Source organism: Apis laboriosa, unplaced genomic scaffold (genome assembly GCF_014066325.1).
Source record: "Apis laboriosa isolate Shangri-la unplaced genomic scaffold, ASM1406632v1 scaffold10_cov145, whole genome shotgun sequence".
NCBI classification, from domain to species: Eukaryota; Metazoa; Arthropoda; class Insecta; order Hymenoptera; family Apidae; genus Apis; species Apis laboriosa.
The window spans coordinates 773,288-917,466 of record NW_025220804.1 but is presented as its reverse complement, the minus strand read 5'-3'; the positions used below and the strand labels follow the sequence as shown (position 1 = coordinate 917,466).

The window sequence follows — 144,179 nt, the reverse complement described above, 5'->3', positions numbered from 1 at the left end:
CAAAGTTTAAATAAGCGTTATTACATTCGAGGAATAAGGCAAATTTCTATTTAAGCTCTATTTGTATAGTCGTCTGTTCATAAAAATTTGATTTTGCATAAAAATCTGTAGACCGGTTATTTAAACACATGGGATGTAAAAATTTTTATTTTAAATCTTTTTTTTTTTTTCTTCTTTGTTTCAAGAAAGATTTCAAAAGATTAATTGAAAATTTTCCAACGTAGTAAAAATAGGTTAAATGATTTCATTCGTCTCGCCATTATTTTCTCTTCCTATAAAATTTCATATTTGACGAGCTATATGATGCATCATTATTCTTATTTTCTCGTAAAAGGAGAATTACTTTTTAATGCAATTGCAATTTAGAAAAAGTTATTCATCGAAACCGTGCCCGTGTTTCAACACGGTTCAGGAAATAAATGTAACCACGATGGTGAAATATCTTACAGGTGGTCAGGGATTCATCAGACCGAGACGCATCGATCGTTTACACGTAATTTGTATTACTAGCTTTTTCCTACTTTTTCTTTTTTAAATCCGCTCTTACAATTTTACCTTTCATTTATTTTTTTTTTTCGACCTAATAAAATTTTAAATCGAACGCTTTTTAAAATTTTTTTTTTAAATATTGATTTCCGTTTCTGCAATTTTCACTTCTACAAATTTGAATTAATAAAATTTTAATTCAATATCTTCTTTTCACATTGATTTCACGCTTTCGCTTCTGCAATCAACTTCTAAAATTCCACTTATTTTGTTCGAATTAAAAATTCTGATCTAAATCTTTCATTTTTTAAAATAATGATTTCATATTGCACTCCACATCTCTAATTTCTTCTATTATTTATTTTTTTTCTCAATTAACAAAACTTTTTGTTTTAAAATAGTGATTTCGTATTTTCAATCGGTATTGCAGATTGCAACATCCTAATAAACTGACTCGCATTAGAACGCAAGCGCAATCCGTGATTCTCGTCGAGGCTTGTACGTAGTTGCTTTCGCTTTATCAGTCGCGTGATCTCGCTGCGCGGATACGCACGTGCTACGTATGTATTTTGATCGTGTTGAATTTACAAACAAATTAACTCGAATAAAAGTGTACATAGTGGGCTTCTAAGAAACGGATTAAGGAATGGATCCAAATGGTTAATTTATTTATTTACTTTTAGTGCTCGTATTATGGCGTGATGTCGTGGTAATTGTTCATTACTTTATAAATAAGATCTTTATATAATTATTTTTAGTTTGTCGTTATTAATTATTTCGGAGAAGAATCATTATTAATTTTTTGGAATGCATTTATTTGAGAAATATTTTAAATCGATCTGTACATTCCTTGTATAATTATTGTAATTTTGAGGTTAATGCAGAAATTTAACATTAAAAGTATGAATTTTTAATTCATTTTTTTTATCGTGTTCGTATCTAAGTATATCAAGAGAAATAGACCGGTTTTATAAGGTGATATGATTGACATTTTGATATTTCATTTACTTTGCAATGCAAAAATTATTCCTTTGTCGAATAACGTACGATTGAACATGAAAATAAAAGATTCGCGAAATTAAAACCGTGAAAAGTTAAATAAATTTCATAGTTTCTTCAAAGTTAATCGATTCTTCTTCAAAATTATCTTTCTCAAATAATCAGAACTTCCTTCGCGCGAACAAAAGAAGCCATATAACTTCCTGTTGTACAACGACCTTAATATAGGTTAAACCTCTGTTCCTTATCTACGATCCGATTTTTCGCGTAAAACCTTCATCTTCTTCCGTTGAATTTCTGCACGCCCTGATAATTTTCAGAGAATCGGAAATGCAAAGACATTTGTGAACGCCTATTGATTGTGGGTCGTTTTATGTACGATAAGAGTAGGTCAATGTAAATTATAAAGGAAAATAATATTTATGAAATGAAATTCGTACTATTAAAAACTTGTACTATCGATAGGCTGGTGATATTTATGCAAATTTAAATTTTTTCAACACAATTACAAAAAAAGGAACCGACAAGAATCTGTTGCCTTTTACATATCGCGTGCATTTTATAGTTTTCTTATATTAAATTTTCCATAAATTAAACGTACGTATTCGCAGTTTAATTATTAAAATTTGCATTAAAATTTTTCGAAATTTGAATAAAGATTCAAGGGTCACTAGCATTATAGTGTTTGATAATTTTAAAAGTAAAACGCGTGATTATTTAGCACTAAAGGCCCTCAAATCTCATGTTTCGTAAGGCAACACCACGAAAGAAGAGAGGCGTATCGCGTATCATTCTTCGAGGTTATGTAGAATGCTGATCCACTTTTACATGCGTTTACGGTAATGATTTGTACAATGCGATCTTTTCGCAATAATTTCTCCCATGATGTTCGAGAGACGATTAATCATTAAATTGTAACGTGTACACGTAAAAGGTATCGATTATCGAACTGTCATGTGCAATGGGCTAATTTATACGCTAATTCCATTTGTCATTATGCGCACACCTATACACAATATGTTTTACTCCCCCTATTAATCAAGATTTTTGTTTCATGATACGTTATGGAAATTGTATATTCGTTCAATTAAAATCGACTGAGAGTTTCTCCACGAAATATCCATTATCTTAATTAATGCATAATTATTTGTTCATAAATCCAAAAATAGTTTTCCTCGCGTTCTCGATATCAAACAAAATAAAATATTCGCAAATAAAAAAAAAAAAAGAAATCTCTTCGAACAATTTCATCGATATCTTTTTGCGAGAGATATATATTTCATATAGATCATCCACAACAACGAGAAGCAAACGACCGATAAATAGAGAATCACGAGTAAATTAGATTAAGAACAATGGTAACTTGGCGAAAGAGAGAGGACGAAATTAAATCGAAATGAACGATATCTAGGAAGGTTGTAATAACGAACGTTCTCTGTTGTAGAATCACCGAGGCGTTATGTGGAGGGCGAGGTGACGATTCACTATCGTTCACCAGTGCGTACAGAGGCGAAAGAACCATTGAGCGAGGAAGAGCTCGCTCGTCGAAGCGCGGAGAATATGCGACGCGTTTATCAAGAGGAACGGCGTCGCAAATATCTCCAGGAGCTCCACGACATCGATTCGAGGAGGCACACCGACAACTTCATGTAAGTTTCTTCATTATTTTTTATCTATTTTATTAACATATTGCGATATTATTAATTATTCTACGATGTTTATAATATGATAAAATTTTAAATATTTATCGATGCAGGATTATTAAATTTCGAAAAATTAATTTTTTCATTATTTTTGTTTCTCGCGAATGAATCGAGGGAATGGAGAAAGAAAGGAAGAAGATTTCTTTTTTTTTTTTTTTTTTTCTTGTTTATTTGAAAATTAATAAGCAGGGTTATTAACTCGAGGAAATAAAATGTCAGCATCGTAAAATTTCTTTTTCCATTTTTCTTTTTACGGATGAGTCACCTACACTTTAATACGCCCGCGTAAAATAACTTAAGAGTACGTGGCGCATTGCGTAATAACTTGAGTAGTAATGGGAAGAATAATAAATTTATGTCTGGTCTGAGAATGTATTAAAGTGTCGTTGACTTTTCCCTATTCTGAGGTATATATTCGCAAATGGTCAATTTGAAAAATTCCATTGGAACATACTATACATTTTGCAAATCAATCTTATATTAAATTATTCGATTTAAATCGAATGGATTTTGAATGATCGTAAAGAGAAATTATTATTATTAGGAATTCCATTAAATTATTAGAAATATTTAAATCGCAAAATTGAAAATTATTTTATACATGATATTTCATATTGATATTCGATATTTATAAATATAAATTTCTATATGGATTAGATTTAGAAATTAGACATTAGGCGAAGATAAAATCATCTTTTGATTATATTTCAATTTATAAAAGGAATTAAGAGCAAGAATTCGAAGAATTATTGTAGCAAAAACAATTTTCTTTGTTAGAGACCACTTGTTTCACTGACCGTCCCGTATAATTGCACTTTGCGCGGATGTGTAACCGTCTTCTATAAATATTGTGTAAGAATTATTCATTGTTCTGAACGAGGGTAAGAGGATACATGAGCGTAACACATAAGTAACATATACAACTTCAACTGCATAAGAAGACGTGAATTAATTCACAGTTTTAATTTGACACTTAATTCTGAAGTTCCTTTGATTAAATGATATATTTCAAGCACATTACATTAGATTTAACTTAATCGAATCGTTACACCACGAGAGATTTCATTAAAAGAAAAATGTAGCGTGTAAATTGTATATGCAACGTGATTTAAGAAGTAATTTAAATATTAATTTAATACCAAGATATGATTAAAATAATTTTCTACGATAATTCGATATATTTCGATAAATTCATTTCGCGCAAAACCACGACGAACATTTTTATTCGTTTTTTTTTTTTTTTATTTTTTTTATTTTTTTTTTTTAATGATTGCAGACCATCGCAGAAATCACCGATCCCTTTGAACCGTTACGACGATTTCGTGGATGATTTGAGCCACAGAAGCCGATCCCAGGAGCAAACACCGGAACCTCGGCTCGTGGCAAGGGCGCTTTACAACTTTATCGGCCAATCTTGCCGGGAATTGAATTTCCGTCGCGGTGACATAATATTCGTGCGTCGCCAGGTAGATAAGAACTGGTACGAGGGTGAGCATAATGCTATGATCGGCCTGTTCCCATCGAATTACGTCGAGGTAATTCCCCTTCATCTCTGTTCTTTATTCTAAATTTATTAATGAACTTCAAACGTTCATTGATAATAATCGTTCATTAATAATATTTTCGAAAAATAAAATTGAAATAACGGAATAATAAAATTTCTTTCGACGAAAAAATTCTTTTTTTCAATCTCAATTGATTTTATCGAAATTAAAGATTCAATGTTATCATTGGAGATGCGATCTAGTAACTTACATTTTTTCCTAGAAATGCATGTATCTTCTTGGATTTGTATTTGTCATTAGTCTGAAGTTTGGCATAGATGAATAAGACAAGATGCGATTAAGAATAGAAGATAATAAACAATTACTCTTTTCTTTGCACAACGATATCTTGAGAATCGAGATTCGTGTCGAGATAAATGAAAAGGCGTTTTAAAGGATAAAATTCCGCGCTTCCAACGATCGCTCATTCGTTGACCGGAAATTACTGTCTTCGAAGTTATAACGATTCAAAGTTTTCCTAATTTTAATAGGAACTATTAAAAAATTATTTTTCTTTAAACGATGATATTTCTGGAATCAGAAACCGTATCTTGATGAATGAAAGTGCATTTTAAAGTGCAAGATTCTGCGCTTCTAATGATCTTTTATTCATTGACCGGAAATTAATATCTTTGATGTTATAACGGTTCAAAGTTTTTCTAATTTTAATAAGGTTTGATCGTAGAATTTTAAGGTAAATTACACGTTAGATAAATTTATTCATTTGTCAGATATTTTTGACAATATATTTTCAATTTACAATGAAAAATAATATTATATAAAGTAATATTATATTTATATATAAAATTAATATAATTGTTTTTTTGTTGCAGATTTTGCCATACGACGGTATGCGAACCACACCAAAGAAACCATACGAGGGACAAGCACGAGCTAAATTCAACTTCGTTGCTCAAACAAATCTTGAGTTATCTTTGGCCAAAGGTAAATATGAAAAATATATGTAAAATAAAGTAAATTTCGTATCACTTACGAAGCTGCGTTTCAAATGCAACGAATATTTTATTTATAATATATAATATAATATATAATATATAATTTTCTATATAATTAAATAAAAAAAATAAACTATAATTTATAAAACTAAATAAAAAAAAAAAATTATTTTGTAGGAGAACTTGTCGTTTTGACGAGAAGAGTCGATGAAAACTGGTATGAGGGGCGTATTGGAAACAGGAAAGGGATATTCCCCATCTCTTATGTCGAAGTTATCACAGAGCCTGGCCTCAGATCAGGTACTATATATATAATTCGAAATTCGAAAATAAAATATCTTAGTATTTTAATTTAAATTTTATTTTTATTTTAATTTTTTTTTTTTTATTAATACTGTGAATGACATTTAATTACAGAAACGCCAACCCAAAATAAACCAGTTGCCGCTCCAGCTGCGCATAGCCTTTTGGCAAATGGATCAGCTGGAGGGAAAATGAGTATGGGACCTCATCATTATATGCCGTCCATACCAGTTAATATGAACACAACTCAGCCACACTATAATTCACTGGTTAGTATTTTAAATACACTGTACTTGTATTGAAAAACAAAATGCTTAAGTAATCAAGATTCTGAATGGTGAAGCTTCGCAAATGTTGTGACCTATTTCTTTTTTTGGAAATACGTCACGAGCAGTGTACGAAAAACAAAAAGAATGCTGACTTGGCATCTGCCACTGACTAATACACAGATGTTGTATGTTGAGATAGGTCAGCAATGAGAGATGGCATGCAAGCGAGAAACCCGAGCGAGTTAAATAAAAGATCAAAAATAAATTTTTAGTTTAATTTTAATTTTTATTTTTGCATTGATTTAACAATTTTTTTTTTTATAATTTTCAGCCACGAATGGGAGGAAACAAATTACACGTTTCCGAAGCACTACACATTGACACACACTCTGAACCAATACCGTGAGTTCCTCTCCATTATTTCAAAAAAATTTTTAATTTATTTATTTTATAGCATTGAAAGAAATATGAAAAAAATATTTTTTTCACGTTTAATAATAGAATTATAAATTGCATTCTTTTGAACCACTGAATTTTTTAAGTGTGTCATATTATTTAATTTTCTGTAAAATATATAGAAATATTGAAAAAAATATGTTTTAAGAAGATATTTGAAAAATTCTGAAAAAAAAGTCATAAAAAAAAATATAGAGTGAAGTTTACTCTTCAAATTATAAATATTAGAAACATATATGCATCAGCAACATTGACTATCTATACTGATTATTAATTTTAAATGATAATTTCTTTTTATTTTTTTTTTTTTCAATTCTTTCATTTCATTCACTGATCATTTCTTAATCACTGTTTGATGGTAAATTGATATTGATTAATTATTTAATTTTTTTCAGATATCGAGCTCTCTACAATTATAGACCACAGAACGAAGACGAACTTGAACTGAAAGAAGGCGACACAGTATACGTGATGGAGAAGTGCGACGACGGTTGGTACGTTGGTTCCAGTCAAAGGACCGGCTACTTTGGTACTTTTCCTGGCAATTACGTGGAACGATTGTGAAAAATGATGACAACGAGCTGTATCGAACCACGATTTACGTTTTACCAAAGCACTAAAAATTCGAATCTTTAAAATAGATAATTTTTAATCGATCGATGATAAGGATCAACGAGATATGTGTCTCATTACAGTCTTCCTATTCGTAAATTTCAACGATAATAAAAAAAAAAATGATACCTTAAAATGAAAAAAAAAAAAAAAACGAAAAATATACAATCAAATAGATACTTTTAATAATATTGCAAACACATGAGAAACTCATCGAAACGAACCTTATCGTTGAAGATTCACTAAAAAAAAAAAAAAAAAAAAAAAAAAAAAAAACGAAACTTAACGTTAGGGACTTCATAACGTGTATGTAGTGTATAATAATGTTTAGTAATTTATTATACGACGAGAACGAGTGCGTCAGGCGGACATTGCGAGGCATCGAAACAAAAAAAACGAACACGACAGGAAATACTTTTTGTTCGTATAAATGGAAACGATTAATATGTAGAAATAATGTGAATTTTTACACATGCAGAACTATTGACAGAATAACGAAACAAAAAGTTTCCGTCGAGCCTATTTCCGTGTAATCATAAAACAGAGCCCTATCGAGAGGACTATCTCTGGTTTCACCAGCAACGAACGAAGTTATTCGTGTTTTTTCGATCAAATGGCAATCGTGAATTTCATCCATTTGTGGGCAGAAATTCGAGTTGGGTAAAAAATGTATTAAACCGAAAGTTTCTGTTGAACCCCTTTTTTATGCTTTCGGTTATACGCCATTTTCAGTAACACGTGCACGAACAAGACCATTAATCGATAAGCAAGGAATCTGCTTAATCTGTTGACGGTGTTAAAAATAAGAAGTTATCTATTTATCATTAGTGAAATTGCAAATTGTTCGCACCGTACATGTTAAACTTTTAAAACAAACCAAAGAATCATACGTTTCGAGTAATTTAATCTCGAAAATTTTACGACCTAACTTTTAAACGAGAAGTTTGCCTTGTTTAAATGACCTGTTCGCGTATGAGAAACGTATATTAACGTAATTTCGTGAAGATTGTTTCGAATCGTGAGATTTTTCAGTAAAAAATCGATAATTCGAAACGAGAGTTGATTTCAATTCGCGGAGAAGACGTTTTCTTCTGTGTTTGTAGATAAATCAGCCGTGTTATTGTTATATTCGTGAGTATTCAAGAATAAGCGATTTATAATTATATATAATTATATAATTAAAAGTTTGCCTTCCCAAATTAATATTTTTGTAAACATTATTTGTATCTCCAGAGTTATATATATATATATATACATATATACATATAAATGAATTATATAATATGTATAGAAGATATATCTATATACATACGTATATATAGTTACAATATTATATAATAATGAATTGTAATAAGTAATCAACGGCATAATTAATCGCGCACGTGTTAAGATGCACCCATGTAAATTTCACGAAAAAATAACAAAGAAACGAATCGTATTAATCTATATATCATTAATTAATCGTAACTAAAAGGATTTTCGCCGATGTCATACCGAGTATAAGACTCAATAAGATTTTCAAAGACGTTTCGCCATGACGTTACAGCTTACATTAAGTCTAGATATAAAAAATGGAAAGAAATACGAATGCTAATAAGAATCCAGTTGGAAAAACAGACAATACTTATTACTATTGTAACTCAGTAGAATGAGACGAGATAATCGAGCATGTAGCGAGGGCATTAATCCAACCAGTTGCGACTAATGATCGTTTCAGTTGATATATCATTGTTCAAGGGTCGATGTAACAAGATTATAGATGCAAATCGAGTTAATTTTTAATGATTTTTAAAAATATTTTTTATTCTTTTAGAAAAAAAAATTAAATTTTTTAAATTAATAGACATCGAAATATTTTATCGTTTGTTTATTAATTAAATAATTCAATATGTAAAATTATACAAAATATTTTAACTTATATACATCGTATATATATTTAAAACTTATTTGATATTTTTTAAACATTTTATTTGCGTCTATAAATCTGGAGCACCCTATACATATATTTACGTACATATCTTTTTGTTATGAACATATCTTCGCTGATTTTAACAGCTATAATCTCAGGCGTGAATTGGAGGAAGCGGAAGTCGAAGGATATAATGTAGTACACGAAAGAAAATGCAAATTTCTTCGATCGAATCGAATCTTCCGATTTCTCTACTACTCGTAAAAAACGAGTTGTAGAAGCTTGTTTAATGATTTGGAAGAGAATATGATAATATGGAATATCATATGCGTATAATTTGTTATTGCAGCTTTATTATTATTAAATATTATTAATTTAAAAAAAATAAAAATACTCAAATAATATATATTTTATGATTAAGTTGAATATAATATATTTTTATTGAAATTTTAATTTTGATTATGTATATAGAAAAATTTAAAAAATTAAAAATTATTTTAAATATCAATAAATTATTAATAAATATGGATTGAAGAATATAAGAATGGGATTGTATAATTTTTAGTATTCGTCGAACGAGTAAATTATGGTATACATATAATTGGCAATGAAACAAATCGAGTTATCTGCAAAATTCCATATTACCATTTTATCTTCGATATTTATTATAAAGTGTTTGATCATCCTGATTTTTTTTTCTTGATTTGGATTTATTTCGTTAGATTTTTAATTCGCACTAATAAATAATGTCACTGTGTATTGTATACTCGAAATTTAAATAAATCTTAGTCTGTTACCACAATCTTTCATCTCAATATCTAATATTGTTGAAATAATTTAAATTTTAATTTAAAATAAATTCTATCTTAAATTCATCGCAAACAATAAATATTTTTATTAAAAATAAATTTTAAATTTAATTCAAGTTTGCAACATGCGATGTTCCCGATCGAAAGAATTCGACGAATCGAAATTTTCGCAAGAACGGCAACACCTTTTTCTAAAAGCAACCACGTTGCAGTATCGTTTCAAACTCGGTATGGAGCAGAATCGATTCTTGTCTCTGAGGCAACGAGATGGAAATTCGATAGCTCTGGTCACGTGACCGGTGCAAGAACGGATTTCCGTTTTTACGGTCGGACCGTCGCAATTGTAAAACGATTCGTTCTCTGGAGGAATGCATCTGGCTATTCGCGACTGTATACCTTTCCCATTTTTCTTCGAGCACTGGAAAAGAAAAAAAAATACGAATATATTAATCTGAAATTATAATAAAATTAAAATATTATTTCAATATCGAGATAATTTAAAATATTATCTTTTATGATATTAATATTATCTATGATGTTACAGGGACTAAGGAAAAATGGACAAACTTCACATCTTCATAATCACCCAACTTCACAACTATTATTCGTTTTTACTTGTTGGACATGAAGATCCCTGTACCACAATATTATATCTATGATATTGCATATCATATATTGTTCATATGACAAATTATCATTTATTTTTTTAATTTATGTATTTTCAGAAGGTTAAGATAAAATTACCGAAGACCAATCTGTAAAAATCCAACGTCCAGGGCAAGGAATCCTGTTACATTCTCTGGTATTCGTAGGCATAGAATTCGATTGACATATGGATGATTGTACCATCGTTCTATACACTTCTATTTCGTTATTCCTATTCATTTCTGTTCCATTGAAACCCGAATGAATGCAATAGAGCTGTCGTAATTGTACACCAAATTTTCCACATGTAGTTGAACATGCTTCCCATGGACCTGGTATCCATTTGAAGGTACAACTGTGAGTTGAAAAAATAATTACATTTTATTTTTTAAAAAATTATGTTATTTCTTTTAATTAAAATAATAATTAAGAGATTAGATTACTATCAAACCAAATGAAACCAAATTCCAGATTTTTGTTATTATTGTTAGTTTTAGATTTTTAGTAAAATAGATACCTAAAGACGTTGCATTTCTCTATCTCTTGACTCGGTTTGGTCGTCAATGGGCATTTTCTTCGCGACACTATTCTCCCTGTTTTCTCATCCTTGCAGACTATCATTTTCTGACGGGTTCCACCACCGCAACTGGCCGAACAAAAGCTCCAACCACCGAATAGCCATATATATCTATCCTTAGCGCTCCTTTCATCGCGATTTAAGAAATATCTTAAGGAAACCGTAGTCGAGATTCCTTGCTGTATCGTATTCTTTGCTACTATAAGCTATAGAAAATTTACCATTTTTAAAATATGAAGAATTGGTGCAGAATTGAAAATATGGTATGTTGCAATTTGACAAAATTCTTTTTTTTTTTTTTATTGTATTTTAATATGTACAAAATTGTTAAGTTATATTTTACAATTTCATACCAAAATGACGACATCTTCAAACGTAGTACCATTCGCCTCTATGGAATATGTGTTATTACCACATTTCTGAACTCGAAAGGCAGCACCTTGAACAATCGTTATATCTCGCTTTCGAGAAGCTAAATTCTCCTGAACGTTTCGTCTTCTCCTGCCATCACCAATCACGATTGTCAAGTTATCTCTGTGGAAGTGTGGAGATGCAGCTATTGTGATGTTCATATACAAATTGTGCGCCTCTCGTGGTATTATAGCGACGCGTGTTACTTCTAGAAAATTTAAATAAATATAATAATATATTCTAAATTAAAATTTATAAGTATTTTATTTTATTAAAAAAATAATATATAATTAAAAATTAAAAAATTTAGATTCAACGTAGTATATTTATATTTATATTTTCTAAAGTTTTTTTACAAAATTAAATATTAATTTTATTGAGTTAATAATTTAAATATTACTAATATTAATGAATTTTTAAATTTTACAGGTCTGATAATTCTGATAATTCAAATATTTCAAAAAGAGATGCCATAAATTAAATTTTTCAACTACCAATCACATCGTTCATCGCATAGTTTCTCGATAGTAATTAAAAGTTTTTGCTGTTTTACTTCCCCTCTCTTCTTCTACGTCATAGAACTTGGAGAAAATCGAAGTAAAACTTCGTTCTTTCGTGCGATATAAGTTAACAACTAATCACTCCATCTTCGTAATTCTTATACTTTTAAACTAATTCGAACGATCCTCTTAAATATCCTCGAGGGAAATTTCATCGACATTTCTAAGAACTCAATTTTAACTGGACTGACCTCGTCGAAGTTTCCGATGGAACTTGGTGATGATATTTTCGCAGCTCGAATTATCACCATCGCATACACCGCATAGATCGAATACTTTTTTCGATCCTAAAACGTGATCGCATCCCATTTCATGGCACTCGCCCTAAAGAAAGAAATTTTTTAATAAATAATCATAAATGCAGTTAATCATAGAACTATTCTATTAGTGTAGATCTTGGATTATAATATATGTTAGATCAGTATATTAAGAAAAGAAAATAACAATGTTAATCAAATAATGTTAATCGGAATCTTTTTTAGCTCATGTTTCTTGAAGCACAGACAAAGATAATAGATAATCAGAGAAGGACAGAGATAGGGTAAAAATATTGAAATCAGCGCCATCTCCAGAGTGCCGCAAATAAAACACATAAAGAAAGATAGGAAATAGTGGGGAAAAAGATAGAGTTAGCGTAAGAATTAACTATTAATGCCATCTGTTAAGGATCGAAGACAACCTCTTCAAAAATAGTAGGTAAAGTAGAATAAAAATTGAATGTTAGTGCTATCTTTCGGTTGTTTTTAGAAAATAAATAATTTTGATAAGAGATGGCATTGGGCATCAATTCTTACTCTACTTTATCTTTAAAGATAATATCTGTAACTTCTAAGAGATGGTACTAACAGTCAATTCTTATCCGATTTTTGTCCATTTTTCATTCCTTTTTCTTTCTTTATCTTTTTATCTATATTTGGCAATAAAATTATATATTTATAGTGACAGTACAAATGATAATGGTTCCGATACTTGACAAACTTTATTGTCTTTATTGTTACCTAATTTATTAGATAACAATTAACAATAAAATATGTATTATTCAATAAAATTTGTACATATTGTAAATATATTTCATGTAAAAATTAATTTTTCTATATATTTTTCTATATTTTATATTTTTATACTTTGTAATATATTTTATGTATTTTACTTTTCATTTTTTCTTCAACAAATTTCTTTTTTACAATTTTCTTGACAATTCTGCGAATTAATGGGATAAATTTATAAAAGGTAAGTATAAAACAGCTAAATATATCAAATTTCATAATTAGTATTAAGTAAAATGATGAAAAAATGATTTATTTCTGCAAATATAACACTTAAAAAAGGTAAGTATGAAGAAAGGTAAGTATGAAGAAAGGTAAGTATAAAAAAAGGTAAGTATAAAAAAAGGTAAGTATAAAAGAAAAATAAATTTCAAGAAAAATTTCGAGCATGAATTAATTTTCGAAAAGTCGAAACATTTGAAGAATTTAGGCAGTTCTTGGAAGTGACGTCAAATTCCTAGAATTCGGCTGTTCTTGGAAATGACGTCAAATTCCTGGAATTATCGAGATTCTCGAATGAAAAAAATTTTTGGCCAATTTTGCGATTTTGTATCAGGAGAACATAAGTTGATAGGAGGTCGCTCGAAAAATTTTTCTTGGAAGTGACGTCAAATTCCTAGAATTTCGGCAGTTCTTGGAAATGACGTCAAATTCCTAGAATTATCGAAATTCTCGAATGAAAAAAATTTTTGGCCAATTTTGCGATTTTGTATCAGGAGAACATAAGTTGATAGGAGGTCGCTCGAAAAATTTTTCTTGGAAATGACGTCAAATTCCTAGAATTTCGGCAGTTCTTAGAAGTGACGTCAAATTCTTGGAATTATGGCTCGCCTATGACTTTCCCTTCGAAGAATACAATTTTAAAATAAGTTTTATATAGATATTTGATATATTTTATGCATTTTACTTACCTTATATACTTACCTTATATACTTACCTTCTACAGTTTCCATTTTTTTATGTTTTTTAATCGTTTTTTCAACAGTTTCCTTAATTCTAAAGGTATTTATATTTTATATACTTACCTCCATCATACTTTATCTTGAATATTTCATTTATTCTCAATAATATTAAAAAATGTTTCGGATAAAAATTGAATGGTTTCAAAAGAGGTATATTATCATGTTATTAATTTTTCCGTAGGAGAAAGGATAAAAAAGTTGTGAAGATCAACTTCGTTTTTTTATATAGAATCATATATTTTTTAATTCACTAATCGATACAGTATTATATTCTCTATAAAAAAGTATTAAGCCATATATGTCTAAAATGTTTTATTTCAAAAGATAATTAGATATAATTAAATTTTTCCTAAAATAATATTTTTTATTTACAAATGATACAATAGTTTCTTATAGAGAATAACATGCTGCATTTACCAATCAATTAAAAAATATATGATTCTATTTAAAAAAAATAATTTGACATTTATATTTCTATATATCTATAACATTTTATAACTATAACTATATATCTATGACATTTATATATCTATATATCTTTTCTATATATCTAACAAAGAATTAAGAACATCAGATTCTTGAAATTATCCAATTTTTATTTAAAACATTTTTTAATATTATCAAAAACAAATAAAATAGTATTAATTTCGAGTGTATATTCATATATTTAATCAATTTACGATTCTGGATTCAAATGCACTCGTTATACAAAATTAAAAGATTAAATTTTAAATTAAAAAATTGTTAATTCAAATTCAAATTTTTTAAAACGTTGTAACTTTGGAAAGAAATATCATAAAGTAATCATTCTGGGCTCATTTCAAAGAGTAAAGCCTCTATTTTGAAATACCTGAATTGAATTTTTTTTTGATAACTCTTTTATATTGAAAAACAAAATTCAGAACGGAGAATAATTTTTTCCTTAAAAATTTCGCAAATTATATTGTTTCTACGAACTTTAATAAATTTTCTACACATTTTATTTTATAATAACCTTTTAAAGGGAAGTCTTCTCTTTAAAACGAGTCCTGAAAAGTTAGAATACGATTTCTTTTTCACTTACAATACTCATTTTTTATTCAACATTTTATAGAACAATAAAAAAGATATCGTACATCGACTTTTAAAGTTATTTTAAAGAGGAGACTTCCCTTTCCTCTAGAAATTCGTTGCAAAATAAATTACATATAAAATTTATTAAGATTACAACCCATCCAAGATGTAAAATTTTTAATGAAGAAAATTATTCTTCCATTCTTCTCTCCGTTTCTCAATTTAAAAAGATCACTGATGAAAATTTAATTCAGATGCACGAAAATAGAAGAACGAATCCAGAATCACTGCCACATTTCTCCAAAGTTACAAAGCAGTTCAAATAGAAGAAAATACTTTTAATAAATCTTCTAATTTTGTCTATGAAAAAGAAAAAAAGAAATGACAAAATTTAAAAGTAAAAGAGAATAAAACTATTAAAGGATATTAAAAAACTTCAAATACTTTATCTTACCTGTATACATATATCTGTCGATCCATAAGAGCATGGGGTGCCATCGATCAAATGCTTCCTCGTGTAAAATATCTCGTCTGTCTCTTTACTCCTGCAGACCAATCGACATCTCAAGTTCTCCTGATTGGAGGCGTGAGGTAACCAAGTTACGTCGCTAGTGGAATCGAATCTCTCGAGATAAAGAATATTGGCCAATTTGGTGCACTGTTGAGCTCTGAGATCGATCGAGGTTAGACACATTGGCAAATCGCATACCCTGCAATCGTCGCTGGGCCCCGAACAGTATTTTCCACCGTAGGCTGGCCTTTGAAGAAAAAGAAAATCGATAAAGATCAAAGATAAAAATTATTTGGTTTAAAGAAAAAAATGAAAAAGAATCGTTCGAAATGCTAACAGAGGCTTGTTGCACTTTCGCGTTCGACATTGTACTCCTACTCCACAGGTCCTCGAACACTTGCTCCAGGAGGTCCACCCGCTCCAGCCACCGTTTCTAGGTTTATTCAGTATCACGCCAAAATCGAAATTTTTTCTATTTGTCGATACGCATCGACCCTTTATGCACCACTGAAACAGCATTCAGATAACTAACTTATTTTTAACATTTGTAATCGTTCGATAATTGACATTAAATATTTACCTTCGAGGTTCCACACAACGTGCCTTCCAACGGTGGTCCCTTCTTGGTCTTGCAAGATTCGGAAATATTGCTGTTGCCACACCATAAACGGGAGCATGGTTCCTCGATGTCAAAAGTTTTGCAATGCTCGTAACTTTTCATTCAAAAATACAATTTCGTGCAAATGATACGAAATTTCAAAGTGAAATTAAAAAAATTTTAAAAATTTCTGAATATCAAACTGAAGATATAAAATATATATTATTTATGTATAATTCGTGCACATATGCGACAAAGAAAACTCACCCTTCGCCAAATTCCATGCGACATTGCTCGTCCATGGTGAACGTCTCCCGAACAGTTGTTCTTAATTGGCCTAGGCTATCGTGTCTCGGTTTGTTCAGCAAACAGGACCACCGTCTGCAAATATCTATTTTAAGAGTATATAATTCTAAAAAGGATATATTCCAGAGTAAAATAACCATCGACTTACCTCACTCTTCGATGGAATTCCTTTTTGGAACAGGCGGACCAGTAGAAGTGATGGAATGTGGCCGCGACCATGGGCGCCATCACGCTTCCTCGAGATCCCTCTTCCTTGCAAGCATTTCCGGTCATCTCGTCTCCGTCGTGAGTCAAGCCTAGACTATGATAAACATTTTTATGTTAAAAATGGAAAAAAAATCGATTATGCTAAAGTGAAAACAAAGATATGTGATTCTTTAAGATACAAACAGGAAGATACTTGTAGAATAACATAATAATGTTTGTGCAAAGAGGAGATAAGGAAATATTATGAAAATGATTCATTTTGATAACAGTATTAGGCTTATATAAGTTGCTGGACCAAAAAGAGGCATCAATTTCTAACAAAAATATGGTAAAATATATAGAAATATAAATAATAAGAGACAAAAATAGATTACAACAATCGATGTAATCATTGTGTAATTACAGTATTGCTATTATCTTCGAAGATACAGTGGTTTAAAATTGCCTGAATTTTTAAAGTAAAAAATTACAAATTGCTCTTTTTTTTGAACAATGATAATTTTGAAATTCGAGGTTGCATCAGTCGAATGAAAGTGCATTTTAAAGGGCAATATTCTGCGTCCAACCACCTCTAATCTGATTTGAAAAAGCTATTATTTTGAAAGCTACAGTTTAAAATTAAAAAATTAAAAATTACTCTTTCTTTTCATACGATGATATTTTCGCAAGTCGAATCATGCCAAATGTAAAAGCGTTTTAAAATATTCATTTCTAATAATTCGTTGTTCATTCTCTGAAAATTATTATAGTAATTTTAATTTCAATAAAATTTATTCATAAAATTTCAGTTGAATTAAATTAAATTAATTAATGATGCAATTATTTCTGGAATCAGCATCAACTTTTAATATGAAATCACTTTTAATATGAAAGAGTCTTGTTGTTCGGATAAGCAGATGAAAACGCATGAAATATTAAAAGAAATATTACGGTTTTATGAAAAATATTGCATAATAATACAATACAATACTTACATGTGTGCCACCTCATGCGCTATGATAAAAGCACTAGTCAAACCCTCGTCTCGATTCAAAGCGCATGATCTGGAAGGATCGCATACCCCCGACACAGGTGCGTACCCGGAAGGACCTCCTATATCTAAGCGTGTCAGCCATACTGCAACATCATGATTTACATCTGCCGAGGATAACATTTTTCTATTCCATTTATTTACGTTTTCGAGAGAACGTCTGGCGTCACCACGGCGAACCTATATTAAAATTTATAAGTTATTGCACTGTTTACGCTTTCATAATTTTCATATTCTATTTTAACATTGTTAGATTTCCCTTCGTAACTTAGGTTACGAATAAATTGACTTAAAAATAAATTTTCCATCACTTACCATTCCATCTCTTTTCTCCGCGTATAAAATCATTCGCACGATCACTAGAACCATATTCGAATCGAGAGATGGGTCCATATAAATCGCGCTGACCTGGAATTCAAATATAACTCTAATCGAATATGTCTGAACTATCTTTTATAAGTTAATATCAATCGATAAAATTACTCACGATGTTCAAAAGAGCCAAGATATATTGTTGTACTCGAATTCCGTGAAAATCGATCACAGAATAATCTGCAGCTATTCCAAGCTCCAACCATCGTGGCGGCGATTCTTTACTGCCTTGTTTTCTTCCTGGAAATATATCCATCGATTCATATTTCCATCGAAATAATTTTTCAATAAAAATTTTTCAATAAAAATAATTTTTATTGAAAAAGTGAGAAATTACTTTTCGAAAATAATTTTTAGCTTACTCGATATTTTGTTTCTTTGAGCCCATTTGGGCCCAGAAAAATGTCCAATCTCCTCAGAATTTACGTCAACCAATAATTCTTCCACACTCGTATCGTTATATTCTGCAGATATTTCGTCTTTCTCATCGTATAAAATTAGTTTCTCAGCTTCTGGATATTCCATGTCAAATATGTCCCCGGAAAGATTGTAAAATGTCTGAACATCGTGTTTCAATGATTCCCGTCTTCTTCGCTTCGATTTTTTATCTTTTCTCTCTTTCTTCGATTTCTCTGTAATTGAAAATATAAAATAATTTCATAATTTTAAGAATTTATATTTTATTCTTCAGTAAAAGTGATTTAATAATTAAAATTTTGTTTCGTTTTAAAACCTGCGTACCGAATGGATATTCGAAGAATAAATAATTAATTTATAAACTAAAAGTTGTGTCTCGAATTTTCCTGCATGTATATGCGATAAATTCCGATGCAACTTGACTTGTACGGTTCACAAAGTTATATCCGCGTGAATGTATTACGTAATTCAATTGCAATCAATTTTGTAAATAATTGATGAAACTAGAATTCGTTTCCGTGTTGAACACAATTTTAGAGAAGATTACTTTTAAGTATAATAAATTTTCCATCGCTTTTTTTTTACTAAATATACATAAATCTTCGATCTATTTCTAAATATATTAAAAGAATAAAAAATTTCCAATCAATAATTTCAATCGACTTATTTCTCAATCAACGAACCAATTGATCCACGAATCGATCTAATTTATATTAATAAATACTCTACTCGGATATTCGTGCATTTGCAACAGAAAGTTACACACTACAAGAAGTTATCGTATTTAAATCTACTTCTGATGATAAATAATACAATCGTTATTATCTCTCGATACCTGCAACATCATCACCCACATTTTCTCTCGTCGACCACCACGTAGCTTGCTTCGACTGAAACATAACGTGTTCACCGTTCGTCAATGGTTGCACGAAGAACGATTTCTGACCGATCAGCATCATCGCGTACACTTCCTCCTCGCAGATAGTGACCACGACGAAGGAATTCTCATCATCTTCCAAACTTCCCCGTCGTAGATCGCACCTCGCCTTTTCGTGATCCTCTAACCTTCTTTTCCCATGTTTTACCCAATCCACGGTAAAATTTGAGAAGAGGAAACGATCGTTGACCACGGTCCTCAATGTCCAGTTGCTGATTTCGAGGAACATCGGTTCCAAACTTTCTCGAGTCGATCTTCTTCCTCTCCCGTTCTCGTTCGAGATCACTCGAGGATGAACGATCTCGTACTCCTGCAAATTATGCAAAAATTCCCCCATTCTCGATTTCGTCGCTATCGTACCGAGTAGCAGCCACATGGTGAGCAGAAAACTCGGAAGTTTCGATTGCGTCATGACGTTTCCTTTCGGCGAGAATTCAATCGAATTTTCCGGTCGCTTGAAATCCGAGGAGCATGTTTCTACTCTCTATATTGCGGATATAGTTATGTCGTGACAAGGGGATCGAAGAAGTCAACAATATTCTCATTTTGTCTCTTCGATTCATGTGCACTGCTTTCCATCGCGGTGAAAAGCGGACGTTGAGGTTATGTTGATCTTCTTGCAACTGGACATTTTTCTGGACATTTCTCTTTTCTTTTTCAGCTAAGTTTGAGTAGATAGAACTATTGTGAATCATTGGTATCACTTTGATCACTTTGATAATTAATCGATATTCACGAGTAGATCGCTTGATACAAGTTTAAGAAAGAATTGAATTCTACGATTCTTGCGTTTAAACTGTTGTAATTAGTAGAGAGCAATGCTGCACTATTTTATAAACTTCAGAGAAGTTTCGCAATGGTGGATACGATTCCCGTTTGAATTATCGCAAATAAATGAACACAAATTTAACAGAATGACACGAAAATATCATTTTACACAATTTTTTACAATACGAGAGAGAATAATTCTTCGAGGTAACTCTAGCAAGCTTGAATTTTGCGTATTGCGAAAAACTCGTGGCGACAATTAACGATTCACTGCAAATCAGAAACTGGATCGCGAGTGTGGTCGAAAGTAGAACGAGCGATAATAGCGATCACGACAATCGTACGCCTTTCCTCAAGGTTTTTGTCACACACGAAAATTCAACTTTTCGATTCCAAAATTTTCGAAATCGTCTATATCATCTCTGGTGTAGTAAAAATTTAAATAAGAGAACGAAAAGTAGTTCGTTTAACTTCTGATGTGAACGTTAAAAAACAAGATTCGCGATGTGGCAATCATCTCGAAGATTTCTCACACTGAAAATTCCAATTTACATTTTACGAATTACAATTTTTCCGCCTCGAAACGATATGCATTAATGGTAGTCGTCAAAAATGGTTTAGAATGAAAATATATTGAGAACGTGAATAGTAAGAAAAAAATTTTATATCGCGACAATTGCTTCTTCGCGTGAAAATTCGAATCTAACTTGTGATTTTTTTCCTTTCGAAATAGTGCACCACGTGGTAACAATGACATCGCGCATTAACAGCAATTACACGGAACACGCGAAAACTCAAGCTTACATTGCATACAATTTATCTAAACGGCACACGTCGTTCTCTTCGTAAGTGTAAAAGTAAAATGAAATAGTTCTGTTATATTTTGTCTCGATACATGTACGACGTATATAAACACGAAGGAAGGAGAGTTATGCTAATACCGATTACACAGGTTTGTAAACACATGAAAATTCGCACTCGATTTACAAATTTGTCTGTCGAAACGGCGCGTATGGTCTCTGTTCACATGGAATAATGGAATAAAATGGATAGTTCTTATATCACATGTCTCGATACAGTGGCGCGAACACGAAGAATTATGATGCGATTGCACAGCTCTGAACACGAGAAAATTCAAGCTCACATTCGATTTGAAAATTTCTTCGTCTGGAAACGGCGCGCGTTGTCTTTTGTTCACGTGGTAAAATTGACATGAAATGGAATGATTTTAGTGTTATATTTTGCCTCGATCGACGTTGAACGCGGCGGTGCGAACACGAAGGAACGAGAGTCGTGGTGCAACTGGCGGCCACATGGAGTGAATAGGAACGAAACGCGCGCGAGCAAATTGTGCGTAAGAGTAAGCGCGAAAACGCGTGGCTGGAAAAAGCAGCAAACTTCTCCCGCCCACTGAAGTTCTAATAATGGCAGCTTTATGTGCAATCACCGGAGAAACGGAGGATGCCGACGAAATGCATTGTTCGACCCCAAGAAGCGAGGTTTAACAAGGGCCAAGAGGATTTCGTACTCGAGTCGCCCCACCAGAATTCCTCGTTTCCTTTGAACTGTATTCACCAGAATACGCAATGGATCTAATCAAAAGGAATTAAATCTGTTCCGGCCATTTTTTTCTTCTGATGGAGATAGAGAAGAGATAATTTATTTATTCGCGTCACTGCATTTTTCTACTTTTTTTTTTTTTTTTTTCTAAAGATTTCTATTGACTTGAAAATTGAAATCTGAACCAAATTTTTATTTTTGATATTGGTACAAACTTAAATCTTGTTATCATGTGATAATAACAAGTGATATCAATATAATATAATCATTTGATCTGTCTTCTTGATTTGCTTTTATATTTTATTTTTTCCCCTTCGAAAATTTGATTTTCGAATTATTTCGATTTCATTTTTTTCTTCATCAACTTCAAAATAAGATAAAAAGTTAAAATATTTCGAAGAATTTCAAAGAATTTCGAAAAATTTAATTCTGAATATTCAAAAATATACAAAACTTGTATTCCTTATATTTCTGATATGGACAAAATTTAATTAATTTAAGAACGAAGACGAAAAATGATTTGTGTTAAAGCATCACATGTATGATAGATTATATTATTAATACACGTACTTTTTCGAAAGAAGATTATATTTGACGATGATCGTGCTGAATTCTTCCGAGAATAATTTTATTGTCTCTTAACAAGGCAATATTATCTTATTTTGTACGAGATCCATTGTCGTGCACTATCTTAAGTTTTCATAACGATTGTTGTATATGATAAATTTTGTTTATTCAAACGTACATCGAATATTCTAAAATTTATTAGAATTTTTAAATATCAAAAAAATTAAAAAAAAATTATTTTATAAAATTAAAAATAAATAAAGAAGATTTTCCTCGTTAATTTAACGAATGGTGTCACTCGATGATTGAAGATTTCGTCAGAACTTTCTAGAAATCGAGAATCGTACAATATTCATCTCAGCAAAAGTTAGATTGACGTTCAATCGAAGCCTTCTTTGGTTCTACGAACGAGATAATACAGATTTCCAGGATGTTGTTGGGACACGAGTTTAAGCTGAATGCTTCCATTTAGGTTGTGTGCAATTACGGTAATTGGTTACAGCTGTAAATACACTGACAACTTAAACGATGTGTTTTGGATATCTGATCCCATGTGAATAGAATGTGACTGAATTTCCCTCGTTCCCCTAAAATTTTAATATTATGAATAAAATATTTCATTTCTATTGGAAATCAAGCAAAAATTAATGAAATTAATATCAATAAAAAATGTTTATTACAAAGAACAATCAGTTCAAAAATTAAATAAATAAAATTCATAAATATTTATACAATTTATACAGTAATATTATATTATATATTGCAATATTATATAACAATTTGAAATATAATAATAAAATTATAAATAAGAAGGAACGTTCAATTTAAATAATTGAACAGTACTTCATCATACTCCATAAATTAATTATTATCGTGTTATTAATAATTTTTCAATAATATTTTTAATCTTTTTCTAAAGTTTATTCAAATACATTTTAATCCATGATATAGTATAATGTAGCTTTATGGAATATGAAATATTCAAGTTGATTTCTAATATATTTACAAAATTAAATATAATAAACATTACATTTATGCATATTACAACGTATATTACAGCGTATGTTTAAACATAAATGTCACGAAATTTTTCATTTTCATTTTATCAAAATTAAAATTCGAATGATATGTACATAATAATTAACTCATTATATTATTTACACGGAAGATTGAGAGTCATCTTCTTTGCAATGTCAGGACGGATGTATAATGATTGTCAATGTAATTTGCAATACTAAAGCTAGGAATAAATCAATCCAATTTATCGTCAATTCATTCGCAGCACCAGTGCCAACATTGCAAAACGATTGTTCGCAACAAGTAGTGCAAGCTGACAATTTTGTACGTTCGCCAATCACTATACATCCAGGATCGCATTTACTAGTACATTTCCTTTCCATCGACCACGTTTGAGGACTAGAGGTTGAATCTTCAGTGCTGGTAGTATAAGAAAATCGCTTTACCTGAAAAAAAAATAATGTGTCACAATAAAATGTGTAAGAAGTATTACTAATTTTTTATTTTATTACATATTTATTACTTATTTTTTTATATACATACTTTATTACTTATTATATATACATTATGAGTATTTAATATAAAAATTTGAAATAAATTTTTAAAGTAGAATATTATATTTTAAAATATTTAAAAAAAATTTGTTCTAATCATTTATGAATATTTATAAAATGAATTTCATTTTGAATGCAAAATTTTCATGAAATTTAATCAAATATTTGCGAATCTAATTTATGACGTTTGATATTTAACAAAATATACATTTGAATGTCACTGTATATGACATATAATGTTCTAATGAAGAGAATATTACCTTTGAAAATGTCATAGTGACCATTCTATATATATTATTTTTAATAATTATTTTTAAATTATTATTTGAAATGAATTTCATCTAGGTCTGTATCAAAATATCAATTAAAAATGATTCGTCAAATTTGATTTTTTCAAATTTTTATTTTTTTATCGAATAAAAAAATAGAATTAAATTATTATAATTATTTTTACTAATTACAAAATTTACGAATATTATTATTATGTTGCAAGGAAATTTCATTCCTATCTTTAACAGGCTTCTGCGGATGATAAATAAGTTATCATTTCTAGCCGCCTAGTAACGCTCTGTTTGGTGTAAAAACATGTGAGAGAAATAGAATATCAAACATCTGGTGGAGGGTCCGCGCGTCTCTGCATATAATCAACAAGCATTTGAATCGGTGTTATCATTTGTCATTACCATGCAAGTCCTTTTGTCACCAGTGCACTTGTACTCGAAAGCGCTATAATTTCCGGTAAGATTGGAACATCTCTCTCCATCTTCCATCGTTTCACATTGATAACACCATAAATCGTTCACTCGTTCCGATGCTGCATGAGTTCGATGTTCCGTAGATAATAATTGCCCTGATAATCATAATATAAGTAATATATAGATAAATATACAGATATTAATAAAAATCCATAAAAATCATAACAAAATAGAATTATAAAAATTGTAAAAATTATAAAAATTTTTTTCTATTTTTATTTCTCGTTTATACTTTTAATTTTCATTTTTCTTTTTTTTTTTTTTTAATATCACACTTTAAAACTATAATTCGATACATTTATTTTTTTAATGATACAATGCAAATAATCGTTCGTAATTTATCTACAAAAAATTTGATTTTAAATATTTTTATAATAATTCAACATTTTTATATTTTTTATTGTTAAATCGGACAATTATTGTATTGTTTAAAAAATAAATCTATTGAATTACAATATTAAAATAAAATTAATAAAAAAAAATAAAATTAAAAATAAAAAAATCATGTGTATCGATCATTTTTTATGATTCATAGCAAACTCGAAGGGTGCGGACATACAGAAAAACAAGCAGTAAAACGACAAAATGACAAATTAAACGATCATTAAATGATTATTAAACGATAGAAAATAAATCAAACATATAAGTCAGATTAGATTAAATTATATTATATTATATTAAATTATACAAGCACCGATAAAAAATCATTTATAACTTATTGCATAACTTCTATATGTCAATGGCCTAATACTTAAAAATAAATGCTTCAACAGGTGTAGTTTTCTATATATTCTATATTTTGATTATATATAGACAAAATTATATTCTTGGATTTCTTTAAAAAATCATATAAATAAAGCATTCTTTTAAGTAATCTATTCATAAAATCTATTCAAATAAAATTACATACAGAACAAAATAAAAATAAATAAATAAAATAAAAAACAAAAAGGAAGAAAAAAAGAAAAATAAAAAATTTCACCAAACCCACATTAAGATTATCCAAATTTAAAAATATATAATTAAACCAAAGAATAAAGAAATATATATATGATTTTGCCAATTAATCTCTTTAATAATATAAGTAAACAAAAAAACAAGTAATAAGACAAAACAAGTAATCGGTATATCAAGCTTACCATCAACAATTGCGATTGAAGTGACGATCAGCAAGCATGTGACAATGACACTTTTATTGTCAGCCATATTGATCAGCAACACCTCGTAAGAGGTCCGTAAATTAAATTGTACATTCGTATATTTTGTGCATCATCGTATATCATCGCGAACGCGTTGAAATGCAACAAAAGAAGATTCGAGCGCGGTAGATCGCCATGTTGATGTCAATGGTTGCGCATGCGCATATATAACTGTACATGCGCGTATTCGGCTGCTCTAGAAACCTCGAAATACGGAAAATCAATATCCATAGGAGCCGGAAGGTCCTGTCCGTTCAGCGGGAACGTTTGACGTCAAAGTTTTGTGCGCATCCGCGTCACATCCAGAAAACAGAAAATTTTATTGTCACGAAATCGATGATTCCACAGTACTGCAAATAAATATTACTTAAGAAAAACAGAATTTATAAAGAGCCGCCATATTTGATTATCGATACATAATCGATAGTGAAACGATCAATATTTGGTAACAGACAGTATCGATTCTACGTATTTTTTATTTTATAAGAATATTAATTTTTTATTAAAATAATATTGTTATGATTTTTGATTGAATTAAAATAATTCCTTAAAGAAATTGATAAATAATTTTTTTTTAATTTATTATCAATAGAAAATACTAATTGAAGAAAAGAAGATTATAATAAGCTGTAAAATTTCTTTCACTAAATTTTATCTGAATTGAATTGAATAAACTGAAATATATGTTCAAGCTTATATTCTTAATAAATTAAAATTCTATTTTTTGTATAGAATAATTTTATCAAAAAATATAGATTTGTAAAAAATATGTTTTTTTTTGTTCTTATTTGTATAACATAAATTTTTAATCTTATTTGTATAACATAATATAATATTATGTATATTATTAAATATATTATAATATAATTATAATATATAATTAATTATAATATATAATTAAATATATTATAATATATTAAATATAATATATTGTATATTATTAAAAGTCATTTTATAGTTATTGTAACACAGAAATTCATTAAAAATTAAAAATATTATAATTCATTAAAAATAAAAGCATAAAATATGCTTATTACTTTCTTTATATAAAAATTCTTTAAATAGAATTCTTTACATGTGAAAAAAAATTAAATTAATATTTCCATGAAAGATAATTTCAATAAAATTATATTAGTACACCAAAGGGTATTAATCATACTTCACCTTCATCCATCATCTCAATCGAAGTATGTCAAATTTAATCGCATTTCATCTATATTCATATCATTCTTTAAAAAAAATTTCAATTTAATCATACCAAGATGTTAATCATATTTTATCAATTTCATTCCTTAAAATTACATTCATTGACATTGTTCAAAGCTATAACATCTCTTCCATTAATTCCTTTTATAATTCATATCTTTTATTTTTCAGGAATCTCATTTTATCCCATCTCGACACATACAAGTAAAATTCAAATTAATCGTCGAGAGAGTAACCTGATGTTTACGAAAGTAAGCAAATACCACAAATACGACCAGCTATACGGTAGATTACTTCCAATTGGGTGCAACAAGCATGTCCAGTTAGTGGCCGAGTTAAAACACTGTTCTCGCGGTTCCTACCATGTAAGTAAATTATCCAGGAAATTTGTTACAGGTTAAATATACCGAGATCTCTTGTTGAAGTTCATCCAGCGCTATTCAGAAAATGAAAAAGAGAAATGGAAAGTGTCTACGCGAAACACTATTCCGTGCCTCTTGTTAAATGCTGGAATTGACGATTTCGCTTGGGAATACTACAAAGAAATTCAACGCTGTAATCAACACGAATTTTCGATAGAAACATACGCTTTGATTAAAAAGAGAGAAAATGAGAGCTTATTGCAGAAACAGCTAGTGCTGCAGCTAGTCTCTGAAAAAGAAATTATATAATTAAAATTTTAACAAAAGTATTTTATCGAAATTGTACACATACTTATGTTTTTTATTTTAATTGTAATTAATTTGTTAATTTTTAATAATAAATGCTAGTAAATAAAAATAGAAAATAGAAAACAAAATGTATCGAATACGAGGAATTATAGAAGATAATTTAATGAAATTTTAATAGAAGAAATTCTTAATTATTATATTAGATTCATTTGAGATAAATTTTGTTAAATAAAAAAATTTTATAATTTTTTTTTAACTTTTAATGAGTTTTACTTTAATGTTTTAAACATATTAATTTAACGGATATCTTATAAATCATCCATTTTAATTTAACATTTTATTGCATTATCACTATGATACAAAATATAATTCAATTTTACATTGCTGACATAAAATTTATTTTCAATTAATATTAAATTTAATTATGAATGATAAAATGATAAAAAAGATATTAAAATTGTGAATGAAAAAATTAAGAATTATAATTATTAATTATAATACATTTTTTTTGTAATGTAATAATACATTCTTTTCGTAATATAAATAAAAGAGAATTTTTTAAAATGAAAAACTACTCAGTGCAAGCCAAAAGAAAAAAAGAAATTGAAACCATATAACCACAGAACCAACTTTAGCAATGAATATTTCAGTAAAGGGCACTATTGTATGTTTATGGGTATTGTCGTAAATCGACTTACTTAGAGCTTAACTATGGGTTGAATTTATATTTTATGTTCCTTTGCAGATGCTCCGCATTCCATATAGAAATTTTGAAACTAACTGAATATTCGTAAATGAATATTCGTAAATGAAATATCTGCCAATAGTTTTAAAAGTAATATAAACTTTTGAATACTTGCAATCATAATTTTTTTTTAATTTAAATATTTAGCCACTACATCAAATAACAGAATTTTTTTAAAATTAATTATTAAATTATATTTTTGAAAAAGTTAATATTTTATAAAATTACAATATAACAAGAATTTTTCAAGCTCTGGTATTTCTGATTATTCCAATATTCTTAAACAATACATATAAATAGAAAAGAAGTTTATACTTTTTCTTGTAAAAATAACTTTCTTTTGAAACCAATCTTTGGATCAATTTTCCGGTTCCGCAGACACAGTGTTATACGTAGTGCTACAACTGCAGAATTTAATATCTTCCATCGTTACTTTTCAACTTGACTTATGTTCTAAAGAAAATTTTTCAAGAAAAAAATTTATGTTAATATATTGCAAAATGGAAATACGCATTAAGAAATAAAAATGAGAGATCTCAATTAAAATTATACTTACAATTTAAAATATAAAAATATAAAAATAATATAATAAATATAAAAATATGCCATGAAAACGAGAATTTATTTTTTTTAGCAATATATTTATATTATATGTATATTAGCTTGAAGTATCATCCCTTAAATATTTGGAAATAATTTTCTTTTCTATATTACCTGTAATAATAGTATTAATATTTATTTATATTTTAATAAATAATTTAAAAAATAATAAAATAATAATAATATAATATAAATTATTATAGAAAATGGATATTTGTATTCTCAATCAATATAAAAACAAATTGATTATAAAAAAAATTTTGAAAAATTATATATTATATTAATATTATTTATAAAATCTCATTATCATTTAAAAAAATTAAACTCACTTAATTATCAAAGCTTCTAAAGTGGAAAAGAAATACTATTCCAACATTTCTCGTTTCCCGTTCATTTTTGAACGACTGCTATTAGCAATGGCGTGTGCCAATAATCAAAGCGTACGGTACTCCTTTGAACTTTTTCTAGCATCTTTCTTTCCAGAGTAATGGCTCAAACTACTCCTGTACGCTGATTTAACGAGTGTGGATTATTTTCTTTTTATTCTTGCTTCTCGTTTCACATCTGTTGAACATCGGTTCATGGTATTCGACCGTAATTCACTTATTATTAGATTGTTACATATGAAATGGTCGATTCAGAATCTACTGATTAAATATTCTCTTAAATAATATTTGTTGAAAGTAAAACTCGAAATTGAATATAAATTACATAATATTTTATCATTTTGTTATAAAAAAATAAATTATATATTACAATAAACTATGGAATTATAATAGAGATTAAATTAATTAACATCATAGAGTAAGTTAAACCTTTAGTTGAGAGCGGATTTTGTATGACGTTGGATAATTTGATTTTAAATTGAAATCAGAAATTTTTGTTCGATCATTTCACAATAGTCTGCTGCAGTTGCATGTTTTATAGGGGTGAATAGCCGCAGGCAAATCGATTTTAGGTCTACAAGGGACAAGTGTTATTGCTTTCACTTGAACATTTTCTCTAAGTGTATTGTCTTAAGATTTATTGGAATTATGAATTACAGAAGTAAAATGAAAATTTTGTGTAACTATCCAGTTGTGAATTATCATTGTGAATTATCTAAAAAAAAAAAAAAATAAAAATAAATTTATTATTTATTATCTTCATTTTTAATAATAAAATTGCAAAAAAATAATAATATAAAATATCTGATATTAATACAATTAATACCTTAATAATAGATAATCATGCTCTAATTAATCATTATTGTTTAATTTATCATTTGATGTAATATGATAATTATTATTAACTCTTATGAATATATAAAGATATTTTTTTATAAAATTCATAAACGATTATTAATTTATGTTTGTTTCAGGAATCCATTTTTTTTAAAAGAAATATTTTCTATAAACTGCTTTCAATTATATTGAATGTAATATTAATATTTAATGTTAATAACATATATTTAATATAAACAACATAATCTTCAATTATTACTAACTTTTCCCGCTATTGATAAAATATAGAATAATCTATAATATTATCAATGATAAAAAATACTATTATTTTTTCCATATTGAAACTTCCAATATAAAATACCACTAATAAAATACATCTAGAAATAAAATTTTTATTTTTTGTTTTGCAGTTTTGAAACAAAGCAACCATTAATTTTTATTATTGAAACATAAAGCATGCAGCATATGTTATGAATAGCATAGAAATATTTATTATATTCATTTCAACAATTTTTTTTTATGAAACCAATTATAAAAATTTTATATTTACAAAAATTACAGAATAACTACTTTAAGGTTGATACAAAGACAGCAAGATATTAATTCATTTTTAATAAAACCTATTTTCTTTAATTTCCTCTCTTATTGTAGATTTTATGAAACCATGTGTACTTTTTTCTAAACTTTTTCCGTTTATTACTTCTTATATTTTGAGTGACTTGTATTAACACTATCTTTTTTAATAGTAATGATTTTATTTATTAATTTTATTTTTACAAATATTTAAATATCTCGAATACGATGAGTTAGATTTTCATCAGCTGTACGTTAAAAATAAAATATGTTTAATATTTGCCATTGGAAATTAACTTTAAATTTAATACAGTTGAACAAATCATATTTTCACAACGGTTATTTTGATTTAAATGAAATAAAGCTGGTAGAAAAATTAGTAAGATAAATATTAATTTCTCTGAATATTCATAACGATTGATAAATTTATATTGCACGTTTCGCGATGGAAATCTCAAAATTTAACGAGAGAAATCTTCTCTCAGTTATATTTGTAATTACAACAAGTGGTTATAATAAGCTCTTAGGAAAAGTTCTTGAAGTTGAATTTTAAAAAAAACGAAAAATAAAAAATTAAAAGTTTCAAAGCTTTGAAGCATTAAAAAAAAATTGCGAAATGGAATTTAATATTTGAAAATCAAAGTATATAAATTAGATTAACGTAATATGAAATAATTGACAATAGAGTACAAAAGAAAAGTTAATATTTGTAATATTTCATTTCAAAGAATTTTCTTAATTACGTACCTAGTAATTACTTTAATAAAAAGCAGTTACATTAAATGAAACGTCTTAAAATTAGGTCAAGAGAATTTAATCTCAATGTGTAATCTCAATTTTATAAATATTTTATGAATAAAGCATTTTCTATTTCAAATAATTCTTTGATAGAGGTTTACAAGATTGACATTTAAAATTTATTATCATATCATAAGATGTTATATGAAATATTATAGTTGATTAATTAATAAGCTTATGAAAAGTCATTAATTTTGAAATTATTATAAAATTACATTCATTTATATGTTAGACACGTTTTGTGCATATTTTATACAGATAAATCTGTTTGTCACATCATATATTTCATCATATATCCTCTTGAAAATTATTGAAAATTATTCTGTAATTCTGATAATAAATTTCAATTGTCACTACACGCAAATACGAACCAATTACGAAATAATCTTCGATGAAATTCAATCTCTTAATAAATTTTCATAACGATTGAATAATTTACATATTTAAATATAATGATTCAATTTATATATCGATATATTATTATTAATATATCGAATATATTATTAATAAAGTAAGAAATTTTTAAATTAAATTATTTGAATTTTATATTAAAAAAATTATATTAATTATATTATATATAATTGAATATATTATAAGATTCAAATATGTAAATTAGTTATGTTGTGTATATATTGAGAATTGCATAATATACAATTAATAAATTCGAAATCACGTCTCATCCATATGACCTATGTGTCAAAAGCAAATTGAAATTGATTTATACGTAATACTGAGAAAATTAAAGGAATTCGGAAAATATTTGAATCATATATGCACTAAGATGTTAATATTTTTTGTACGATTCATTTTGTTAACTTCATTTTGTTACATTCATTTTTCATATCTTTCATGTACAAATATAAAAGTATTATCTTCATCAAAAATATTTATAATATAATCATAATAATAGTTTTATAACAATAACAAAGAAACAAACGAAAAGAATCACATTAAACAATGAAAATGAACATGAGAAAGTAGTTTCATAATGTAATTGATACTAAAAGGATCGAGAAATTACCTTATTTCATTGTCAGGATAAAAACTCAGGCGACTATATTATCACTTAAACTTTTTCAAGATGAAATCAATTAGAATCTGAGTGGCGTTAATTTTTACACGAAGAATGTTTTGAAGTATCTGAAAAATGAAGGTTAGAAAATTTTATATCGAAACAATAATAAAAAAAATATAATATGATTGATACTTTATGTTTGCAATATATAATATATATAAATATTGATATATATATAAAAGATTAATATCCGTTTAAGATTTTTTATTATACTGTAAGATTATATTAAATTATTTTTATATAGATATAAAAATAATTTTTACATAATTTTTACTTTCATTGTTAAAAATTTAATCAAATTATTTTAAATTATAAATTCTCTCTCTTTTTTAGATTCAGAGATTAAAAAATTTTTCATCGAAATTTTTTTTAATATAGTGCATTTATTATAATGCATTTGACATTACTAGAATTAAAGTACTTACGAAGTAGATTTCACTTTGTATAAATCATATTTTTGCTATATCATTTATTCGAAATTGTAGTTCTGATTATTGAAAGAACAAATCTTATTAATTATTCTTGAATTTTCCTTAATCATTGTATCATTATAATATCATATTCCATAGTAATTCATTCCAATTTTGTTATTAAAAAAAAATAACTGTAAAAAAATAAACTGTAAATAAATAAAATTCTATTTAAAAATTATCAAAGAATCTTACAATGTATTTTTATATAATTATATAACATATAAAAAAACATATAACATAACAAATAACATATAACATATAAAAAAAAAAAGTAAAAACTTAATATAAAATATGAAATAAAAATATAGGGAATATTTTTTCTTTTTTACAAGAGATTATAAATATATAATGAAGAGATCGTATCTAAATTATTATATAATTATATAAACGATCGTATCTAAATTATTCTTATTTCCAATCTCAAAAGCATGTATGTTCTTTTCTTTGTTCCGAGGATCACTATTCTATATATCAGAGACAATATAAGAAAGAGATTTAAAAATCAATCAAGGAAAGAACTGTAAGATGAATACAAAATCATATTCTATGATATTAACAATATCATAGAAATAAAATATTATGAAATTCATTTTATTAAATTATGAAATATAGAAATATTTAAAGTTATTTAAAACCAGAAACTTGTTAAAGATAATAATAATATCTCAGTATTTTATTTAATTTTTTAAATACATGGTTATTGAAATTTTCTTCTCGAATAACAAACTTATAAATCTTTTAAAATATAAAGAAAAAAAATATTTTAAATATTTTTTAAATTAAAGTTACATTTTTTAAATAAATAATGACTTTTTATTTCATCTTTACAGTTGTTATGAATTATTTATTATTTGTTGTCAAAACAGAAATGCATTTTGTTTGCGTTAAATTTAAAAGCGGTACGTGAAATAACTTCCGTAACAAGTTAACATGACGAAATAACAAAAATTGTCTTCATGCAATTCTCAACGAGCCTTTCTATTTATAATGTATAGAGAATATAATTTAAAATTTAATTTTTCATTTAAAAAAATATGATGTTTAAAAAAAAATAATTTATTAAAAAGTAAAGTATATTAAGCAAATCAATTAAATTTTTTTTCTTCTATTATATGTATTTAAAATATTACAATAAAAAAATGCAATGCTCAATTTTCAGAAATATGTTTAATAACTGATAAAATTATTTATATATATATAATTACATTGTTCATTGCAATTAAAATTCTGCAACTAACATAACCTCATTAGTGAGGTTAAACTCTACAGATGCTACTATAGCAAAGTAACAAGTTCGTAGGAATATTAGCATAAGGAACTTCATGACTTTGCTCGAATCAACTTGTCGAAATTCATCAAGGACACAGGTCACGTCCATCAAAGTTATAACTCAATATCCACTAGATTGCCATTAAATATACATTAATAAATGATATCATAAAATATTAATGATATTTATCTATCTAAATCTTAATAATAAGCGATAATTTTCGATATTTTCAATATTATAAATCTTTAATATAATATTTAATAAACTTAATACTAAATTATTACTTATTTAATCTTATTTATTTTAATTAATGAAATTTATATGCATAGTTTTTACATTAAAATATAAATCGTGAAGTATTTTGAATATTTTATTTTATTAATTAATTTTAGATTAAAATTTTTTGCATAGAAATTTGGAAAGATTAATTTAAATGTTAATTAATAAATTAAACGACATTAAGGAATGTATATCTAATAAAAATTCAAGAATATTTTTTGTTAAAAGATAGGATAATAAAAAGACTACAATAATAAACATAAGTAAAATCTGTGGCAAGAGATAATTTCTTAGGAAATGTTAATTATATTCTGTTGTTTTAGAAACTTTTGCATATTAACCATTATGAAACTATTAATTATCACATTATCAAAGAAATTTTAATTCTTTAAACTTTAATTAAAAAATTTCTTAAGTTTTTATTATCAAAGAGTAAAAAATTTTTCATTTTATTTTAGTTAAAAAATCTTGTTATTTTATTATACATTTAAATGAATGATTTATAATTTATTAAAGATTATATATTCATTAGTGTATAATATTAAGAAAATTTTAATATTTTATATATTTATTAAAAATTAATATTTAATTTTTTTAATACCTAATTAATTTTAGTATCTAATTATTTAAATTTAAAAGTTTTAAACAATTCAAAATATGAATTATATAATTACATTATTAATATTTTATATTTAACTAATGTACATATAATTTAATTCATATTTCATTTTATTTGATATATTAATCAATATTTAATTTTAACAAGATGAATTCTATAACATTATTTATAAAATTTGAATTCCCAAATATTAAACATTTCTATAAATATAAATGTTTCATTATATTTAAAAAAAAAATTGATTTCGAAATAAAATAATACGAATACATAACCTTATATTTGCAATAAATTATCGAACACTATTTTTATTTCTCTTTTTATCATATATATTATACATTTAAAGAAAAAAATATTAAATATAAATAGTATTATTATTAAATATTAATATATAAATATATAATATAATTCTAAATTTAATTTCGTTACTTACACGTCATTATGGCCGCCACAGTATGTTTATTCTTCTTTTTTCTATTGTGTAATATACTTTTATTTACGAATCACAAAGAATCCTTCTCGTTATATACCACGATCGATTATATTTACATCGACACAAGAATTCGGACATCATTTCGTTACGTTTGGATAATTGAATTAAGTCCAGATCATCGATGTTTACAGCGAAGCAACACGTGAGACCGCCAAAAGTGCTTTCCACCCCCTCACATAACTCATATCGGCCTTTCATGGATCTAACGGAAGAAGTTTAAACGTTAGAGAATCGAAAACACTGATTGGTTATTGCGCTCCGGGTCGATGGTGGAAGGGGACGCCGGGTCGCTACGAGCCTCGCAGTATCGCTTCGACTTTGAACGCGGCAGGTTCGGTGTCGTTTGCGTTGTGTAATTTCTTTATTATCTCAATTTATCATTTATTTAATGTTTTAAAAAATCTAATAACGTGATTATATACCAATACGAAAGTAATAAACACGCGTTCGATTCGCGGAAAATTCTCGGGTTTTTTCGTGCATATATATATGACGGTTAAGTGACACGCAAACAGGTGCACCTAACGCATAGCACAAGAAACGAATCACGGAGGTCGTTGCACGTAATATCTACCAACAGACAATTCGCGAGTACGGTGTCTACAATTATATAGTAACGGATTCTTTTCTTATACGATACCACTTGTCACCAAGAATCCACTATTGTCTTCAAAGAGAAATCGACTTAGTATCTTTGTTACTTATCATCGTGTCGGTAAGTCCTAATTATTATTGTATAATTATGAAATATCATTTTTAAAGCGAGAGTTTCTTTTTTTTTTTTATATGTAAGTTTTTAATAATTCGATTGACAAGATAATGTGCATTATTAAGAGTTTGAATATCCCGCCACTAAACGAAAAATATAATGAATGATAGTAACGATGATCTTTGTTTCGACTATATTCTTTTTATTTCTTTTTATCTTTTTACTTCAGATTACAAAGTTAGATATTTTGAAGGCTATTATATCGTAATAACTTTTTCAAAATCGTTGTTTTATTTATCGAAACATAAAGAATAAAGAATATAATTAGCACCTAGGAATTTTTTTAACGAATCACTTTTAATCATTTTCAGTGAAATTCAAGCGAAAAAAATATCCTTAACTGAAGTAAAATTGGAATGCTTAAAGTTTAACTAATCAATTTATTTATCGAATACTTGTTGAACAATACTTGTTGAACATAAACTTCTAAATGTTATAATATCGTAAATTATACGTTCTTCAAATACATTTAGATATTTCGTTTCGTTTAAAATAATATAATTTAATTATTTATTCCATTAATTATGCACAATATTATTCAAAAAAATTATTAATTTAAATATTATCTTTTTTACATAATTAAATTTTTAATGAGAATTATTAAACGAGAACAAAATTAATATTGTTTTTCTCTAATCAAAGAGAAAATAAAGAATAAAAATATTTGACACGTATTCGTGGAAAAAAAAATATTTATTGTTTAAACATTTTCTCAAGAAAGAATATAAAAAGATTTCAAAACAACTTTTTATTTAAATATAACTATAGTATTTGTAAAAATGCCATTATTATTTTAGTAACTTTTTATTTTTTTCTTTTTCGATAATAATTTAATTTTATGAATTGTTTTTAACAATTTATATGTTATATAATATAATATGATATTTCATAAAATTAAAACCAAATTTTGAATCAATTTAATATTATCCTTACTTCGAATGGATCTTACGATTAATAAATAGGGATTATTAAAATCCCTATTTTCATGTTTCACATATTTCCCTAGTATCGAATTTTCATATTCGTGTTTTACGTATTGTCCATAAGAAAATATAAGGATAAATCTTCAAAAAAGCAGATTGCTTCGTTTTGAGTTCACTTATAGTATTATATTTTCGTTATGAAATTGCGTGGTCACTTAAATTAATGCAATTTTTTCGTAATATTAAATACTCAATATTAATAAATCAATTAAAAATAAATTAATTCATCGTTATTGTTACTCAATGAAAGACAATTAAATACTATTAAATTTTTCACATTTTCGATTCGGGAAAAATTTGCATAGTTTGCACGAATAACATTCCGTATAATTTCTGTTGCGTCTATTTACCAAACATTTCCATTAAACTCTATTTCAAACTCTCGCGCAGATTCGTAGATACATCAAACGGAATGGTTCAATGTTTAATCCTATAAACTGAAAATTCCGATTGTTAAAGCACGGTTGATTCATGAAAAAAATTAAAGAAATTTAATATTTTACAGATGAAATTTCGTTTTGAAACAATATATCTATTTATCAAATGACAATGTGTATACATTTGATTTTTTTATTCTAATAGGTTATGTTTGTCATTTTTTACAAAAGTTTCGATTTTAGTGAAAAGTTTTTTATTTATTTTACAAGAGATTAAAGGATTAAGAAAACGAGAATAAAAGAAGGAAAAAGTGAATACATTTTTATTTTCTGGCAATTGATTACCATGACGAACGTTTAATTTCATTTTTTTCGCGGAATTCAATTAAAATCTTCGCAAGAATTGCGGAGTTACACGCGGATTTGCGAAAGTATCGATCGTAGTATGACCAATCCTTTCACAGCAAATGAAATAAATGAAATTCAAGATGTAAATTTCGTGGAATTTTTTCTCTGTTCCCTCGTTAATTGTCGAAATGTCTCTCGAAAGATATATCACTATATATATATACGAATTTCAAGCAACTTTTTTATTTTTTTTATTTAATTCGATCGTGATTAAGTAGAAATAGATGCTAATTAACAATTTTGAATTATGATTTTAAAAAAAATTAATCGAACGAGATTTGTTTTAAAAATAGATTAAATTTGATAGCTTGTTATCAATTATTTAATTTAATGAGACAATGGGAAATTATGTATTTATGTTATTTGAATAATCAAATTATCTGTTATTATAATTATAATTATATACTATAATTATAATTATAATATATCATAATTAATGTTAATTAAATGTATTTGTGTAAATGATCAGAGAATGAAAAGTATCAAATTGGACAAAATCATTTAACATATTTCTACAGATTTAATTATTTTCTTGTCCCAGCTCAATATTTTAAAAATTTTGATACCATTTTTAAAAAATTTCTTTTTCAATTCTCATTCTTTTCCTATTATTATGAATATCAAAAATCAAAAATAGGATTTTTCATTCTGTAGACATTTTTTTGAAGAAGAATCAGGATATCGATTTACGACTCGAATAAATTCATAAACATTCAAATTGGAATAATCAGTCGAATTCATTGATTCGAAGGGTTCGAATTAATGAAGTTTAGTGTTTAGTTATTAAATTACAAATTCATATACCACTCACTTGACCGGTATTCGAAGTGCTTTGATCATAAAGGGTCGCAGTACCAAGTGATGTTGCACCAGACAATAAGACTACCGATGTGAAAATATCCTCGACTTCCTCTCCTTTTCATTCTCACTTCCTTCGTAATTTATTACAATAGATAGAAGAAAGGAAAAGGAAAAAAGAGTATATATATATATATATATATATATATTTAACTTTATTTTTTTTTTCTCCATTATGCGAAAGAATTGTCAATTGCAATTCTCTTATACTTCTTCATCTTCCTTTGACGTCATTCGTTGTATGACATTATTTGATATTAACAAAACAAAGTCGTTAGGATAAAGATAGCATAGCCCTTTGTTAAGTCTTTATGGTCGAGGAACTGTGGATGACGTGAGATGTATTATATCGTATGAACGATAATCATTATTGAATGTTTTCCTTTCGCTTGTCGGTCTTTCACGAAACAATTGAATGATAGGTGGATCGATTTTTTATTAAAGATACGAAATTAATTAATCTTATATAATTATAACTGAGAATAATATGAATTAAAAGAACGAATATTTTCAAAATTTTTATTAAGAGAATTAAAGGGAAACAAAGAAACGTTTGTAATTTTAAAAAAATTTTATAAGGTAGCTTACATTTTGCATAATATTTCTGTACAACTCTATATATTAATAATAATAGAAAATAATAATCTATGATTATTAATTGTGTAAATATCATAATACGCACTTTGAATGTTTTATATTATTTTATACGTATTATATCATTTTTCATATGATTCAATGAAATATGTTAAAAAAGATATTATTTCTAAGATTTTTTCCATTCTGTAAATATTTACCGTGTGCTTTCTAAAAGCTTATAAAAAATTTTCAATTTCATGTTGCCACTTGAATTGACATTCGAAATTCAATAAAATAAATAAAATAATGGAGAAAAATTATAATACTTAATTTTTTATTTTAACATTTGGCAAGATACGTAAAGAAACATTCTTTAATTCCATTTTAAATGCTACAAATTTTATTAAATTTGTGTATGTAAATTTTTGCACAATTTGTAGTTGTATAATTTCAATGTAATTGTAAAAGTTAGGTTATCGACCAATTAATCCCATTACTTTCCCATTGAATATTCAATGTCTTGTGGTAATCATTGTTATCTTATTATTGTTAGAATCTTCACATCTTCAACTCTTATAATATCTCAGTTATCAGTTTATCATTTAAATATTAAATTTTTTGCATCAAAAGATCTCTGAGATGACAATATTATTTTCCAATAAGATGATTTTTTTAAAGAGTTGACACATAATTAATGAAACAAATCAGAAAAAGAAAAGGATTAAAAATTATTTGACACTTATATATAATTGAACAGATAGAATTTAAAATAAACTCGATATTGCAAAGAATGATTTATTTAGAAATTTTCCAAACGGTTCAAGTGATTTTCCCGTGGAAGAATTTAAATTGTGATACTTACACGTACCTACTTATATATTCCGGTCCACGTGCAATGGAATTTATTCAACCGAATTTTTAATCTTAAGGATGCACATTCCTTACGTATCTTCGAAATCGATTTTCTAAAGAATGAGCATTGCTACGTGGAGCCTTCATCCTGCATTTTCAATTCATTTTTCGCGAAATTATTCCTTCAATGTAATTAAAATTCACCATTTTTACTAAAAAATGCAGTAAACAATAAATCTTTTGAATTTTAATATATTAATAATTAATAAATTTTAAGCCTATAATTATTTTTATAATTATATTTTTTCCTAGTTTTTTCTAGGGAAATTATTATTATTTTTTCTAGGGATTAATTATTTGAAAAAAATAAATATTGGATATCTATTGCTCCAAACAATTTGTTATGCTTTACTTAATTGCTAAAATAGCAGATTTAAATTACAATAAAAATAGAAATAAAATATAAATATTGATTAAATATTTAAAAAAAAAGAAGAAAGTATTAGATACCTGTTATCACTATTCGAAGATCTCCAACGACACTATGTTGTTTGCAACCAGAAATATCATTTGCGCGTAGCATAAAATATCGAATTACACAATTAACAAGATGTTGCTCGAACTTCGTTATGGAATAATTCTGGAGAGAAGAGGTTCGAAGAATATTGTTTCCGTTCTGTGACAATGAAACTTTGAAGCGAGATGTTTCCTTTCCACGAAATTATCAATATATTCGTGACAGTTTTAGAGACTTCGTTCTTCGACCTTTCTTCCATTTCTTCGCTTCTTTCGCCTCTCTCCCTATCTCGAACTCTGTTGCATTCCAGTCTCGATGTTTAATTAAAAAAGTTGTACCTCGATTTCAATTATTCGTTATGTTAACATGAAAGATTTGATAATTAATAATTTGTGAGATTCTCGAGTGAAAATTTAAGCGTAATAAATTAACGAATAGCTGGCTCGTTTGAGAATAATTGAAAATTATTGAAAATAAATTTTACGAAAACAGTGGATTTGGATGACAGTTGATCAATGGATTTTTACGCAAATTGAAATTTTTACGAAATTTTTAGAAATAGGAAAATAAAAAAAAAAAATGCGATTTAAATAGAATTTACCCTTTAAATGTCATAGTATATACTTTTGGATATTTATTTATTCTTCGTAAATAACAATTTAATTATTAATAACAATCTATTCTCCAATTGATATAAAAGTGTTTAAAAATTTAACTTTGATAGTATAATTACTCGAAGATTTTTTTTTTTATAAGAATTCGATATCTTAATCACAGTTTAAACTTTGACTAAATTAAAACTAAATTGAAAAAATTAATCCTATAATTATTCGAGGATTTTTTTTTATTAAGAATTCGATATCCTAATCACGTTTAAATTTTACGAAAACTAACTATAATTATCTATAATCCTATAATTATTCGAAGATTTTTTTTTTTTTTAGAGAATTCGATATTCTAATCACGTTTATTTTTGCGATATCTAATATATATATATATACGGCTATTTTCTGTGCATTATTAAGTATGCATTTGCCCGCATAAATGTCCACGAATGTGAGGAAAATGTGAGAAATAATCGTTTCACCAACTCGTTCCCTTAATTGGTTTACCTTAATCGGATTGACCGTGTCAATCAGTGATACCGGTTACGATCGTTTCGCGGTTCATGGCATCAATGTGATACAACGGTATCTCGAATTTGCATGTGTGATCAGGGATGGATGTTATGGAAATTTCCAGTCTAAATTACACTCTCTTTCACCGAGTATTGGTCACCGATCGATCGCATTTCAATACCGTTAATTAATCTCAATTATATCGATGAAACGATTTCGAGGCTCGTTCGAATAAAAAAAAAGGACCAGAGATGAGAAATTTCTATGTTTTGATTATCGTTTCTTTCTCTTACAAATTTATAAAATTTTAATTTGAGATTAAATTTTCAGAGTATTTTTATACATATGCAATATATATCCTAACGATTATCATGGAGGAGAAGAATTAATTATCTGAAAGAATCGATTGTAGTGTAAATAAATATAAACAGTAACACAGCGTGTAAAGTTGAGAATAGACATTTGGACGCGATCCAAAGAAGGGAAAAAGAATTTTAAGAACATTGGAAGAAGAAAAAATATATATGATATTGTGCAAATTAATAATTTCTTATATCTCTGAATCGAAAGAAATTTGGAAAATTTCCCTCGTCTCTCGATGAATTTTTGAAAGCAATGCATCGATAATTATCGAACGCTTACGACGAGTAGATAGACGGCCATGGTTTGTCTAACTCCGTCCATTGAACGGTATAGCATGCCTGAGATGTTTCTTGCTACCGGGACTATTATTGAAATGCCTCGAATTGCGCGTATAGTTGCGCGGCTGTGCAGTTAAGAGAACGTCTCGTTTCTCTCGTTATTCGCGCCTCGGAAGAACGATATCTCTTAAAGAGAAGATAAAAAAGAAATACACGAGAACGGATCTCTATGCATTATCGAATTGAAAGAGTTAACGAACGTGATATTATCGCTAAGTATTTGATTAAAAATTTTAATTTCAATATCCTGGAATACGAATATTTCTACGTTTACGCGAATGACTGATAATAAATATTGCAGGAGGGGAAATTTAACATCGGAAATCGTAATTGAAATCTTATTTAATATCATTGGCGAACGTTCGATCCAATTTTAATTTTATACTTCACTGTATAGAGAGATATTTCTATCGTTTTCGCGCACGATAATATGGGGAAACGGTATATAAGCTTAGATATAGATGTTGTTTTAATAACTAACCATTCGAAGATAACACAAGGGTATTGGAATATTTGTCATTGAAATACCATTATGGTGTAATGAATTAAGTAGCATATTACGAATACGTGATTACAAATTAATCGTCAAAGTATTCACGTTCATTGTATAATCTTTGATTATCAAATGTTAGAAAATTAATCTATATTGAGATGTAAATTTTAGGTTATAAAATTTTCTTCGTAAGTCTTTCTCCCTCTCCTCTCTCTCTCTCTCTCTCTCTCTCTCTCTCTCTCTCTCTCTCTCTCTCTCTCTCTCTCTAATTATTATAAATATTAATTTATCAAAGATAATATAGATTATTTAATCAATTTCAATTTCTTTAAAAGAATGGTGTTAAATTAAAGTTCGTTTTAATCGAATAGATTACGAAATACTGTTATTCGTTGTTGAAGGGGAGCGGGAGTATCAAAATTTAAAATAAAGGGCAAAGTTAAAGCCACATTGTCAAGTGGAAAGCTGAAATAACTTTGGAGGAACAATTTTCATTCCGTCGTTAAACGAGAAATCTGAATGAAATTGCCAAGATGGTGGGTAAAAAGTTTGACGAAAATCTTTCGGTGAACTATGATTCTTCGAAAAGTTTGCACGATCGATCGATTTTTTTTTTTTTAACATATGTATATATTTCGAAATTCATCTTGTAAGTATAGATCCATATGAAATGAAAAATTATAAGGAACAAAAAAAAAAGTCTTTCCGTTAAGAATACAGGTATTTTTTTTTTTATTTTTATTATCATTCTCGTTTGACTCTAACAAATCATTTTTTTATAATTTTATCACGTTCATTTAAAAAATCTATCTAATTTTCCGATTCGATAAATTGCAATCGGTCGTACGAATTTTATTAATTTATTTTTTATAACAGATGAAAGAAGCTTCCATTTCGAATATTATCGAATATAATAATATTTTCACGTGTACAAAACTCGAATTAAACTTAGTATGGAGGGGGGGCCAGAATCAATACAAAATTTAACTGGAATTAGACAGCGATTAAATCAGGAAATTGTACACGTATTCGAATCGAAATCGAAATCAAAGGCAGGATATAGAATCGCCGATTTAAAAACGAAATTACAATATTTCGATCGCCGCCCCTTTCGATCGTTAATCTCGTCGATAATTGATGTTTAAATGTTTATAAAATATCGTTGTAAATCTAAAAAAAAAAAAAAAAAAAAAAGAAAAAAAGAAAAAAAGAAAAATAGATACGTGTTAAATGTTAAATTTATTTGCCTCGTATCAGCCATATCAGCTCCATTATTTTCACTATTTCTCGAGGCTAATGCTATGAATGCAAATTTTGTACACGTAACTGTGTAAAGTATCTCTTCTTTAATAACGAATAGAAGAAGGTCAACTGTAATTTATATTCTTTCCTGTGAAATTTTTTATGTGAAAAATACGCGTGAAAAATTTCTTTTTTTTTTTTTTTTTTTTTTACTTCAAAATGCAAAAGTTTTTCTTTCTACGTATTTTAAAAATTAATTTATCTCACACAAGTTTTGTCATATTTGCAATAATCCAATAAAATAGAGATAAAACGTTCCAACTTTTCTAATTTTTAAATAATTGGTGATAAAATTGATGATAAAATTTTGGAATAGGAGTTTAAATGAATTAAATAATTGCTAAATTGATAATAAAATTTTGGAATAGGAGGTGAAAATAGAAGGTTAAATGAATTAAATAATTGCTAATTAAATCGATGATAAAATTTTGGAATAAGAAGAGGATGAAAATAATCGATTTGTGAAGGAAAAAAGAAAAAATGTACTTGTTGACTGGTAATTGAAACTTAAAGAGGAAAATGTAGGCAAAGCTTGGAATAATAATTAACGAAGGACAAACGCGTTTCTAGCATTTCCATTAAATTCACTGGCACAGCGGGAAATCAATCAGGCATAGAAACAGATACGCGCATAATCGATTCGTTTTGCAGGTGAGCAATCTCTGTTCTCCCCCCCCCTTTTTTTTTTTTTTTCATCATCTTTGGAAAATAATTCAAATGCCTGAATTGAGAAAGATATATTTGAAAAAGAAGAAAATATATAATGTATGAATATTACGTAATATTTGAAGAAACAAGAAAATTGAAAGGAGAAGAAATGTTATTATATAAGAAGAGGAAGAAGAAGAAGAAGAAGCATGATAATATTCGTGCGTGAGACAAAGAGAAAAAAATATATAATCACATCGCGATTTCTGCAAGTATAAAAAATAATTTATTGACAAGTTTCATCAAGTGGATAAAGATAATTCGAAAATTTGCATGCCAAATAAATCTCGAAGGAAATATTTTATTTTCCTCCGTAAAAATTCATTTCTATTCCTTTCTCGTTAACCAAAAAAAAAGGAGAGGGGGATAACAGATTTTGCGCAAAAAAAAAAGCAAATGGATTATAAAATCGTCGTTGAATAAAGCGCGCTTAAGCTTTTGTACTTGAACTCATAGAAGTGGTGTTTGACATTCCGAGGACAGATTTAAATTCTGCTTATTATTGGCAAAGATTACCATTTACGACTACCGGTCACCTCTATTTCAATAAAATCTCGTAAAGGTTAAGTATCTACGTAAAAAAAAAAAAAAAAAAAAAAAAAAAAAAAAAAAAANCACGAAACATCAAGCACACGTCCATTTATTATCCATCGTTCACGATTATTGTTTGATTCTCCCTTTCTTCTCTTTATATCGACACGAAATTAATAAAAATACAAAATTTCAAAATTTCGAATTTCAATATATACTCCCGCGATAAATAATATTTTCGTTTGATCCTCTCCAATTTTTCTTATTGATGCATCAATAAAAATTTCGAAACGCGAATATTTTAAATAATAAAAATACGAAATTTCAAAATTTCGAATTTTAATATACCTCCGCGATAAATTTAATGTTTTCACTCGATTCTTCCATCCTTTGTCGTTCTATATTAATTTAAAAAAAAAAAAAAAAAAAACAGCAACAAACTCTGTCGGTAAAATTTCACAAAAGAGGGAAACGCAGAAAAGTTCAAAATTGTAAATTTATAATTTTCCAATTTACGACGACGAGGAATACGAAATACGAAATACGAAATAATCATAATCCATTATATCCTCCTCACTTTGTATCGTTTCCATATTCGATGAAAATTTTCAATTGTTCAAATTTGTTGATTCCCGCGTTTAATCGTAATCGTTGATAAACGATCGAAACGGGTGGTTGAAATTAAAAATTAAATATATTATTCGCGCGTGCCACGAGTTGTCGCCTCAAATTATTTAATTTCAATGCAAATATCCACGATCATATTGGTCTATCAACTATGTCCCCTCTCCCCTCTCCTGTTATTTCATACATAATAATGCATATGCAAAATGATAGAGCGTCTCTCAACTCTGTATCAAATTGTGACCGGGACTCCTCTCATCTGTGAAACTGTATTTTTGAAACGTGTGTGAGAGAGAGAGGATTGATTTGTACGATCCACGAAATAGGGTGGAACGAGACGAGAGGAATTTTGTTTTCTTATTCTTGTTCTATAGGATACGTACTTCGTCTATATGATTTTTGTTTCAAAGAAACGTTATTATTATTTATTATCGTTTTTTTTGATATCGAAAAATATATTTGATTAGTAAGAATACTAAATTTTAAAGAAAAAATATTAAAGAAGTCGCTCGTATCTTGGGAATTTCTAAATTTTTTTCTTTCTCTTTAATCGTGTTCACAAAAATTTAAGAACAAATAAAATTTCCTCTACTTTCGCGTTTGAAAAAATTTTCTCCAAAATTCACAATTAAAATCTCTGGAAATTGTGCAAATTTTATTCCAAAAAATGATCGTTTCTTCGAATACGCTCGACGAACATATCAAAAAATCAAAAAGCAAGTACTCGTTAATTGAGGAGATTGATTTTGAAATTTTCATTTTCTCTTTCGATCTTTCCTCTAGATCCTCTCGTTTCCTTCCGTCGTACGCAAAGCGCAATTAGAAGTGGCGACACGCAAATCAGGGTTAATTAGGGGCTGATAAAGAAAATGGACGTTTTCCACGGAGGATAGCTCGTCCAAGTTGGTTGGGTTCAATTTGGAACGTCGAAATGAAATTAGAGTGCAGATTTACGCGATCGATTGCCACGGAATTAGAGTCGATTGTAAAATAGATTGGAGCTCGGTTAAGGGAAGTCCCTGATCGAAAAAGGGATTCTCTCTCCGTGGGTGTACACGCCGGTCAATATCCTTTGGGACTGGTTCGTTGTAAGGCGAAACTCTTCTTTCGATCGTCTTTCTTTATTCGAAAATTAAATATTGAAAAAATCTGGTAATTTCTTTTTCCTTTTCAATCGTGGTTATACAATCTATTATTCGAATTATGGAAACGAACGAACGTCTTTTCCCGTTGAAAATAAAATTTAACAATAAGATATTTAATTTTCGAAACAATATATAGAAAATATTTGTGAAATTAAAAAAGATCGTATTCCAATTTTGTTTAAAACACGTATAATTCGTCAAAGAAAAGTCTGAGTTTCGAAAATTCTTCTTCTTTTTCACGTTCAAAATTTTATACGAAAAGATTCAAGAAAGATAATCCGAAGTGTACGTAAAGATAGAAAGATCTAATATCATTAGAGATAAGAGATTTCTTTTGTAACAAAATTGGCGAGAAAAGTGTTTTCTCGACTAAAAAAAAGAATAAAAAAAATTCGCAAGGACTTTTCTCTTACACTTTTGCCTGCGCTCAAACGGTGAAAATTTTGTCCGCGCACTCTTGTGCAAAAAACAGTGGAAACGCTTCGACGATTGATATTACGTTCAGCTGGCTAAATGATTATGGGCGTCGAGCCGTGTTATAGCCGTGTCGAGTGGACGTGACACGTATACCGTTGTGCGTGTATAGTAATAACTTTTCGCTTAAACATGGTTTTTTCCATATTGTATGCGACGGTTGAGGGATAAACCGTGAGGTCACCTTTCCTGCGAAACCAACTTCCTCCAAACGCTTTTAACGATATTATATACTCGTTTCACAGCTCTAATATTATTCGATGTAATTATTCGACGAATATTGCGATGGCGATTCTTGTTCCAAGAATGATTAACCCTCGCGTATATTCGTGTTCGTTCGAAGATTGGATATGAAATACACATGGAATACATCATCCTACGGTTCCTTGAAAATAGTACGATTGTTTGAACGAAATACGATTGTTGTTTCAAGAATGATTAAGCTTTGCATACGTTTATTATTGATGAAAGTTTGAAAATGCATCCTCCAACGAAACATTTCTTTTAATAGGATAATTAGCTTTACATACGTATATACGTATTAAAGTTGGAATTAAAATGTATGAAACTGTACGTAAAAATGGAATAAAAAAATTTTTCCATCTCTATGATAAAATCTCTTTGGTTTTAGGTGAAGTGTTACAATTGATCCATATTTTTTCCTGAACTGAAAAGAGTTTTCACAGAATTTTGAAGAATTCTCTCCTTCCGCTCTCTTTACGACGATTTTTACGACGAAAGATACGAAGGGAAACGTTTCGAAGAAAAGAAAATCTCTTTAAGGAAACGCAACTCGCAAATTAATTTACTCGGCCAATGCAAACAATGTGAATACGGATTCCATCCGTCCGTGACGTGTGGAATAGGTACATTGTCGGACGATATAGGAACAAGGCAGGAAACATTTGAAAATGGACGTGCATATTCATGATTGAAACGCGTGCATGTCAAACATTTCACGGTGAGGGAGGAAATTAGATTTTGTCCCTCGCACCGGGATACCAGTGATAATCTTTTGCCAACGGTATTTCAATGTGATCGATTCTATCGGTTCTCGATCTTCCCTTTTTTAATTATTTTTCAAATTATATTTCTCGTCGAATATACGTATATATATTATCTTTATATGTTAAAATTTAATCAAATCCACGTATAATTTAATTGTCCGCGCGAACTTGAATCACGAAGATCGATTTATATATATATATATATATATCGAACAATGGGTCGAGATTAGGAAAATTTATTTCCCTTGTAATTTCACTTTTTTTACACGGATTTGACATTTCCAGAGGGATAAAAATCGAACAATTTTTCGAACGATATGCTTCTGACAAATTACGTTTATTTGCAGTACGGTCTGTTCTTATTTGTTAAAAGCATAGATAGAGATGAAATGAAATTGAATATCAATCTACCTGTTATTCGCCTATGCTGGACAGTTTGCGAAAGGGGAATAATAAAAATGATAAAAATCGACCTGAATTAGAACGCACGATTAAAATCGAAATGTTTAAATTGACGTAATGTACGCAACGTGTATCGTCGCATCGTTTTATCCGTGTATTATCGATTGTTCGAGGGCAAGTCTAAAGCTTCGAAATTTGAAATATCGAATATCCTCGCGATCCGACTTAAGCAGGAATTTAGGTGTGGAGCGAACTTTTGGTAAAGTACTCTACTGTACCCATTAAGAATTTTCGATAAAATGTGTTGAACTTGAAATCTGGATTTTTCGTGTATCCGCCACGGATTTAAATTCTTTCGATCGGAAAGCGAGAAGGAACGACGTTTATTTGCTCGAGGAAATTATATTAAATATATATTGTCACTTGTGATCGATGAATTTTCATCATCTTTTTTATCATAATTGTTATATTCTACTTTTCCTATTGGATCAATGAAAGAATTGAAATTGAAAAAAAAAATTATTTCCGGATTTCGAGAATGATGGAAATAAGAAATTTTCTGTTCCAAATTGTGCGAAATATATTATCACGATTATTATCGACGATTTATTATCAAACTTTAGAATTCTTCGAAATTTAAAAAAAGAAATTATTTCCAGATTTCGAGAATGATGGAAATAAGAAATTTTCTGTTTCAAATTGTGCGAAATATATTATCACTTACGATTTATTATCAAACTTTAGAATTCTTCGAAATTTAAAAAAAGAAATTATTTTCAAATTTCGAGAATGATGGAAATAAGAAATTTTCTGTTCCAAATGGAAGAATCATATGTATATAAAATTATTTTAGAATTCTTCGAAATTTTCTGTCCCATGTGAATATGGGATTATTCGAAATCCTTCGAAATATAGGAAAAGAGAATTATAAATCGCATTTTGTCCAGATTTCCAGAGTTCCAAATCGTAAAAATGACAAAAATCTTGTAATCTTTTGAATCTTGAAGATTTAGAAGAAGATTTAGATAAAGAATAATTATGTATAAAAAGCTCAAAAAATTTTTGCAAGAACGAAGAAAAAGAATTTAAAATTGAAGAATCGAAAAATTTGGAAAATTTCTTGTTTTCTTCAAGAATTTTTAGATCTCAAGTTTTAGATTCGAATTTGAAAAGAATCCAATAATTGGATTCATCTTCCATTATATGCTTATACGAAATATTCGTTCGATAATTTTTAATTTTTTCTCTTCGTTCACAAAGAAGTTTCTGTATCGATATAAAACGAGGCCAGCTAATTATTTTCTTTCTGATTAAGGGTTAACGAGAAAAATCGAGATAATTAAAACGAAGTTGTAAGATAATTAATTAAATTTTTCGCTCAAACTAAGGAAATATTTTTTCCAGTAAACTTGCTTAGATATTCTCGATTTCTGAACAGGAAAAAAAGAAATTTTTATTCCAAAGGTGTAGCGATAAACTGGATAAAGTGGATGGCAAAATAACGACATAAAAAACAACGATACAATAAAAAAATTATTCAGAATAATTTTAGAATATCATAGAGATAATCGTTGAATTATAATATATATCATATTTTTATTTTTTATATCTTGATTTTAAGTATTTATGCGAATTTATATCTTTATAAATGTAACATAAATACTCTCGATTTGATTATAAATTTATACGAAATATTTAAAAAAAGAAAAAAACAGAAAAAAATTTCTAATATATTATTAATCGAATGATAATAAGTCTGTTAAGATTCTATTGTAAAACGTACGAAACGAAATGTTTATTTGGCATACTTTTGGAATAATGAAAATGTCAGAAATTACTACTGCGAGACGCAGTAGTATGTATCGAGCGCCAACTACGTCTGACCATATACAATCCACTATCACTAGCGCTTCTCGCATTTTCTTTTTCACACTTCATTTTTATTCCACTGCACGTATCATTTTTTTACGTCAATTTCATTTCGTATCTTCATACGTTAAAAGTTTTTTAAATTTAAGGAAAAAAAAATTGTTTAAAAATACAATACGAATCTATTTCGTTTACGAATTATTTTAATATCGTTGAAATTACTTTTTACCATAATTATCGTATTTCTATAATTTTAGGATTATTAAACTTTTATTATTATCAACATCATGAAATTCTTCTAAATTCTTTTTTTCATTAAAATTATTTTAATATTTTTAAAATTACTTTTGAGTTACAATTATCGTACGTCGATAAATCATTAGGATTGTTAAAATTTTATTATTTAAAATTATTTATAATTTTATATAATATTTTCGAGTTAAAAAGATTTCTAACAAAGTCGAATCCCACGAAATACGATGATATCATAAATCTGGGACGTGGAACGTGATACCTTTGACAGTAATTTAACCGTAAGGGATCGTCGGATTAGAAACCGTACGTATAGACTCTTGTTAAATACACCAGTTGCCAGTAAAATATAAACCTCTGTCTAATATAAGATGAAATATATTTTAAAAATTTTATTACAATTAATTTTTATATCAATTATTATTTTTCTATATTATATTTTCTTTTAATATTTTAATATCTTAGACTCTGCGAAAATTTTCTTAATGTTTTCGAAAAATTTCGAAAAGATTCTTTAATAAAAATAATTATTATTGAAAGATGCTTTTTTTTCCATTTTTAGAATTTGGAAATATGCAATTTCCTATTTATCAAATTAGCCCTCGATCTCGAGTTTTAATTTTGTTAAAACGAGATAATGCTCTAAATGTTTTCAACTTCTAATTCGTAGTTTTAATTGTCCATAAATGATTACATTACAAAATATCGAATTAAAAAGCATCTTTATACGTGTATACACAACGTAACGTAATTCGCTATGATTAGATCAATTTTTGAAAGATAGCAAATTTTAACAAGTATTACGATTGAGAGAGGAGAACCAAATCATTCGAACCAAATGTATCGAGAATATCGACTGTTGGTAATTGGAAAGCGAATATTACCACGATCGATTTATTTTTTAATCAGTCATCGAATTTAAAGAAAAGCAAATGTATTGAGAATGTCAAAATCGATTATTAGCAATTGATTAGAGTATATTACGATAATTAACGGGATGATCGAAAATTATTTAACTATAAGAAGGTAGTCGAAGTAACGCGATAGATTATTGCCACTTAAAAAAAGGTTATGACGAAAGAAATGACTCGGTTGGATGAACAAGTATTAGAATTCAGGCGAGTTTCGATAACAAGGTCGCAAAAATTCCCGTATATTTCTCTGCTCAGAGAACGGTGACTCGTTTAAAATAAAACAAATTTCCGTTTCTACGTGAGTTGAATATTTCTCCATCCGGAATCATCATTGTTTATAAGCCATTCGGACTCATCAAATATTTATACATGAAATTTTTAAATTCACGATGCCATAAAATCATGAAGTTATAAAATATATAACGCGATACGAATCTTGATTTTGACTTTTAATTTTCAATCTCTGTTTGTTTCATTATAATAGTTCGATAGAATTTGACACTTTGGAATACCTTCAAATAGGGAATCTTTCATGAGAGTTCCATCAGACTAAGTTTCTATGGCTATCAGAAATTCGAACAAGTTTGTTCGACATTTCGCACAATTTGAAATATACTAGTGATACCAGTATTTACTAGTTTCGAAACATGTTCGACAATTAATAGAACGACTACCTAACTTGTTCAACTTTGAAACTCTCGTTTCGAGTGCCTTCACTTGAAATTTGAAACTTGAAAAGAAGGTGTTGATATAATTTGTTTGTTACTCTCTCTATGTATGTATATGTGTGTCAATTTTTGCAAATAATGAAATACATTCTTACATAAATATTTATCCTTTGCAAAATTATATATTTCGAACAACTTGTCCAATTTATTTTATTTTTTCTTTTTTTTATAAAGTCAGTTCTAATTTTTCTCCAATATTGAACAATGAGTGTTAATATATTTTTTTTAACGTAAATAATATTCTTTTATGGAACGTTTAACACGTTTTCTCGAAGGCGTTAACGGGATACGTTCGATGTAATTCACGATGTAATGCGAATTTTATAAGCGAGGCGCTTAGGGAACAAGCCCTAGTAATAAAGCCGCGTAAAAATACAAACTCTTACGCTCTCCGTTACGACAGATGAACACGACGCCTTCAGACAGCGCGTTGAAATATATTCTCGTTTACAATTTATATTATGATCCGTAACAACGAGTTTTAAAAGAAAAAAATCTTAAAATGGATAATTTACAGATGTTCAAATTGCCTATATTTTTTCGCGTCTTATATAGTCTATAACTATTATAAAATTATAAAAAAAAAGATTATCTGTTTCAACTCGTTTAATTCGGAAAAAATCGCGAGCAAAAAAAAAAGGAGAGAGAATATTACTCTCGTTCTTATTGAAGCATGTGCAAGCATGTGATATTTTTTTCTGGAACGAGGGCGAAATTGCAATTAGTACGGTGCTGTAAATATCGCGAAATTGAATTTCGAATGTAATGTAACATCGTTATTTGCGTTAACGACGTAGATACGCACGTATGCGAGGAAGTAAGAGACGGTAAAGTCGGGCATATAGCATTTCGGCGAAGGTAAAATTATCAGAAATGACGAGCGGATCGTAAAAAAAGTACTTTCGATATCGAGTAACTGGGAGGGAATAACTGGTGAATATTAATGAATTATTCGTTTTCATTTACTTGTGCCACGGGCACAATTCAAATCCTGTGCACACTGATCGCTTCACTGTTGACCTTTTCCCATTTATATTTTAATCACCGACAATAGTTCTCCATTAGGCACTCCGGTTCCGGAATTAATTCAACTCGTTTTCCCCTCATTGTTGAATTTGATTATCGCTTATCGTGGAATTTTTCTTTTCATCGAAAAAAAATAATAAGAATTGTGCACAATCTCTCTAAAAAAATTCCAACTCTGATTTTAATGTTATCCCAGTTTTCCTCTCTTTTCAAAATTCCAATAGATTTCTATTCGAATTGGAAAGATGTATTCTAACGTCAATCTAAAATTTTCATTAATAACTGTCAAATTTGTGATTGCATGCTGTCGTGTACGATCATATATGAGAGATGAAATACAAATATTGTAGTACAATATTGGATATACGTGGCATTTGTAATGCGGCTTAATTGTAATCCCCCTATCTGTTCGATGTTGTATTAGATTTGCATTAGATCTTACGTAACGATTATCCCTTTTCGACCTTCTTTGATATCTTAAAATTGGAAAAAATTGTTATAAAGGAAGAAATCTTTAATTGAAGACACGATATCTTAAACGATTACATGATCGATTTTACAAATATCAAATTTTTGATCATTTCTAATCGTAAAAAAAATATATACATATATCGAGAAATTTATACGTACTTCCATAAACCTTTTTAAATTCCAAAGAGTTTCAAATATCCGTAAATTTTATTTTTCTATTTAACACAGTTATCGGTCCATATGTCGATCACAGATAATTAAAATATATCCTGATCCCAATGTTTCATTATTATCCATTGTTATTAGGAATATTCGAGTGTTCCTCTTGGCACGGATGTTACACGCCAGTTTGATATTCTGAAACGAATATCATCTGCGGCCCCGAATCCCAAAGCTCTTAGGGCCACTCGAACACCTCCCATAGTTGAGGCATTATCTTATCGCGACAAAATAGCAATATAAATCTGGAAACGTACGATTTATAAGCTTCTGCAAACGTAAAATAAGGATATTTATTAAAGATTATAAGATTGAATGTTAAATTAAATGAATTTTTTTCATAAAATCGTTACCTACTATGTAAAATGGAAAAATTGATGATGATGATTCTATTTATACAAAATAATATATCATAATAAATATTAGATTTATTTCTCTCACGCGAGTTAGAATTTGCCATTTCACTGGAAATATCCTTTTTCGATGGTAATGATCAAACATGTCGCATGTTGTTATCCTGTTGATCTCGTTATCTGTGCTCTAAACATCCGTCCAACAACATTGTAATATTGCGAATAACCCAAAGAAGTTTCAACCTGTCATAGTACAATGCTATTGATTCAACGTCACTTTAAAATACGAAATTGATTGATGAATAGGCATGAAAAAGTTACAATATATATTTGAACGAAAAATGTGATACAAAGAAGCTTGAACAAAGAATGATATTTCATTTTATTGTCGATTCATTACGAATAATTAAACAAAAGAATGATTAACTTGAAAGAACTGATATACAAGAGAAACAATCGTGAATACGTGGAAGAATAGCTGCCTAGTTAATTTAATTTTGTTATCTACGTACGTACAGGTGAATAAGCTGACGGCTTGGAAAATTAAAATTTATTCAGTCGATTCCACGGTTGGTCTCTGTTGTCCGTCGTACTTGGATTGATATGAAAAACACAATATAAAATAAGTTTGAATCATGCGACAAATAATATTTCGATTCGATTCATCGTTTTCCAAGATAATACACGTGATTTTAAAAGTGTACATAATCGTACGATTCTTCCAATTAAACACGCATTAAATATCTTCAAGTTTCAAAAGATGTACAGATTTTAGTTATATTTAAAAAATTACAATTTAAATATTATACATTACACAAATAGTTAAATATGTACTGTGAATTTCTTTAAATATAGAATATTAAATTTTACGTTTTGAAAAATCTATATCTTTCTAGTGACTTTTGGAATTGTAAATGTTATTATAGAATACTTGTTTTCGTGAATAAATTGCGAAGAATTGATTAGATTTGAAGATAAATGATCGAATATCGAGTAATTCCAACATAACCTCATTATTACGCATCATATAATATGGCACACTATCTCGTAAATCTACTTTTTCACCATCTATCAGGTGATATTTCCTGTGTCCAGTTTAATAGAACGCCCCTTTAGCAATCTGATATCTAAATTGCACAGGAAGTTGAACGCAAATTATCATTGTACATTATGCGCCATGCTTACTCGTTATGCTAATCCACATCCCGTGATTTAAACTGCGGTGTGACACAAGTTCGAGAACGGCGCTACGTGTTCCACAGATGACAAAACAAGAACTAACCTCCAAAATGGTGGCGCTACATGTTTTCTAATTTACCAGCTTGCTTAATGATCGTGTCGCTGGATATGTATCTGTTTCTGCAGCTGTTCCAGTCCGATGAATTATAACACTTGGAAAGTGATAAAGTTAGAAACGTGAAGCTGCGCAACAAAATAAACTCTGGTTTCCTTTAATATCATATAGGATTTCGAATATCGTAAATTGGTTAATTTCGAGTGTCTTTTTTTTTAGAATTCGTGAGAATTTCATGGAATGTGCAAAAATTATTATATAGTGGTCGAGATTAATCAACGAAATGTGAAGATTAACAGATATGATGATTAAATAGTATAAAATTATTCATACTTAGATCGCAATTACAAGATAACCAAGTTCATGATATGTCGTGAGTCGAATTAATCTTTAGTGAATTTTATTAATAAAATGCTAAAATACTTACTTGTTAAATATAATTTTAAATATTTCAGGATGTAAAACTTGTAAATTTTTGAATTAGAGGAACATAGAAGATTCTAATGTTTTCTAGTGACTTCTAAATATTATCATTTAAATCAACAGTTATTCTTTTGTGTGATACATAAAATCTTTCTCCATTTACACTATTTTTTTTCTCTGACAGTTTCCTGGATATTATTGTGTCCACAACGTTGAAATTGATCTTTTTCCTTCGATATGGGTGATCTGTCAACAAAAAAAATATACTCAATACAGACAGTGAACCGAATTGGTGAAATAATCCGAAAAAAGTAAATCTATATGAGGGAATATATTTTTATCTTACGGAAAAATTTGTTTTCCTTTGAAGCTTTCAGAATATTTAATACTTATCGTGAAAAGTTTAATTATTTGATATTAATTAAATATAGACAAGATTATAAATATTTATTTCGTCATTAATTTTTAAACTATCAACTAATTTAAACGTTTTTAGGAATTTGAAAAGAGGAATGGACAAAAGCATGAAAGATTAAAATTTATAGGAATGCACATTTTAATTATTGTGAAATAGTTTTTAAACAATGGCAAACGAGAAATAAAATGGATTTCGAATGAAATTAAATTTTGTTTTGATAAAAAAAAAAAACACTCACGTAGATGAAAGCAAAAGAAAAAGCAATAAAAATCATTGTATCATGTGGGTTTTTTTGGCAAACTGTTCTAGTGAAATCAAATTGAAAATGATAAAAACCGAATTAAACATTATTAAAATATTTTACGTGTCTCCTACATATCTTTCATCTATTTCTCGTTAAATTTACCAAGTACATATATCAGTTTTTCTTTTTTTTAATCTTATCCCTCTGCAGTTTCTTGTAATTCACCAGGAATAAAAGAGCTTTAAAATTATAAGCTTTAAAAGCATGAAAGATAAGTGGCACACTTTTCCTCAAGATCCTCTTAATTCTGCTTTAGAAGTATTTAGTGGGAAGAATTATGAATATTTCTATTTACTTTGATCGTTGCATTGAAAAAAATTATTTCTAAAGTGAAGCTTGAAACTTGTTCAGTAATGCTTATCATGATGTATCATTTGGAAAAATTATAGCTATCTTTTATAGCTACAAAATAACTTTATTAATTTAATCTTACCAAATTCTTTCGTAAAAAAAAATCGAATTCGATATTATTTTTAATTTTAAGCTTAAAAATCTTTATAAATCTAAAATTACATTATTTTATTATTCAAATCAAGTTGTTCTCACTATATATATATATATATATATATATATATACTTAATAATAGAGAGATTATTAAAGATGTGGATTAAATTGTAAATTCGTGAAAATGATAATAAAATCATCGTCATCAAACGAATTTTATCGTCGTTTTCATTATGGTTAACATATAACCAGGCTTTTTTTTTGTAAATAATCCGCAAAGAATAAAGGAATAGGAAATCGACAAGGGATGTTGAAAATAATGAGGCATCAATAACTGTTTTAGCGAGACGTACGTTCGAGAACGAAAAGAATTGAAAGTAACGAGTAAGATGCTTATTGACGTTTCAAAGTGGATTTATATCGAAAAATAAATTACACCGTTTTACAAGAAACAGAAAACGTCGAATAAATGACAATTGTTTCTATCCCATTCCTCGAAGGGAACCCTGATATATCCAATAGACCAGATGAAAAATAGAAATGAAGTTTATGAATCGGTAATAGTAAAATGTACTTGAACGAGTCTATCGTTAAATGAATATGGAAAAGTTCAAAGGTTAAATCAATTCGATGTACTTGTAATTCTCTTTCTTTCATCGATGAACTCGAATTATCAAAAAAAAATAATTTTTTAAGAAAAAGATAAAAAAAGGTAAAAAATATTAATATGTAAATAAATAAAAGTATGTAACAGATTTGCCGATAAATATCAAAGATTTGAAACGAAGAATTCCGAATTCGTGAACAAAAATCGAATTCTTTTTCAGTTTTGTTTGAGGAACCGAATTGTTTTCGAACTACCCTTGACTTTTTTCCCAGTTTACCAAGTTTGAAGCACGACTGTGGTTCCGTGAAAAAACTTTTTACCCGCTCGTGACCACCAATGGGAATCAATCAAGCCCTTAAATTATTTTTAAAGACAATTGGCGAGAAAATTTTCACGGGACATCGAATTTTTCCATTGTTGATTGTTTTTTAAAAAATAATAAAGGTACTCTCTGGGGCAATCAAGCATTTAAGAACTGATTATTAAAAATTAAACGACGACCTCTCTTGCAATTCCTTATATTTCTTTATTTTCTTTTCTTTCTTTTTTGAATTATTAATTAAATTGTTATCTGGATAATTCTTTTTATATTACTACATTCTCCTTACTTGTTCTATATCTATTAAATTTTATTTTTATATCATTGCAGATAGAATGAATAAATTCTTAATATAAGAATTTTTATTTATTGGAAATAATAGTAATCAAAGTTTTGATCATTAAGTAATTCACAAAATAATAATTAGAAAGCTTTCAAGTTTGAAGATATCGTTCAAAGACGATACCCTTATCTTTCAATTGATTTAAATTAACCACATGTAAAAATCTTCTTCATAATCTAATATTCTTTCGCAATTTTTCACAAAATTTTTTAATATTAATAATATTTCATTCAAATATTCCATAAAATGGTGCGAATTTTGCATCACTTTGATTCATCCACTTTTTTTCTAGAAATTACTACTCTACACTAAAACTAATGCTATAAAAGAATATGAGTTTAAATGAACTACAAGAAGATAAGCGTAATGCTCGTCGTTTAGAAATCTTTTTAATCCTCTTACCTTCGACGAAAAATTCGACAGAAAGAGATAATAGCAGCGTATAAAATGAAAATTTACGTTGGATCAAATGTTGATGCGAGGGTGAAGCCAAGAAAATGAGAAGGTTAGAAATTTCTGTGGTTCATTAATCATAGCTTGGCCTCGTTATGGTACAGATTTACAGGAACGATCTTTCTCCAACAATAGCTGCGCACTATGATTTAACAAAAATTGAGAATCTCGTTTTACAGACAGCTCTTGGAACATTAATCACGAACAACTCTGTATTACGTAAATTTTTGACTCTAAAATGAAAGTGTTCTTTACAATTTTTTTTTTTTTTTTTTTTTGATTTGGTAAAAACTATCTTTTCTATCAGTTTCTAGATCATTCTTGGCAATTAAATTTATTAAATAAATTATTTAATAAATAAATATAATAAATTATTAAATATCAATTAAATATCAAAATATACTCTATAAGGGAGTGATCATGACTTTGATTTTGACATCTTCCTAATTAACTTTTCAAGTAAAAAAAAAAAAGTTGCGAATCAATACATGACTTTAACAGCTTCGATTAAAATTATTATATGTAACAATGATGGATGTGAACAGATGGAGAATGGAAAAAGTTAAAGAATTAGCATTCGTAAAAAAGTAAAAATTCTTATGTGAATTCTTAACGTGAATCCCGTGTACCTGAGTATATTATAAGAGCCATCTGTCGCCTCGATGTTTGAACTTTCCTGACTTTCATTATGGTTCTGTCTCTCCACCACCGCCTTACCTTCTAATCTTTAAATTTCATTTCCATCCCAAAGGTATAAATATCGTTTCTTCGCGGGATATTACGAAAAAATTGTATCCATGATTAATTACACGTTGCAAATATCCATACAAAAATCGATAGAACAACAAGATGAACAAAATTTCCATTCAAATTTCCATCATAAATTATTCGATCCTATTATCTGATCTAAAGTTTGGAATGAAAAAAAAAAAAAAAACGACGTTTATCATATTTCTTCTCTTCGAAGAATTTGCATCTCTGGCAAACGAAGTGGACAATATGTAAATCTTGTTGCGTCGAAAAAGCTGTGTGTGGTGGTTGTTCACAACCCTTTATATATATAAACTGTCGCCAACATGGCCTCGTAAACTGGAGCTCTAAGCGCTATTTAATTATACACCGGAAGAGAATTTCGTAAACTTTGCCTCCACCTCCCCCTGAGTGTTCAAGGTATCGAAATTCGGTAAGTAGTTCTTTGAAACCACGTTACACGAAGCATCTTCTTGCTCACACACCAAGTCTCTTCCCCTAAGAGAAACTTTTCGAAAGGAAATTCATAATGTAATGATATATAAATCCGAACAGAAATAATATTAATAATTTGAAATTTATCCTTTTCTCTTCTTCGTTTCATTGTTTCGTCCAACTTTTACAAATTTTTCTCCACAAATTTTTTGCAATCCAATGTTTCGAAAATGGTTCACGAATAGAGAGCCAAATAAGAATCTTTTCGGAAGATCCTTTAACGTAAATGGATTCACCATGGAGGCTGGTTTTTACAAATCGATTTCCATTAGCATGCCATTCCTACCAGCTTGTCGGAGCCCGTCCTATTCTTCGCCAACATCTTCTTCCTTATCTCCATCCGACCACCGATCAAATCTCTCTCGTTTCCTGGGAATCGCATCAGTTTTTTTTTTTTTCCCTCTCTCCGTACACGGATAATCAAATTTTATCGTTAAAACCTTGTTCTCGCTCTCCAACGATTTCTCAGACGACGCTTTCATATAGCCGTCATTTTCTAGGTGGGAGCGTGTCAAAGCTCTCTCTCTCTCTCTCTCTCTCTCTCTCTCTCTCTGTTTCTGTCACTCGCTCGTACGTAAACGCTAGTAAAAAGCTTCGAAACGTTCGAAGGATCGATAAGAGACGCCATTTTTTTTTTTTTTTTACCTCGGAACGCTTGAAATTCCTTTATTTCCCTGCCTCACAAAGAAAGGAGAACGGATTTCCGTCCCGTCCATGGATCGAGTCGCAATTTACAAGAACAAACGAATTCTTCCAAGAAGAATTTTATCATTCCTCCACGAATTTTTTTATTCCCCTCGAATCCCCGAAAATCTTCCATTCCTCCTCCTCTTTTCCCTTTTTTCCTCCTAACGCCTTTCCCGCTTGCATCCAACCGCTCGAAATTTTCGTCGAGGTTGGACCCCGAGATAGGAAAGAAGGATGGAATAGAAATCGAAGGTCGCGGTGAATTGATATTGGAGGATTGTTCCCTTTTCCTCCCCTTTTAAATACGAGTAATGTATCGGGCGACCGCGTCGCGTTGCACACACGCTCGGCGAAATGAAGATACGTTTGAAGAAATGAAAATCCAATTAACTTCACGGATTGGAGAGTCGGGCAAAGCGCCAATGGGAAAGCTTCTCGATTCCTCTCCGAATTCCTCCGATAATTGGACGATAATGGGTAGGGAGGGAGGGAGGGAGGGTGGGAGGGAGGGAGGGATCTGCAAGAATCGAAACGATGGTGGTACTCGAACGATAATCGATGTAACACCCTCTGACGTTGTTTTATCGCGGGAGAACACGCGAAAATTTTTCGTCGCGAGAGAAAATGTATTATTGTTATTATCGATCGATCGATGACCACTCGAGAGAATCGATGCGAGGGCTGTCTCTTTCTTTAACTTCTTTATCGTTAGATTAGAAAAGTTTGCGTGAATTTCGTGAAAATTCACGAGCATTCTCTAGTACAAGCGTTGAGTTTGAACTCGAGTACGGAGTTTCATTTTTGAAGGAAGGAAATGACGTGGCGGAAGGAACGTCGCTCTCTGTTTTATCTACCAAGTTTGTTCGAATTTATTCGATAGTATATATATATATATATATATATTATTGTCTTATTTGAAGAATTGGTTCGCTGTATTATCGAGGCTAAAAAATTTTAAAAACGAATCTTACTTGCAAAATAAGATAAATTTAGTTGCAATATGCTCTTACGTTCCATTCTCGTTCATCCTTGTGATGTTAATAAATATTATTCGAAGATTCCGCCATTTCTATCCGAGGCTCGCGAGGGAAAAAAGTTAAATTATCTTGAACATTTTCTTCAATCTTGCGTAAAAAAAAAAACGAAAAGAGGAGATTGGGAATGTGGTTGAGAAAGAAGAGCGAATTATTTTTCAAAATTTGTCGGGAAGGAAGCCACGTGAAAAATATAAATAATAAAATTTCTCGACTTTTGACAAATTAATTCGATTTAAAAGTGTCCGTTTAATTTCAAGTTTTTCAAGTTTGTAAATTTGCAATAACGAAAAAGGATGGAAAAATTGTAAAAAAAAAAAGAAAAAGCAACTTTAAAACACGAAAAGAAAGAAAGAAAGAAAGAAAGAAAGAAAGAGAAGAGAAACATGTTAAAGTCAACGGGGGACTACTTCAAAGTTCTCGGATAAAAACTTCGAATGTGGCAGTTTTTTTTAATAATAAAAGTTTTATAGGTGCTATGTCGTTATTTTTTTTTTCGCTACGTTTTGTGCCTCGAGACATTTATGAGCAGCCACAGGTGAAAGTAAAAGGTAATAACATTCCACTCATACCGATAACAACGTAAGTTTATTCGTTGAAATTTATGATTTTAATCTCTTCTACCATCTTCTAAAACATTTATCCCATATTTTCAGATTTTATTTGGTTAATCGATCGAGAACCTCGTGATTCCCCCTCCTTGGATTTTATAATATCCAAATCCAATTGGATTAAATTCATTTGGATTAAACTTTTATTTAAACTTTTTATCATTATTATTAATTGTCCAAATCATCGATAAATTTTCCATCGATAATAATATACGTTCTTATATTGATGCGAGACAAAATTCGTACAATTTTAAAAGGGATATTATCCCCTCATCATCAGAGTGGTTGTTAACACTCTGTGCAAGATTAATGAGAAGTCATCCTGTAAGAGGTAACCAAATGCAAATTTACAGTTGGGGTTCCCCGCCCACGCAATGTTTACCTTCTAATGAAATTTCCAGCAGATAATCCTCCCTTTCGACAATTCTTCGAACAATTCACGCTCTTCGTGATTGGTTCGTATCTCGAATTCTATCCTAATTCACTAATTTAACAGGAATGGATGAAATCAAGTAATCATATATTAATTATTAATTAATTATTAATTAATTCAAATTAAATCATTATTCGATGATATTAATATCGTGTCGTTGGATACGTAACCTAAAAAATATGTCGTTGGATACATAACCTAAAAAACAATAAAATTTTCAATAATAAGAAAAAAAATTCTCATCTTCGTGGTGATATAACTCATAAATAATATAAGTACACAGTATTGAGATAATTTTGTACTCATTAAATTAATTTATCGTTTATTGAGAAACAATGAGAATATAAATATTAAAGATTGTCGTTAAAAAAAAAAGAAAAATTTATAAAATATCATTGTAACATTAACAACAACGATATCGATATCTCATTCCTGATTATTTTCCTAACGAGAGAAAATATTGACGATACGTAACAATAACAAATAATAAATTGAAGTGAATTCCCTTCTTGGCTGGAAAGTTAATAAAGAGCGAAATATCAGTGGATCGATAATTGAAATATTAAATATATATTATTGTGGCACGTGTTTTGAATTTAGAATTTAGTTCAAAGGCGTGGTTAAATGAATTTTTAATTTTAAATTTTCGTGTAAATTAATTAACCTTCCTTATTAATTATCAATTATTGTCATTTTATCAATTAGATTTTAACTTTATTTTTCAAGACAAAATTTTAATGAAAAGATTTTAATTACACTACGATGGCAATGAGTCAAAAGAAGTAAACAAGCCATACTCTTTAATATTGATAATCGTTATATTATATTTCGATAATTAAATGATCATCTCGATTTAATGAAACTATTGTAAGTTGAAATTAAATATTAAATAATTTGATTTAATAAGTTTTACAAAGTACAAAGAACTTGTACAGAGATCAATTAATATCATAGGTATTCAATTGCTGTTTATTAAACCATAAGAAATTTGTACATCAAATTGTAGAGTAATTTAATTTCTTTTGTAATATATTTGTCCCCTTAATTAAGATATTAAAACGAAGAGCATTATTTAATTAAAATTATTATGCAATATTAATCCACTTTGCAAATACAGGTAATGCAAAAATTTTCAATAATTATAAACGAAACAACTTGAATCGTTTAATTAAAAATAAAATTATCTTCCATTTATCATCGATTAAAATATTAATTAAAATATTAAAATTATTCAAATTACAAAATCACGACAAGTTAATTTATTAAATAATCTTATTTACATGGTGCAACGAAATATATATTTACTCGACGCAATAATAATTTCACCAACAAAACGAACGAAATTAAGGAGAGAGCAAGAGCTCAAACTTAACTCTCAATATATTAATCTGGAAGAAATTTACTGGAATAATTAATGACGATTTAACATTGCCACCTCGAATCGAAAATACGGAGACTTCCATCCATTTCCAGTCTGGAAACGAATTACGACCAACTTTAATACCCTTAACTTGGATAATACTTTGCGCAAAGAATCGAAAAGGAGGAAAGTTTGAGTTATCGAGGCGACGATTTCTTCTCGCTTGAAAAACCCTTTCGAAAAAATTTCGCGGCCATTTTCTTTCTCGCCGTGTTGCCAAGTTTAACTTGACACTTAATACCAGTAATAAATACTTATCACGGGAGAATAAAGTAACTTGGGGGGATCGTGTGGTTTCTCTTTTTTCAGAAATATTAATGGTAATACAAGAGGCGAAATAGCCTAGCCGAGTACATTCTCCCCTTTACATATGACGTCACGAAGGGTTGTTTCAACTGTCGGATATTGCAAACAACGGATGACGTCAAAATGCATCGTGGTGCGATGTAAAAGAGTACACATGTGAGCATCGGTTGTACGCACGAGGGAGTCGTAAGGTCTAAGATTAGCAAGTTTTATTATATGCAGAGTGATTCATAAATGTCATAAGTTAATCTCTCAAGAGCAAAGTTATTCTTAAGTGAATATTCTTGCGTGTATGTATATTAATATTATAATAGAAAATTTTTTAAAATTATTCTAAATAATATATATATATATATATTATAGTAGAATTTAATAAGAGTACAAGGTTAATGTAGTAATATAACGTAATAAAGATGAAGACTCGAAGTCCAAAAATTCCAATAGAGCTATTTATATCATAGGTATCATAGGAATTTAATATTATCCCCCATAAAATTTGCTAGAAACTAGAACATTAACTCCTCTATACAATTTAATTTTATGAAAAAAGAAAAATAGAGGAAATTAATTACACAATTATTACATCTTTGTATCATCGATGAATAAAAAATAAATAAATAAATAAAACTCAACGTTATTATATAACAAGATTCCCTTTAATCGTCGATAACTCGAAAACTCGATGTTGACACACGTTCCTTCCAATGGCATAAGTTTATGAAATCGAATTCGCTAAGAAAGAAAAGAAAAGGAAAATTGAAAACATAAAAAATAAAAAGTGACATAGAACTCGCTTTAATAAGATTCCCTTTCGATAACTCGAAAACTCGATGTTGACACACGTTCCTTCCAATGGCATGTGTTTATGAAATCGAGTTCGATAAAAAAGAAAAAAAAAAGAAAAGGAAAATTGAAAAAATAAAAAATAAGAAGTGACATAGAACTCGCTTTAACTTTGTACCTGTAAGGGTGAACCGTGGTCGCGAGCCACGATCGATAGACTATCTAAAGCTGCACTCACCAGGTCTTTGCTTTATTGGATATCACTCGATCTTATCTTTCAAGGAATCGCATTCGAGTATAGTCGATTGATCGGAACAGAGGCCCATCCATCGAATCGCCTCCCCCCCCCTCCCTTTTTTTTTTCTTTCTCCTTTACCTGAATTTTGCAATAATCGAGAACAATCCTCTTGGATGGAAAATTTTCCTCCTCTCTACTCTCGTATTTCAATTTATGTAATATTTTTTTTATTATTGAATTAAATTTTTCAAGTAAACGGTAATTTTAAATATTTGATCAATTATTAAATATTCAGATAGATTTTTGGATTAAACAAAAAAAAAAAAGGGGTCTAGTAATTTAATATTACAAAGAGATTATTTCTTACGAAACTTTTGGAAAAAAATCTTGGAAAGTTTTGCAGGGGAGGGGGAATTGAATTGAAAACTTTAACCGTGCTGGTCGAATTCGTGACTTATGATTATGCGCGTAGTTGGGGACAGTTGCGAAGTAAATTGCAAAGTTCGAATAAATTGACAAAAGTAAGTAAGAGGAAGGGTAAGGGGGAGGGGAAACGAGGTTAAAGGATCAATTTATTCGGCTGTTAAAAGAAATAATAATCCTTCACTTTGTCACCTGTACTTTGTTCGAGAAGTTATCGCTATTGTAAGAGATAATAGTCGATCTATGAGAAGCACTTGTTGGCTGATTAGTTATCGACTAATACTACTTATTCGATTTACGCCCGATCTTCATTGCTTCGTCGCGTTTCAGAAAATTTGTTATTACTTGTTAAACTGGGAGGAGAATGTCAATCTTTCGCAATATTAATCAATATAATAATATTATTAATATTATTATAAATTTATCATTATTATTATAAATTTATTATCAATATGATAAATTTTCTTTTTTTTTTTTTTTCGATGAATAATAAATTGTCAACAATAACAATGGAGTGACAACAGGAGAAACGATTGACGATATTTGTACATTTTCTTTTTTCTCTTGTAAAAGTTTTACAAGATTTGTAAAAAAAAAGGAAAAGAAAGAAAAGAAAGAAAAAGATAACTCGAAGAGTTCAACTGTTCTTCAACTTCATCCTAGCAAATTGAAAATTCTGAGTGACGTACCCCATTTCTGTTGACCATTTTAACAGTCATTTAGAGGAGGATATTACTTTCTGTAAATACGTGAATTTCAATTTAACTTGGCGGCCACGCCAAAATGAATAGATAATGCAGGCCGTCATATTACGGTAATTCTCATTTATTTATCACTATTTATTCCAATTTCACATCTATCGTTTCCCCTTGTAGCCAATATTTATTTAAATTTTAATCAAACGAAAATATCACTTAATATTTGTTTAAAATCAAATTTTATGATTTATATTTTATAATATTTTAATAAAATTATCACATTCTCTAATCTTGTTCAATTTACGATAAAAATTGAAAAGAAAAATATTTAAACTTGGTTTATTATTAAAAATTCCATTATTTTTTTATATGGCATTAAACAATAAAAATCAAGTTCGAAGATGTTGCAAACTTGGAATTTAGAAATTTTCGACATGAAAATTCGTACAGAGGAGATCTGAAACAAGAAATAGCCTAATTCCAATGATGCCAACATTGTGCCGAGAATTGTGCGTTTGGCGTTAAACATCAAAGCCGTCGAAATTTCAGAGATGTACGAGTTGTTGTACACGTCACGTTGTTGTATACGTCAAACGTTGCTTGATTCGATGAAATGCAACCTCTACTTTGCTCGATTTATCACGGATTAGTAGCACCGTGGAAACAAGCTTTATATTTAGACTTCAAAGGCGTCGATAAAATATATATATCACTAAACAGAAAGAATTTCCAAAAACTTCCAAACCAAATGAAGAGCTTTGAAAATGGAAAAAATTTTATATTAAATTGAAGAAAGGGAAAAGAAAATTTTGTAATTAACAATTGTAATTAAAATAATAAAAAATATATATATCACTAAACAGAAAGAATTTCCAAAAACTTCCAAACCAAATGAAAAGCATTGAAAATGGAAAAAATTTTATATTAAATTGAAGAAAGGGAGAAGAAAATTTTGTAATTAACAATTGTAATTAAAATAATAAAAAATATATATATCACTAAACAGAAAGAATTTTCAAAAACTTCCAAACCAAATGAAGAGCTTTGAAAATGAAAAAATTTTATATTAAATTGAAAAAAGAGAGAAGAAAATTTTGTAATTAGTAATTGTAATTAAAATAGTAAAATATGTATATATCTAAACAGAAAGAATTTCCAAAAACTTCCAAACCAAATGAGGAGCTTTGAAAATGGAAAAAATTTTATATTAAATTGAAGAAAGGGAGAAGAAAATTTTGTAATTAACAATTGTAATTAAAATAGCAAAAAATATATATATATATCTAAACAGAAAGAATTTCCAAAAACTTCATCAAATGAAGAGCTTTGAAAATGGAAAAAATTTTATATTAAATTGAAAAAAGAGAGAAGAAAATTTTGTAATTAGTAATTGTAATTAAAATAGTAAAATATGTATATATCTAAACAGAAAAAATTTCTAAAAACTTCCAAACCAAACGAAGAGCTTTGAAAATGGAAAAAATTTTATATTAATTGAGAAGAAAATTTTGTAATTAATACTTAAAATAATAAAGTATATATATGATTATTAATCAACTTCAATGATCTTAATATATTTTGTCGATATGTTTCCACCATTTTGAAGCTGATCCAATTATCCGGATCAAAGATAAATTAGTGTACATCTGTTTGCGAGGATATCTGTTCGAAATATGGCAGGATGTGTAATAATATTAAGTGTCGCGAATGTGTCGTGTATCGACATACAGATTTTCCAATTTCCAGTTTAATTTATGGAAAAGCAAAATGTATTAATGTATTAAAAAAAATTAATCAATTAATCAACCGAATGTCCACGATTTGAAATAAACAAATAAATTGTTTGAAAATTTAATTTCAGCATCATCGAGAAGCTTGTACATTCTCTATTTTGATAAAATAGAATTATTATCAATAATGTTATCTATATTTGTCGTTTATTTTTCTAATAAATTTCTTATCTCTTTTTCAGATTATCCTTGAAGGAGGGGAAACAATTTGAAGAATAAAAAGCTCTTATGGGTGTCTAAGCACACTGAACATTACAATACTCGGTAAGCGAGTCGTCGTTCTTGTTGCGTAAGAAGAAAGTTATTAAAAGAAATTGAAAAAATTCCTTTACTTTTAAAAATCTAACAAAATACAAAATGATCTTTTAATCGATTATGATATACAAAGTATATTTATGGAATATTTTAAAAAATGATTTTATTCATTATGTAATAGAAAGTATCGTTTCAAGATGAACAGATCGATACAATCAATTTTCGAACGATTCACTTTCGATAGATGCACACGCCATTTCTGCAACTATCACCTTTACGTCGTTGAGCTAAACATCTGATAGCGCAAGCTGAATGATTAATGCTCAGCCATTTTGATTGCCACGATAAAACGTTGCACGTTACCCTTCGATGTCGTAGTAGTAGCGGTTCGTTGGAATCTATCAATTCTGTATCTGGTTCTATATTTTCTTCCTCAATTTGTCCTAGTGAAAAATTCAAATCTTGGATTTTATTCGTTTATCTAATTTATGTAACTTATCTTTAATTGGTTTTAACTTATTCATGTTTTCGATGTTATTGATTGATTTATTATTAATTTTGGCAATAAAACAAGAAAATTTTAGGATGAGATTTCGTTTTAAAATTTGTTTCTCGAGTAAAGAATAATTAAAAGATAGATACAATAGATAAGATAATAATGTCTGCACTAGTAAAACTTGTCATTAATTTTTTACTAGATTCTAGTAAAAAAAAAATATAGCAGTTTTAAAAATTCGATTATTTAATTTATTTGATTATCGATCATTTTTCTTTTAACGATACAAGAAAATTTATTTGATATGATAAATAATGTACGTAAATCATTGTATCTATCTTTTAATTATTCTTTACTCGAGGAACAAATTTTAAAACTGGCAATAAGATAAAATAAAATTTAGCAATAGGACAAGAAAATTTTAGAATGACAAGATAATAATGTTTATACTAGTAAAACTTGTCATTAATTTTTTACTAGATTCTAGTAAAAAAAAATATAGCAGTTTTAAAAATTCGATTATTTAATTTACTTCATTATCGATCATTTTTCTTTTAACGATACAGAAGAAAATTTATTTGATATGATAAATCATTGTATCTATCTTTTAATTATTCTTTACTCGAACAAATTTTAAAACGAAATCTAAAAAATATTTTACACTCTCTAACGTTCTCGACGATTAAAATAAACATAGTTTAAAAAAAAAAAAAATAGTACTCACTCAACTCGTAAATCGATTCATCGTAAACAACTTCAGAAACACTTGCGCAAGATGCGTAAACGATTGCGACGAGAATCGCAAAAAGTACAAAGACCTTCATCTTCCTCGCACAAAGCGCTATTATACCTCGATTAAATTTAGAAGATAGCAATGCTCTCCTCGAGATCCCTAAGTTAAGATTTACGTTCGAATGATGGTGGTTTATATACGCGATCGAATCATAGGGGAAAAAAAAAATCACTAAAATTCCGTTGATTTCAATTTTCCTTTCCACTTCCGTCTCCTGCAAAAATTTCCTGCCGCGACTCGTCGTGGAAATCACATCTACGCAATCTCGTGCGTGTTTTCTTACGCGTTATTTCGTTATTATAATTATTAATTTCAAAAGTTTCAGAAAGATTAAAATTTGATGAACTCGATGTTGGAGAAAGAAAGATATTTCGTCGTGTATCGTTTTATTTTGTTTCAGAAGAAGATCTAATGATTCTCTAAATAAATTTAATATTTTAATCGTATGTTTTATACAAGTTTTTTCTACTAATGAATAAAAGTTTTGGATAAAGGGAGGATACGTGAAGGTTGTCTCGAATATTTAATAGTTTTAGATTTTGTTTAAACTTTTTTAAACGATAATGAACTCTGAGTTTATTTATTTATTTAGAATAAACAAATTTTTGAACGCAATAAAAAAGACAATTAAAAAATTAATTCTTCTTTCTAAATTTAAGATTATTAAAAATCAATGAGACATTAAAAAATTATGCGTTTAAATATTATCTTGTTTTAAAAAAAAAGAAAAAGTGAAAATTTCAATTAACAAGAAAAATACGTTTTTTCAATTTAATAAAAGTATACAATGAACCAGGATCGAGGACGAGGATAAAGAATTTCATTATTCGATACCGTCTGGCGAATCCTTGTTATCTCAAAATATTTGATCAAATTCAAAAGCCAGATCACGACGGTTCGACGTTGTCCTCGATCCAAACCTTATTAAGTTTAATCGAATGAAGTTTTAAGTATAGGTTGCCTCAAATTTTCACTCCCTTTATAGGTAAAGAAATCATTCGGCTCGTTGATCCGTGAAGAAAAGACTAGCGATAGTTGCCTGATTTTATCGACGAAAATAAATCATACGTGCACAACGTCGAATCGATATCGTCGTCCACGTAAAGGACGAACTTGTTTTCCGGAATTCCACGTCTTTAATGCATGGAACTGTCAAACTTTCCAAATTTAACGTTCACGAATATATATATATATATATATATTTTAGATTTATTGTAATAAAATATATTGAAATATTCGAAATGCAATGGAAATGGAAAATGATGGGTGAAGAAAATGGGGTTGAAGTAGAAATTTGAAAATTATTCTTCAATTTTTGAAGGATATTTGAGAGATGAAATATTAATTCCAGAGAGAGAAATAAAATCGCGAACTTTGATTTTTAATATTCTCTCGATACACTGATATAATATGTACAGAGTGATACATTTCGAGACGAAAAATAACGAGAGCGATTTAACCGAAAGAGAATATCGACTGCGAGCAACATTTATTCCGAGCACGTGATGCATGTGCATGTTTGCGCAATCTGTTTTTAACAGGCGAAAAACTCCGCAATGCACAACTAAAGCGAAAGTACTGTGGAAAAAAAAAAGTGAAATGTAGAACGTTAAAAATAAAAACAATATTTTCTCCCTTGATATTTACAATACTCACGTATCAATGACAAAAAATTACGTGTCATTTATTTAAAAAAGAATCGAGCAAATATAAATTATTACATTTGTACGAAAAATGACTTGGGATCGATACAACTGTCTTCGATTCGAATAAAATCAGTGACGAAAATTTTCTTATTTTTAGACGGGAGTTTCTTCGAAACAAGATGAGAAAGCAATCGTACAGCTCGAATTTGAACACCGGAAGCTGTGGCGAGCCACAGATCATCGTGGAGGAAAGCACGTTGGGAGAGGAGGAAGCGGAATGGCGGAGGAACGAATCGCCTCCACGATGCATGGATCCCGATTCGCCATCCTTGAATCCTTATCTATTGTCCCCTTGGAGAGAAACGAGGAAGCATTCTCTACCGACACCGCAATGTACTTCCGGTATAACCGCATCACAGGTACGACGATTATACACTTAAACCGCATCCCCTTCCTCGATAATGTATTTTTAATGCGTGTGTTTTAGGATCAGCTGACTATTATTGTGGCATGATATCTGTACGATACGTTTCAAGAGAGTTATATTTGAAAGGAGAAATGATCTATCGATCATTTTCTTTTATTTATTTTTTTTTTCTCTTTATAATAATAATCATTGTAGTAAAAATAATAAAAATAACAGTTATCTTTATTACGAGAAAGAAAATTTCGTATTAAAACGATTTTTCATATCAACAGGTGAGACGATTGAGCGAACGTGGCGGTGAATCAGGACCATCTGCGAGAGAAGCCGCTTTCCTGTCCACCCTCTCTCAAGCACCAGCCCCTCAGCCAGGCGGCCGAAGGCACTCGGTCGTCACCATTTCCAGAGTACCACAGACTCTATTCAGCCGTAATCGTCGTGAATCAATTGCCGCTTTTCCACTCGGAGGCGCGACCAGAATATTGCCGGGTCGTCGAGATTCGGAATCCAGAATGGGTGGACCACCGAGCAATACCGGAAGCTCGCATAATCTTCAATTAGATATTATGGACGATATCGCGGAGATGAAAGCGAAGAAGGTTAAGATTTAATGATAAATTTAACTCGATCGGTAATTTTGTACCGATCGAGTAAGTAATGTATCAGATCCATCTCCAGATTAAACAATGCATCATTTTAATTAATTAATATGCGCAAAGAGATGTTCTATACATTCCACGTATATCATTGTGTCTAAAATTAGTCACATTTATTAATCCAGATCCAATTATTTTCTTTACTTCATCAATTTTAATAATTCGCGCGAAGAATAAACAAAATTAAAGAGGGGAGTTACGTTTCAACTAAAACCAATCTCATCCGTAGGTGCTCTTAAAGATGTACAAGACGTCGACGGAACAAGTGTGCGAGATCCAGCCACTGGAAGGTAATAGCTCGACTCAACGATACACCCAATATCCGAAACGACGATTCTCTGAAATGCCCGCACCTTCTGTGTCACCGACCGCCTCTATCCGAAGACGGGCCTCGGAAGTGCCGAGAGCCACGAGTGCTTCCGTTTCCGGCGCAGCGGGCATCGTCTGTTCCAATACCGATCTGATATCGATCCTGAGCTCATTGGCCTCTTCCGCGACCGAGATCAACCGATGCGGCGAAGAAGGATCGAGTACACGCGAGGAGAGCAAGTCGAGTTGGTCTGGGAAGACGGCTGAACAGAAACGAAGTCGATTGAAAAGCTTTCGTTCCAACAGTTTCGATGTATCCATTCTTCACGGGGCGAAAAGCAAGCTGGCCGGATCCTCGAAAGCTGCAGCTTCGACTATCATGGCTCCGTCGAATTGGTTCACCAAGAGACATCAACCGATGTCGAAGAAACAGAAGCCGGAAGATTTAATCACGGCTAGTTTGAACTTCAAGTTCGATAAATCGAAGGTCGTGAAGGCGGTTAAAGAGACACTGGGCAAAACGTCTCCTAATATCGATATCAGACACAAAGTTGTATGGGATGACACCAGTGGAACGAAGGTGGACGCTCAGGTCTGTTGTATGTCTCGTTCTCCATTGTATTTTCGTGTGCGATAATTTATTAATTTTCTTGCACAAATATTATTGGTAAAATTTTACAAATCACGAGTTATTTTAATGATTTATTTTTATGGTAGCAACAAATTTAGTTTCATAAATGAATTTTATAAATAAAAGTCATCCGATTCAACAAATAATATAAATATTATAATAATATAAATATAAATAATAATATATTCAACAAATAAAATAAAATTGTGTAATTATGAAAGGAAATTCTGTAATTTACGTCTTGATTTAATATTATTAATGTAAATTATTGTATAGAATCATAATTATTGTATATTGAATCAATATTATTTGATTAGTAAGGAATTGTAGGTTTTTGTGTATATATGGCTTTCTCAATTTTTTCAAAGCAAATATAGAAAAATATTTTGTTGTAGGTATTGGGTAGCGCAATTGAAAAAATTTTAACGGCGCAAAGAGGAAATGATGCGGAAGCAACCGGATCGAACAACAAATCCTCGGTATCTCCAAACAAACCAAGATCAAGTAAAGTGACGAGTTGGTTTTCGAGTACCAAAGACCAAGAACAAACCGAATCCTGCGAACCATCTATCTGTTCTTCTTTAAAAGATCTATTCGTCAAGTAGTATGGAAATACAAACACGGGTCTCGCTCGTTTGATTAACGCTTCTTCGTTTAAGAATTTATTCAAAGATTAACACGACCTAATAGATAACTGACCATCTCATTTAATTCAAGCTAATGAATACTACGTATATTTTCTTTCCATTCCTATACTTCTAAGAGATGTTGTTTTATCAATTTTTTTTATCAATTTTCATATTTTAATATTCATGATTCTGAATATCTATTAGTAAAAATTTCAAAACTGGAGTATTTTTTATTGTATTTTTATTCCATATTACATTCATAGATTCTCAGTAACGTCATAATTATATTATAATTATATTATAATTATTTTATATGTTTATTAATACTTAATCATCTTTGTAAAAATGTTTTTAATTTTATTGAAATTTTACAGTTGGATGAATGAAACAGATTCATTGGCATTGCGGGATCCATGGTTAAAAATTAGATATAAAAATCTATAAAACATCGTAGATCTAAATATTTCAATGAATGCAACTTTTAACAAGTAAATGTGGACAAAGGTTTAATCAATTTCTATATTTAAATAAATTTTAATAAATTATAATATTCAAAATATAATTAAGCAAAAATTCGAAGCTAAAATTTCGAAATATAATTGAAAAATATGTCGTATAATAAATGTTATATGATATTCCATAAATAAAAAAAGTATTTTTTGTTTTTTTATGAGAAGAATCAAATATAAAACAGATTGTTATTGAACGATACGATCGTTTCGAAATTAAAATATTTCGATCATATGTGTGTATAGTATATCCCGTATAAAAGATCATTCAATCATAATACAATTTTTTATTTATGAATATGATTTCAAACAATTAAGAAATTATGTTTACATAATTATGTTTAAAAAAAGACAAATTATTTAATTTGGTTTTTTAATATCTTTATAAATTAATTCATAAATAATTAGATATTAATCAATTTATTTTCAAATTTTTAATTTTTTAAAAATCACATCTTTTAATAAGTTAAAATAATATGCAAATTCTTTAATTGAAAGATGATATATATTTTTATCAATAAAAAATTTTAAAAATTCTACAATTTTAAATCAATTTTAAAAGCAGTAGATCTGTCTTTAGACATTGACAAATTTAACTGTCTTTTCCAGTAGTAAAATTTAAATAATATATTAAAAACGGCAGTAATATTTCTTACATATCCACAAATGGATATTGAAGCACAAAAAAAATCAATAAATATAATGGCTAAAGAATGATTAAAAAATTCTCATTCTTAAATTCAATACTTAATGGTATCCTTCTTTCATCAAACAAAATCTTAAAAAAATGTTGTTGAAGGAAAATGTAATGCGTGTATGCCTTTGCGGGTCGAAGGCTCAATAAATAATTGTAATATATTATATAAATGCGCATATATATAAATATGTATAATTGTGTGTATAAAAATTTACACATACATACTTTTAATAACGACTTAATTTATATTGTAAAATCGTAGCTAGATCTGTAGATCGTCAAAATGTGAGTGATATTTATGTTACATTATGGACATACTATCGTTATACTTTAAAAATATAATCAAAGAAACAAACAATGAGCAGATAATTATGGTAATTTTATTAATATACAAATGTTAAAAAAATGAAAATGAATTTTACTGAATAATATATAAATGTTTCATTAAATATGACTGTTACGTACATGTGTGGCTACCTGTACGAAATAACGTTGATATAATACTCATATTGTATTTATGGTTTCAGCTTTCACAGAATTAATAAAATCTGCAAAAGTTTAATCTACTTTCTTTTTTTCTTTTTAAAAAAAATTTAATCAATAACTATTTAAAAATATAATCATATGATATTTTTTATATTGTCAATTAATAAACAGTATTTATTTAAAAATAAAATTCAAAATATTAATGGTTATTTGTAATGATTATTTATTATATATCAATTTTTCTGTTTTTATTAATTAATGCATCTTTTTAATCCATATTTTTATTTTGATTATATTGATATCATGTGATTATATCATATGATTTCATTTAATTTATATTAATATTAAAATTGAATGAAATTAACATTACATGTTAGATTATGTTAGTACAAAGTGCATAAAAATTATGAATAGTAAAAGGCATATCAAAAATGCCATATCAATGAACAAAATAAGCAATACAATAAAAACATTTTCATTTATCATTTCAGATTATATTTATCTATGTTTATCAACCATATATTTATACTATATATATATATATATATATATATTGTAATATTTATAACTTAATGTTGAAAAATCCATATTAAAATTTATTTATATATTTTTCCTCTTTTAAACAATTTCAATTTACAGCATAAATTTATAATATGAAATCTCTAATGTAATTTTTAAATAAGTTTAAATTTAAAAATAAACAAAGATTAAAATTATAAAATATATTTATGAAATGAATCTTTTCTTTTAATAAAATAACTTAATAAAATATGGTTCCATTGAGAGGAATTCATACTTTATTTATGATAATAAATATACAACAATTAGTTCTGAAAACAATTTTATTTTATAGAAATCCCAATTACTGTGACCGTTGAAACTACATCTTTCAACATTTGTGTTACATCAAAATAAGATGGAATTACCTAAAGGCATTATCTGATATTACAGTTTACACTAATCAAATCTCTATTATCTTGTGTGCTTAGAAAAGGAATGGTGTATACATATAAAAACGAATAATGCCCTAGATAACATGAGCATTATTTTGATGGGTCTAAGTATAAAAGCACAATAGAAAAGTTAAAATATTCCGTAACGTCACAGATAAATGCATTGTACAGCAATCATGTAACACTAATTATGGACCTTGCTTACGAATTTTATCCTGATTGGATACTAAAATATGAGTAGGACATATAGAAGAATTATTTTATGAAATGCACGATTCATCTATACACATTTAGTGTGCTATATAATTTAATATCATTAAAGGAGAAATATTTCATGGAAGAATGTTGGATCTAAATTTTGTTCATTTGTTTTATATTACTTTGATTAGAAGAATGTTGCTTATTACAGGTAATGATGAATGAGAAATTGAACGATTTTTTATAATAAAAAAACAAACCAAAAATTCATATTAATAAATTCTATTTCATTACGTATTCCAACTTCAATTATTTATGATGAAAGATTGTACAATGCAGCTGATTTGTTAATTCTAATTTAAAAATTATACATTTTTTTCTTTTATATGAAACTCAATCCATAATATTAAAGAAAAATGGCGGCGATGATTAGAATGAATGAATCATACAATAAAGATAGCAACAGTTGTATGCAACAGCTAAATAAAAATGCAGTCATTAGAGTATCTAATTGAACAATCTACATTTCTCCACAGTCAGTTATTACAATCTTTTTGGAAGTTTTTCCACTTTGAGATCCCATAGCCTCCAACTAAAACAAAAAAAAAACCAATATTAAATTATATTAAAAAAAAAGTATTATTTATATTAAAAAAAAAGTATATATATTAAATTATTTAATCATTCATAGATTAAAATATATCTTAAAGTTTATATTTTAAAGTTCTTAAAATAGAAATAATAAAAATTCAATTTATATTTTGTAAATTATTATCATATATTATCAATTATATGGGTTATCATATGATAAAATATTTTTTAAATATCTATATATTTGTATGAAATAAGGCAAAAGATTAAGAATATAATTACATACTTTTCTAACAACATCCATTCCTTCAACAACTTTTCCAAATACAACATGTTTGCCATCAAGCCAACTTGTTTTGGCACTGGTAATGAAAAACTGACTACCATTAGTGTTTGGACCAGCATTAGCCATGGAAAGAATACCAGGTTCAGTATGTTTCAATGTGAAATTTTCATCATCAAATCTCACACCATAAATAGATTTGCCACCAGTGCCATTATGGTTAGTAAAATCACCTCCTTGGCACATGAAATTTGGGATCACTCTATGGAAGCTGCTTCCTTTATAACCAAAACCCTTCTCACCAGTACAAAGGGCTCGGAAATTTTCTGCAGTTTTTGGGACAACATCACTCCTTAACTGAAAATTTAATCAATTTTTTTCTTTAAAAAACATTATATCAAACAAAATATTTGATGATTATTTCTATATTATACATTGAATTAAATTATTACTTTATAAATAAATATATAATTATATATATAATAGAAATTAAATTAATATAATATAAAAATCAATGTTTTAATTATTATATTGAATATACTATATATATATATATACATATATATATACACACAACTACATAGTTGGTTTACTTATTGAAGTGGAAAATTTTACTATTAATATAACAACACAATGTTTATAAAAAAATTATATAAGTAAGAATTAACGTTCATATCTAAATACAAATGAAATTACATTATTACCACTTCCATTCTAGCTATGACGTGTTCATAACTTATTCATATTTTTTTTTTCTATGTTAAATTAATATGTGTAAAAAATCATAATTACAATATTTTAAGCTTACATAGCATTTAAAATTACCAAAAAAATTTGTTTAGACATATTCTATAATTACGCGCTAAAATTTCACCTGTACAGAATACGTAATCAAACGTGTCAGCGGCAATCGTGAATGGAAAATTTTACGATTCAGTAGAAATCAAAAAAAATTAGTAATACTATATATATTACATTTTATATGTATCATGCTTCACAATATCGAATGAAAAAAAATTTAGTCTTATTCGCTTAAAATAATTATTTCAAATAATAAAATATGCATAATAACAATTTTAAGGAAAATTCTAATCGAAAATCGTCTCACATAACCGGCTTTCAAGAAAATCCAAGATGGCCAATCATGCCGGGATTCCAACGATAACATGTTTTAGAAATAAAAACTACATTAATTGAAAATAATTTTCACTTACCTCCATTACGATACGACCCACAGGCTTAGTATCCGCGGTCATATCGAAGAAAACTCGCGGCAAACCCATTTCTTCTGCAATAACGGCAAAACTTCGTACGAGCAATGCGAAAGACGATCGTCTCGGCCGGGCGGTGGCTCCCAAATGGCTCAAATGGCTGAAGGTCGAATCAATTGACAGCCGGCAGATCGATCTCAACGCCATGTTCAAAGCTTACTTCTTTAAAAATCAATTTTAGACAGCTTAATCTCTTCCTTCTACTGAATAATATTGTTTGTATTGTTTTTCAAAGATAATTGTTTACTGTTTTATAGAATTATTATGTAATAAAACGGCGATTTCAGTTTAATATCGATAATTATTGAACGATAAACGTGCTTTTCCTGCTTGACCAATCCCGTATAACATTTCCTACAGCAATGTGAAATAACCAATAGCATGTTTTGTTTTTGATCACATAACAGAAAGAATAATAGTATTATGTTAAAATTTATAAAATTAAAAAAAAATAATTGAAATAAAATTTTAATCTAGGAATCTATAGTGTTAGTTATATATATTATTTTTAAAGATATAATTTTATTAAAATTAAATATTTTATAATAAATTTTTTTAATTCTTAAAATTTATACGATTTTGAATTACGTTTCTATGATTGCGCCTTAAAGTTTTTTATCATATATATGATTTACAATATATTTTTTATTAAAGATTTTTTTTTTCATTATTAATGAATAATAATAAATATATTTTTTAATAGCTATATAAATAATAATATAAATAATAATAGCTATAAATATATTTTTATATTTCGTAAACTATTAAAAATATCAATATAAATTATATGATATTATTTATTATATCATATATTATTTATTATAATTTTATCCATAAAATTAATATATATTCAATTGAATATTAAAAATATTGCTATATACTTACTTAAGTTTTATATTAAATAATTATCTAATTAATCTATTACATTCATATTCTTATTAAATTCTTTCACTTGAGGATATTATTTTTATAACCTATTCGAAGAAATCTTGTTTTAACTTATAATGAAAAGAGAACATGCAATTATACTAATACAACTCATTTGACATAACCAAAGGATGTTATGTCATGCTTTGCCTTGGATCTTGATAATCTTGATTGTGGACCAATCATGATTCTGTTCAATTTTATTGTGGCATATACGCCGGATATGACGTTTTGGTTCATTGTCATCATAATGAAGTAAAAATGAATTTATTTGAATTATTATAATACATTATATTATTATAATTGTGTTATATAAATATTCAATTACAAATATTATCTTATATTTAAAATTATTTTTTAAAAATGAATTAATTCAAATACATTAAAATATTAGATATCGATGATTGACAATAAAACAAGATATATGCGTTTTCATTCAGTTTCAATCTGATGAAAATGTTTCCTATGCGTCTAAACATACAATAGAATCAAATTAAAATTTGTCTTAATTTTTTTTATAATTATTTAAAAAATAATAATTATTTTTTATTAAATAATAAATTAGAAAAATTAGTATCAAACAAAATAACACTTTTATAGAAAATTTCATAAAGAATATATATTTAAAAAATTTTAAATTTAATTTACTTCCTGAAATAGAATAGTATTTGATTTCAGTAGTAGTAGCTAAAAAGATGGCGCCCGAATGAAGGACGCTCAATTAAGAATATAGTGAAAATCTTGTTAAATTTGTATTATTAATAATATTACATATTTCTTAAGAAATGAGTAATCTTTCACCATTTGGAGGTGGCAAAAATCCACCATGGGTTCGTAATGCAGGTATACTGATTTTATTATTAATATAAGATATCTTATTATATCGTCCCGTGTGTAAGTCAACAATGTTGCCAAGTTTCTGTTACAATTTATACAAGTCAATAAATATATTTATAAAATATATTTTATAAATATTTTTTTTAATACTATTGAAATGTCAAAAATTGATTTAAAATATTTATTTTTGAATAATAAATAAAATATAATTAAATTATAATATAACTTGTAAGAATAGAATATTAGTATTATTACATCTTCAATTTGTAATAATTTTGATTTTGAAATAAATTAATTTTTTTTATTTATAAGCAATCTTATTTTATATATTATACTATATTATACTTATACAAATAAGTTTATACTTATACATTAAGTTTCATACAAATTTTTATTAGAGAAGAAATTGTATTTTTTTAATATAAATATAAATAATAATATATTTATTTTATTTTCTTAATGTTTTTATAATTATTTAGTATTTTAGAAATAGAAATTTTTTATACATAATAATTATATATAATAAATTGTATAAAGAAATTTAAGTTAAGAAAATTAAATTCATAAGATATATTTATTGAATAAATTTATTAATAACAAGTTTATTAATATCATAAATTATATAATGTATTTTTAATGTGATTTATATGTTTATTTATACAAGTAATTAAAAATAATTTATATATATTTATTATTTATTTATATTTATAAATTATATAAATAATTAATATAATTATATAAATATTTAATATATTTTTTATTTATAGGACAAGGAATTCAAAATATTCAACAACAAATGTTAGGTCAAGCAATGGGTAGTATAGGTGGCCAACCTATGGTTCAATATCAACAACAAACGCAACAAGTTTATCAACAAAGTTTGGGATTACAACAGGTTAGTACAGATTATGGATTATATTAAAGGATATTAAAATGTAAAAATAATATAAAAATGTAAATATATGATATTTTATTATTAATAAAATTTTTATTATATTTTGTATATATATATTATATATTTTATATATGTTCTTTCTAATGGATATTAAAAATAATTTATTAAAATATATATTTTTAATTTTTTTATTATATTTAACATCATTTTATTATTTATTAATATTTATTAATTTGTATTTATTTTATAAAATAGCCCAATATAACAATGGCTTCAATGGCAACACTTGGATCTAACTTACCATCAGGTATAGCTGGTCAATTATATCCACAAGTTGCTACTGTTTCTTATCCACCACCAAGAGCATTAAATACAAATGCATTTCAACCTTCTGTTGCTGGTGTACCACAACAAGTACAACAAAATGTACCTTCATCTTCTACAAAACAAAGAGTTTTTACTGGCACAGTTACACAAGTATATGACAATTTTGGTTTTGTAGATGAAGACGTATTCTTTCAAACAAAGTAATATTATTTAAAAATAATATTTTTATTATTTTTCTAATTTGAAATTTACAATATGTAATATTAAAACATTCTTTCAGTGCATGTGTTAAAGGATCTAATCCAGTTGTGGGTGACCGAGTATTAGTAGAAGCATCATATAATCCATCCATGCCATTTAAATGGAGTGCTACTAGAATACAAGTACTTCCTATGGGAAATAATAATAATAATACTAATACACAACAAAATAATCAAAATACTCGCCAACAACAACAACAATCTCAACCACAACAAAATCGAACATCAGGAACATATAATGCTGTGCCCCCTCCTGCTGAAAATGCTAATAATAGGTAATTAATGTTAGATATTACTTTATTAATAACAGTTAATAAATTATTATGTTATGCAAAAATTTTTTTTAATATGATATATATAATATAATAGTTTTATTCAAGAAATATATAATTTTTTATAGATTCACAACTAGTGCAACAAGTGCTAATACAGCTAGTAACCGAAATAAAGTTGGTAGAGTAAGAGAAAGATCTCCACGAGAACGAAAAAATGAAGAAGAAGAAATTGAAAGAAAAAGACGCCGTGAAGAAAGAATTAGGGAACGCGAGAAAAAAGAGGAACGTAGTCCATCAAGAACTAGAAGAAGTAAATCACCAAGACCAAGACGACGTACTAGAGTTGTACCGCGTTACATGGTACAGATACCAAAAATAGCACTTGATTTGTAAGTGTATTATTACGAATTAAAAATTATTTTCATATCTTTTTTAATATATTTAAAACCATAGGATTTTAACTACTTATTATTTTAGACCTGAAGCAGATGTACTTGAAATAAGAAGACGCTATCAAAATATGTATATTCCTAGTGATTTTTTTTCTACTAATTTTCGATGGGTTGATGCCTTTCCTCCACATATGCCATTTGCTCTTAATAAGCCATGCTCTTTTCATGTCATGCACAAAGATGTTGATCCTTGTTCTGAAAATATAGCAGTACTAGAACCTTCAGATGCTGATTATCTTTTTTCTGCAAAGGTTTGTTAATTTAACATGGATATTATTGAGGCATTTAATTTTTATATTATTGCAGATTCAATGGTAGTTAATGTTAATTAATAAATAGTTTATTATATTTATATTAAATTTATATTTAATTTTAAATCAAATATTATTTTTATCAGGTTATGCTGATATCTATGCCTGCCATGGAAGAAATTTATAAACGATGTTGTGGTGTATCTGAAGATAGAGATCCAGATCGCGATTATGTACATCCTACACGTTTAATAAATTTCTTAGTAGGCTTACGGGGTAAAAATGAAACAATGGCTATTGGTGGACCATGGAGTCCTTCTTTGGATGGTCCTAATCCTGAAAAAGATCCATCAGTATTGATTAGAACGGCAGTGAGGACTTGTAAGGCGCTCACGGGAATAGATCTATCCAGTTGTACTCAGTGGTACGATTTTATATATATTGATATTTTTTTCTATTTTGATTGTTATCTTAATTATAATTTAAAGCACTTCATCGAAAGAGCAACGTGATGCTATCTAGTTTTTCTGCCCATTATTGTTTCATTATTCGCCGATACATTATCAAATTACTTCAGTAAAAATTAATATAAAAATTAAAAATTCTCATCGGTTGAAAAGTTTGGACGTCAACTTCGTCAACTTCGTCCAGCATTTCATATTGTATAAATGTATAATATATTCTTTGATGATATATAATTAAATTATGTTAAAAATATGAAATAGAATGTTATAGTATTAAGAAAGATCCGGCAGGTATACCATCTGTGAGAGAAAGTAACTTCTAATGTGAGTTCTGAATTGATAACTAAGGTTGTAGCTCAATCTCTACAGAGGAGGTATGTATTTGTTCTATACACGACCGACCGATGGAGATTGCTGCATTGGATCCTGTATCGAGCACCCAGATGATATTCAAGCAGTCGTGGCAGACAGATCATCACTATTGTTCTATGATCGTTGTAATCCACTCAGTTGTGCTTTATCAAATGGTCTACATTGTGCGCTGTGTGTGGCTTTGTATGCAGTGCGTGGGCTTTACGAACAAGCGAACGAACACTTAGCATATAAGGCAAAGCTAAGCGGCATTAACCTGAGTTGACGTTTGGGTATTGTTTTTCCTTGCGGCACAGGTACCGCTTCCTGGAACTCTACTACAGACGTGCAGAAACGACCCACAAGTCGGGGCGAGTGGTGCCCTCTCGCGTTGAAACCGTCATACTATTTCTCCCAGATGTTTGGAGCTGTGTACCCATCAAATTGGAATGGGATGGTCTGCAACTCAGCTATAAGAAACAACTGGAGCGAAAATTGCTGCGTGCTGCCTCTAGTCCCGACGATTTGGATGCTGCCAATGACACTGATGAGGCTGCCGTCGCTGATCAAAAGGCACTGCCAACATCATCCCATATTACTTTTACCTTTTTATTACATTATATAATCGTGCAACTGTTTTCCCATTACTAAACTGAATTTTCAATATAGGCTGTACTTGCTCATTGATCCTATAGTTGTTCATTTTTTGAATATTTAAATATTTATTGCTAATTTAGATTGCTAATTAAATTATTTTCTTTATTGAATGCTATTATATTATTCAAGTAGTTAATCAATATTTGAATATTCGTTATTTCAATACATAATTACTAGAAAATAGCAATAATATGTGGCTCAATAACATATGAATAATGTTGTAATATTAGTCAAATGATATAATAGTAAACAATTTAATTATTTTTATATGATACATAACATATATAATATTTTAAAATTGTATAGAACTATTTGTTATTTGTGTAAAATAAATCATATCATTGTGTAAAAAAAATCATATTTAAGAGGATTATAAATTCTAAAATATTTTGGTTATCGAAAAATTTTTGAATCAAGATAATATATCAAAGAAGATCAATGAGTAATGTATTGCAAATATTCCTTTAGCCACTGGCAGTCACATTGCATTAACAAGAGAAGCAAGCAAGCCTAGCTCGGAGAAGAGCACAGCTGAGCCATTCCCTTTCCTGAAACCTTCACCATCATTGATAAATCATTCAAAAATTTCATTTGATAATCATTATATACAACATTATTGATATTATCCATAACCTATCAATCACACAGACACCAGAGCCAGGACACTATGAGAATCTAGCAGTTACTTGAGTCATACTTGAAGGTCATCGTGAATGAAGAACAGTGTATATCATTACAATGTGAGAGAATGATAAAATAGAGAGTGATGAAAGAATGAAGAGGGAGTGGTTTCGTTTCGTTATATAGGGGCTGCTTCTGTTTTGTAGTTTTTTATTCTAATCTTTATTTTCATAACATAATGCTTAATTTTTCTTTTCAGGATGATCCAGTACCAGAGAAAAAGGATCCTACTCATTATTCTGAATTGGATCCAAAGTCTATGAATGTTAGTCTCAATATAATTTTTTATAGATTTATGTTTTTGGTTGTTTTGTATATATATCATCCATATATAATTAATCTTATTTTAATCTTATTTTACTAGGTGACTGAACTACGACAAGAATTAGCAGCTCGTAATTTAAATTGCAAAGGTTTAAAATCACAATTACTTGCAAGACTTATGAAAGCAATAACATCAGAACAAGCTAAAGAAGAAGGAAGACAAGATGATATAGAAGAAAATGATAAGGACATTTCACCTCCACCAAAAGAAGAAGAAGATAAAAAATTTAAAGATATTAAAGATGTAAGATTTCTTGCATATTTTTTTTTTGTGCGTGCGTGCGTGCGTGCGTATATATGTGAGTGTAATTTTTTTATTTTGCAAAACATAAATTATTAAAATAAAATTTATGATGAATATCAAATTTAAAAATTTAAAAATTTATATTGATATGTGTACAGCATGATGAAGATAGAAGAAAACTTTGTGAACGTGAACGCGCCGCTCTTGAAAAGCGATATACTTTACCTGAATCATCTCATATCATTGTCCATCCTTCCAGAATGGCTAAAAGTGGAAAATTTGATTGTACTGTAATGTCTTTGAGTGTCCTTTTAGATTATAGACCAGAAGATACAAAGGTATTTTTCTTATCATATTCCAAACTTAAATCATATACAATTAATCTGTATTTTATTTTTCTTTTATAGGAACATTCCTTTGAGGTATCGTTATTTGCAGAACTTTTTAATGAAATGTTAATGCGAGATTTTGGTTTTCGAATTTATCGATCATTATGTAGTCTTCCTGAAAAACCGAAAGAAAAAGATGAAGATAAAAAAAAGGATAAAAAAGATGACAAAAGAGATGAAAAAAAAGATGATAAAAGAAAAGATGATGACAAAAGATGTAAGAAAGACGAGAGAAAAGATGATAAAAGAAGAGAAGGAAGTAAAGATAAAAAAGATGAAAAAGATGCAAAAAACAAAGTAGATGATAGAGATCGAGAGAAAGAAAAAAATGATGATGACGATGATGATGAAGAAGATGAATCTGATGTAATTATCTTTTTACACGTATTTTATTGTATATATACATGTATCTAAGTTTTCCTTTAAAATTTATTATAATAATATTTATAAATTATCTTTTATAGGATGATGATTCAATTAAAGACGGTAGAAGAGATAGAGAAAAAGATGGAAGAAAAAGGAAAATAAAATTGTATACACATGATCCTTACCTCTTATTATCTTTCGTTTATTTCGATCAAACTCATTGTGGCTATATATTTGATAAAGATATAGAAGAACTTATTTATACTTTAGGATTGAAATTATCAAGAGCACAAGTTCGTAAATTAGTACAAAAGGTTGTAACAAGAGATTCTTTGCATTATCGTAAATTAACGGATAGATCAAAGGAAGATGATTTGAAGGACGAAAAAAAAGATGAGAAGGAAATTGATAAAACTGATTCTACTAAAATAGAAAATGAAGAAGAAATATTACGTTCATTAGCACTTGGTATATTATAAATATCTAATAAATATCATATTTTAATTTACAATTTTTATTAATATTTCATTATTTTTTATTTCAGGAAATAAAAAATTGTTACCTGTGTTCGTTGGAAGTGGACCACCATCAAAAAGAGTTCATAGAGAAGATGCAATTATAGAACAATCTGATGAATCAATTGTATCAGAAGGATTTGTTATATATAAAGGTTCTTTATTAGATGTAGAGAAACTTGTTAGTCAATTAAAAAGATCAGAAAAAGCTCGATTGGATACGGAAGAGCGTCTAATGGAATTACAACATGAATTATGTATAGTAAATGAAAAATCAACAAAACAAACAAATAATATCAAAGCTCTTTCCGAAGATTTAAAAGTATACAAAGATAAATTAAGAAACACGGATGAAAAGCTCAAAAAAGTATCGGTAAGTATCATGTTTTTTAATCCTTTTTTTTTTTTTTTTTTTTTAATAATCAAAAAATATACTTAAATTATGTTTTTTTTCTGCGTAGTCTGAATGCCATACATACCTTACAGCAGTAAAAAATATGTATCATATAGCAGCAAAAATGATGCAGTCTGATACAAAAAAAGTAGAAGTTGTAGAAATACAAGATGAAAAAGTTAGTGAAGTTAATGGATCAGAAATCGAAACAAAATTTAAAATGGATAGTAGGTGGGGTGATAACAAAGTTCCAATAAAAAAAGAATTCACAGAAATGGATAAAGATAAAAAATGTGACAATAAAGTCTTAATTAAAAAAGAAATAATAGAAACTGATAAAGAAAAGAAATAAAAAAAAAAATATTCTTTATTTCTTGTAAAAGATGTGAACGCACTTTTATTAAATTATATAAGTAAAAAGGAAATTAAAAATGTGCTTAGTGATAAAACAGCAACAGGGAAGTGAATGGGATAAATTTTCCCATATGAAAGTAAAAATGACTTTAAAGACTTGGTTTTATAACTTTTTTCACTCAGTGACAATATATAGTAAACCTGTTTCTGTGCATATTACGTTAGAAATAAGGAAGATCACGCGTTCAAATAGTATAAATAAGTGATTGAATACAGATAGAACAAATTCTTACACTGCAATTTTTAATATAAATTTGTCAAATTTAATGCAAATAGACAAAATTCTTAAGGAACTTTGATTTGCCATAAAGTGCCAGATACTGATAAACAGCTATATGTCGTGATTTCAAAATAAGTTCATATAAATGAGTTCATATAAATGAATATAAATTATCATCATATAATCATTAATATATCTTTAAATTTTTGTCATATTTTTGGATAAATTTAAACAAGTGTTGACTAAATTTAGAAATTTTTTTTTCTTTCATTTTTTTCATAATGGACTGTGATTTATTCAGGATACTTCATTATAATATAATCATTTTTTTTTTTTTTTTTTTATGAATACGTTTAAGATAAATGTTAGCATTGTTGCTTTCATGGATTATAATGTCGAACTTATCGTTATATAATCCTATATAAATATTATTTTTCACTTTTCTTTTTAAAGCAACAATTAACATTTTTAACACTAGCAATGTATTTGTATTATGTTGTAAGTGTATTTATTGCTTTGTACACAGAAGACAGTATGAAAAAATAAAACTTTTATGCAATATGTATAACACCAATTGTAAAGTACACAGTAATAATTAATTTATGGGATATCGTTAGCATTATTTTTCTCAAAATGACGCGTACAAAATGAAATTTTTTCTATTCTATATTTTCTATAATTGCTGTAAATATTTTCATGGAAACGGTACCTAAGAATAATTTGAACACCAAAGTATCTATAGACAATTTAGTATCAAATGAACATATTGTTATACATATACATATATATAAAGTACAATAATTTATTTAAAAAAGATTTATAAAAAATAGGATTATAATTTTTTTTATATACATCTACAATTTTTGTTATTATTATTTCTTTTAATAATTTAATAATTTTTATCAAAATTCATATACAAATTTCTAAATTAATTATAATTCAATATGGTAGAAAGATGAGTGCTCATGATGTCCCTCATTTTTAACATATATTGCTCATACACAGATATGACTTGAATATGTATAGAAAAAAATAAAAATACATAGAAATGTGATTTTTGAACACTAGTTATCTTGTGTTCCATTAAGAAACACAATGCCAAGGACACTATTTTGTATAAAAAATCTATTATAGAAAAATCTTTTTGTAGTTTAATATTAGAAAATTGCATTCATGTCAAGAGACCTTTAATATGTTAAGAATAAATTTATAGATATGGAATGATATATGAGCTATATGTGAAACAAAAATTATAAACATTGTAATATTATATCCTTGGCAAGAGATACTTTTAAATATGAGAAGGTTCACAAACAAAATAAATTTTAAACACTCTATATGATTTTTGTTTATACCTTTGTCTATTATTTTATTATAAATGAATTTTTATTTATAATTCTATTTTAATTTAATCAATTAAAATAATCAACTAACTAAGAAAAGACAATATTTTTTCACATTTTTAATAAAATGTTTTTTAATACTATAAATAAATATTTGTTTTAGTTTTTTTATTATATCTTTATTTTAATTTTCTCTTATTATTTATTTTCATTATATTTCATTTTATTATAATCATTTATTAAAAATTGAAAGAAAAATTGCATCTGTACTTTTATTTTTTATATATTTAATAAATGAATGAATGAAATGAAAATATGTATTTTTTTATATTTCTTCCTAAATCCAATAAATTTATGGAATAACTTTCGCCGATAAGTTAGGCAATGATTGAAAAATTTGATCAGCACCATCTCGCGTTTGGATCTCTGAACTTTCAATTTGTTATTAGCATAGCAGAATATGCAAGAAGGTATTCGAAGTCATAGACAAGGAAAGCAATATTGTGCAAAAAGACAGAGAACATTTTCCACCATTTCAAAAATGCTACATAGAAAATTTATTAATTATTCATTTATTATTCAAAATTTCGTCACTTTTAAGCTTATATTTGGAAGTTAGAATCTCAAACAAGTTTCTCCTATCAATTTTAATATGAAATTCTTCTCAATTAATTATTTATTAATAAGTAATATATTACGAAGAATTGACGCCATTGATACGCAATTTTTCAATAATATAGAATTTATTTTTAAATATAATTACATGCATTTAAAACGTTGTTTCCTCTACTATTTTTATATATAAATTTTATTTATAACTTTTTTATTATTTAAATGAATAAAATAATTGTTTATCAATCGATTATATTATAGAAATTTATAACTGAGGCATTCTTTATAATAATTGTTAATAAAGAATTATTAAAAAATAAGAATTTTAAGTAGAAAGTAATATGAGAAAGCTGTTTAAAAGTGTAACTTCAAGATATAAATTTAAAAATGCCGAAATTTTCAGTAAAAAATGAGTAATTAATTAATTTTCAATACGGCGTCTTCGATCTATTAGATATTATAATGTGTCAATTATTAATAACTAATTAATGGAAAGAAATTTTATATTAAAATTAATATGAGAAATTTCTCTACAGTTTTAGCTTCAAGATACGAGCTTAAAAGTGCCGAAATTTTCAATAAAAAACGAATAATTAATTAATTTTCAATACGGCGTCTTCAATTTATTAGATATTATGATGCGTTAATTATTAATAACTAATTAATGAAGAGAAATTTCATACTAAAATTATTATGAGAAGCTTCTCTACAGTTTTAACTTCAAGATGTGAGCTTAAAAGTACTGAAATTTTCAATAGAAAATGAATAATTAATTAATTTTCAATATGGCGTCTTGGATGCATTAATAACTATGATGCGTTAATTATTAATAAACAATTAATTGAGAAAAATTTCATATTAATATTAATATGAAAAATTTGCTTGAAGGTTTAGCTTCAAGATAAGAACTCAAAAGTGTTAGAATTTTAAGTAAAAAATGAATAATTAATTAATTTTCTATTAGCAATGTTTTCAAAATGGTGGGAGATGCTTTCTATCTTTCTCGCACAATATTGTTTTCCTTGTCTATGACTTTGAATACCTCCTTACATTTCTGCTATATTAATAACAAGTCGGAGCTTCAGTGATCCAAACGCGAGATGGCGTTGATCAAAATTTTTCAATCATTACCTAACTTATCGGCGAAATGTAAGTATATTTAGAAGTTTGTAACATAAAAAAAAAAATTCGGGAAATATTTCATAAAATGATATAAATATTTGCTCGAAAAAATGTTTAAATGGAATTTGTATACAAATATACTGAAATAAGAAATTCGCAAAATTATTAGAAAAATTATAGAATTTATTGAAAAAAAAGATGAAATAAAAGAGACAAAAAAATATAAAAATATATTGTAAAGTATAAAAATACAAAATAATATATATAAAATATATTATAAAATATAAAAATATAAAATATGCAATATATAAAATATACACAAAAGTACAAAAATATAATATAGAAAAACTAATTGATACATAAAATATATTATTGTTAATAAGCAAAGAAAATAATAGAGTTTGTTAAATATCAGAATTATTATTTGAATGTATAAATTTTTCTGAAGACAAAAAAATGCATTTAACATTAAATCTATTTTGTATCTTGTCCTCAAGAAATAAATTTTCGTGCTGAGATAGATAGGATAACAAATAACAAATAACATATTTAATTTCATAAACATAATTTCGTTTATTATCTTACTATATTTAGAATCACAATGAAAATACATTTATACATATAATGTACAAATTAAAATGAAATTTATCTATTACAGATCATAAATTATTGGTATTTCTATTTAATTACAAGTGAAAGCTTTTATTTATGTAAGTATATTTGTAAATATTAAATAAGATTAAAATGCTACTTACACTTGTGCTTGGCATATGTTTAATATTAAACATTCAAAGATATTTATAGCTAAATTTTACACTTCTAAGTACTAAATACTACCGCATTTAAGGAACAGCAGCATTTATGACTTATTTTCTCATTATTTAAAGAAATTTATATTATGAAATAATATGTTATAATCTAATTATATTCAATTTATTACATATAAAAAAATGTAATTTTATAAATTTTAATATCTGTAAAATTGCAATTACATTAAATTAAAAAAAAATTGAAATTGATTTAATATTGCAAACTAATTACTAAAAAGCAAATTTCATTTATGAACAAAATTATTCTTTATAGATTAATTGATAATAATATTATTTTTTTATTCTATAATTAGAAAATATATTGTAAGTTATTAAATTTTTATTTAGTTTAATGCACAAAGGTATTTCCTATTGAAAAATTTTGCAAATATAATATTTGTTTGTTTATTATTTTATTATCAGCTTAAATTAATTAATAATTTATTTCTTTTTTAAATATATCACATTTTTATAAAATATTTTAGGAATATTTCCAAATGTAAAATGCACGATTGATGTATTGAAAATATTTTATGCAATAATATAAAATAAAAGAAATATCATATTGAATTATAAATTGAATATAATTATGATAATATTAAACTAAAAAGGTGATAAAAAAATGTTTTTTTTATTATTAAATTATAAAAAATATCAATTTTCACTTTTTAAAATGAAGACAATCAAAAATCAGATTTAATTTCAAAAGTAGTATTATTTTATAATCAGTCTATCCCTTTAAAAATATTTTTTTCAATATTTTTTCTTGGAATATATTTTTATACATATTTGCTTGTTTTCATTATAAAGGTGAGATATATTAAATTCAATATTGTTTGCATATAAAAAATTGTTTTATGCTCTTAATTATTTTTTATTATTATACCATTTTACAAATTAAAGTATGAATAAAAAAAATATACAATGTATTTGAAATATTTAGTATCCCCTGATATCAATTAAATAATATTCTCTGCTTCATATAAAATAGTAAATTATATTATTATAATACTAATTAATATGACACAAAATATATGAAACTTTTATGTACCAATCATTTACAGCTATATATTTATTGTCTTGTTTAATTTATTTATGTAGCTGTATTTTATAAATTTTTTTAAAATTAACCAAATAAAAGGGCGATTTTTTAAATCATCTGATTTTCCCATTCAATAATACAGGAGATTCTAAATATGATAAACTAAAAAAAAAATGTGATAATAGCACCAAATATAATCTTACAAATCAGCCATGAAATAAATTATAAATAACGTAAATTGTAAAAAAAAATTTACAAAATTTTCCTGATTTTAATAGTAATGATTTACTGTTGAAATCAAGGTCAGTTAAAAGGTATTATTTCATATCAAATATTTGTACATCGAATAAAAAATAATACAGAGAATTAAATTCGTTTGTTAAAAATTTTTAAATCAAGAATAATGTTTGTTATATTTAAAAATATATGGAGAAATCAATTTTAATATTCTCCTAAGTCTTTGTTTGTATAGAACATAAATGTTTATAATAATCAATCCTTTATCTTATCTGTGTTTCTAAATACAATAGTTGTAAAAGAATATAATATATATTTTAAAAATATTGCACTACCATATTACACCATTATGCAATTACATACACTGTGATAGCAATAGTATTATACTATAGTGTACACTATATGTATGTAATGAAGTACATAGAATGTATCACACATAGCATATACTATAGCATACACAATGTGTAATACAAATTTAGTGTAATTATAGTTTTACAAGATATAGATTATATATTTTGTATTTGCTGTATTGAAAATATTTTAAATATAAATTTTCAAGATATCAAATTAATGAAAAAAATCTTTACAAACAAATGTTATTGAATATTGAAAATATGAATATATATTGTAATTTTTATGATATTTGCCAAATAAATATGATAGTGTTCATATAAAAATTGATTAAAAAATGTACACAACAAGATAAATGGATATTTTTTATAATGGATAATTTTTTATAATATCACAAACATTACTCAAAATATTTTCTAAATAAAAGTTCAAATTATACATCCATATAATGAATGTATATCTTTAAACAAAGTCAAATAGAACTTAATAATTGATAGTCACAAAAATTAATTTCTACAATTTAATGATCTCAATTAAATGTTAGAATGACCATGGTGGTATTTTCTACATATGAAGTGACAGAACCAAATGAAACATAACTTTAAATGATAGGAACTTATGACTTGTCCTTAATTTTCAACATATAATTTGTACATTATTTTTGCAATTTATGCGTAGGAAATATTGAAAACGTTTTCACTTTCGCTGTTCATCGAAAAATTAAGAAAAATAAGAAAAAAAATTATATGCTTAGTGTAAAATGGTAATCATTGAAATATTTAGAAATTTCTTTCGTATTTCAAAATTGAAATAAAAATATATATATATCTAAATTATATATAGCATTCATATCTATCACATAGTAGCAACTTATCTGCTACAAATTAAAGGATGAAAGAATAATTTCATTCTGCTACATAAAGAATAAGATTATCAAATTATCTGAGCAATTTTTTCGCGATGAAACGAAAGTAAAGTCAAAAAATTCAATGAAATTTCTCAAAATAAAGTAATTACGTATTGTGCGGTCGGCCTGTCGAGGTTAAAGCCCTCGCTGACCGTGGTATTAAAGTCGATGTTGCAAGTTTTCTAGCCGTTGGAATACACGATTTCTCTTCCCTTTTTGTCTCGTGTTGCTCCTTGTCGTTCGATTCAGTGGATTTTGTATCCTTCGATTTGACAATTCTTTTGTTCGAAGAAAGATTATCAACGGGTAATTTATCTGTATGCCCATTTTGACGATGCAAGGTTTCTTCTTGACGAGATTTTATTGTACGTGGTATACGATCGGTCGACTTACGTGGGCTTCTGTTACCATTAAGCTCTCCGAGCAACGGAGGATGATGTCGATCCCATGATTCATTCCATCTGCAAATAAAATAATAAAATTAGCAAAATTTTTTAATTGTTATTGCAGAAATTCTTATAAACATTCGTACAATTTTTTGTTAAGAATTGTGTAAAATGTAATTTATTAATATAAAATACACAACAATACAATTTTAGAAAGCCAAATTTATTTTTTAATTTTTATCTGATGAATGAATCAAAAGTTAAGCAACAATAGAAACTTACCCCACACAGCTATCAAATGCAGCATGAAACATTATTAATTGTAAATCTATTATAAACTCAAAAGAGTGTTTGAAAAAAATGAATTATGCAATCATATTTTCCAACTGATCATATAATTTATCTATTTATAGGACTACATGCTAGGAATTAATATACTAAAAATATTAAAATATTACAAAGATACTTTGAAAGCAAAAATTACATATTTTATATGATATATCATTAAAGTTGTATTTCGAACTGTTGAAAAATTAATTTGTTTAGTTTAATTCAGATTTGTTTGTTACATCAGGATTTGTAATCGAATCATGTGTTTAATATATGTTTTAATTAATTATTAGTAAGTAATTATTAATAGGGCAAATAAAAATTTTAAAATCAACAAATCATTTAAATTGAACAGAATATTATAAATATTTAAAAAAATATTTCTTTTTTTTTTTTTAATTGCATAAATATTATATATATGTATATTTATATATATTATTTATATTTCTCTTTAAAAAAATATTTTTTTTGCTAATATATTACAGATATATTTCTGTTATTAAAAAATTTATAAATAAATATAACATATATACTTTTTAATATTGTAGAAAACTATTAACTTCTATTTATTAATTTTATTTACATTAACTACTCATTATGCATTAATATTATTATTAATAATAATAAAAAGATTCGATTACAAATCCTAATGCAAGATGTCATACCAGACGCTGTTGAATACGGTTAATATTAGTATTTTACATTTCTTGAAATAATTTAATAGAGCAGCATGAAAGAAAAAATAAAAGCAGAATATTGTAATATCATTTTTGCATGCAAAATAAAATTGAGAAAAGTGTTAAAATCGAATGATCAAACAAGTAATCCTAATATAGAAAAGATGCACGAATATAAGGGCATTTAATGCAGAAAGTAGCAAATATCCCAATATTAAGTCACACAAACTGACCGACTCTACCTTCCCGATCCTGAAGCTGTCTCACATGGTATCATCGAAGAAGGGTAATGACCAGAGCAGCAAAAACAATATGTTATTTATGACAAAATTCATGATGTCACATGTGAAAAATATTTATGATATTTGCAAGAGCTGTAAATGTTATGTATGCATGTATGTATTGCACCTAGTTCCTCATTATAACAATGTTTAAATATAAATAGACTACAGATTACAAAATTTCTAAAATTTATTTATAACAATGTAAAAATAATGTCATAATTAAAAATTTAAAGAAGATTTAAAAAGTTCTTTTAAATCATATCTACATGAGAAGATCCTGTATTTTATGAATTTATATATTAAACATATTTCCTATATTCTTTAAATATTTTACCTAATAATTTAAATATAAATACAAATGTCAGAAAAATTTTTAGGAAATCTTATTATTATATCATAAAGTTTTTTTTTAATTAATTCAATAAAAATATTATATTAATTCAATAAACAATATAAATTATAATTTATTATTATTAATATTATTATTCCTTTTGTAAATCGTTCATTGAATTAAAATATTTTAAATATTTTGAAAATGTTCTGATTTTTTTTTATATTTTTAAAATTTTTCTGATTTTTTTAAAAATGAAAAAAAATTAACAAAATGCTTCTAAAACGAAGAAAAAAAAAATCTCACCTAACTAGAGGCCCCATAACATCATCCTGTGGAAGTGTTTGCAGGAGTGATGGTCCTGCCGACACTGGTCGTGTCTGTATTCATAATTAAACATATAATAAATAAATAAATAATGTAACAATAAACAAAATAACAAACAATAAGATATTGTTTAAAAAATCAATAACTACAAAAATCTATAATTATATACCTATATGATAATTATTTATTGTATTAAAAAAAGAGATAATAATAAAATAACAATAATAAAAATTTATATTATATTGTGATTTAAATATAAATGCTATCTACGCCCAATTATTTATTTCACAAAATTTTGTGCCACGTATGAATAAACATATAAGTGATGAGATTAAATATATAATACAAATAATGAATTAAATATTATATTGGTTGTGTTAAATCAATGGAATTACGAAGTCAATAAAATGAATATTGGTATTTCAAATTATTTGAATATTTTATGTGAGACATCTTAGGTAAAAACAATATATGTACAATATATACATTATCACGAATAATTTAAATCAATTATCTATTTTATAATTTTCAACAATTTCATATTTAGTATTAATATAAATTAATCTATTTTAATTTCGTATGATTAAAATTTTTAAGTTAAGTAAAAAAACAAATGACGCGATTTTTATCGAATAATGTAATAAATAAAGTGTGCAATTTAATTATGCTAAATTTAAAAAAAAAAAAATTTATAACTAAAAATGTACTATAAACATATGTATAATACATTGTAAAACTAAAGTGCACAAATAAAAGTTTTGTTTTTCAAAAACTTTATCATCTATTCAGTGGTTACTAGTTTAAAAAAACATCTCTTTTTAACTTATCATATTGCTTTTAGCACGAAGCAAAAATTAATTGTTTTGTGATCATTATTCAAAAATTGATTTCTAAAAAAATATTGTTAAAAATCGGTGAGATGCAAATTGCTAATCATAAGAATTTGACGCTGAATTTTTATAATATTAAAAATGACGAATTATGAACATACCTTTTCTGTTTGCGTAGCAGCATTACAAGTATTTGGAGATGAAAAATTATTATGATTAGTTAAAGCACACGTTTGGCCATCGCCATTAGGTCCTTGAAGTTTCGATATTTGGAACTATAAAAATAAAAAATATTATTTATTTTGTATGAAAATTAAATAGTTGAAAGTTTCCAACTTAGAGATGAATCAAAAAGATATCATTTATCTATAATTTATTTTTTTATATTTTATTAAAAATATATTTGCAATAAAACTTCTTACCTGCAGTACTTGTATAGTTCGATCTCTATCTTCTACTTGACCTTGCAAAAAAACAACTTGTCTACGTAAATCGGCCAATTCATCCGCGATACTACTACCACCACTACCAGGAGAGGTACTAACATCCGCGGTGCCACCTTCATTCATATTATAGAAGAGACCATTCTAAAATTCATAAAAATTTTTATAATGTCATTACAAAATGTCATTACAAAATTGGCAACAGTACAATAAAATTTTAAATCAATAAGAGAAAAGTCATTATTTCATAAATTTTAATATTTTTTATTTCTTAAAAAGAAAAAAATTTGGACTTTTTTGTAAGAAAATATATTTAAAAATAAAACTAACCTTCATGGAGTTGTCGAATGGGTTGAGAGTGTCTACCTGTGAATATAATATAAATTATACGTTATTCAATATTTTATAATTATAAAGATACAATTATATTCTAAATCGTTTAATAATAATATTGAATAATAACGAAAACGATAATAAATATATATCCTGCAAGCATAATAAAAAAGAAATGATATCAAAATAAAAGGTGCAATAAAAAACATACCCTCGTCAAACCGTTCTCTTCTGACTTGAAGATAAAATCATGGTTGATGACAATAATGAAAAAAAAAATAAAAGAGTGCGTATTAATACAAAAGCATACTGATACACATATTATATGAAACAAACGAAAATATTGTGTATTTGTTATTAATAAAATTCATAAATACAAAGAAGTCGTATCAATCCTTTCAATATATGTTCGATATACCTGTTGAAGTACTCGTTTCAGTTTCAGGAGCGTTGTTTTTATAGAAACAATGTCTTGAAACATGTGTTGATAGGTATCACGATCAACTCGAAGACTCCCTTCATCCCCAGAGTCAAGATTTGGTGATTGAATCTGAAATGAAATATTAGAAATGTGAATATATATATATATATTGATTATGCACAGACAATTTTAATGAAAATTATATCTTAAAATAAAATATTATTATTATTATTATTTTAAAATATTTTTTTAAAATAAATATTATAATAAATATTATAATAAATTTTATAATAAATTTTTATAATAAATATTATAAATAAATAAATATTATAATAAATTTTTTTAAAATAAATATTATTTTAAAATATTTTAAAATATTATTTCAATATTAGGAAAAAAACAATCACAATCTAAAATAATTGAACAATAATGGCGATTATAAAAAATTACTTACATTTCTTGATATCCTTAAGGGACTAGAGAATTGGCGATTACGCGTGCTATCTATGGAACGTGGTGAATCAGTCACGGATCTATTTCGCCATATCTTTGTTTTATCACAATCGCTTCTGAAACAAACAATTCATAAGAAAACATTACAATTTGATTTTATTTTTTTTTTCACAATGCTAAGTGAAAATATTTTTCAAACAAAGAATCGAAGATATTTGTTTTATATTTTTATTTCAAAAAAATAATATTGTATTTTTATTTTAATTTCAATCAATGAGTCACAAAACCTACAATTGGCCATTGTTTTAAGAGATGAATCTACCTTCCAGCCTGAATAGTGGCGCGTGGTTTCATCGAGTTATCACCGATATTAATCGGATTGCTTGTGGTTTTTCGTTGCCTTGGTACCGGTGAACCCACTGTAGGTGTCGAACACTCGGAAGACAAGCCAGAATCACGAGCATCTTCGCCGTTTCGATTCGACGAAACTCTGTTCTCATCTTCAACGATCGCATTTCCACTCGCAATTCGAGGTCTTCCGGTTAAAACTGTTCGCTTCTTCGCGCCTCTCGACGACTCCATTACACTCGTACAAACGGTTTGTTCGTTTGTTGAAAATATTCTTTTTCATCGAATATCGCTTCTTACTTATTTCATAATTATTTTTTTTAAGACGGCATTATGGGACGGATTACTAAACACGTGATAAATTTTACAAATGAATGGATATTTCAAATATAAATAAACAAATTAAATAATATTATAGAGTGATTAATTTTGAGTTAAATTACTTTAGATTAGTGTCTATGAATATTCGATATACTCGATCGTGAGAATTCATTGAACTGACTTTCAACGAGTAACCTTTTCTTATATTCTCATTTTTTTCTAGATCGGATTGCGTGACTACAATCTTAACATGCTACTTCTATAAATTATAATTTCGTGTTACAATGTAATAATATATCTTTTTTAAGGAGATATGATTAAATTACAATACTTTTTTTGTATATATAATGTGTTTTCTAATAAGAAAATAAGATATTATAAATCTATTTAAATTAAAAAGAAAAAAAAGAAAGAAATTTTATTAATAAAAAGAAAGAAGAAACAAATTTTTTTGAACTATTTTCAAATCAAAAAAATTAAATTGCTAATAGATTTAATGAACTCGCTACTGTCGATAAGTTAAATAGGTTCCATTAATTAAAGATAGTTACTCCTCCATTGAAATTTTTCGAGAGGTCTGCGTGCTTAACTTTTCTATTGATTACAGTGAATGAGAAAGTGAGTGTCTTTCGAAAGAATTCTGTGCAACCTATACATTTGCAATGATAAAATCATATATCTCGTCTCTTTTAATTAAAATGTGATTATCTCGCAGTCAAATATATACGAGAGAAAATTTCTATATTATCACATCGAAAGAATTTTTATAAATGAGATTTATCAATGATTCGTAATTGTTTTTAAAATTTATATAGAAAATTATTTTTCATCAACATTTTAATCTGCACTAATCTAACACTTTTTTTATTTTTTAGGTAAAAATGAAAAAATAAAAATTATAATAATTTAAAAAATATATGATATTTTTGATATTAAAAAATGAAAGATAAATTATATGAATGATAATATTGTAAAGAATAATAATTAATAATTAATTCATTTAAGAAATTCGAATTGTGCGTAGATTCGTTTACTCAAAATTTTTGCATTTATATACAAATAACATACCTTTGACAATCTTCGATCTTAAATTAAATTCAAGATTATAAAAAAGATATAAAAAGTTTTATCACAAACATCTTTAACTATTTTGAGATCAACATTTTATATCAAATGCAATCTATTATAGAATCAACACCATTGCATCAAACTACAAAAATAATCTTCGTTCTCCAGTTTCTAACCTCTCGACCAAGATTCGTCGAGTTAGCAAATGTGGAACACAGATCGAAACAAAAAGGGACGAGGGTGAGTGAGAGTGAGGGCAACAGGAAAGGGATAGATCCATCACAAGTTATCGGTGTCACGAAAGAACCTGTCAGGTGAACACGAAGCATAGATCCGCGTCACGAAACGCGCGGTCCCGTCACAGATTTAAATAATTCGTTCAATCCCCACTATGGTTTGCGCAATGCGGTGTCCTCGTGCGCGTTTACGATGCACATCGGTAATTTTTAGGATCGACATTTGGCGGGAAATCGAAAAAACATGTGACAAAATGCACGTGACCAAAATTTATCGTTAGATCTAATCGCATATTCTTGCTATTCGCCACTGCTCAGATCGCGATGTTTACCGGCGCTCTGTGATCTCTAAAATGAGCCGGTATATCGTTGCAACTAGTTTCGACTTTCGTTATCGCGCATGCGTAAACCAGATTACAGCGTTTCGTTCGATAACACGAGGAATTGCGCCAAACCGGTGGAAAAGTGGGGATGGCGGGCAAATGAAAAGAATAAAAATTACTCGGCAGACAGACTGAAGAAATTAGTTTTCAAACCTTTGATAATTTAAGAGTGTGAAGAATCGTATCTGATTCGATTATGTATGAGAAGAAAGAGGAATTAGAGGAATGTTGAAGATGGATTATACGATCTTTTATGAATGAATTTTTAAAGCGTAGAAACAGATCTTTTTAAAATCTGTTTAAAACAGATTTTTTTCATAAGATACAAACATTATTTCCTTTATGACATCATTTTTATTTGATCATTTCAGTGAGAAAAGAATTATAAAGAATTAAATAAGATTTTACAAGTAATAATATAAAAACATAATCTACGTTATGTACTAAGAACAGTGAGCCTTTTTGTTTCTAGGAATTTCTAGAATTCATAATAAAATTAAATGAGAAGCAATAATCACATTTATAAAAAAAAAAAGATATAATATATTTTAAATTAAATATTATTTTTAATGAAACTTCATAGATATTTTGGTTAGAAATATTCTCTGTTTATAGGTGTAAAATAAAAATCTTCTTTTCTTCTGTTTCTTTTTCCATTTAGAACAGCACTTTCAAATTATCCAAGTTCCGTCTACGTTTCTTCTAATTGCAGTCTAAAAACTACAGTATACATGTACTACGTGTCAATTATAGTATAGAATTTTTTATTCTATTTTTACGAATATTTCGTAATTTATAAATGTTTTCCTTACAATTTTCTCTCAATAATTTTATAAATTCTCATCTTTTTTCTATTTTTTTTTTTTTTTCATTAAAATACAATTTTCATAATCCTTACGTTACATTGAATTAAAGAGAAAGGAATTAAGAAATTAAAAGATAAATTATATTTTGCAAATAAATAAAATCTATCTTTTCGCTCAAAAATAGTTGGCAATGAAGCAAACGATCAATACTCTTCCGCTCTTTCGACCCTTGACTACGGTTTGGCGTCTCTGGTCTAGCGATTCTCCTTTCGACCCCGTGTCGACGATTCTCTCCCTCGAAACCTGCCACTTTACCGCCAACTTCGTGAATATATGTCGTCTCAATTTTCGCTTCCTGTCGAGACCGAATACCCTCGCGGCGTGTTAAACGCTCCATAAGTCAATAACCCCTATTTGCATTGAAATCGATCCGCAAGAAGAATTCGCAAATCGCTGATGCCCCTCTTTTCGTTCTTATCACTGATTTGTTCACGCTTATCGCACATTTTCGTGCATGAAGATCCGATCATTCAAATTACGCCTTTTTTTTATTTAAACACGCACCTTTTACCCGTACAATAAAATTCTTTTGCAAACTTTAACTTCCCAGAAAATTCTAACGGATCTAAAATCGGATTTGCTTTTCTTTTCAATTAAAAAATATAAAAACGTTTCATTATAAACTTTTTCTTATACAGAAAAAGTAAAATTGATCTTTCAAATCGCGATTAATTTCCTGATTTAATATTTCTTTTTTTTATTTTTCTCTGCGATTATCCCAAGTTCGTTCGCCTCGCGCCATTTCGAATTCCCCGTTGGGGAATTTCGTTTCAATGCGTGATAATCGCATCGATGCAACAACGGCGGAAACGGAATCCGGACGGATCCAAGAATAATCGAATAATTAGCAATTAATGCCTGTCGCGTGGACGATCGATTTCCCTGTGGGGGGAATGCAATGTTCGAAAGTCATCCCTCCCCAGTGGGAGGAGAAACTTCAATCTGCCAATGCCCTTTCCGTCGCGGACCGGCGAGAAACCACCTCCGTTGCCAGAAAGTTTCGACTCTGGAGGATATCCGGCGAGCAACAAAAGCGCGCCGCCGTTTCATTTTACGACGTCCATTAGCATATCATGCATTTCTGAGCGAAACCACCGTTAAAACGAGGGGTGGAGGAGGAGGAGGGGAGGGAAACCACTTGCTCTCTCGGATAACTTATATGGTGCCATTTCACGTGTCGTTTCAACAGACGAATTTTCGATATTAAATGTCTGGTTGTAATACAATATTCTCGTTATTCGAACAATATCTTACTACTAGAGAGATTTATTCAAGAAGAAAATTCGGATTTTCGGATCGATAAAAATAAAAAGCTCTTTTTGAGGCGATAAAATTCATCCCCAAAGTTTTAAAAGGAATATAGTTTCGTCTTGCATTTTTTACGATTAAAATCTGAATGTTTTACGTATTTGAAGTCTCGTATGATTTTACAAAATTATATTTTGAAAAAATATAAAATATTCTTGTAGTAAAATAATATATTCGGAATTTAAGTCTTGCATGCATATTTTTATTGTTAATTATTTTATTTAATTTTGATTAATTTATCGTATATTACGTATATTTCCGGAGTCGTGAGCGAAGGCTACTCTTTAAATTCTTGAAATACTTTTTTACGAAAGTAAATTATACATTTTTGAAAGGAAACATAAACATTTGTTACGAATTTCCAAAAATTTTAGATGAGTAAAGTGATTTTTAAAGATATTCTATGTTGAGTGAGACTCGATCGAAGAAAGTAATGGTAGAAAAAGAAGAAAGGATAAGGGAAGAATACGAAGAAAAACTCGGTTAACTAGTAACGCTCTGATTAATGTCGAAACCGTTCTGCCTGGCATAAATTACCGTCTTCGTGATAGTTAGCCATAGTATTTCGATTTCGCTTCGATCGAGCTAACGGTTCGAAAGAATATCATTATTCCCTTCGTTGAAACGCCTAGCGTTGTAGAAAATGAATTACACGGTTGTGCGCTTATTACGCGTTAAATGTGAAAAGTTAATAAAACAAGAGTAAGTAAACGTGACTGCAAACGTACATAACCGAGACGAAAGTAATATTTTTCGTGGAAACGAAGAAGAAGCTTAATTTAATTCTATTAAATTCTTCAATTATAAATATTAATTCTTTTAAGAAAAATTTTCGATATTATCCTCGAACATAATAAAATAGATTAAAGTTAATTGAATTTAAACTGAAAACGAATATTTTTAATAATTTTAATCATTTCTCATAATCATCATAATTCAACGAAAATTTAATCTAATCCATAACGTCAAGAGTACTTAAAGATAAATAAGTTTCTAAAAGTAACTGAACAGAAATAAAGATTCACTAGAATTAGTAAGGATATGTTGGTTACTTAAAGATAACAAATTTCTAAAAATAACTGAACGAAAATAAATCACTAGAATTCTAGGGATATGTTCAATCCTTGTTAATACCTCGTTAATAAGATACCCGAGATAGAAAACAAACATAATTCACCGTTTATTTATTTAGACCAATAAAACCGTAACTAACACACAAAGCTCGGTGAGCTGTAATTTTTCATTAAACGATTACAGGATATTACTTCAAAGGTTCTATTACTCGGCTAATATATTATATGCCCGCAATAATATCTTGTAAGCGCGCATTAATCAAATACTCGGTTACTTTGATGCCATTTCAGTGCAGCGCATGGTTATTTTCATCGGGACAGGTTATTTACCCGAGATATTTTAATGCAGAATTCCACGGAGAATTGGACAAGGGTACTTTGCCCAAATGGAGCATTGTAAGTATTTCAACATTATATACACGTTAAATGATAATAAATTGAAAATTCGTCGCATTTAATGTGCATAAAATCTTTCAGGATTGTGTCAAAATTGACAAACCCCGATGTGCAATGACGCGTGTCGTGGAAGTATCTGACTCATAACACCGGCTGCAAGTGGTTCGAAATTAGCTGTCAGGGAGTCAATAACAGGGAATTCGAATCAAATTTCGTCCAAGATTAATTAAATTTCCTGCTGATAATTGATCCTATTGTTTAATAATAAAAAAAAAAAAATAAAACAGGTAACAATTTGATAATAATTTTTCTTTCAACGTATATTGCATAAAAGATATTCAATGGAATATTAATCACCGAGAATATTTAAATAAGAGAAAATGATAAATTGGTTTAATAATAATGAATTAATTTCAATAGAAAATTACTCGCTTTAAATACATATCATTGTTTCAACACTCCCATTTAACTTCAAGGCAATGTTAATATATTTTTGTTAAGTAGCGAGATTGTAGTCCCTTGTGTGCAAGGACAAGAACATGTAAAACCGGTTTTGCGGTTAAATAAAAGTAATATACGCTCACATGATTTAATGCAATAACATGATTTGAAAAATATATTCCTTATTTAATTAATTTCAACTATAATCTTCTATAATCTTCATCGGATTAATTTGTCAGAGAAAAAATAAAATAAACTTAAAATCGTGGGAAAATAATATTAAAAAAAAAATTATTTCGATTAATAATTCGAGTAATAAAAAAAGAAAAAAAAATACTGCGCGAATATACATTTCACTATCTTCATTTTTCCATCTCGCAATCGTTATCGTCTGAATCATCAGGAAATTTCTCTTTTGTACAACGCAATCGTAACTTCATAACATATTGTGTTACGTATAAAAAAAATGTGAACGTGCCTTTCGAAACGAAACGCGCATCACGTCTCGTTTCCAATTTTCAATATCAAAATAAACTGTTTCGAAACAAATTTAATACTTATCATAATTTTTTTACACGTCGAAATTATTTACCCATTGGCCGGAGAAATATTAGCTCGCGGAGGGGCACTCTTCGTCACGGATGGCTCCTTCATAGCTTCTTCGATCCTCCACGCTATTTCCCGCCTATTATCCTTGGCCACAATAGCCTTCCAACGATATTTCCCAATCCTTATCCCACGAGGCGCAATAAAAAACACCGTCTCTCCTTCATTTACACCATAAACATCCTCCCCACTTTCTTCCCCAATCTTCCCACAACAATTCTCTTCGGCACACGCGTTCACAACAATTCTCTTCGATCCTTCAACGCGAGCCTCGAACGCGCAATTTGGAAAACTTCTCCAGCCAAACCATAGCCGGCCAATTACCCAACGCGCGACGATCCTCGCTCGAACGTATCGCGCCTCTCTTTCGCTTCTTCCACTTCTATCCGATTATAATCGTTTGCTCGTTTCAAATCGGTACCGATGATTCTCAATATATATATATATATATATATATTACCGAAATCGGTGATATTTTCCTCTCGCTTTCTCGCTATTAAACGCCGCCTATTTACCACCTTCCAAAGGGTTTTTTTTCGTCTCTTCCTTCTTTTTTTTTTCCCTCCCTCTCTTTTTGCTGCTTAACCCTCGGCTCCTCCAGAACTCGGGCAGACGGCGAACACGATTACCGCTTTCCAACGTGAACTACGTGGGGCTCCTGTTAAATGGCTATTAAACCCGGTACGGGTTTTAACGAGTTTACGATTATACTTCACACGCCGGGAACGCCGGTTACTCGAGCAGACCTCGACTCTTTCATTACCCCCGGCCACGCGTATTTTATCGATTGTTTTCACGTTCTCCTACTTTTTCTATTTTTTCTTTTTTTTTTTTTTTTACCGGAGAAAAGGTTTAATTAAATCGAGATTGGTGGAATGGACGATACACGGTGGATGGAAATTGACTTTTTGCGGTGAGTTATATTAAATTGTTCCAAAAAGTTCGTGGTTTTGATGGTCCTGGATTTTGAAAAATACTGATCTGATTTTTTTCTTTAGGTTTTTAAGAATGAATTTAAATGTCTTGAGCTTCTTTTGCGAAATTGAGTATTAATTGTTATATTGGAAATAGTAATATTGGAAAGTTGCAAATAGATTAGATTAATTATGGAATAATTAGATGAATAGTAAAAGTTTTAAGGAAATTGTATAAAACTGCATAAATTGTATGATAAAATATGTAAGTATGATCTAATATCTACCTGAATAATTATTCAGAAAGAATGAAATCATGAAAGTTATGGAAAAATACAGAGAGATTTGTACAATAAAAAGAGAGGTATTTTTGGAACAATCTAATACTATGAGCATTGTATAACGAGTATTAAAAAAATATTCTTTTTATCATTCTTCCAGAAAATTAAAATACGTATCAGCGTTAGCGTATATATCTATATAGAAAAAAAAAATTATTATTATTATCACAAAATATTATATTGAAGAAATTTCGCTTAAAAAAAAAAAATTTCATGTATAATTCAACGATTGTTTTTTTTGTTTTTATATAAAAAATTTACATTTATCGCGGAATAATTATTGAAATTATTTATAGCAATATTAAATTGTGTTTCATAAATAATAAATAATATTACGCCGTTTATATTTTTCATATCATTTTCTTGAATATTGTTTTCATATTTATTATACCAGATAATAAATAGAATAAATATTTTTAAACGTAAGATCGGAAAATAAAACGAACGATATAAATAAATATTGAATCGCTTCGATGTACCAGCATCTGTTAGGATTTTAAATGCAGCCTTTATTTGTTTCGTACATAAATACATCTTCATCAATACAATTGCAACAGCTATTACGAAATTAAACATCTCTCCAACCAAATAGAATAATCTTCAAACGTTAACGAGGATGGGGACTTATTAAAAATACGTAACACATGAATTTTTACAGAAAAATCTGGCTCTTTCCTTCTCCTTATTATTATTATTATTATTATTATTTTCTTCTTCTTCTTTCGTACGAGTAAAATGTTTCGAACGTTTGAAATAAAAATTACATCGAATGGATGAATGGTTTCTCAAAGCACAGATACATTCGTAAATTTTTTTACACTTTTGTGTAAAGTTTAATCTAAAAAATTATCGCATCAATGTAATGAGAATGGTTAATGAGAATTTTTTTTCATTGATGAAAATTTTTTTGGACCGCGGTTTCGATTTAATTATTAAAACTGGTTGAAGTGTTTAAAAGCTAAGGGTTAAAAATTAGGTACACAATTAACACATTCGTTCGTTCGAGTAAAATAATTTATTAGCACCTTTAATGGCGGCATTTCAACTAATTTACGTATTTCCTTGTATCGTTTCAAACGAATAGCGCAAACGAAGCAACATACGTAAAATTGTTTATCAGCTTGATATATCAACGGATAAAATAATTTAAATAGATAGATAATTTGATAAATAATTTGCTACGCGCATAATATGCGTATGTAATGAGAATAATTCTTAATTTCTGACATAACAGAAAATTATATTCGTATTAACATTATTGCAATATATAATACTTTTATTTATTTATTTATATATTTATATATATATATATATTTTTTTTTCTTTCTATGAGTTATCAAGACTATTATCAATTGCAATTCGTAAAGATCATATCAACGTGATATCTGTGATAAGAAGAATCGTAAAATCACGCGATTTTATTGATAATATTCAATCGATCACAATCGAATTATTAAGAGAAATAAAGAGAAAAAGTATTCGAATAAAAATTACGACGCGCCAAAAGAAATTAATCCTGCATATAATACGTTTTGAAAAAAAAAAAAAAAAAATAATGAAAACAATATGTAAATTCAATCTCTATAATCGCACATTATTCTTTTCCATAAAAGAACTGAATTTTCAAATTGAATTCAAAAAAAAAAAAAAACAATAAACTTATATATAATTTCACGATGAATTATCTTTTTCGATAAAATTCTCTTTTATATTCTTTGCACATAGTTGGAAGAACTCGTTAGAAGTGTAAAATTTCTAAAAAACGACGAAACGAAATGGAGTTTAAGATAAACCTATCTTTCTTTAAAATTATCAAAGAAGCATATGTTACAAAGAACAGAAGTGTTCGTGTTTAATAAATATATACATTTGCAATTGTCAACGTATGCAATTGTCTATAATAATTATCTAGTTTTTATATAGACACTTTTATACTTGGCCTTTGTTAATTCCTCGCTCTAAATTCTTACGTAAATGCACACATCGACTGTATACATTTACTAAACACTTCACGCTTTCACTGTAACATATAATTTCTTTTATCGAAAATACTTATATTTCTACTTTAACATAAATAATAAAAATAAAGATACATTTGCCTAATCTCAAATTATCAAAAAAAAAGAAAAGTCCACGATTTGAATGAATACAATGCGGATGATTCGTACGTCATGAATCATAAATGCCGCCAATAAAAAGTCACAAGTGCCTTAACCTCCCCGCCCCCCATAAAATTCCAACCCCCCTTTTTCACCATTGTTTAACCTTCCCTTTCTCGCAACCCTACTCGATCCTCCCTCTAGTTGAAATCGTTCTGGGATGCACGCACAGGAAGGGGGAGAGCATGTATGATTCACGAAACGCACGATACAACGATTACTCCGTTATTGTTCGTATGAATTTTTGTTCGACCGAGGTATCGAGGCACTTAGCAGCGCATCCTTTTTCAAAATCTCACGTAGATCAGCGTTCTCTCCAGCGATATTTTCTCCAGTCGCGACCCTCCTTTCCAAGATAGAATAAATAAAATAATAAATAATAAAAATTTGAGGTTAGAATACGCAAATGCAATCAAAATACTGTCAAAAGACTCGTGGAAAGAAGATTCGCTACTCGGAAAATTGAGAGCCACTGTCGTGGATGGTTCGTGCGTTATTTAGGTCCGTGATACGAGGTGTCTACCATCTCTCTGTTATTTTTTCCTTTTATCGGAAAATTCGAATGTAGTTATGAGTATAGTATATCGAAATGTACTCCAAGATATTGTGTTTATATTGATAGAAAACTATATGCGGATAATATTACGAAATCTAACGTTGTATAATACAATCCTCGTGAATTTGTGTACAGTGTTAATAACAATTAATCGAAAATACATTAATACGTATCCCCTTCGAGCTGAGGTAAGAAGCAGGAGCTGAGTTCGAATACTTGTTGGTAAAGAAGGACGGCCATTTCTGAATTCTTCCTTTTGACGTAATCCAAACTTTGAAACGTTTAGTCAGATTATCTTAGATATATTAAACCCAGTCTAATAAAATAAGAATATCTTAAAAGTTGTTATCCATTTGATATCGCGATGGAGCAACATTTATATTAAAATTAAGTATATTTTAATAGAAAGTGCTCCAGTTTGATGGNTATATATATATATATATATATATATATATATATATATATATATATATGATGTCTCGCATCTTGTGTACAATTGTGAAAATTGTTGTGCCAGTATCATGCTATTATTGGCATACTTTTGAATATGCCAATGCCGATTAAATGCTGAAACAACAATTTCTATAGGGCTGCTGTACAGCATCATCCATTCAAGGAAGCGAAATTATTATAAGTTTGGAGAAAAGAATTAAGGCAAGGAGTGATCGAATAACGGACAGTTAAGATCGTCCATATTGGAAGAGATGTGTTAATTTATCTCGTGCATTCGAGAGCATGAGGGAGTATCAATTTGGTAGACAGAAATTTTCGAGGTTGGTTAGCTAGGATAATTACAAACTCGACCCATGGCCATGAACTTCACCCCCCTCGAGGGTTTTAGTCAACGAGCTTAGTTTACTGGAAACATTTTAGTACACTTAATGGAAGCAAATTGGATTGATATTCGTCGTACGGTTCACTCTAAATTCTTAACAGCTCTCGCTTTATATTTATAAATGCTTATTAAATGCTTGCGTTTAAGAGAGGATATGTATTAATGTTTCAAAATGAGAAGATTAATTCCTGTTGTTGGAAATAATAATTATGTCGCGTTATATGTAACTAGATACGTACGTCCAATGATAAAAATAATATTTTCGCAAAGGAAATACGTATATGATAAACGTATAGGAATTCAATGTAATTTCGCCAATTGGCGAAAGTATACGAAGTTCAAATAATCAATTATTACAATTACATTCGATCACAATTATAATAAACCTATTAGCGATTTTAAAAAAGAAAGAAAAAAAAATAATTCTACGGTAACATCAAATGTACAATTAAAAGATAAACACAACTAATATTTGGCATTACCTCAAATCTACCTATACACTATGTCTATGATGGAAATGATTCGTGAATAATTGACAAATAAAGAGAATGGAATCACAGTGAAACGAAGCAAATTAAAAGAAGCGATCGTGCTGCAATATCCTTTGTAACATGCTTTGTTTTCTTACGTAAAATAGAGAAGAAAGAATAATAGATATATAAAAAAAAAAAAAAAAAAAAAAAAAAAAAAAAAAATGAAGAGAACGGAATAAAACACCGATACTGGCCGTGTTGGTGACGATCAATTCGTTACTTATTCGATATATTATAATAATTAGTATACCTTCTTTCTTATTATTATTATCATTATTATTATTATTATTATTATTATTATTATTAATATTATTATTATTATTATTATAGATAATAATAACACTGGGAATCGAGTACGAATACGACGATGTAATCTACTCACTTTCTATACGCCATATATTTATCGATTTAAGCGACGATTAAATTGGATCAGCTAGCAGACTAGAAAACACACTGAAAAAGGGAAAAAAATCGAACCTAAAAAGCGGTTCGGATTTTATTTTTTTATTTTTATTTTTTTTTTTTTTTTTTTTTTCTTCTTCTTCTTCTTTCGGAACTTTGACAAGGACGAAAGTTATCGGACGTGACGAAGGCTCGTATGAAATTGGAAAAATAATTTCTATCGTAATTCATGCTACTTGTCATCATCAGTGTTTATCATCTTCTTTTTATTATCCTTATCTGCTTGTGCTAGCGTTTTTTTTTTTTTTTTTTCTTTTTCTTTTTCTTTTTTTCCTATCCAAACGACTACGTATAGTGTTTCCGTAGCGATGCGAATACAATCACCGATTGAGAACAAAATTTGGAAAAGTTTGCTCTCGATAGTATGTGGAGTGGATGCGATCCCATAGTATGTGAGAAATATCGGATCGAGAGAAACGATTCTCGAGAATTTCAACTTCTCAAACAACTTCTCCTCTCATCATCATTGATTAAAACCACGTTGTTAAAAGCTTATCGGAAAAATTAATTTCGTCGCCGAAAATTGGATATTTTTCACGCGTGTAAAATTATTTTATCATTGTTATTCGCCATTTCATTTCTTTCTTTCTTTCTTTCTTTCTTTCTTTTTTGTTCGAGAGACCTTGTTTTAAAAAAGGTCCCGTTATGCCTGATTACTGTCCCTAAGTGTGTAATTACGTCCGTGTGTTCTCAACACTATGCCGACTTAGTCGCTGCGATTTAGTGTGGTTTCGCTAGTCGACAGAGAAGGGCCGGCGGGTTGTGGTCGCTAGTTAGGATATGTCAGCTGGTAGTAGTCCCCACCCGCGGAGTCCTCATCGGGGCTTTGCAATTGCTTCACTCGCTTTATTAGCGCGCTAGAACACAAAATACTATCGCTGAATTGACGTTCTTGCAATTTTTTTTTTTTTGTTTTTTTAAATTTCTTTAATTCTTTTCTTTTGCGAATTTAAATATTTACCTTCACTACGATACTTTCGTTTTCTAAGAGAGAGAGAGAGAGAGAGAGAGAAAAGGCTCGATCGATCGAGGAATATAACGACCGATACCGATTTTCATTCCACGCGATTGTTAATTTCTAATCGTATCGCGCGAGTGTAACAAATGTAAGATTGATTCGAAAGAAAATTAAATTGTTGTTGCTTCTCATCAAAAAAAAAAAAAAAAAAAAAAANAAAAGAAAAGAAAAGAAAAGAAAACGAAATAAGGCTACGTACAGAACATCTCATGATTTAACTGAAAATTGAAAATTTATAAAAAAGAATATTGAACAGAATATTGAACAGGGACAAAAGAAGCAAAACAAAAAAGGCTTGAAGAAGATTTTACACCTGTGTTTCCCAATACGTGTAATGTAAAATTTGTTCGAAATCAAATTAAATATAATTTTATCTACGTTCCCTTTTCGAAATATAACGTTTGATTGTTGAAACGGCATAAAAATCTATCGAGATATTATGAGATGATATTGAAGTGTAACTAGAGAAAAATTTGGGAAACACTTGTTGCATCGTGAAAATTACTGACGAATTTACTTTTTTTTTCTTTTTACAGGATGAAATTGCAAACACGATCTTCCCCCTCAAAATTAAAAATAAAAACGCGAAAAAAGGCATGAGAGGCAGAGTAATCGTGTGAAAATTTAACGAGCAGTCGTTTCTTATATGATATTGAGAGGACCGTGAGGATGAAAACTCTGTGTTATTATTGTGTTAATATTTCCCACAAATTTGCTTTCATTTTCAAGGATAATCTCTTCCTTTCGCAAACTTTTCTTCTTCGTTGTTTCGTGCGACGATTATTTTATCCAAGAATTTTCTATTTTATCTCGTTACGATTAAAACATTCTAAAAACATCCAATCATTCGCTATAAATTCTATTCTATCAGATCATTCCACAAGTAATTTTGCAAGAAAATCCAATTACATTTGTTGTAAGTTTTTGAAACGAAATCAAATCTTCAAAGAAGAGTAATTCCAACAATTTGCTTAGTCTTTTTTCCCATTTTGAATATTAATAATTAATAGATTAATATACAACTGTATGTAGATGTTAATATACATATTAAATCCTGTTCTTTTAATCTATTTTATTGAAAGTTCAGCGTTTGTTATTTTTATAAAATTTTAAATAGTTAAAAAAATTTTAATCAAAGAATTAAACAAATTTTTGAGAGAATTAGAAAGAGAATTAAAAAAGAGAATTAAAAAAATTGCAATTACTCAAGGGATGATCCAATATTATCAATTGTGGCGATCACGATTAAAAATTATTTTATAATGATATTAAAAGGTCGCATATACTGGGAAACACTGGCATAATTAAATAATCCTAATAATAATAATAAAATTTTCCTAATAATAATAAGAGGAAATTCTTTTTTTTTTTTTTTTTTTTTTACAAAGACGTGGATTAAACAAAAGCATATGAAAAAAGCAAGACAAACTTAGACAAGAAACAGAATTTTAGCCTCTAATTACAAAGTACAGAGTTAATGAATCGGTACGATATGACACAAGATTATTTTGCCACAAACATATTACCGCTTAATATTACTCTAATATTCTGCATTACAATATTTTTGCTTTGAAATTAAATATTAATTACTGTTGTCGATGCGATTCCATTAAAGTTATGGACGTGTAAAGATAACAAATCGTCATTCATCATTTAAAATTTCAATTTACTACGATTATTCTAAGTTACATTGCAGATTGGAGAAAATCTACGAGGGAAAAAAATTGATTTAAATGTTGTCATCAAATTTTCATCACGCAAACTAGATAGATAGATTTTGCATGCAGCATACATGATAAAAAGCGCAATTAAATAATTAAATAAATTTACAAGGGAACTACATCGAAAAAAGTAATAGCTATAATAAGTCTAGTGATTTAAACGATACGTCGAATACGATGCAAAACTACAAAGAAACTTAGTCTGCGGTATATGATGATACAGGTGAGAAAGAAGGATTGTATCAAATTTTCTAAATATCAAGTAACCATTTCGATAAACATCACGTAACTTGTGACTGGTAATAGAACTGGATAACTAATATTGTTCATTAAATATTATTCGTATGTATGACAAATAATATACATGTTAAGTCAGAAAGAAAAATATGTAGTGTATATTATGGAGTACATTTCATCTCATGATAATAAGTGTCATTGTTAAAAAATTATTCTTTGTAATATAAACCTACTAAGTAAGCTAGCTCCTCTTCTTGTAATGCAAATCTGTTTTTAAAATTAATTTTTCCTTGTACTTTTTATTATACCTATTTAATTTAATTTTTCCTCGATATCAATTTCCTTCGTATTATCATATGAAATTTTTGCAATTAATGCAAAAAATGTGTATATTATTGTATAATAAAATAAACGGTTTTATTTTATCTAGAGATTTCATTGATATCTTAACGCTAACGCTGATAGTGTATTGTTAATCTTCTTTTTTAAATCTTTCTCACAAAGTTATCTATTTCATTTCGCGTTTTTGAAAAATGAAAACGTATAAATGTATCGTTAATACGCTTTTCATAAAAAAAAAAAAAAAAAAAAAAAAATAAATTACTCACTACAAGATAAGATATATTGTTTTAATTGTCGTTTGTTAAATATTTTATTAAATATTAAGTTACGTTTCAAAGAATTTCTTAATAAAGTTTAGATAAACGATCTATGTTGTCCTCTTTTACTTTGCACTGTGTATATTAATCACTACTGCATAGTCACTTCGCTTTTCTGTGAATAAAAAGAATAGAGAAACACGATAACGGCACGTGATTGAATATTACACACAATACGAACAGTAAGAGCGCACACGCGTTACTAACAGTAGTAACAACCGCGTTCCGCGTTTCAAGCTCGAATTGCCGGCGACGCCATGATACCTATCTGAGTCAGCGAATAGGGGAGAAGGTAACCCAGAAGAGGGGATGACATATGAGTCACGCGCAAACGCGCGCCAAATTTGTTTTTGAATACTCGTATGAAATATTGCAACAATAAATAATTTTAAAAAATAATATAAAAGAATGAATGATTATTTTAAAAATACAATTAAAAATAGTATTAATTATAGCACGTATAATAAAATTCGTTATTAAAAATATGTGATAATAATTAATAACAATTTATTTTGTAGAAAATGATGTATCTATTTTTGACGAATATTTAAAAATATTGTTTTATGTTTCTCTCTAAGAAAAATATCTTTTTCTTTTATCTCATAAGTAAGCGTGCAAATAATTTCTATAGTTAATTTCTATAGTTATTGATTTCAGAATGAATAAGTGAGATATCTTGCTTACTAAAGGATAGTCTGCATAGTCGAGAATACAGACAGTAGTTTTAAATGGATGAGACATTGCTTTATTCCTCACAGAATAATGTCTCTCGTATATATCATAAACTTCGACGTATATTCCATAAATGTATCCATTGAAATAATTCCATTTAATCCATCTATTCTCAGATGAACAATATTTTGAAAAACTTTTGATTTAAAAAAAGAAATGTACATAATATTTTTCAAATATCAATGAGTAAAAAGTATTTATATTAAAGTTTATATCGTGTCATCATTTATTATTTATATTATCTTGAATAAAAGAGATAATCTTATCAAGATTGATGTTTCTTACTTTTAATTTTCACATAGATGTTGTATATTGATAATATTATTGATAATATTGATAATTTATAATATATATAGAAAATATGTTTGACAACAAAAGTTGTCAACATTACTATAAAAATATTTTGCACAATTATACTGAATATAAACTATTAATTCAACACATGCTTAAAAAAGATACATGCATTTAAACAATAGTAAAACAGTAACATAAAACTAATGATTTAAAATATTTTTAATATATATTTTTTAATGAAATATATTTCTTTTAATTTTATATATTATAATTTATAACACAATTATAAAGTAAAATTCTATAGAGATTAATAAAAAAAAATTGAAATAAAATTAAAAATAGATAAATTTAAAAAAAAAAATTATGTTAATTATGATATACTTAGAAAGAATAATAAATATTCACAGATTTTTATATATTTTATATAATCTATAGTAGTTACACAACTTACCTTACATATCCTAAAATTTAAAATTTTACCAATACAAAAATACGTACTATTTTTTAAATATTTCATAAAAATCTCAATAAATACATTAATTTTTTAATCTTTTTACGAAAAAAATGAATTTCTGCATAATTAATTTAGCGAATTTATATTTGTTTAACTTTGAATATTAAATAATGAAATATATAAAAAAAATTATTAAATTACAGACAAAATTTTCTAATATCATTAAATTCAATACACAGATAAACACTATATTGAATTAATGATGAAACGCGACATTTCATTATCCCTATTTTATTATACCGTATAAAAATATATAAATTCTTAATGTAAATTCTTATATATATAAAATACGACGAAGCAACATATAATGTAAATGTATAAAACACAATCAAAAGAAGCATTTTAAAAGCTACAAAAGAATTATGCGTTTTTTGAAATACATTAATACCAATGGCAATAGGGACATTGTACTAGAGACAAAATAATATCAAAATAAAAAAATAAAAATATGTTAGTATTGTTAAAATTTTGCTCAAAATATATTTTATTCCGAATGTAATTATATCTGTCGCAAAATCATGCGATGTTTTAAATCACGAATAGTATAAAGCGGTTAAGAATTTCAAAAAGCAATATAAAATTTTAAATACACACCCTATATCGTTGGCTGGTTGATTATTATTATTGGCTGATCCAGCGTTCACGTTGTTGTTAATTGTGTTGGAATTATTAGTTTGTTGCAGCGTTTGACTCAACAAAGAGGACCATTGCCTCATCACATCTTCACCTTGAGCTTCCAATTCGGAAAGAATGGTAGCATTATCCATATCTTGCAATGCCGTGCCGGTCTCCACTCTAAAATATATTCATAAAAATATTTAGCATTATTTTGTTTAATAATAATTCAAACTTTCAAATATGTCATTCTCTTGCAGCAAGCGAGTTATAAAGTGCATCATTTTATTTACATTTTAATAAAATTTGTATTTGTTTTTAATCACTATCTCAACAATTATCGAAAAGAACAAAGATCAATTGAAAATATTGATTTTACAATTGTCAATTTCACACTGATTAAATTAATTGCATATACTTGTAAGAATTACTATTAAGAATAACAGTATAATTGAAAATAACAATTAACAAGAATGACAAACACTTTATACGTAAAAAAATTTCAGGAGAACAAGCATATTTATATAAAACTACTGTATAACACGAACCGTTGTTCTTCATAGGAGCTTGCATCGCTGTGCTCATAATCTAATATCAAGTCATCAGAAGCAATAGATTCACAAGGGGATAAAGTATCGACACTGCCGGCTCGGCTTATTCGTTTACCATGGTGAGGGCTGTTAGTTGCGTTTTTTCCATGTCCTGCACCTTAAATAAAAGAAGAAATAACATTAATTTGTAAGTACCATTCTCACCTTGCGTCGCATCATTTATACCTATATAAAATTAAATATTTACCTGTTTTAGGACTGGACTCGACCAGAGTGTGACTATTCTCGGTAACGACTTGGCTAACCATAGCAGACTGAGTCTCGGCACCGGCCCTCGAATTGTCGTCGAAAACGAGGCCAGGTTGATCAGCGATTTCATCGTCGAAATACTCTCTACCCTCTGACAAGCTCAACGAATTGGAAGCGTTCGTTGGCGTTCCAGGGCTATCATCGTCGATCGCTGTCCCAGATTGTTCCATCGCGTTCTCCTTCTTCGGAGTTTTCGTATCGGACTGGGTAATACTGGCTGTAAGGCTGTCGAAAAGGCTATCAACGGGCGAGGTTTCGTCATCTATGAGAGTGGTCGGCGTTGCCGCGGCTGCGGCAAACGCAGGATCCTCTATGGTGAGGAGGACAGAGCGCAAAGCAGTTTTGGGAAGCGTTCCAGATTTAGCTAGATTCGAGGATGTTTGCAAATGTTGGGCAGAGCTTGACCTCTGACACTCGTCGCTCGAGCTTAACGAGTACTCGTCGGCCATCGCTTCCCCGTGGCCGTACTCAGGATCGTCGGAACTCGGCGGGCTGAAGTCCGACTTGATGGAGGGAATCTTCTCGGAATGCGACCTGTCTTTGTAAACCTTCTCCTCCCCCAATCCTTCGTCGTAACCTTCCGAGGACGTGGTGGACATGGACGTGGTCGACTCGGTGTACCTGTTGTCCTTGTTCACGATCCTTTGATACTGCGTTGCCCTTTCCCTCACCAATCCTGTGTTCGCCGAGGTGAACGTTTTCGGCAACGGTATTACGGATATTTCCGTTACCGTGCTGTCGTCGTCCCTCACGTCCCTCACGTCGAAACTCTTCCCGCTCACAACCATCCTTAAATTCCTAAGTCTGCCCGCACCGTGCCTTCTCAACAGAGACCCGTCCCCGTAATCCATCCCCCTCAAATCGTTCTCGGGGCAGCCTTGCTGGCTACCCACCCCGGAATCCTCGGTGCTCGACCCCTCTTTCGAGCTCGTCGAGCTCTTCGACGCCGCGGACACCTTCCTACTTTGATTCGCGGCGGTCTTCGCGATCTTCGAGTTCGCGTCTGTCATTCTTACGGCGTACTGTGGCAACGGCAGGTGGCTCGTGTGCAGCGTGTACCTGCCTACGGGCTCCGGTATACCGGACACCCTTCGATTCCCGTCCATATGGGCGCCACCGTTGTTGAACGAGACAGTGTTGTGCACGGGCGACGATTTCACCTTGAACGTCGGTTGCGCAACTTGGCTCGATACCTGCCCACCACCCACCACCACCCTGTGCGGCTGCTTCACGAAACCGCCCTCCTGTTTCTCTTGATTGTAGTGGCTCACGGTGTGGCTGCTGCATATGTCGCCAACCTTGTTCGTGAATTTGCTTTGCGGTTGCCTGTAACCGAATCGATTCGTCCTCACTGCGATCCCGCTCGATTCTTTCTTGGGGGGCGCGAGGCGGGGCGTGGATCGGCCGGATGACGAATTGTGAATCGCGTTGCCGGTGTCCTCGTCCCCTCGCCTTCGATTCTGCTCGGGCCCGGCCGACTTCGATCGTTGGTGGAACACGCTCGACTCGCTCGTGTAATTGTTTATCGGCATCGGTATCCCGGAGGCCGGTCTTCGCCGAAACCCGAACGACATGGCCGTGCCACGCGTGTGAGTCCCGCCACGCTTCGACGCCCCTTTATGCTCGTTCTGTAACATTCGGTAAAAGAGAACATCGGGAGTGAGAGAACGCCAAGAATCCCGGCAATCTTTTCAGACCACGCATCTCCCCGCTACCGGAGGAGACAGATTTTACGCTCGTACCTTGAGAGTTCTCGAGGATCGATAAAATCAAATGGAACACATTTTCCAAACAAAATTGTTATTTTCTTTTTATTTCGCATGTAGGCGTGTACGGTTTGACGAGAATATATATACATATACATATATAGAGGGACATCGATTGTTCGAACTTATTGGATTTTGTTTTTAGTTTGAAGAATCATTTTTATCGTGTAAAAGAATTCAATGGAAGAATATTAGAGATGATGGAACAATTGAGAGATGAAAGAATTGTCATTGATTGGCTACTACATTTAATCAGTGAATAACCAAATATGGATAATCGACATTCGGATAATGTAAATACAAAAAACGCAATTGCGAGAATATCGAAGTCTAAGAAGGTCTAAGGTCGCGGACTTGGATTTATTTTGTCATATTACATCGGTATATTGCGTCAAGGCGGACAGAATTTGCGAAGGGTAGATAAATGTGAACAAATGTAACGGATAGTTAAAATTTCTGTTTCAAGTGAATACTTATATGAGAAAGATCGGTCGACATTGATCGTAAAATTTTATGTAATTATGTTTTTTCTAATTGAAGATAAAGATTTTTCGCTAATAATTTTTAACGTTCTACAAATTTTAGAGATTATAGGTAACATTGTATGATATAAATATATAAATAAATATTAATTAAATTTTTAAAATAACATAAATTTTGAGTGGTAAAATTCTTGCTGCTATTTTTTCATAAAATAAAATTCCTCGTTTTGTAAAATGTTTCAAAATTTCTCTTAAAAATAATTTACGTTAAGAAAGAACTTGATTTAATTACCGCCCTCATTTTTAAATTGGATATACCTTTTTTATTCATATCTAATTCTACGTATATAACGTTTTTTGCTTCCATAAAAAGAATATATATATATATATATATATATATATATTCGATAAATTTCTTTTTGGATTCAGAATTTGATATAGGACAAAAGAAAAATCGACTTTGATACACTGTTTCGCAAAATATTATTAATTAAAGGTATCATCTGATTTGATATCGCGTATCGATAACATTGCAATTTATCGATGATCATCAGTACAGTAGATAAAATCACAGCAAAACTAAAAGTTGAAAAATGTGAAGTAACCCGTTTCAAAGTCCAGAAATAGAGCAACTCCGTCCCTAAATCGACGAACTTTTTCGTATACGCGTTCTACGAATCACAAAATGATACATTTCTAATTGTAATAATATCCGAATATGTGTGATTAATTGGATTTACGTACTAAATGCAAGAAAAATCACGTAAAAGCAATGAAAACCAATAAAAAAAACTCCTTACGTAATTAATTATTGAGTGTTGAATTCGATTAAATGATATCATAATTAAATGCCTTTTCATTAAACCAATTTCGACACACGTGGCTACCACTCAACGTAATGAAACACTTTCTTTATCGTCCCTCTGTCATGCGATTTGCGATAAAATCTTCTTAATTGATCATTATTCTATTAAATCATAATAGGACAGAAATCCGCATCAACATTATTTTGGCGCATGAATCTTGCAATGTGTCGTCATACATGACACTAATCCTTGTCATATTATTTATCACCTGAAGCACTGCGGCAAGAAAGATACTATGCTTCACACGGAATGAACAATCGAGAATCATGATTGAACGGTGAAGTTTGATAATTCCGTGGCGATATCCAAAGGGAAGAAAAAAGAAAAGTCCTACAAAGAACGTGGAAATATTTATCGCGCAAAAGTGATGGTGAACGATGCCATAGCCTAAAAGGTTACGACGAAATACGATCGTCGATCGAAAGCACATACAGAACGATGTATCCCTTACCGCAACACCAATTCCTTTCTCGTTCTCCAGGGAATCATCCTCGCACCTGGTGCCAACAGACGACCGGTAATCCATGTCTTCGGGCCAGTGTCACCCGGCTGTTAAGAAGACTGTATTACGATCGATCCCGGCGTCCAGCTTGCGAGAAAGTTACGTTAGTTTCTTCTAAATCCGCAACGTCGTCATCCTGCACGGCTGTGCGTGAATATTTTTAACCGAGGGAGGCACGAGAGCCGAAATTTACACGGCTATGTTTTTTCAGCTCGAACAAACCTTCCCCGTAATCTGTCACCTCTTTCGGATGCTGTACGCGTTCAGCTCGTACGCGTTGTCGCTAAAAGACACGCGCACCAATACCTCCTCTGACTCTCCCTCTTTCGTCTCCCTAACCTCACTCCGTCCTCTCACTCTGTCACTCTCTTTCTTCCCTCGCTGCTTCCTTCTCTTTCTTTCTAAAGTTCACCCTCGCGCTCAATCCTCGACCAGCATATAGCCCCTTTTCTTCTTTACGCCTGAGTTCGTGTGTGCTCGTCACTGTTCGCGTTTCCTCGCCACTACACGGGCAGACGAAATCGTGGAATCGATTGACGGTACTGCGCCAGCGCGGCGTCGCGACGCCACCGCACACTATCGTAACACTCGCATAGACTGCGAACGACTGATGTCACGAGTGCGCCCGCGCCGTGTTTGCCTTTCGATGTATTTCTATATCTAAGTATTACGCTTTTGTCGGCCTCCCTCTGTTCCTATCTGTACAGTGACATGCACAAAAAGCGGACCATCAAACTTAACCTTCTCATCCGGCAAGGGCTCAATTCTTACCGTTTAACGATCACGATAGTATGCACTCGTACTGTCTAGTTGATCCCGAGTAATCGCATTACCGACTGGTTCATGTTCGAATGTTTTAGGAGCGGTTCTATGGATATACAATACCGGTGAATGTTCATTACACAATTTTGAGAAATCGTGAGAATAAAGTATTTTATATATTATATATATATATAATATATTTATTTTTTTTTAATTGATTCATTTGATGCTAATCTAAAACACTTTCCAAGTTTCATCCTTTTTTTCCCTTTTTTTTTAAATTCTTTTTTCTTCTTTTTCTTTAAATTCAATTATTTGTATATATCTTTTCATAGATACATTTATCCGATAACCTTTATTTATCAAATTATTAAATTGAATTACAATCAATTTAAATCTCTATTTTTAAATCAAATATTTAAAGTATATATGTATATTCTTTCTTGGTTCTGACCTATAAATATACCTGCTGCTTGTTTTTTTAGTAAGTGTTAACCTATCTCGTGAAAGAGTTACTTTTAAATATATGTTCTTTTTAATCTGGATCTTCTGAGAGATTTTGTGAGAATATAAGAAATTTAAATCTTAATCTAAGAGAATAAAATAATAGTGTTAAAATAAAATTTAAATTGTTAAAATATTTAATGAATTATATAAAATATATTTATTTTATTCAATAATGAAAATGAATCCTGGAATAATGAAAGAATTATATTACAAGATTAATATAAATATATAATAAATTCGTCTCTATCAGGAAACGATCGTTATGTAACTATTATATACAAAATGATTAAATGATTTGTGCCATTTGTGAAAATTATTGTATTCTGTTTACTTTTCATTTGTGTACACGTTGTACACGTTGAGATACACATGCAATTACACATGAATGCATGCATTTTGATTTAAGGTGAATACTGTATGAAAATACGCAAAGATAAAGCATGCAACGAGTGGAAAATTAAATGCCAGACAAAGAATTTGTTTCATACTTTAGTTCGAATTAGTTCATTTACATCTTGGGATATTATGTTTCTAGAAATTAAATTGGATTTCTAACTAATCCATTGAATACACTATACTCGTTGGTTACTAGATTTTCATACAAAAAATTTTTAAAAATTATTTTAATAATTTTAAATATATAATTATGATATTGAAAAATTATTTAGAATATTTCATATTTTCCTTTAAAATAAACATCAATGAATATGATATTAATTTTTTCCTTTTTATTATGAATTGCTAATAATTTCTACTTATATTTCATATTATGTGTTTATTGATATATTACATTGAGCAAAGCTTCACACAATATTTAATTTCAGCTTTTATTATCAATTTCATTTAATATCTAAGAAATTATTAGAAATTATCTAACAATCTTGCTATTATGATGCATTTAGTTTATCTTATCTTTGTTTTTATTTTCATATTTTATGTATATTTTCAATTTTTTTTTTTTTTTTGATAATATTCATTTTTCCATTGATTTCATTATACATTGTCCTATATATAAGTAAGAAACAAATATTGCAATATCCACATCGATATTTCGATCGTTATTTCGTTTTACGTAAAAATACACAATTGGCTGATTCCTAGGGTGGTGCCTCTTCTAGGAAAAGGGTAACGCAGAAAAATTAACTCATATATATTATACGTATACATGTACACAATGAATTCAAGCAATTAATTGCATTGATCGAGAGTGTTTCACAACGATTGTGATTCATGATCACGTTGTTTCGATTTAAAATCCAAAAAAAGTTTACTACGCAATCCTAAAATTAAAATTAAAAAAATAGCAAAAAATTTTGAATTTTTTATCCATTATTTTTAAATATTATCGTATATTATTAATTTTGAATATTGATAAAATTTGGTTTGAAGAAATACATGCTAGATAACACGGACATGAAACTATGAAACCAAACATCTGTGTTATCACCAACTCGAATCCGAGAAGAGAATATAAAGAGCATGTGCCACGGAACTTCACACAATATCCCTTTCAGACTGCAAGATAAGCTTTCTCATGTTCTTCAGCCTTGTAACTAGACATTCTAAGTCTTATGCTTTATAATTCTCCTGAGAGAACTAGTATGCAGCACTACTTGAATACTCTTCTCTCGTCCACCCTTTCTCCTCATTAATATTGCAACTCCATGCAGGAGGTTCAACCCTCGGTCAAAAACGCGCGGTGAAAGAACTGCATTTTCTCGTAGTAATATACTACATTTGAGTAAATATATTATTTTGTATTTTATAGATTATATAATAGAATGTGCATTATATTTATTTTAGCAAACATAAAAATATTAGTGATAATTTAAAAATATTAGTGATAGAAAACTTCTAATTGTTACTAATTAAGAAAAGAGATTTACATAATTATATTAATTGTTAATGTATTGTGAAAGGAATGAATAAATTAAAATAATAATTATGTTAATTAGAATGAAATATTTTTTTTAATGGCATTCAGTTGACAATTAGAATAATAATAACAAAAATAAACTACGTAGAAAAAATTTTTTTACTTGCATTATCACTTTGTACAAAAAGATTTTTTTTCAATTTTATATTATTAATTTATCAAGGATTTTATAAAATAATTTCAGCATCATTATAGACATAACCTCTCACGAATATATTATTATGAATTTTATTTAAAATCTATGAATTGTATTTAAAATATTTTTGTAGATTTTGCTTTGAAAAAGTATATTTTAAGATTAAGATAAAATAATAGCATTATCTTTAAAATATTATTTAATAAAACACCTCATTTAATCACTTTCAAAAGTAAAAAGAATAAAAAAACGCATTTTCCAAGATTAAGCAAACTGTGCATAAAAAAAGCGAATTTTCTTGTTTTATTTACAACATAAAAAAAATTGACAGATAATACTGATAATTAGCGCGACGTCGATCAAATTCTTCTTCTTTTACAACATTATTGTAAAAATGATGAATAATCACACTTTAACATGAGATTTTTCTCTCCTTCTATTTTTCAATATTCCTAGTCATTGTATCTCACTTCACTTTGTCAGCATGTTTTAACATAGGTCAACAGGCTTTACTTTTACGTCATAACCTCATTATTAAAATATGTCAAAAATTATCTGATATTTCTTTAAATATTTTTTTTAAATACTTAAATAACAAATAATTATGTAATTTATGTAATGTTTTTGTTCATTTATAAGTTAATCTCACAAATTAATTTATTTGGCATTTCAATTTTTTAATTTAATTAAAAAAAATAATATAGTATAATTAAAAACATATAATTGATGTTATATTTAATATTTTTCATTTTTATTTTTTTATTTGAATTGTTAAGAAAAAAAATCTAAATAAAATTAAAATATTTTATTATGAAAATAAGATATAAAATAGTTTTTAAATAATTGAATTATAATTAGTAAATATTACAATAATATTATTCATATGCACTAAATTAATTATTATTCATATTATTCATATACACTAAATTATCAAAATAATGTCAATATTTAACTAAAAAATTATTATATTTAATTTATTATATTTATTATTTTTTTATTATTATAATAAAAAATATTATATATTATATATTATAATATATAATATATAATATAATATTATATATTATAATTTTATTATTATATTTAACTAAAAAATTAAAAAAATTCAATATCAATTCTATCTATATATATATAAATATATGTGTGTAAATAATGTGAAAAGTAACAATACTTTTCTGTAGTATTCTGCCATCTAGTGTAACATTGAGGAATTATTTAAATAATCAGCAGAAGATAAATTGTATTAAATATTGGTTAAAAATTTAAAAATTTTTTAAATTATTAAGACATATGACATAATCTAAAAACAAATATTATATTTAAAATAATATTTATTAAAATAAATTTTTTATTAATAATGGAAACATTGAAAATAATTAATATTATTATAATTAATATATAATAATTAATATAAATAATTAATATAATAATAATAATAACATTATTATTTTCTATATTATCGATTCAACAGAAAATAATTTATTATTTTTCACATAAATCATTTAAACCGTATAAAAAATTAATTTATATATTTTTATATATCAGTATACTTTCAAATAAAATAAATCTGAAAATGAATATTCTATTGAAATAATAATAATATTGTATTAAGATTTTTATATATATTTATTCGATTGTAAACATTCATCTCAATCACTTATAATCAGATATTTACGCTCAAGTTATTTCTCTCTCGAAATTTAGATTTATATATGAATTCTTTCTAACAAAATATGCATGAAACTTTCTTTATAAGGAAATGAATGCAAAGATAAAAATCCTATTAGCGAAAAAAAAGATAGCAAAGAAATTCGACAAAAAATGGAGAAACTTCTTCTTTCTCGTATCTCGAGCATAGGTTGATTCTCCTAGTTTCTCGTTCTTTTTTTTTTTTTCTTTAACATTGTTTCCGGTTAGCGGATGCTCGCCATGAAACCAACTGGCATAACGGAGAACAATGGAAAACGGATATAATGAAAGGAAAGAGCAAGAACTACGCTCGAGTGAATTAGCATTGGTGATGAACTTAACAATTAATTACTTTCACATATCACGACCGGTCAGGCAAAATAGTCGTGCAAAAAACATAGATATATAACATTCTTTTATACATAATTAATGCATGTTGTCAATCATGTAAGACTTGTACCGTAAAAAACAATTATTGCTCATATCTAAATAAAAATTATATATCATATATTAATTAACATTCAAAATAACTTTCGTAATTATTTTTTAATAATATTTGAAAAATATCAAATTTTTCAAATTTTTGTATACATAATTTGAAATTTTCAATTTCCTACAAGAAGAAAATATTTTTTAAAAGATTTAAGAGAGAAAAAAAGCACGCAGACTTTCGCTAAAATATACAAAATCCATAATCTTACGTGTCTCTATCATTTTATAGGCAATCGAATAACGTAATTGTACATGTCCGGCAAACGACAGGTTACTAGTATTACATAATTAAATAATGAAAAATTTAATATTTCTCTTTACATTGTTTATTGTTATAAAAATAAATTTTTATAATATAATATCATATATCTATTTGTCATATTTTGATTTGTTTTCAAGATTGTATTAAATTATAATTATTATGATAAAAAATAATAATTTAATATTTTTTGCATAAGTTACGTAAAAGTTAAAAAATATAACAGATACATAGATTGATATCCATATAGCGTATCTTTATAAATCTTTTTTTAATTAATTATATAAAAATTAAAAGTATGAAAACATGCGTGAAAACAATACATATTAATTATTGAAAGTAATTTTTTAAAACATGAATGGATGTAACGTTAGTAAGCGTAAAATAACGGTAGAGTTACCACAAAAAGAATTTTTCATCTTTTTAAAGCTCTTATCTTTTATATTGCATATTTCATTTAAATTCATATATATATATATATATATATATTGAATTAAAAGAATATATTTGTTACATTAAACATATTACAATGTATGTATATAATATATATATAATATATAATTATATAATATAATTTCAATGTTACAGATGCAAAATATATAAAAAAAATTTATTTTCACAACTTACATGTTTCTATAGAAAGTCAATTTGAATATTTTGAGGAATAATTATAAAATAATGTTATATTCGTCATATATCATCAATATAATTTAAAAAATGATTAATTATTATACTAAATAAAGTTGAGAAAAAATTGAGATAAAATATAATCCAAAATAGGTTAGGAAATACTGACTTAACGTCATCTTTATCTGAAGTTAGAACTATCGCAGAAATCTCGTGCTATTGAAGTACATACTACCAACTTGAATATAATAAAATATGAAAAACACATAGATTCAAATACTAATGGAAACGATACCGAGGACATTGAACTTTCTAAGCATGACCTTCAACTCGTATCTCAGAGAATCAGCTTTTTCGCTACAGTTATAAGATAGTATAATATTGCAGTGCGGTAGTCAAAGTACTATATCAGATTCAAAACATTATTCGCATATTCATTTATAGTATAGTGCTGTAACTAACTCTAGTTAGAGAATAATTCATGCAATTATATACTTTTATAAGTTGATATTTCAAAGCATGCATTCAATAATTAATGGTAAATTTTTTAATTAACTAGATGATAGAATTAAAATAAAATATTATAGGAAAATAATATCATCATACCTGTGTGATAATGAGTGCAATTGTAAAATGAGTGCAATTATATGATAATTGGATTAATTAATTAGAAATAAATTTATTCATTGATAAGACCAATTTATAATTCAATTCGATCCGATTTCAGTATAATAAAATTGTATAAAATTATCGTAAAATAAATCGTATAAAATTTTTCATTAGAAAAGAATTTCTCACGTGTAATTTCTCATAGTTAATGTAAAATTTCAAAACAAGTTAATAAATGCATAAAAAGAATCTTGAAGTGACTTATACAGGAAATAATGCGAAAAATTAGACATATATTGAAATGATACAAATAGTGGAGTGAAAGGATAAAGAAGAATAAGAAAGTTTGTGATGCACATTTTATCTAAGCAATGGCGTAAGAAACATAAGAATATTCGCAAAAATTTTATTTTTCTATCACTTTAATTTATTATTCTATTATTATTAAAAATGAGTGAAATTTCTACCAAATAAAATAGTAAAATAAAATTAGTAAAAAATAAATAAGTAAAAATTTTCTTTAAAATTATTCTAATATAAAAATATATTTTCTGTTTTATTTTGTTTTTTTAATTTTAATAACTTTATTATTTTCAAAAAATTGTCATTAATTCTCAAAAATTTCATTCACTATAAAATGACTACGTTAATATCTAGAATTACTATATGAAATGTGCTGAAAAATAAGTAGGTGGATATGCAGTTAGAGTACTTATTTACCATCTTTCAATATATATTCGATTCGAATAGTTAAAACTTTCTAAATTTTGAAAATGTTCCAACGATTAAAATCAATTAAATTATTAGAAAAAAAAATAAAAAGAAAAATTATAATGCTAAAATAAAATTTTTTATAAAAATAAATTCCAAAATTAGAAAAATTATGAAAAGTATTAACATTATAAATAAGTGTATAAATGTTGAATCAATATTTATCCACTGACTGATGAATATATATAACAGCTTATATAACGCGAGAACATTGCGGTTCTTAAGATATTCGATATCTTATTAAACGTTGACGCGATTTGAGTAGATAATAGTTATGGTATAAATAATTTAGCACTTGAAACTTAATATGAATTCTCAATTATCTTTCTATTTCTATTTCTCAGAAAGAAATTTTACAAAATGAAAATGTGGTCTTTTTTATATATAAATAAAAATATAATTTTTAAAAAATTAGAACAATTTATATGATATGCATTGTTACTTTATTTATAGATATCAGTATAATATCTATATGTGCATAATTAAAATTATGTGCACAATTTTTATGATACTTTCTTAATGATTTAACATATTGTTTTATTAAAATTTACATATCTACATTTTATAATTTATCTTTTTTATTTTTTAATGAATTTGATAACTTTTACAAATAGATCATTTTGAATGAATAACAAGATTAACTGTTTAAAGAATATATAACAGAAATGTCTTACAAGATGTGACACTTTTCTGTTTATTTTGGATATCTTATACGATATAAACATTATATTTCAAGTTAATACGTGAATTTATAGTATATTATAAGTTTAGTATATTATATAAATATATAACATATGATCACACGTAAATATATACAAATATACAATATATAATGAACATAAAAATTTCTTATAAAGTAGAAAACATTGTAAGTTCATTTAAAAAGCTCATTTAATGTTATATGAAGTATATAAACAATTCTTATATTTTACTTATAAAAAATACAATGATGTGAATTTTACTTTATATTTTTACTGAATCATATAATTAATCAATGGAATACTTTCTATAAGATTTTTTCATTCAACTCAACAAATAATAAACCACGTAGTATAAAATATATATTTTTATTTTCTATCGGTCTTATGCATTGCCTATTATATGTGAATTTAAAAATCTAAAAAAAATCTAATGAGGTGTACAATACCGGAAGGTAAAAAAAATTATAATTTATTCTACTAAAAATAATATATAAAAATAAATTTAATCTCTTTTCTTTTTTAATATTCATAATTATTAATATTCAAGTTACATATTATATGAATTATAAATTATTATTCTTAATCGTAATTAATTACTTTTGAATTATTTTGTTATCATATTGTCAATTTAAAAAAATATTCAATCCTTATAATTATTATATTATTAAATTATTTACCTTAGCAGGTTTATCCATGATACGATAGGTGAGCGAGTCGCGATGACCGGTTGCGATGACGGCGCCCGCCTTACGAGACACGCATTGCCCCATATAGATTCCCCAACCTTGTCCCAGCACAATCTGTATACAACCAAACAATCATTAAATCATATTATCTAAAATGATTATAAACATTAAACACATTCGAAACAGATATTTTAAAATAATTCGATTCCTTAATCTATTTTTTATTTTAATTTAAAATCAATCAATTTTTTTATATTTAAACTAAATTCTCAATATGTAATAAAAGAGCAATTTTTGAATTTTTAATTGTTTTTAATATTACAATTTAATATCAATATCAAATGCATTAAATTTTAGTATAATGAATAAATATATATTAATTTTTATAATTTGATGCAAATAAATTGTAGAATTTTATTTTCAATTATTTTATATGTTCTTTTACTTATTTTTATTTATTATTAATATATCCTTTACTGAATTGATGTTACAAAACGAGATTTAAGAATACATTCTGGAAAAAGTAATATTTTCTTGCAAATATAAATTTGAATAAATTTGTATAAATTATATAATTATATAAATATACATGTACATAAAAATATAAAAAATACTGTATGAGATACATGATAAATATTAAAGAAACAACTATTAAATATTTAATAAATTAAGTAAATGTGAATATTTTTTCTTTTCTCTCTCTGCATATTATCATTATTTTATAATTTTTACATTATTTTTTAATTTTAACGAATAAATAAAATTTTATAAATGAATATAAAAAAGAATCAAAATAATATTTTCAATACTTCCTATTTTATAAAAATATATGTCATTTATAACATTTTAAAAAATAGTTAAAAATAATTCAAATTCAATTGCAATGCAATAAAATACTTTAATGCAATTTACTATTTCCATATATATAGTGAAAATATATTCCATTAAATATGAAAATCATTTCTAATAATCAATAATAAAGTGAATTATATATTGATGAAAATCACATTTCGAAATAAATCAAAACTTCTATTACTTTATATTATTAGAGATAATCGCAAATAGTTAAAATTTATTATTATTTTAACTATTTTTTATCCATTATTTAATATTATATTTCCAACCAAGATTAATGAATAAAGATCAATGAAATTTATTATGAATATTAAATACAATTATATTAATATTAATATTCTTTTGCAATAAATATGATCTGTAATTATAATTAATTATTTCATTTATTTGTTATTAAAAAGCACCAACTCAAAAACAATATAAATTCAATTTATTATAATTTTCTCATCAATTAGATTGAAAATACTAGTTATAACAAATTATATATATATCAGATGAAAGAGTTATGTTATTATGTTATAAAAAGTTAATTTTTAGAAAAGAATGAAAAATTAATGTGTAAACTTATAATTTTAATTATAAATAATTTTTTTATTATTATTATTAATTTTATTATTTATTAACTTTATTACTATTTAAATTTAATATTTTGAATAAAAATAATATTTATATAAAAATTTTTTCTATCTTTTTCCATAATATTTGTTTAAATATGTCACGCTTTCCTTTTATACATTTTCGATGCAGGTTAATGGTTCACCATTGGCCAATTGAATACTTTCATTGGTATGACCGGAAACTCTCAAATGATGATATTGTATATCCATGCGTTTATTTATATGAGAAGTAAATGTAATATTGCAAAAAATATCATCAATGCAAATAATAATTTCTAAAGTTAAATTTATTTTATAATAAATTATTTTATAAGTTAGCAAATATAATCTATAAAAAATCTATAAATAACCTATAAATAATTTCAAAACCGAAAAAAAATTATATATATGTTTTTTCTTTAATGCATAGATGATAATCTCTTTGAAAAATTATATTTTATTATTATTATTATTAATTAATATTATTATTAATATTTATGAAAAAATTGAAATTTTTCTTACTTCCATAAATAAATGTTTTACTAAAATACAAGCTAAATATATCATCTATTTATAATGTTAAAATATCTATTATTTATATCACAGAAAAATAAATTGCATTATCTATCTTATAATCATCATCTAATATCTTTTTCCTGATAAGTTTTTTAATAAACAAGTTAAATTAACGAGAATTATATTATATTATAATATATTCGTAAATTTATAAAAATATTCGCAAATAAATGAAATAATATATAGCTAAGAAACTTAGCAAAGAATTTAACCTTAAATAAATCAAATCAATGGTGAAAGGTGATGTATCGTGATTTCAAGATGTAGGGCGATAAATGGCACTGGCCCAATTCATTCGGAACTGAACTCTGTTTAGGAAATATTAATTTTTTATATAGAAAGATATGGGAACATTTTTTAACTTTTCATTAATCATTTCAAAAATTAGTTCATATTAACTCAATTTTTTAATCTCGTAAGAATATGAAAGATTTTCATATAGCAGTTAATTAAAATTATCATATTAAAAATTTTTAATTACGAACAATATATATATATATTTTCAAAAAAATTATATGAATAAAAATAGAATATATATTATATTGATAATATACAGGTTAATAATATAAATTTAAGTTTACAAAAAAAAATCATGTTTTTCTTACTCTAACATTTTAGAAGAACAAAACCGCAGAATCCGCATTGAGATATTTCAAATAAAGAACTCTACCCAATTTCACATGTTAAAATCGATACTGACCGAAATATTGAAGAATAATATATACGAAAAGGGCTTTTACATTAACATATTTTGTTATTAAATTTACTAATATAAATAAAATTCTTTAAATATACATACTTTAAATATACATATTATATTATCTAATTAGATAACATTTAAAACGAATATACGTAAGTTAAGTATTCAAATTTCAATTTTTCTATTCATCAAATTTCAATTTTTCACAATGTTTTAATTTTTTTCATTTCCAATAAAATTTATTCGATATATATTCTTATTATGAATATCATTTATTCCATTTAACATGAAAATTAATTTAATCCAAATTTAAATTCATTTCAAAAATTTATATGAAATTTATGACAATACATTTTTTATTATACCTGATTAAAAATAATTCATTAATTCAGAAATAGATTTAAAAAAAGAATAAAAAGAAAAAAGAAAGGCAAAAGGAAGTAAAAATAAAGAATTTTATTAATTGACTAAAGCAGAAGGTAAAGATAAAAGAAAAACCCCTAGATATGTTACACATGCACCTTAACCTTTCATAAGTATCTTTTTACCAAAAATTATATTTGGAAATCATGTTGTATATACTCGAATTTACTCACAGAAATAAAATTCCGTGTGGCCCTATGCCTGCCCTGTTGTATAGTTGTCTCAAAAACACTGGAAAAAATAAATTGTCTTTTTCATACCAAAAGTTTATTATAGATGTCATCAAACCTTGTCCAAAATCGAACCGAATTTCTATACTGTTTGATATCATAACAATTTATGATAAATGTTATATAAGATTTATAAATAATACATATGGAAGATTAAAACTGCATTATTTACACATAAAAGGTTAAAATATCCTAAGCAATTCCGGTCAGCTTACTCTATATGCATATGTAAATATCAAGATCAAATTTTTTTCACAAAATATAACATCAATTCATAATTAAATCATTATATTAAAACTTTATAATTATATTAATTACTCAAATTTAAATAAGAAATACAGAAAATAGATAAAAAAAAATCGACTTGAAAACCACTGTTTTATATTCGTATATAAATATTATTGAATAAGTATTTCTCTATGAAGGATTTTCCATTGACGTATATTTAAAACTTAGAGTAGAGAACACATAATGGAGATTTCCTTGTATCTCCACAAAATTTTGTTGATCATGCTATAAAAATAACGTGATATTCTAAAAAACCAAATTTTAGATATGACTTGAAATAATAAAATCACCTCTTCTTATAGAGTAGAATCTCTCAAGTAGATTGCGTGAAATCGTGGTATGCATCACAAAACTTAACACTGACACCTACGAATGACAACGTGCCGATCGCGTGACGCGAGGATACGACTTGTATCCTCGATACACAGTATGTAACAGAACTACTACACCACCTGTCACTCGGCATATTCGATAGTATGAAACATGCGTCGTGATGTCATACACGCCCCACCAAGCGGCAAACACCAATGAGCATGTAGCAGACAGAATCTTGCTTAATATTATGTTTCTTTCAGCACCCTCTATTGTACATTAATGAAATATCAATTTTAAAGAACAAATTTTTTAACAAATTTAATTAAATTGTTAAAACTCACTGTAAAAAAATTATATATTTTTAATATATATATTTCAAGATATGTATTAATTATTGTATAGAATTATTTAATAATTATTTCATATTTTTAGGTAAATAATATTTACTTTTATATTTGAATTAAACAAATAAATGAAAATATAAAAGATAAAAAAATAAAAATTTTATTATTTTCTTTATTTTCATACAAATTTATATATTTTTATATTTTCTAAAAAATTAACATTAATATATTTAATTAATTAATTAATGATAAAATGAATGATAATGAAATTAATGATAAATATTATTTTTTATGAGAAATATAAATATTTTTATTTTCTTATTATATAAAAATAATAAAATATCTTATTACTTAAATATAATATATAAATAACATTTTATTATTTAAATTTAATTTTATTGTCAAAATATTTAAGTAATATATAGGTGTATAAAGTATATAAAAAATAATTATATTAATATTAATATGAATAAAACAAAAATGTGAATTACATATATTTTATTATTGTTTACTTATAATTCATTTTAAATATTTGATATTTACTATTGTATTTATATTTTTGATAAAAAAAATATTATTGTATCTTTTTATTATCATAACTACATTATAACTATTATTTACAGATTTTATAAAAATTTCAAGCATTTTTAAATATATTTCATACATCAACTAATTTTTTATTGTTAGTATTATCCGAATTAGATGTTTTATACATAAGATGCCTGAGTTTTTTTAATTCATTTCTTGTATTAATTTCATCAACTGCACAATATATTGCATAGCTAATTCCTATTGCACCGTAAGAAGCCATTCCTATTCGTGTAGATTTTCTTGAATTACTTGTTATTAAAAATGATATTAATCCACAAATTATGCCACCAGTAATAGCAGTTATGAAAGCATTTCTTTGACATTTTGTTTTGATTACTGGTTCTCCAAAAATAGTGAAGGATTGTCTGTGTTCTTCTTTTCCTGAATGTTCTATATCTACCATATTTTTAATTACAATATATAATTTATAAATACTTATATTTTTAAACTTCTTTCTTTTAACCTCAATAAATAGATCACATATAAAAACTATACATTTAATGCATAACATGTGATATCTAAACTTATATTACTTTGAAGTAAGATACAAATTAATATTACAAGTTTACAAACATAAGAAAAATTGTAAAATAAAATTCATTAAAAAAATTGATAAATATAAAATGAAAATAAATTTTAAATATTATTTAAGAAAAAAGATTTATTAATTATAAAAAACTACATATAAATTAAAATGTAATATAAAAGTATATTTATATAAAACTATAATTTATTAAGAAATTTTATTTAAAAAGTTAATAATTATTTAAAAAGTTTAAAATATATGTATATTAAATAATTATATCAAAAATACATATTTATTTTTTGAGATAACTTGATTTCATAAGATACAAATATTTTTTATGAAAAATAAATCTTTATGATATATATATATAATAAAAATATTATGATTTAATTAAAATATAATGTTACTTAAAAATTAATCAACTTAAATTATTAAATTGATTTATATATTTAATCAAGAATTTATTAAATTAACTAAAAATATAGAGAGATATAGAAATATTTTGTAAATTTGGAGAATGGTTGGTACTTCTATCTATGGACATATTGGATCTTTTTCATGCGGTGCTGATATCGTCAAGGTACACGCGAATAACAGTTTAGTTTTTAACTAAAAACAAAGTTAAAATGAATTAGAAAATATTAAATGATACTTTGCATGTTATTTATAACATTGCAATTTATTAGATGAATTAATATTTTTTTTTGGATTATACATATAAAATGTGATAAAAGTGGATTTTATTTGACACATACTTTAACAATATTTGACAGTATATATTTTATTTGAAATTCTAAAGTTTTTACTTAAGTAATCAATTTCAAATGAAACTTGTTATCTAATTAAAATTTCTATTGAATACATAAACTATCTAAACTTATAAAGTATTTATTTATAAACAAGAATAGATGTTAACCTTTAAATATTTTTAAAGATGTTTCCAGCAAATGCTAAAATCATAAAAAGTGGTGGAGCCGAACCTGATGCGTTCGAAGCCAGCATTTCTCAAGCTTTGCTGGAATTGGAAATGAATAGCGATTTAAAATCGCAATTACGGGAACTTTATATTACTAAAGCACGTGAAATAGAAACTAATAATAAAAAGGTAAAGGATATCTTATTTTATATCATAAATTTTTAATCACTATATATAACATAATTTTTACTAAATATTTTAACTTAAAATATTTAACTTAAAATATAGATTTAATTTTATCATTATTATGAATGATAAAATATTTTAATTTTAGAATAATATTTTCTAAATATAATTTTAATATGAATAATCTTTATCTTTTTATATTAAAATTTTAAAATAAATATATATAAATATAAATAAAATAATTTGATATCTATTCTAGTGCATTATTATATATGTACCCATGCCAAAGTTAAAGGCATTTCAAAAAATTCAAACTAGACTTGTACGTGAATTAGAGAAAAAATTTTCTGGAAAACATGTTATGTTTGTTGGAGAACGTAAAATTTTACCTAAACCAACAAGGAAAACACGTACTAAAAACAAACAAAAAAGGCCAAGAAGGTATCATTATTATCTAAAATATTAATAAAATATATTTATTAATTATTTATATTATTTATATTATTGTATAAATTGATAATAAATATAATAAATTTTTCTTTTAGTCGTACCTTAACAGCAGTATATGATGCATTATTGGAAGATTTAGTATATCCTGTAGAAATTGTTGGAAAACGCATAAGAATTAAACTTGATGGTACACAGCTTATTAAAGTTCATTTAGATAAAAATGAACAAACAAACATAGAACATAAGGTAAATAAATTTTTAATATGATTTATTTTATAAATTTATTTTATTTTTTTATTTTATTTTATTTTATTTTATTTTATTTTATTTTATTTTATTTTATTTGATTACTTTATATATGCAATAATTTTTATATATGCAATAGTTATATAATAGATTGATAAACACAAATCAATATTTTTTTATTTATATTTATTTATTTATTTATTTTTATTGATAATTATATAAAGTATTATAGAATTATATAAAATAATATAGTACTTATTTTAAGTATTTTATTTATTAGGTTGACACATTTGCAGCTGTGTATAAGAAATTAACAGGTCGAGATGTAACATTTGAATTTCCAGAAACATATGTATAATTTGTTTAAAAAATAAAAATATTTGAAATAATTTTTTCAAAGATTGTTATTTTTTCATCCTGTATTAGTGAAATTTATAGTAATTGTTTAATTTGCGAGTAAAACTCAAAATAAAACTTTAAAATAATTTTGCTATTTTAAATTTTATAATTATAATTAAATAAAATGAAAGTTCAACATTTTGTAATTTAGATATAATTATTACATAATTTATTTTTTTCTAATTTCAAATTGAAGTGACATCAGAATATAAAAAATAAATACTGAAACTTAAAAATTGTTTTACAGAGAATTATATATAATTATATATAGTTATATCTTATATATATATGTAAATGTGCATATATTGTATATTATACTTATCTAGTATTTCACGCATGCGTATAAAGTTCTAAGTAACCAAGTATAAGCAGTTAATTTTCGTGGTATCAAATATCATTTTTGTGATATAGATTAATATAGAATAATAAAAATAATTATTTAATCTAATTTTGATTGTGTAGAAAAAATGATCTATTTACAATAAAATATTCAATATATATAATCATCCATAATTATAATCATTCAAGTTAAAATCTAAGACTTAACCTCTGCATCCTTCGGAAAGCACTAAATATTTATCTAAGAATACTGATTTATTAGCATTATTAAATTTAACTTATATTAAGAATATTTTACTAAAATAAAAAACATTTTATAAAAAATTATTATTTAACAAATTTAAAAAAAGGAAGCTTCGTATTTAAAATTTAGAATGTCAAATATTCCTAGACAAATAATACGTTAAATTATCCAATTTAATGTTTTGAAACTCAATTTAACGTACTAGATATAACTATTTTAAAAACTGATAAAATTTTTTAACAATTTTAATTTTTAAATTATACTGAGAAGTGAAAAATTAAATATATAAATGTTGAATGTTTATAAAAGTAAAAACTTCACAAATATTAAAAATAAATATCTTCTGCGCTATTAAGTATTCATATAATTTATCAGAATTTATTATAAATAAAAGTGGTAAGTTATAAATATTTCAATAGAAATATATATGTTATCTATCTAATTATCTATCTAATCTATCTAACTATATTATTATAGTATCCATAAATATTATAATATTATTGCATATTTTGTTTTAAAAATAGTTATAATTTATAATTAAACAAGAGATAATTATATAATTATATATTAATTATTAATTATTAATATATAATTAAATATAGAATTTAAAAATTAAATAATATTTTCTTATGTGATTTGAATCTGCTGAATTTGCAAGATAATTATTAACATCAATGAATTTATATATATTATTTAATCAATTTTTAATTATAATAAATAAATAATTGAAGTTATTTGTAAGCACTATTTTATAAAAGATTTGAATTTTATGTTTTTTAATTTTTTTTTAGTTCAAAATGAGTTCAGGATTTATATCAGAAGCTGAGATTGCAGAACAACGTAGAATAAGGCAAGAAGAATGGGAACGTGTACGAACTGCAGATCAACCATTAGGTTATTTTTATCTATATTATATTATATTCTAATAATTTAATTTGAAAGTATATTTATTTAGTGAAAAGCTATATAACATATTTTAAAATTAATTGTTATACACATAGTTTTTATCATAGTTTCATTAATAGATAATTTAAAATATAATTTAATCAAATTAAAATTTATTTAATAAATTAAAATAATTTTTTTAGAATTATATATTTATATATATATATTATATATATATTATATATATTTTAAATTATAAGTTATTGTGTTATCATCATCTATATTTTTTTAATTTTTGTAGAAGCTCCAGAGGAACCATATGATCCAAGATCATTATATGAACGATTACAAGAACAAAAAAATAAAAGAGATGCAGAATATGAAGAGGCACATAAATTAAGTGAGTTAAAAGTTATAGAGAACATAATATCTAAAAATTTCTTTTATATTATAAAATTATTATTTTATTTTAGAAAATATGATAAAAGGTTTAGATGATGATGAAGTAGAATTTTTAGATTTGGTAGATAGAACAAAATTAGAAGAAGAACGTAAAAAAAATCTTGAAGAAGAAAAAGAAATGCGAGATTTCAAAGCTGCTGTTGCTTCATTACAAGAAAAATCTTTAAATGAAAAATTAAAACAAGAATTAAAAAATCCTCAAATTATGAATAAAAATATTTCATCTGGAAGGTAATATATTAATGTATTATTTAATGTATTCATTAATTCAATAATTTATTTCTTCATTATATTTTAGATATTATAAAATAAATTACATAATATATTTTATATAATAAATAATAATTATTTAATTTCGAATTTTTTATTATTTCTGTTATTATGAATAATATAAAAATAATATATATTTTATAATATTAAAAAATAAATTTTGTTTTTTTAAAGCCGTACTTCCCAATTAAAATTATTAGCTGGAGTAGTAGTTAAACGTCCTGAGAAACAACAAAAACAAGGTAAATAGAAATTTTTAATATATTAAATTTTTTAATATATTAAAATTAACTATTAGATAAAAAATAATATTTATTATTATGAAAAAAATAAAATTATATATTTAATATGTAAAAGATTACAAATATAATTTAATATTTTTCAAATCTCAATACTAGTTTAATATTATATTTATATAGATGTTACGCGAGGTGTTAAAAGAAAATTATCTGAAGAAAATAAAGATACATCAAAAAAAGAAGACTGTGAAATAAATGAACAGATAATTACTGAATGTGAATCCGCATTCAAAGATATTTCAGAAGACAAAAATATAACAAATGAAACAGGAGGTATGAAGTGTATTGGAATTTTACCTGGTCTTGGTTCCTATGAAGATTCTAGTGACAGCGAATGTAGTTCAGATACAGATCAAGATCCAGAACCAAATCA

General features: G+C 27.2%; 11 protein-coding genes and 3 long non-coding RNA genes across 27 annotated transcripts in view; 5 read left to right on the top strand and 9 right to left on the bottom strand.

Moving 5' to 3' along the window:
* Positions 1-7,671, top strand: part of LOC122710940 — a 111,802-nt gene extending 104,131 nt beyond the window's left edge. The window contains exons 23-29 of the mRNA XM_043929211.1: positions 2,930-3,134; positions 4,465-4,723; positions 5,566-5,677; positions 5,866-5,988; positions 6,106-6,260; positions 6,592-6,662; positions 7,112-7,671. Of these exons, the coding sequence (XP_043785146.1) occupies positions 2,930-3,134; positions 4,465-4,723; positions 5,566-5,677; positions 5,866-5,988; positions 6,106-6,260; positions 6,592-6,662; positions 7,112-7,280 (1,094 nt within the window). The 3' untranslated portion in view covers positions 7,281-7,671. The remainder of the gene's footprint in view (positions 1-2,929; positions 3,135-4,464; positions 4,724-5,565; positions 5,678-5,865; positions 5,989-6,105; positions 6,261-6,591; positions 6,663-7,111) is intronic.
* Positions 7,672-10,108: 2,437 nt separating this feature from the next.
* LOC122710931 (A disintegrin and metalloproteinase with thrombospondin motifs 3-like) lies at positions 10,109-21,779 on the bottom strand. Its single transcript, XM_043929199.1, has 15 exons — positions 19,577-21,779; positions 18,687-18,956; positions 18,440-18,564; positions 18,268-18,360; positions 17,897-18,132; positions 16,864-17,016; positions 16,677-16,790; positions 16,392-16,524; positions 16,149-16,318; positions 15,755-16,058; positions 12,431-12,563; positions 11,622-11,887; positions 11,209-11,474; positions 10,791-11,046; positions 10,109-10,464 (listed from the first exon to the last, which is right to left on the bottom strand). The coding sequence occupies exons 1-15, from the start codon at positions 20,088-20,090 to the stop codon at positions 10,159-10,161; spliced, it is 3,339 nt and encodes a 1,112-aa protein (XP_043785134.1). The 5' UTR covers positions 20,091-21,779; the 3' UTR covers positions 10,109-10,158.
* A 1,775-nt stretch (positions 21,780-23,554) lies between these two features.
* Positions 23,555-26,306, bottom strand: LOC122710883. Its single transcript, XM_043929095.1, has 3 exons — positions 26,039-26,306; positions 24,828-24,994; positions 23,555-24,036 (listed from the first exon to the last, which is right to left on the bottom strand). Exons 1-3 carry the CDS (start codon positions 26,103-26,105, stop codon positions 23,767-23,769), a joined length of 504 nt encoding a protein of 167 aa, XP_043785030.1. The 5' UTR covers positions 26,106-26,306; the 3' UTR covers positions 23,555-23,766.
* Positions 26,307-29,762: 3,456 nt separating this feature from the next.
* LOC122710908 lies at positions 29,763-33,522 on the bottom strand. The gene is made up of 3 exons (XR_006346014.1): positions 33,415-33,522; positions 32,936-33,054; positions 29,763-29,884 (listed from the first exon to the last, which is right to left on the bottom strand). It is a non-coding gene; the product is annotated as an uncharacterized LOC122710908 (long non-coding RNA).
* A 2,931-nt stretch (positions 33,523-36,453) lies between these two features.
* Positions 36,454-76,503, top strand: LOC122710713. 2 transcript variants are annotated; one of them, XM_043928757.1, is made up of 7 exons: positions 36,454-36,835; positions 70,254-70,335; positions 73,419-73,680; positions 73,749-73,780; positions 73,961-74,284; positions 74,571-75,242; positions 75,677-76,503. In XM_043928757.1, the coding sequence occupies exons 3-7, from the start codon at positions 73,539-73,541 to the stop codon at positions 75,884-75,886; spliced, it is 1,380 nt and encodes a 459-aa protein (XP_043784692.1). In that variant the 5' UTR covers positions 36,454-36,835; positions 70,254-70,335; positions 73,419-73,538; the 3' UTR covers positions 75,887-76,503. The 2 variants fall into 2 exon arrangements, with proteins under 2 accessions (XP_043784692.1, XP_043784684.1); XM_043928749.1 differs by lacking the exon at positions 73,749-73,780.
* On the bottom strand, positions 53,865-56,941 carry LOC122710735. 3 transcript variants are annotated; one of them, XR_006345990.1, is made up of 5 exons: positions 56,314-56,941; positions 55,802-56,040; positions 55,385-55,714; positions 55,108-55,230; positions 53,865-55,017 (listed from the first exon to the last, which is right to left on the bottom strand). It is a non-coding gene; the product is annotated as an uncharacterized LOC122710735 (long non-coding RNA). The 3 variants fall into 3 exon arrangements; XR_006345988.1 differs by having other exon boundaries at positions 53,865-55,230; XR_006345991.1 differs by having other exon boundaries at positions 53,865-55,230; positions 55,385-55,689; positions 55,886-56,040.
* Positions 70,558-71,646, bottom strand: LOC122710723 (defensin-2). Its single transcript, XM_043928770.1, has 2 exons — positions 71,547-71,646; positions 70,558-70,769 (listed from the first exon to the last, which is right to left on the bottom strand). Exons 1-2 carry the CDS (start codon positions 71,644-71,646, stop codon positions 70,558-70,560), a joined length of 312 nt encoding a protein of 103 aa, XP_043784705.1.
* A 1,923-nt stretch (positions 76,504-78,426) lies between the features above and the next one.
* Positions 78,427-81,901, bottom strand: LOC122710990 (peptidyl-prolyl cis-trans isomerase-like). 2 transcript variants are annotated; one of them, XM_043929318.1, is made up of 4 exons: positions 81,784-81,901; positions 80,842-81,060; positions 79,631-79,984; positions 78,427-79,345 (listed from the first exon to the last, which is right to left on the bottom strand). In XM_043929318.1, the coding sequence occupies exons 2-4, from the start codon at positions 81,043-81,045 to the stop codon at positions 79,274-79,276; spliced, it is 630 nt and encodes a 209-aa protein (XP_043785253.1). In that variant the 5' UTR covers positions 81,046-81,060; positions 81,784-81,901; the 3' UTR covers positions 78,427-79,273. The 2 variants fall into 2 exon arrangements, with proteins under 2 accessions (XP_043785253.1, XP_043785243.1); XM_043929308.1 differs by lacking the exon at positions 81,784-81,901 and having other exon boundaries at positions 80,842-81,181.
* A 631-nt stretch (positions 81,902-82,532) lies between these two features.
* On the top strand, positions 82,533-91,476 carry LOC122710985 (cell division cycle and apoptosis regulator protein 1-like). The gene is made up of 15 exons (XM_043929294.1): positions 82,533-82,668; positions 83,430-83,557; positions 83,813-84,084; positions 84,165-84,419; positions 84,545-84,808; positions 84,897-85,122; positions 85,269-85,546; positions 86,255-86,510; positions 87,475-87,540; positions 87,640-87,843; positions 88,002-88,181; positions 88,251-88,598; positions 88,697-89,066; positions 89,143-89,486; positions 89,575-91,476. The coding sequence occupies exons 1-15, from the start codon at positions 82,611-82,613 to the stop codon at positions 89,857-89,859; spliced, it is 3,534 nt and encodes a 1,177-aa protein (XP_043785229.1). The 5' UTR covers positions 82,533-82,610; the 3' UTR covers positions 89,860-91,476.
* A 4,512-nt stretch (positions 91,477-95,988) lies between these two features.
* LOC122710950 (putative uncharacterized protein DDB_G0277255) lies at positions 95,989-137,766 on the bottom strand. 7 transcript variants are annotated; one of them, XM_043929254.1, is made up of 15 exons: positions 137,625-137,766; positions 133,658-133,780; positions 120,814-122,503; positions 120,564-120,723; positions 119,995-120,195; positions 101,381-101,495; positions 100,924-101,055; positions 100,717-100,740; positions 100,503-100,538; positions 100,152-100,316; positions 99,891-100,004; positions 98,879-98,952; positions 98,191-98,215; positions 97,233-97,241; positions 96,904-97,025 (listed from the first exon to the last, which is right to left on the bottom strand). In XM_043929254.1, the coding sequence occupies exons 2-15, from the start codon at positions 133,748-133,750 to the stop codon at positions 97,017-97,019; spliced, it is 2,847 nt and encodes a 948-aa protein (XP_043785189.1). In that variant the 5' UTR covers positions 133,751-133,780; positions 137,625-137,766; the 3' UTR covers positions 96,904-97,016. The 7 variants fall into 7 exon arrangements, with proteins under 7 accessions (XP_043785164.1, XP_043785156.1, XP_043785181.1 ...); XM_043929263.1 differs by having other exon boundaries at positions 97,002-97,025; positions 98,200-98,215; XM_043929229.1 differs by lacking the exons at positions 97,233-97,241; positions 98,191-98,215 and adding an exon at positions 136,990-137,047 and having other exon boundaries at positions 95,989-97,025; positions 137,625-137,749.
* On the bottom strand, positions 110,169-118,086 carry LOC122710979. Its single transcript, XR_006346036.1, has 2 exons — positions 117,810-118,086; positions 110,169-115,082 (listed from the first exon to the last, which is right to left on the bottom strand). It is a non-coding gene; the product is annotated as an uncharacterized LOC122710979 (long non-coding RNA).
* Positions 137,767-138,573: 807 nt separating the features above from the next.
* Positions 138,574-139,070, bottom strand: LOC122710901. Its single transcript, XM_043929133.1, has one exon. The coding sequence runs from the start codon at positions 138,985-138,987 to the stop codon at positions 138,652-138,654; it is 336 nt and encodes a 111-aa protein (XP_043785068.1). The 5' UTR covers positions 138,988-139,070; the 3' UTR covers positions 138,574-138,651.
* Positions 139,071-139,627: 557 nt separating this feature from the next.
* LOC122710687 (40S ribosomal protein S7) lies at positions 139,628-141,297 on the top strand. 2 transcript variants are annotated; one of them, XM_043928695.1, is made up of 5 exons: positions 139,628-139,690; positions 140,045-140,215; positions 140,472-140,653; positions 140,758-140,908; positions 141,189-141,297. In XM_043928695.1, exons 1-5 carry the CDS (start codon positions 139,628-139,630, stop codon positions 141,264-141,266), a joined length of 645 nt encoding a protein of 214 aa, XP_043784630.1. In that variant the 3' UTR covers positions 141,267-141,297. The 2 variants fall into 2 exon arrangements, with proteins under 2 accessions (XP_043784630.1, XP_043784638.1); XM_043928703.1 differs by lacking the exon at positions 139,628-139,690 and adding an exon at positions 139,695-139,706.
* A 928-nt stretch (positions 141,298-142,225) lies between these two features.
* Positions 142,226-144,179, top strand: part of LOC122710642 (PSME3-interacting protein) — a 4,696-nt gene continuing 2,742 nt past the window's right edge. For 2 of the 3 annotated variants that reach the window (XM_043928623.1, XM_043928630.1), the window contains exons 1-6: positions 142,226-142,286; positions 142,682-142,784; positions 143,077-143,175; positions 143,249-143,468; positions 143,682-143,749; positions 143,927-144,179. The exon at positions 143,927-144,179 is cut by the window's right edge and continues 92 nt beyond it. In XM_043928623.1, the coding sequence (XP_043784558.1) occupies positions 142,688-142,784; positions 143,077-143,175; positions 143,249-143,468; positions 143,682-143,749; positions 143,927-144,179 (737 nt within the window). In that variant the 5' untranslated portion in view covers positions 142,226-142,286; positions 142,682-142,687. The remainder of the gene's footprint in view (positions 142,287-142,681; positions 142,785-143,076; positions 143,176-143,248; positions 143,469-143,681; positions 143,750-143,926) is intronic. The other variant, XM_043928638.1, reaches the window with a different exon arrangement.

Coding starts and splice junctions, on each gene's coding strand:
- LOC122710931 (XM_043929199.1), bottom strand. CDS start 20,090: ATGACGCAATCGAAACTTCCGAGTTTTCTGCTCACCATGTGGCTGCTA. Junction 17,017..17,896: donor GCGCATGAGGTGGCACACAT/GTAAGTATTGTA, acceptor TGTTTATCATAG/TCTAGGCTTGACTCACGACG. Junction 16,791..16,863: donor GAATTCCATCGAAGAGTGAG/GTAAGTCGATGG, acceptor AGATATTTGCAG/ACGGTGGTCCTGTTTGCTGA.
- LOC122710883 (XM_043929095.1), bottom strand. CDS start 26,105: ATGGCTGACAATAAAAGTGTCATTGTCACATGCTTGCTGATCGTCACT. Junction 24,995..26,038: donor TTCAATCGCAATTGTTGATG/GTAAGCTTGATA, acceptor TATGATTATCAG/GGCAATTATTATCTACGGAA. Junction 24,037..24,827: donor GTGACAAAAGGACTTGCATG/GTAATGACAAAT, acceptor TTTTTTTTTCAG/GTAAAGCGATTTTCTTATAC.
- LOC122710723 (XM_043928770.1), bottom strand. CDS start 71,646: ATGAAGGTCTTTGTACTTTTTGCGATTCTCGTCGCAATCGTTTACGCA. Junction 70,770..71,546: donor TGAATCGATTTACGAGTTGA/GTGAGTACTATT, acceptor ATTTTTCACTAG/GACAAATTGAGGAAGAAAAT.
- LOC122710713 (XM_043928749.1), top strand. CDS start 73,441: ATGAGAAAGCAATCGTACAGCTCGAATTTGAACACCGGAAGCTGTGGC. Junction 73,681..73,960: donor CCGGTATAACCGCATCACAG/GTACGACGATTA, acceptor TCATATCAACAG/GTGAGACGATTGAGCGAACG. Junction 74,285..74,570: donor CGGAGATGAAAGCGAAGAAG/GTTAAGATTTAA, acceptor TCTCATCCGTAG/GTGCTCTTAAAGATGTACAA.
- LOC122710990 (XM_043929318.1), bottom strand. CDS start 81,045: ATGGCGTTGAGATCGATCTGCCGGCTGTCAATTGATTCGACCTTCAGC. Junction 79,985..80,841: donor TGGGTCGTATCGTAATGGAG/GTAAGTGAAAAT, acceptor TTAAATTTTCAG/TTAAGGAGTGATGTTGTCCC. Junction 79,346..79,630: donor GAATGGATGTTGTTAGAAAA/GTATGTAATTAT, acceptor TTTTTGTTTTAG/TTGGAGGCTATGGGATCTCA.
- LOC122710985 (XM_043929294.1), top strand. CDS start 82,611: ATGAGTAATCTTTCACCATTTGGAGGTGGCAAAAATCCACCATGGGTT. Junction 86,511..87,474: donor CTGCCGTCGCTGATCAAAAG/GCACTGCCAACA, acceptor TTTTCTTTTCAG/GATGATCCAGTACCAGAGAA. Junction 87,844..88,001: donor AATTTAAAGATATTAAAGAT/GTAAGATTTCTT, acceptor ATATGTGTACAG/CATGATGAAGATAGAAGAAA.
- LOC122710950 (XM_043929221.1), bottom strand. CDS start 133,750: ATGGGGCAATGCGTGTCTCGTAAGGCGGGCGCCGTCATCGCAACCGGT. Junction 101,496..119,994: donor CAACCAGCCAACGATATAGG/GTGTGTATTTAA, acceptor TGTTTGTTTCAG/AAGCGATTGTGATAAAACAA. Junction 97,026..98,878: donor GTTATGGGGCCTCTAGTTAG/GTGAGATTTTTT, acceptor TTTTATTTGCAG/ATGGAATGAATCATGGGATC.
- LOC122710901 (XM_043929133.1), bottom strand. CDS start 138,987: ATGGTAGATATAGAACATTCAGGAAAAGAAGAACACAGACAATCCTTC.
- LOC122710687 (XM_043928695.1), top strand. CDS start 139,628: ATGGTTGGTACTTCTATCTATGGACATATTGGATCTTTTTCATGCGGT. Junction 139,691..140,044: donor GCGGTGCTGATATCGTCAAG/GTACACGCGAAT, acceptor ATATTTTTAAAG/ATGTTTCCAGCAAATGCTAA. Junction 140,216..140,471: donor TAGAAACTAATAATAAAAAG/GTAAAGGATATC, acceptor TATCTATTCTAG/TGCATTATTATATATGTACC.